The sequence below is a fragment of the Panthera onca genome, chromosome B3 (assembly GCF_046562875.1).
Source record: "Panthera onca isolate mPanOnc1 chromosome B3, mPanOnc1 haplotype 2, whole genome shotgun sequence".
In the NCBI taxonomy this organism is placed as follows: domain Eukaryota; kingdom Metazoa; phylum Chordata; class Mammalia; order Carnivora; family Felidae; genus Panthera; species Panthera onca.
Window position 1 is genome coordinate 6,693,790 of NC_138344.1, and position 139,965 is coordinate 6,833,754.

General features: G+C 52.6%; 3 protein-coding genes and 1 long non-coding RNA gene across 6 annotated transcripts; 3 read left to right on the forward strand and 1 right to left on the reverse strand.

The window, feature by feature from the left end:
* The first annotated feature begins 7,562 nt into the window (after window positions 1-7,562).
* MFGE8 (milk fat globule EGF and factor V/VIII domain containing) lies at window positions 7,563-21,559 on the forward strand. 2 transcript variants are annotated; one of them, XM_078449005.2, is made up of 9 exons: window positions 7,563-7,725; window positions 10,323-10,448; window positions 10,808-10,939; window positions 13,562-13,743; window positions 14,193-14,348; window positions 15,048-15,192; window positions 19,135-19,319; window positions 20,448-20,603; window positions 20,755-21,559. In XM_078449005.2, exons 1-9 carry the CDS (start codon window positions 7,653-7,655, stop codon window positions 20,890-20,892), a joined length of 1,293 nt encoding a protein of 430 aa, XP_078305131.1. In that variant the 5' UTR covers window positions 7,563-7,652; the 3' UTR covers window positions 20,893-21,559. The 2 variants fall into 2 exon arrangements, with proteins under 2 accessions (XP_078305131.1, XP_078305132.1); XM_078449006.2 differs by lacking the exon at window positions 10,323-10,448.
* A 112-nt stretch (window positions 21,560-21,671) lies between these two features.
* On the forward strand, window positions 21,672-39,297 carry HAPLN3 (hyaluronan and proteoglycan link protein 3). The gene is made up of 5 exons (XM_060617688.3): window positions 21,672-24,655; window positions 32,792-32,965; window positions 36,190-36,558; window positions 37,887-38,189; window positions 38,868-39,297. The coding sequence occupies exons 2-5, from the start codon at window positions 32,851-32,853 to the stop codon at window positions 39,152-39,154; spliced, it is 1,074 nt and encodes a 357-aa protein (XP_060473671.3). The 5' UTR covers window positions 21,672-24,655; window positions 32,792-32,850; the 3' UTR covers window positions 39,155-39,297.
* A 2,271-nt stretch (window positions 39,298-41,568) lies between these two features.
* ACAN (aggrecan) lies at window positions 41,569-108,829 on the reverse strand. 2 transcript variants are annotated; one of them, XM_078449003.2, is made up of 18 exons: window positions 108,474-108,829; window positions 80,360-80,436; window positions 77,608-77,991; window positions 76,468-76,642; window positions 74,246-74,373; window positions 72,659-72,952; window positions 70,702-71,103; window positions 68,486-68,660; window positions 67,806-67,933; window positions 66,508-66,801; window positions 64,434-64,643; window positions 58,191-61,967; window positions 47,930-48,043; window positions 44,745-44,903; window positions 44,285-44,367; window positions 43,559-43,703; window positions 42,445-42,627; window positions 41,569-42,015 (listed from the first exon to the last, which is right to left on the reverse strand). In XM_078449003.2, exons 2-18 carry the CDS (start codon window positions 80,427-80,429, stop codon window positions 41,939-41,941), a joined length of 6,798 nt encoding a protein of 2,265 aa, XP_078305129.2. In that variant the 5' UTR covers window positions 80,430-80,436; window positions 108,474-108,829; the 3' UTR covers window positions 41,569-41,938. The 2 variants fall into 2 exon arrangements, with proteins under 2 accessions (XP_078305129.2, XP_078305130.2); XM_078449004.2 differs by lacking the exon at window positions 47,930-48,043.
* On the forward strand, window positions 84,752-92,366 carry LOC132668701 (uncharacterized). Its single transcript, XR_009605705.3, has 4 exons — window positions 84,752-85,144; window positions 86,378-86,536; window positions 90,496-90,605; window positions 91,799-92,366. It is a non-coding gene; the product is annotated as an uncharacterized LOC132668701 (long non-coding RNA).
* Window positions 108,830-139,965: the final 31,136 nt, after the last annotated feature.

Sequence of the window (139,965 nt, forward strand, 5' to 3'; positions counted from 1 at the left end):
CGTGTGTGTGGTAAAGTGTGTGGTTAGCTTTACAAGAGATGGCCAAACCTTCCCAAGTGGCTGCGCCTTCGAGCGTTCTCTTGAGCAATGAACGAACCTTCCCAACGCACTGCATTGCTGTCTGCGTTTGGTGTGATCGAGTTTTTTGGATTTTAGCCATTCTAGTAGGTATGCAGTGACATTTCATAGCTGTTTGCATTTTTATTTCCTTAACGGAAAATTGTGTTGAGCACCTTGTCATATGTTGATTTGCCATCCATGGGTCTTTTTTTCAGCCATATGTCTTTGTTTGCCTGTTTAGATCTTTCCCCATTTATTTTTTTATTTAATTTTAGAGAGAGAGAAAAGGCACAAGTGGGGGAGAGGGGCGGGGAGAGGGAGAGAGGGAGAGAGGGAGAGAGGGAGAGAGGGAGAGAGGGAGAGAGGGAGAGAGGGAGAGAGGGAGAGAAATTTAAGCAGGTTCCATGATCAGGGTAGATCTTTTACCCATTTTAAAAATTGGGTTTTGTGTTTTCTTCTTCTCCTTCTTTTAAATTAAAAAAAAAAATCTTTTATTTATTTTTGAGAAAAAGAGACAGAGTGCAAGCAGTGGAGGGGCAGAGAGAGAGGGAGACACAGAATCTGAAGCAGGCTCCAGGCTCCGAGCTGTCAGCACAGAGCCCCACACAGGGCTTGAACTCCTGAACTATGAAATCATGGCCTGAGCTGAAGTCGGATTCTTAACCGACTGAACCACCCAGGGACCGTAGCTCTTACTATTTTTTCCATTGAAGTTTTTTTTTAAAATTTCTTTTGAAGTTTATTTACTGATTTTGGGAGAGAGAGAAAGTGGACACGTGAGCACGAGTCGGGGAAGGGGCAGGGAGAGAGGAGAGAGAATTCCAAGCAGGCTTGGCGTGCTGTTGGGCCAAAGCCTGATGCGGAGCTCGAACTCACAAACTGTGAGATCACCACCTGCGTGGAAATCAAGAGTCAGATGCTTAACCCACAGAACCCCCCATGAACCTCATGTTTTCTGGTTTTTGTGTCTTAAGATTTCTTTACTCGTTCCGGACACATGTTCTTTATTAGATAGTGATTTGCAATGATCTTCTCCCAGTCTGTGGCTAGTCCTTTAATTCTTTTAACGTTGTCTTTCCCAGAGCCAACGGTTTACTTTTGATAAAGCCCGTTTTTTACATCGATTTTTCTCTCACGGACCCTGCTTTTGGTAGTCATCACCGAACCAAAGATCATGCAGGTTTTCTTCCAGAAGTCTTAGAGTTTTGTGTGTTTTACCGTTAGGCCTATGATCCGTTTTGAGTTAAATTTTGTCGAAGGTGTGAAGTTTGTTTCCGATTTTATTCTTTTGGCTCACGGACATCCGGGTGTGCCAGCACTATCTGTTGCAAAGGCCCTCCTTTTTGCGCCATACTGCGTGGCCCCTTCCTCAAACTCAGTGGACTGTGTTGGTCAATTTCTGAGCTCTCTGTTCTGTTCCTTTCTCAGAACCTCTGCTTTCCTTTTTTTTTTTTTTTTAAAATCTTGATTTATTTATTTTGAGAGAGCATGGGCAGGAGAGGGGCAGAGAGAGAGAGAGAGAGAGAGAGAGAGAGAGAGAGAGAATCCTAAGCAGGCTCACAGCACAGAGCCTGATGTGGGGCTTGTTCTCACAAATCATGAGGTCATGATCTGAGCAGAAATCTAGAGTCGGATGCTTAACCAGCTGAGCCACCCAGGTGCCCCTTCCTCAGGTCATTTGTACGGCTGGCTTCTTACTATCCAGGGTTTCAGTGCGAATGTTACCTTTTTGAAGAAGGCTGTGCCAGTCACCTATCTAAACCGGTTTCCCTTCTGTCTTTCGTGTTAGGTCATAGAATCCTGTGGTGTTTTCTTTGTAGGATCTGAAATATATATTTTTAATTTTTTTATGTTTATTTACATTTGAGACAGAGACAGTGCATGAGCAGGGGAGGGGCAGAGAGAGAGGGAGACACAGAATCCAAAGCAGGCTCCAGGCTCTGAGCTGTCAGCACAGAGCCCCACGCAGGGCTCGAACTCACGAACTGCAAGATCGTGACCTGAGCCGAAGTCGGACGCTTAACAGACTGAACCTCCCAGGTGCCCCAATTATTTTTTATTTTTTAAAGAAACAAATTAATTTTTAAATGTTTATTTATTTTTGATTGAAGCGGGTTCTGCGTTGACAGCGGAGAGCCCACCCAGGGGCTCAAAATCACAAACCAGGAGACTGTGCCTGGAGCTGAAGTTGGCTGTTCACCTGATGGAGCCAATCAGGTGCCCCATTTTATTTAAAAAAAAAAAAAAAAAAATTTAAAGTTTATTTATGTATTTTGAGAGACAGAGAGAGAGGCACCACACGGATGTGCAGCGGAGGGGCGGAGAGAGGGGGAGGGAGAGAGAATCCCAAGCAGGCTCCACGCTGTCAGTGCAGAGCCGGAGGCGGGGCTGGAACCCACGAAATGTGAGATCATGACCTGAGCAGAAAAAAAATTGAGCCCACTGCTCAACCGACTGAGCCACCGAGGCGCCCCTCTCTCTTTTGTAAAGTTAATAATTCTTTTTTTATTGTGGTAAAAAAACATAGAAAATTCACCGTCTTAATCAAGTATGCAGTTCAGTGGTGTTGCGTTTGCGCTAGGGTGAACCACAATCTCCAGAACTTTTCTGTGGCCACTAAACAGCAGCTCCCCTGCCCCTTCCCCCCAGCCCCTGGCAATCGCCGCTCTACTTTATCTGCGAGTGTGACTACTTTAGATGCTTCCTCTAAGCAGAATCGTGGGATCGTACGTGTTTTTGCCCATTCGTGACTCAACTCCCCTTCGAGTTTTGTTTTTACGTACACTCGTCTCTGTGGGAGGTTTTTTTTTTTTTTTTTTTTTTTTTTACCTCGGTGAGCTCTTGGGGAGTATGGAGGCTGTAGATAGGCATTCCGCTTTTCGTGTTCTTTCACGTGCAAACTTCCACACCCTTTTCACTTGTCACAGCTCTTCCAGGCTGTGTCCTGGCATGCCTATTTAGCTCTTCACCTCGGGGCAGTTTGGACTGTTATCAATTTTTCAACACCATAAGTAGCGGTACCGGGTCGAATCTTTGAACATTACTTTCTAGTTGGGTAATTTCCTTCCAGTGAATTTGCCCAAAGCAGAATCCAAGGTTAAGTTTTGTAGGTCTTGCCATAGTCAGACTGTGATTCAGAGACTGAATCAACTTGGTGTAAGTTTTAGACTCTACGGCCCCATCAGCTTCGAGTTTTGTCAATTTAATGGACTTTTGTTAAGTTTCTGGAAGACAGAATATATTCTCTGATTGTGTAGGGGCATGACTAACTAAAAAATAAAAGTATGTTTCCTGTCGTGTATATGAACAAAAATCTGAAGCCTTTAAGTGGACTACCTCTTTCAGATGATTGTGGATGATGCTATGGTTAGAAAAACCAACCAAACGTTAAAAATTAAAAAAAAAAAAAAAAAAAAAAAAAAGCCCCGCGTCGGGCTCTGTGCTGACAGCTCAGAGCCTGGAGCCTGTTTCAGATTCTGTGTCTCCCTCTCTCTGACCCTCCCCCATTCATGCTCTGTCTCTGTCTCAAAAATAAATAAACGTTAAAAATTAAAAAAAAAAAAAAAAAAAAAAAAAGAAAAACCAACCAAATAATACTGAAATGCTCTAGTATCAGGTAAGAGGAGTGTTCAGACCAAGGAACTAGTGTTACTAGCCCACTGAACTCTACACGGGTCAGATCATACAAGAAAATCCCCTCCCTCTCTATCCTTCCTTCACCTGTTAAAACCCTCTGTCAGCTCCTGGTCCCAAGGCCTAGGTCTCTTGCGTTTTTCCTCTGAGTCTAGCCAATGGTTCTTCATATTAGCTTCATTTGGGGAGGTTCAAAAATTCTCATTCCTAGGCTCCTCAGGGATGGAGATTTATTTGCTTTGGAATGCATCCTGGTCATCTGTATTTAAAAAAAAATTTTTTTTTAAATGCTTATTTACTTAGAGCGCGCGCGCACACACACACACACACATACACACACACACACACACGTGCGCGCACAAATGGGGGAGGGGCAGAGAGAGAAGGAGACGCAGAATCCGAAGCAGGCTCCAGGCTCTGAGCTGTCAGCACAGAGCCCAAGGTGGGGCTCGAACCCACGGACTGCGAGATCATGACCCCAGACGAAGTCAGACGCTTAACCGACTGAGCCACCCAGGCACCCCACTGGTCATCCGTATTTTAAAAATCTTCCCAAGCGATGCTAATGTGCAGTGAGGGTTTCCAGCCTCAATGCTCACTACAGTTACTGCTCAATAAATGCGTGTTGAATGACTTAATGATTGAATGTGACTTAACTGGGCACCTGTGCATTTGTGCCAGGCAACTGGTGAGGGTGATCAGGAGCTTCTACTCTGCAGGAGCAAGCGACAACCAGAAGGACACTCTGCCCCCAGCCCTCTCTGCCAGCTGAGACAGATTTCTAAGTACTGGTACTTTTTTTTTTTTTTTTTAAATTGAAAAAAAGTTTATTTGAAAATTTTTGTTAACGTTGATTCATCTTTGAGAGAGAGAGAGACACAGAGCATGAGCGGGGGAGGAGCAGAGAGGGAGACACAGAATCCAAAGCAGGCTCCGGGATCTGGGCTGTCAGCACAGAGCCTGACGCAGGGCTCAAACTCACCAACCGTGAGATCATGACCTGAGCCGAAGTCGGACGCCCAACTGACTGAGCCACCCAGGTGCCCCCTTCATTTATTTGTATGCTGAACAACACTCTACTGTAGGGATATATGGATATGTGCTACTTGGTTTATGCCCCCATCAGCGGATGGGCTTTCGGGTGGTTTCCAGTTGCTAGCTATTAACGTTGTTATGAGCATTTGTGTATAGGTTTTTGTATGAACATATGTTTTCAGTTTTCTTGGGTACATAGCTAGGAGTAGAATTGCTGGGTCATAGGATAACTTTCTGTTTAATCTCTTAACAAACTGCCGAACTGTTTTCCAGTGTCCACACCATTTTATAATCCCACCAGTAATGCATGAAGTTTCCAATTTCTCTATATCCTCACTAACACTTGTGTTTATCTGTCTTTTTTGATTATAGCCCTCCCAGTGGGTGTGTTAAGTGGTATCTCATGTGGTTTTGATTTTGATTTCCATTTTCCTGATGACTAATAACGTTAATCATCTGTTTACGTGCTTTTTTGGCTACTTGTAGATCTTCTTTGGAGAAATATCTATCCCAATTCTTTGTCCATTTTAAAATTGGGTTGTCCTGGGGCACCCGGAGTGCCTGGGTGGCTCAGTTGGTTAGGCGTCCGACCTCAGCTCAGGTCCTGATCTCAAGGTTCACGAGTTCAAGCCCCACGTTGGGCTCTGTGCTGACAGCTCAGAGCCTGGAGCCTGCTTCAGATTCTGTGTCTCCCTCTCTCTCTGCCCCTCCCCACTCATATTTTGTCTCTTTCTCTCTCTCAAAAACAAATAAACGTTAAATAAATAAATGAATGAATAAGATTGGGTTGTCCTTTCTTGTTACATTACGAGTTATTCGCATTCTAATATTCTGAATATAGACCCTTATCAGACACGATGTGCACGTACTGCCTCTCATTCTGTGGGTTGTCTTCTCACTTTTTTGATAGTGTCCTTTGAAGTATAAAAGTTTCACATTTTGATGCAGTTCGATTAATCTATTCTTTCCTTTGGTTGTTTGTGTCCTTGGTGTCTTATCTAAGACAGTGTTGCCTCATCCAAGGTCACAATGGTTTAGACCTGTTCTCTTCCAAGAATTTTATAGTTTTAGCTCTTATATTTAGGTATTTGATCTATTTTGAGTGAGTTTTTGTAATAAGTGTGATCAGGGAGTCCGACTTCATACTTTTGTGGTTATCCGGTTGTCCTAGAATAATTTGTCGAAAAAATTGCTCTTTCCTCACTGAAATGTCTCGGCACCTTTGTTGAAAATCAATTGATCGTAGATAGACGGATTTGTTTTTGGACTCTTCATTCTATTCCATTGATCTATAGGTCTACCCTTCTGCCAGGACCATGCGGTCTTGATTACTGTAACACATTTTGAAGTTGGGAAGCATGAATCTTCCAACTTTTATTTCCCTTCAAGATTGCTTTAGCTATCCTGGGTTCCATCCATTCCCGTATAATTCTAGGATCAGCTTGTTAATTTCTGCAAAAAGGACAGCTGAAATTTGGATAGGGATGGTGTTGAACTTGTACCTCAATTTGGGGAGTGTTAACCATCTTGACAATAGAAGTCTTCCCATTTGTGAACAAGGATGACTTTCCGTTTATTTAGGTCTTTAATTTCTGAGAAAAAAATTTTTTATGTTTATTTTTGGGAAAGAGAGAGAGAGACAGAGCATGAACAGGGGAGGGAGGGAGGGAGAGAGACCGACCCAGAATCCGAAGCAGGCTCCAGGCTCTGAGCTGTCAGGACAGAACCCAACACAAGGCTCGAACCCATGAACCGTGAGATCATGACCTGAGCCAAAGTCCTATGCTTAAACTACTGAGCCACCCAGGCACCCCTGTGGTTTTTGTTTCTGAGCAGTTTTAAGAAGGGCCTCCTGCCAGTGGTTAGGTCTAATTCTAGTCCTAACCTAGGTCTCAACATAGCTGGTAAGGGAGATGTCTGGATTTTTTTTCTTTCTCTTTTAGGCTAATATGACTGGAATTCTATTAAAATTATTTATTTGCGAATATGTAATATTTACATATGATAAAAAAAGAGTCATTTAGATAAAATGCAATGTAACAAAGGAGTCTCTTCCTATCCTGACCCCCTGGTTTCCTTCCCCTTAAAAAGGGCAACCACTGTGCTCCTGTCCTCGGAGACCGTAGCCGCTTACCTGCTAAGTTGGTGAACAGGTGAACAGTTGCCCTGGAGACCTTACAGCCTACAAATCCTAAAATCTTTTCTATAGGACCCTTTACAGAAAAAGTTTGCCGCTTCCCTTTTTAGCCTTTTATCATTTCAAAAAATGCTGCTCTGATATGCTAGGACATCTTCGTGTGCATGGCATTATACACATGTGAATCTGGATCAAAAGAGTCCTGTAAGTGGAATTGCTAGGTGTCAGGGTCTCCGCGTTGGTCACTCGGATAGGTATTACCAGGCAGCTGTCTGGAGAGGCTGAACCAATTTATAGCGCCTCCCACAACGCATGCTTCGGCCTGTTCTCACAGCCTCGCACTAACAGTGTGCTAATAATTCGACCCTTGCCAATCTGATAAGCAAAACCTGGCACTCACTGTACTTTTAATTTGCATTTTTCTCGGTACGAATAAGGGCTAAGCATCTTTTCTTAAGTCTTAAAAAACGGAACACCAAACAGCTCCCTCTGAGCCTTTCCCTGTCCAGTCGGCTCAGGACTCGGCCCGGCGGGCCCAGCCCACGAGGGATGCCGGGCGCGGCCCCGGGCAGGAGGCAGGAGGCAGGGGCGCGGAACTCCCGGTGCCCCCCCTTCCCTCGCTGGCCGCGGAGCCCCGCCCCGGGTCCGCCTCCCGAGGGCCTGGGCGGAGCACGCGGGCCGGGGGCGGGGCGGCGCTGCCCGATTTATTCCCCGTCCGGGAGCCGCAGTGAGAGCCCCGCGGTGTGCACGGCCGAAGCGCCCGGTCCCGCGCCCGCGTCCCCACGGCATGCCGGGCCCCCGCCTGCTGGCCGCGCTCTGCGGCGCGCTCCTCTGCGCCTCGGGACTCTTGGCCTTCTCCGGTGAGTCGATCGCACCGCCCTCTGGCCCTCGCCCCTCCTCTCCGCGCCGCTCGGAAGTTCGCCGCGGCGCCCTCCCTCCACCTCCACTGTTTACAAACTTGGGCAAAGAGCCGGGCCCGTGCGGAGGGGCGACTTCTCCGGCCGCGTCCCGCCCGCCGGCGGGGATGCGCTCGGCCTCTCCTGAGGTCTCGGCGCCCGGGCGTTCTTGGCCAGTGATACAGGCTTGAGAGTTGGGCGGGGACCGGGGACACCGGGTGACAGCCCAACGGTCCCCAGGGATGCGGCTTACACATAACAAAGGAATCTGCTGTGTACGGCCTCTCTCTTCCCATCTGTAAAATGAGGCCATTGAACTGTGCGTGACTTTCGCGCGTCTTCCACCTGGAAGTTTCTAGGACTCTTGTATTGAGAAGACTCGTCCAGCCAAACTTTCCCTGGCAAATCCCTCCCAAGCGCTGGCGGCCGGTCTGTTCATTGGAATTTTGCATCCCCGCTTGTAGGTGTCTGGTCGGATAAGCGAGGGCTGGGGAGGCGGAGGAAGGGCCGGGGCTCTAGGTGGGGCCCCGAAGGGGGCTAAGAGCCCGGGGAGGGACTTGGAGAGGGCTGCCCCCGGGGCTGGTGGCTCCTGACTCCCTCCCGTGGCCTTGGCGTGCTGCTGTATCTTCCTGGCTCCGCCCCCGCCCAGGAGGCCTCCCGTGCACAGCTGGGCCTCCGGGCAGGCTGGTCCCGGGGATGCACCATCCCCTTCTCTAGGGGCCCGCACCGCCGCCTCCAAGGCTGGGAAAAGGTGCCCATGGTGGGCGCTCTTCGGGCACCCGCTGCATCGTTTTCTCAAAGAAAGCAAGGGGAAGGGGGGACACAGTTGAGCCCTAGAACTGCCTCCCTGTGACAGTCTGACCCCCAGGGCCTGGAGCCTTAGGCTTAAGGGCACTTCAAGCTCCCAGGCCCTTGGGCACTGGGCGCTGGTGGCTCTCCCAGAAACTGGGAGAGACAGCTGGATCCCGGAAGAGTCTGTTTCTACTCCTCTCTGTCCCCACAAAATGTCCCTGGGGAAATCTCCCAGAAGGCAGGACTCTGAAATCCCAAAGGTAGCTTTGTACAGGGTGACCTGGCTTTTCCCCGGAACCGGGAAACACCTTGCGTGCTGTGCACAGGTGAGTCAGGCGATGTGGGGTCAGGGCCACCTTTCACTTTCCATTTCATCTTAGGGGAACCAGACTGCTTTGCCCTGGAGCAGAAAGGAGAGAGGGGGCGGGTGGTGGTGGTGGTGATGGTGGTGGGGGTGGGGGTGGGGGTGGGGGTGGGGGTGGGGGTGGGGGTGGTGGGGGTGGTGGGGGTGGGCAGGAGGAGTTGGATTTTGTTGGGACAGGGGCCCAGGATTCTGGCCATTCCCAAGCCTCTGTCTGTGGCAGCGCTTGCAGTCTGCCAGGTCAGGAGGGATTAACCTGCTATTTAAAGCCAGTGACTAATAGCTCATTGGGAGCCGCCTTAAGCTCCCAGGCGGGGGCTGAGGTGGAGCTCTGAGGTGCTCACTAATGCTGATCCCTGTTCCCCTCTGTTCCCTTCTCCGGAGCTGGGCCCAGCTCTCTGGCGCTTTGAGATTTCAGGAGGGCCCCCTGGTCTGGGATGGCACGACTCTGTGGGGAGGAAAAGTGAGTTCTGATGTCTTACCCCAAATGATGGGGTCGGCTCTTCTGGGATGCCAAGGTCAGCTAGAAGGTCCCCCACCCGCCTGGCTGGCCTGGTGGCTGCATGAATAAGCTCACATCTGTCACCCAGGCCCCCAGCCAGAAGCTGTGAAGACCTCTCCAGCCCTTCTCCTGTGTCAGCAGTGTTTCTCAACGCTGCCCGTCCCCCTCACCCTTTCATCTGACTTCTTCTGTCACTAGGAGGCCTGTGACAGCCTCCTAGATGCTCTCCAGGCCTCTCACCTTACCCACTCCTGTCACATTCCCACCCCGGAGCCAGAGGGGTGTTTGTGTAGCCCCAGGAAACCTGCCTGCCCCGGGGGAGCCCATCCACACGTCTCTGCAGATGGCCTTTTCTCCATTCTCCTTCCCAGGATGGGAAATGGCTTCCCCGCTGCCCCCTCACACTTGAGACTCTGATTCCCCCCTGCCCCGGTAGAATACGGTGGAAGCTGAAGGAAGGTTAAGAGCCCCTGGTTTGCGCGACGCCAAGTCTGAGCTTGTCAGTCCTAAGGTCCCTGCGGGTCTGGGCCCCTCCCTACCTTTTCAGCTCTGTCTCCCTGTTTCCCACTTACCATGCCCCCCTGTGCTTCTGCTCATCATTAGAACGTTCTTTCCTCACTCCCCGTTCGGGCACACTCCACTCCATCTTTTAGACCCAGCTCACATGTCCGCTCTGCCAAGCTTCCAACTCTGGCAGGAACCACACCTCCAGTGGCCCTTCCTGCAGGCTTCTGTCAGAGCTCCCGAAGCCTCCGCATCACCTAGTGACCGTCCCCCTCTTTCCAGTGGCTCTTTGAAGCCTGGACCACACCTGGGTTCTCTGTCTCAGGAACGCGGCATGCACCCAGCAGCTCTCCCCTCGCCCCACCCCAGTATTCACTGAATGAGTCCGGGCTGCCATTGCAGGTGACTTCTGTGACTCTAGCCAGTGCCTGAATGGTGGGACCTGCCTGTTGGGCCGGGACAACACCCCCTTCTACTGCCTCTGCCCCGAAGGCTTCACAGGCATCATCTGCAATGAGACCGAGAAAGGTACCTGCCTGGGCAGTGCCCCCCACTCTGCACCCGGCTCCCAGCTGCAGCCCTAGCGGGCAGTGGTCCCCTGCACCTCTCCCGCCGTCAGCCGGCACTTCCCTGGAAACTCCCCATGCCAGTTGGAAAGCTGGATGCTTCCCTCACTTGGACTGATTTCGCCTACATATGACCCTTCTCGGCCCCAGGCTGGCCCAGGCTCCTTCAGGCAGATGGGGGAGGGAGGAGGTGGGAAGGGGGAGGCGGGCATGGGGCTGAGTTTGCACAGAGGGTCCTTTTGGGCACCTTCTGCTGCTGCTGTCTCTGTCCCCAGCTCCTTCCTCATCCATTGCCCATCTTACCTGCCTCCTCACCCCTAGGTCCTTGTAACCCAAACCCCTGCTACAATGATGCTGAATGCCAGGTGATCAAGGACGAACACCGGGGGGACATCTTCACCCAGTACTTCTGCAAGTGCCCTCATGGCTATACAGGTGTCCACTGTGAGATCAGTGAGTATCTGGGGGGTGAATGCTCGTATGGGGAGCGGGGGGGGGGGGATCCTGAGCAGCTCAGGCCACGCGCTGGCCTCACTCCCTGCATCAGGGCCTCCTCTGGTAGATGGGGGTTGACAGAGCCTCAGAGTTAGGCCATGTTAGGGGAGTGAGCCGTCCTGTTGTCCCGGGTGAATTCCGGCTCGGCCTTCTGTTCTCCACCATAGGCTAGGCCTGATGTCACTGTAGGGGGCGTGGTGGAGGGGTGGAAAGGGTGGTGGTAACCCCAGAGGTCATGGCAATACCGTTTCCTAGGTCACCGTGAACCAGATACGTAGCGTTAGGGTTAAGTCTTGAGAGTTTTCTGCCAAGAGGGGAAAACAAACATTTCTTTTTTGGTTTCTTTACGTGTCTATTTGTGTGTGTGTGTGTGTGTGTGTGTGTGTGTGTGTGTGTGAGTGAGAGAGAGAGAGAGAGAGAGAGAGAGAGAGAGAGACAGAGACACAGACACACAGTGTGAGCGGGGGAGGGGCAGAGAGAGAGGGAGACACAGAATCAGAAGCAGGCTCCAGGCTCTGAGCTGTCAGCACAGAGCCCGACGCGGGGCTCTAACCCACAAACCATGAGATCACGACCTGAGCCGAAGTCAGATGCTTAACCAGCTGAGCCACCCAGGCGCCCCAGCAAACACATTTCTTAATCTTCAGGCCCAGCAGCTCAGGAAGTAAGGCTTGGGTCTTAGAGTCTGATAGGTCCTGGCCCAAGTTTGACTGTGGCCTCATCACAGAGCTCAGGGAGGAGGGAGAGGCCTGGGCAGGCTGGGCTGTCCCCTCATGGTCAGGCGGTCAGAGGCTTGGCGTTTGTAGAGGGGCTGACCTGCCGGGCCTGCTTGGTTATCCACTCAGCCACAGAATGGCCCTGGGTGGGTGCCCAGCCTGCAGTGCTGGCGGTGGCTGTCCACGCGTCCTCCCTCCTGGCCCAGCTGGAGTCCCTCCCACCAAGCTGGGACTCTTCCTCTCCTGCTGGGGGTGGGGGAGTCCACTTCTTAGGGATGTCCGGTTTCTTTGGTCCGGTGGGCCTGTCACTAAGCGTCTTGGACAGGGGCAGGCGGTTCTCCTTCAGGCAGATGTGGGGATATTCTCTGAGGTTCGCTGACCGGCAGGAGGAGGAGGAGGAGGAGGATGGGGTGCTGGGCCAGTTGGGGGGTGCTGGGCCAGTTGGGGGGTGCAGGGCCTGGAGGAGAGCAGGCAAGTGCCTTCAATTCCATTCACCTTAGAGGAGGTGGCACCCAGGGGCTGTCCCTGGGTCTGTGGGCTGAGGCTAAGGTCTTTGAGATCCTGGGTGGAGGAATGTGTGTGCGTGTGTGCATCCGTGTGTGCATGCGTGGTGGGGGGGGTCGCTAAGGCAGACAGAGCCCTGGGTGGGGTCAGGTGTGCCCACTAATTACCGTGCTGGGAGCCAAGGTAACCATGGGTGTACCTGAATTGGAATTACGCACACCTAGCCTTCTGCTTCGTGGCCTGGGGTCTGCCCCGGGTTGGACACGGCAGCTCCTGGGGCAGAAGGCAAGAGAGAACCACAAAGGCAGGGGAGGCCCCCAGGGGCCGTCGCAGCCCCTCCTTGTTGGTCAGGTGGTAGGTTTTCTTGGAGCCCACAAGGACCCCACAGGCCCAAAGAATGCACCTTTGGGTCCCTTAGAGTGTGAACATGTGGGGTGTGAGGACAGACCTGGGTGCAAATCCCTGCTCAACATCCCTCCCCTCCCCTCCCCCCCCCCCCCCCCCCAGCTCTGATTTTGGCTGCCTGGTCTCACTTTCCTGTGAGAGTGTCATAGCACTGAGCTCAGCATGAACCTGGGGTGTTGTAGCAAGAGTAGGTCTGTCCCTGGCTTCTCTGTTTGGGGGATAAGAGGGGCCTGGCCCCCTCGGACCACATCCCTGGGATAATGGTGAAGGTGACGGCCCCTTGGCCGGGAGCAACTTCGCAGATGGCTGGGTCACGACCAGTAGTTGGAAGGCGTGAAGAACAGGAGAGAAAACAGAATGGCATTCACGCCCCACCCAGAAAGTCCTGCCAGTGGGATTGTAGAAAAGTCCAGGCAGATTTGTTTACTGCTTTGTGTGCAAAACAGGTACTGTTCCCTGCCACCTGACGTGCCTGCCTCCCAAAGCCATCTTGGGGGAGCCAGGGTGGGGCTGGACCAGGTGGGCCTCCTGGTGGGCTGGGGACCCTGAAGGAGAGCAGGCCACACTGGTCTTCTCTCCCGCTGGTCCAGTCCCTGCCTGCCCCCCACTCCCCCATAGTTGTTGCTAGATGCCCCGTAAAGACAAGACCACCTACCACAGCCTTGCAGGAGATTCTGGAGACGCCATGAGTGCCAGCCTGGCCTGGAACCTTCTGGTGGGCCTGGAACCTTCTGGCGGCCCTGGCTCCCCACGCACCCCCCCCCCCCCCCCCCCCCCGAGCGTCCGGCCCACCCTCTTCATAACCGTGCACCTTTCTCGGGCCCTCGTAGTCCTTTCCGGGTCTCTGCTCTGAGTCTCAGCGGAGGCCACACTGTGTTGTTTTCTGGTCCTCTGGGGCTCGGGTGGCCGCCTGACAGCCACGTCCCCCTCTCCCCGCCCCCCCCCTCCCCCGTAGCCTGCGCCATGCCGCTGGGCATGGAGACGGGTGCCATTTCCGACTCGCAGATTTCTGCCTCGTCTGTGTACTTGGGCTTCATGGGTTTACAGCGCTGGGCCCCAGAGCTGGCCCGCCTGCACCGCACGGGCATCGTCAACGCTTGGACAGCCAGCAACTATGACAAGAATCCCTGGATCCAGGTACAGAAAGAATGGCTCTAGGGTGGACAGAGTCACAGGAGGGGACAGGGTGAGACGAGGACGTCTGCATGGGGTGGGTGGGGGGTCACCACGCTGGGGTCATAACCAGGGTCCAGGTAGCAAGGCAGTGGTTCCCACAGGTGAAGTATCTGTAAGTGGAGGGCAGCCTGGGGGCGGGGGCGGGGGCGGGGGCGGGGGCGGGGGCGGGCTGGACGAGGAGGAGCAGACCCCAGGCTGTGGAGGGGCTGTTTGCACTGGGTGAAGCCTTTGGGGCCTCGTCCCTCTTCGGGTGCCCCTCTGAGCACTGGGCCCAAAGCTCTGAGAGGCCCAGATGAGAAGGTCCCCACTCCTTTGTCCTGCTTGGTTGCTCCCACTCTGGGTGGGGGGGAGCAGAGAGAGCATAAAGAAGCCGGGAGATAAGGGTACTGTCGTCTCCGCCTTGGGTACAGGTGAACCTGGTACGGAAGATGTGGGTGACGGGCGTGGTGACACAGGGTGCCAGCCGAGCAAGCAATGCCGAGTACCTGAAGACTTTCAAGGTGGCCTACAGCGTCAACGGACGCAAGTTCCAGTTTATCCAGAGCGCAGAGGGGTCAGGAGACAAGGTGAGGGCCGTAAAAGAAGGGCTGTGGTCTGCACCCTCTGGGGCTCCAGAGCTGTTTGAGGGTCCCCAGGGAAGTGAGTGTGCCCTGGACGATTGATTAGCCACGAGGTGGGTCTGCCGTTGCTCCTTGGTTCCCAGATATTGGGAAACCTGGATTATGCCCATGTTCTGTGGTTACAATACCCTCCCCCCATTTTACAGGTGAGAATAAGGAGAGTCAGAAAGGTTCAATGTGACTTGTTGAGGATGGCTGGAGTGGTGGAGGTGGGATGCATTCTGAGCCTTCAGGGCCACCATGGGCAGTTGTGCAGGTTGTACGTTGCTAGAGGATGTCATCACGAAGTGAACACCGTTCAGAATGTAGACATCATGTTTGCATACTTCTGTCTGTGGGGAAATTATTATAATAAGGTGTCTTGAGACAGGAGTGCCTTTTTCTAATTTGCAGAGGCACCCTAGGGATTCCAGGTGGCCCTGTGTGAAAGACCGGGGTTTCTGCCCAGGCCCCATGATGACCGAGAAAGGTGGGGGAGAAGGGGAACCTGTGTTGAGAGCTGTGGGTGGCCAGAGGAAGAGCTGACCCCCTGCCGGCTCTGCTCAGCCCCACCTCTGCCTCCCAGGGCTGAAGAGGAAGGTGAGGCAAGCCCAGAAAGGTGGACTGCCCCCACCGACCCATCCTTCCGATCTTCTTTCCCCCTAGCTGTTTGTGGGTAATACGGACAACAGCGGCCTGAAGGTCAACCTGTTTGACTTCCCTCTGGAGGTGCAGTATGTGCGGCTGGTGCCCATCATCTGCCACCGGGGCTGTACCCTCCGCTTCGAGCTCCTTGGATGCGAGTTGAATGGTGAGTGCTGGGGGCTGTGGTCAATGCTAAGAGATGGCCTTCCCTGCTCCGTCTTTTCTCAGCCAGGATGAGCTGGGTAGGGCGGCACAAGGCCCGGGGCCCCGGGCTCACACAGGAGATGCGCACTAGACGGGTCACCGGGCCCTCGGCGGTCTCGCCTAGGTGTCTGCTATCTGCCAACCCTGGGCATCTTGGTTGGTTAGAGAGGAGGGAAAAAAAAAAAAAAAAAAAAGACCACTTCAGTTTTCAAAGGGCTTTCACTTCTTCTGATTGGTTCCTTGAACTTCTAGACCACATAGCACTAGTTTTTCCGATGTTGGCTCCATGAGGGCAGGAAGTCTGTTTTGTTCTCTGTATTCCCAGGGCCTGGATCATAGATGTTCAGTAAACATTAAAAAAAATTTGGGTGGGTGGGTGGGTGGGGGCGCCTGTGTGGCTAGTTGGTTAAGCGTCCGACTTCGGCTCGGGTCAGGATCTCCCAGTCTGGGAGTTTGAGCCCCGCATCGGGCTCTGTGCTGACAGCTCGGAGCCTGGAGCCTGCTTTGGATTCTGGGTCTCCCTCTCTCTCTGCCCCTTCCCTGTTCTGTCACTCTCACTCAAAAATAAGTAAAACATTTAATGTTTTACTTATTTTTGAGAGAGCGTGAGTGGGGGAGGGGCAGACTGAGAGGGAGAGAGAGAATCCAGCTCTGAGCCGTCAGTGTCAAAGCCCAGTGTGGGGCTCAAACTCACAAACTGCAGGATCATGACCTGAGCCGAAGTTGGATGCTCAACCGAGCCACCCAAGTGCTTCTGTTCAAACATTTAATGAACTAGTGAATGAATAAGGAAAGTGAGGCCCAGATAAATTATCTGTCAAGGGCTCACAGGCTGGTAGGGATTAAAACTTGGTCTAGATCCCTGGGCTTTTGACACCCACCCACCTAGTGCTCCTTGCCCCCCCCCCCCCCAATCTCCTGTACTCATCATTCAGGAGAAACATGGAGGCTTCTAGGGACATAGGGCTGGAGCTGGTGCTTTCTGCTGCCCTTTCCAGAGATATTCCCAGGTGGAGGGACGGGGGGCACCAGAAAGGGACAGGTTTCTGATGAGCAGGAAAAATTGATGTCTGGACCCCCCAGGCTGCAGGGGTTGGGGTGCTCGCTGAGGTCTGGATATTTCCCCCTCTTTGCAGCTACAGCGCCACCTGCTGGCCATTGGCGGAACTGTAAGGCTCGCTAGGCTCCTCTGCCTTTCTGGTCTTACCCCAGACCCACCCTTTTAAAGTATGAACTTAAGTCATCACGCGTTCCCAGTCACAGGGTCATTGCCTTTTTGAGCCTTGTTGTTTAAACGCGGAGTTAAGACAATCTTCTGATAAAAGGAAACGTAGGCTATTGGTACCAGACAGGGCTGGGGGCTCTGCAGCCTTTGGCTATTAAAGTTGCCTGCAAGGTCCTATCCCAGATGGCTCCCTCCTAGGCCAAGAGAGGGTAAGCCTGGCAAGCTGTGGAAGCTGGCCTGTCTGCTCTCCTCGGGGTGTAGTTCTCCTTTCCCTAGTCGGCATTCTAGTGGGCTGGAATGTTGGTGTGTGCAGGTGTGTGTACCTGTGTGCACTTGTGTGGCCCTGAGGCCTGGGCATGAGGATTGCCCTGTTGGGACGGTTTTTGAATGGAGGTTTGCATGACAGAGAGCAAGCCACGTGAAGAACGTGGAAAGAGCATTCCAGGCAGGTAGGGAGCTGGCAGGTGCAAAGGCCCTGGGGCATGTTTAAGGATAAAAGGCAGGCCAGTGGGGCTGGAGCCTAGAGAGTGAGGGGCAGCTTATTGGGTGGGGAGGCTGGAGAGGTGGATGGAGAGAGGTCTCAGACAAGTTAGGGGCTGTATGGATCATTTTAATGATCCGGGTCTGTATGCTCAGAACAAGGGGCAGCCACGTGGGGGTAAGGGGAGTGCTAATAGGACATGACTGGAGTGTGTCTAGAAGGGATCCCCTAGGTTGTATGGGGAGAATGAAGGCAGAGGGCCATTGTGTGTGAGGGGAGCCCCGTGGGAAGAGATGGGGGAAGATGGCTTGGATCAGGTTGTAGACTCATTGGGTTGGGTGGATGACAGTCCTCTGCTCATAAAGTGCCCTCCGTGGACCCAGTAGGAGCATCACCTGGGAGCTTGTAGAAATGTGGGTGCCAGTCCCGCCCTAGCCCTGCGGAAACAGTCTTCATTTTAACAAGATCCCGGGTTGATGCAGGAGGAACACTTCTCTGGGGGGGCCTTCCCAGGGTCAGTGACAGAGCGGAGAGTCTGGGCCCTTGGCTCAGGGCCCCTCCCAACTGCATTTTCCTCGGAGGGCTGTTTGACTTCCTCAGGACGCCCAGAGGTGAGAGGGCGTGAATGGCAGGGAAGCAGTTTTGTAGGAGGGTCCACCTTGAGCATAGGATGCCAACCCGGCATCCTCTGCAAAGCCGCCCCGGGCCTTGGCCTGGGAACGACCCGCTTCCAGCCCTGGGGGCTCTCTTTGTGGGAGGAGCATGGGGGTCCCCTGGGGCACCACCGTCACGAGGAGATGTTGCGTTAGCAGGTGTGGGCACACCTGGGAAGCAAAGGTCTTTTTAAAATAAATATATTACTTCCATTTCTTTAAGTGTATTTTTGAGAGAGAGAGAGAGAGAGAGAGAGAGGGAGGACAGAGGTTCCGGAGGGCTCTGCGCTGATAGCAGAGAGCCTGACACGGGGCTCGAACTCACGAACTGTGAGATCATGACCTGAGCGGAAGTTGACTGACGCTCAACCGACTGAGCCACCCAGGCGCCCCAGGAGGCAAATGTCTTCAGTGGCAAATGTGCAAGCGTCTGGGGAGACAGGGATGTAAAGAGCCATATACCTGCTTCCAGTTGGAGGCGTGGCTTTCCAGACCCACTTCCCCCCACCCCCAGATTCCCCACAAGGACAGACTGGAGTAAGGATTGTGCCAGGTGTGACACACACCCATCCTTCTCTTTGGGGGAGAGGGGTGGTTATCTTCTGCCCGTCCCTAACTGCTACCGCCACCTGCAGGTGCAGAGGAGTAGTGCAGTGCCGCTGGGCCCACCGCGGAGCCCGGGTGACGAGGCCCCCAGTGTTGGGTGTGGGAAGGCCCCCTGGTGGACACTCAGGGAGGGGCTGCTGGGGCAGGATACAGGATCCACCGTGAGCCCCAGGAGTTCGGACTTCTGTGACTGCCACCTGCTGGAGGGGGATAGTGTTGTCCCGTCCGTCACTGGGTCGCCAGCAGGCCGGCCTTCCTGGCTCTGCCAAGGGGCATGGATGGTGGCGATGATGCCACAGAGTGGTGTGGTGATGAGTTTGCGTGTGTGTGTGTGTGTGTGTGTGTGTGTGTGTCGTGGGCACAGTGCTTAATGACTCAGCCTCAGTTTCATTCGTTCGGTAGAACGGGGTTGCTGATAGCGGCTTTCAGGTTTTTCGTGGTAGATCGAATGACAGACATGAGCGCTGGATGGAGATGCCAGGTGCTGAGGTTCTTGACCACAGTTGCAGGCCTCAGCCTCCTAGACAACAGCTGTACCGTAGGAGTGACAGAGGCAGTGCTGAGTCCAAAGGAGGGACGAGTCCCGCCCAAGTGAGGTGGTCAGGGCAGGCTTCTTGGAGGAGGGGTCTCATGAGGCAGGCGTTAGAGGAGGGAAGGGAGGTCGTGGCAGGGCCTGCCCTCGTGTAGATGGGAAAGGTGGTGGGTCCTCTGAAGGGCAAGTGAGGGCAGGACTGGGTATGGAGGGCACAGCTGGCAGAGGTGAGCGGGCGAGGTGGGCAGAGAGAAAGTTGGCTCTCAAAGGTGGAAGGGGTTTTCCTCTGTCCAAGAGGATGCCAGGGGCCAGTCGGGACCCCCGGAGTTCCTCCCCTGGTCTTCTCTTGCTCACACTTGTGGGAGGCTGTGGATGCTGACCTGGGTGGCAAACCCCTTTGCCGGCAGGATGTGCTGAACCCCTGGGCATGAAGGACAACACCATCCCCGACAGGCAGATCACGGCCTCCAGCATCTACAGGACCTGGGGCCTGAATGCCTTCAGCTGGTATCCCTTTTACGCGAGGCTGGACAAGCAGGGCAAGTTCAACGCCTGGACCGCCCAGACCAATGATGCCTCTGAGTGGCTGCAGGTGGGTCAGGATGCAGGGCAAGGGCAAGGGCAAGGGCAAGGGCAAGGGCAAGGGCTGGATTGGGCTGCTGATCATTGACCCCCCCCCCCACCCCAGGCTTCTGCTCCCCAAGAGGGAAGGTCTGAAAAAGCCTTGTCTTCCTTCTGCTTTGTTCTTTTTTCTCCCACATGCCCTACCTTCTCCTGATTCTGCAATTCCAGAGGGGGAGGGTGGGGGAGTTCAGGGCTATTTCCACGAAGGCCCCAAGCACAGAAAGGACGTGTGTGTGTGTGTGTGTGTGTGTGTGTGTGTGTGAGGGAGAGTGAGAGAGAGAGAGAGAGAGAGAGAGAGAGAGAGAGAGAGAGAGAGTGTGAGTGTCGGGCCATCTCCACCAGCTGCTCCAGGGTGCCAAGGCTGAGCCCATGGACAGTAGGGGACAGAGGAGGGCCATCTGACCCAGGCAGGCTCACCCCAGGATTTCTCTGACTTGGCGTGTGAGGACACACTGTGGGGCAGCCCTTGGATTTCAGGAGATTGGGAAGCATGAGGGTCACAGAAAACCAGACTGTCTGCTCACTTTATAGACGAGGAAACAGTCCTGGCAGGGCGAGGATTTGCCTGGGCCTCACCTGCTGCCACCCGGGCATTGGGACTGCCTGTCCGGGTACAGAAGGCAGGCTCCCCAGGGTGGGCAGGGACTGGGGGGGGGGGGGGGGAAGGGGAGGACAGGGACTTTGTCTCTAGGTCCCAAGGAGCCGTTAGCCTGCGCAGCCAGGTTCTACGAGGAGCTGCCTGCATCCGGATGCCCTCGGGATTAAGGCCAGGCTGTGGACAGCCCTGCAGGGCACCCAGGAACCGGCCGTGGACTCTCCTGTCCTTGTTCTCATTGTACTGAGGGGTGGGGAGGATGGGCTACGGGTTGGCCAAGGCCCCCCGCTCTGAAACGTAGCTTCACTGCAGCGATGCGTCTAACCGTGTCTGGCAAAGTAGGTGGTAGGATTTATGCCCATTTAATAGATGGGGTAACTGAGGTTGTGCCAAATGAAATCGCTTTCCCGAAACTAGAAGTCATGCCCCAGCATGCCTGCCTGTTTCCACCTTCCGGGAGAATGGTCTAAATGAAGAAAACGTGCTTGATTTTTCCTGTAGGTTGACTTGGGCACCCAGAGGCAAGTGACGGGCATCATTACCCAGGGGGCCCGAGACTTTGGCCACATCCAATATGTGGCAGCCTACAAGGTGGCCTACAGTAACAACAGCATGAACTGGACCGAGTACAGGGACCAGGGGGCCTTGGACAGCAAGGTGAGTGTCCATCCGGCTGACCCTCTGTCACCCCTCTGGGGTGGGGTGGGGTGGGGTGGGGTGGGGTGGGGTGGGGTGGGGTGGGACCCTCAGTCTGGCCTGAGGCTCGGGGGGCGCTGGCCCCCCTGACCACCCCCTCTCCCCGCTCCAGATCTTCCCTGGCAACTTGGACAACAATTCCCACAAGAAGAACATGTTTGAGATGCCCTTTCTGGCTCGCTTCGTGCGCGTCCTGCCCGTAGCCTGGCACAACCGCATCACCCTGCGTGTGGAGCTGCTGGGCTGCTAGTGGTAGGCCCGGCCTGTGCCACCCGAAGGGCCGCGGGGCGCCTGCCCTCACCTCGTCCTCCTGGCCTTCTGTTGGCCTGTGGCCTTCTGCACCCCACCTCCTGATTGTAGGTGACGGGGGAAGGAGAGGCAGGGGTTTCAGTCACCTCCCCTCTCCCCTCCTTCCCCTCCCCCTCCCCCTCCCCCATGGCCCTGGTGCCCTGCCCTCACGCCGTCCCATTTTCTTAGACACCATGGGAGTGGAGTAGGTCTGGGATGGAGAGGGAAGGGCGAAGTAGGGAGTCAGGGTTACCCGCACCCCTCGGATCCCTGGTTCTAGTCTGTTTTCCCCGCACTCTCTCCCACACCCCGCATTCCCACGGCCCTGGAGGAAGGCCCTGAGGCGCCAGGCTGGAGATAACGGTCTCCTGTCCCTCAGCCTGATGCTGCCACCCTCCTGCTGCCACCTAGCCCTCCTCCCATGTGCCCCTTCTCTCCCTGGAGACCCGCCCCTCTTGACCCTTGTTCTGAAGCCTGAGAAGAAACAGAAATGGGGGGGGAGTGGGAGGGGGCGGGCTTATGGAGAGAGGGGTGGAGGTGGGTGGGCATGGGGGGGGCGCCCTCTGTGCTGGTTCTTTACCCCAGAGTACACAGGCAGCTTCCAAAATATATTTATATCACCCCCTGAACTCTTGCTGTGGCTCATCACTGCTCCGTCCACATGGGCTTTGGCCTGGGCTGCCCTCCCCGCTCCCCTCAGGCCTTCCAGACATCAGTATTCTTGTATCACCTGCTGGTTGTGGAGAACTTACGAGAAGGGAGAGACTATTGGGGGTTGGGGGTCCCACGGAGTCCTCATGCCCGGGCCTCTTCTCCGTTCTCCCCACCCCAGACCCAGACTCCTGCAGCCTTGGGGTCCACAGCTGCCGCCCAGTGAGGGGCCCAGGGGATGCCTGGCACACACACAGCCTGTCTCTGAATGCCTTTGCTCTCTTCCCATGCCAGTAGGAGAGGCTGAGGCTGGTGGTTTTCCCCTTCAGCATTTTCTCCGCTTCTAGAGTGATGGGCCGGAGAAACTGCTAGAAACTCCGCGAACCTGGGCTGCATTCAGAGCTGTGTGAGGCTCCAGCGGTGGGGTGCAGTGTGGGTAGAAGGGGCCAGGGCTCAGCCAAGTGGTCACGAGGCCTCCTGGCTGAGCACACTAGTTCCCGAGAGGCCACTGGCAGGGCTGTGGGGCCGCAGAAAGCTCCAGGGGTACCCGCTCTGCTCTCACCACCCTGCCCCCCAATGCAGGGGCAGTCAGGAAGCAGCCTTTGGGGGGACAGTGCCGGCCACACCCTGGTGATCGGGGACAAGGGGGCTGGCAGGTAGAGGAGGGACCGAGTAGCTGGGAAAGGTATGTAAAACCACCCTAGTATCCTAAGCCTTGGAACACAAGGTGAATTTTCTTGAACAAACTTTGGGAGACTTGCTGTGATATACATACATTTCTAGGCAGCAGATCTGGCCACACGGCTGCCAAAGGGAGGGTGTGGCTTTGCTGGAACCTGGGGAGGAAAATTAGTCTGCAAGTGGCTCCTTCCAGAGAGCTACCCTTGCCAGGGATTTTTAGCCAGGCAGGAACAGACTAAAGGCCCAGGCTGTGGTCTCTGAATGGGGACTGGGGCTCCCCGCCCCTGGGGGTCTTTCAGCCGGGTCACTCCCTCCCGTCTCCGAGACCTCTTCTGTGGAGCTGCATGGATTGTGTTTGGAGTCAGTCCTTCTGGCTGGTTGGCGGCATCTGGACTCCCTCGGGGGAGCCTTTCCTATCGACAACCCTGTTCCGGCCTCTCCTGGGGACTAGCAGCCAGTGGGAGGAGCTTCTTTCCAGTGCACCTGTGCTCTGGGATGCTTCCACCTCCCCAGTCAACTGGGCCACGAGCCTTGCTAGAAGTCGGGAGGCCCATAAAGGGAAATGGAGAGCTTTGCTCTTACAGGTCCACAACCCCCGTTCATGGGAAGGTTTGCTGTGAACCAATCTGATCGGCTGACTGGCCATGGGGGCTGGTGAGCAGTCGTCACAAGGCCCCCACCTGGCCCAGGAGCCCCGAGGTCACTCTGGAGTAGCTGAAGCCACCCAGACCCTCATCTCTGCGACCTTGGAGGAGTTGGTCACGGCCTTCTAGAAGTCCCCCTCTGGAGAGCCTGGGGCCCTCACTCCTGCTCCCCCTGCCCTCGGCTCCTCTCGCCTGGGTAGTCTTTCCACTTCTGCAGACGTTCACCATCTCCTCCCCGGATTTGTTTTATTCCTGACCGCTGTCTGGGGGGCCAGCCCTGGCTGGCGTGTGAAACTTGCTGGAGCAAAACTGCCCTCCCTTGATGTCGCCCCTGTTCCTTCACCTGTGGCCATCAGCACCGGGATGCATTGGCCTGTCTCTCCCAGGAGTCTGGGATCCCCTGGTTTAAACAGGGTGGAGTCCTGAGGAACACAGGGCCTCCGGCTGGAAGATCTAAGTTCACACCTTGGCTCCAAGCAACCTGAGGCGACTTGTTGAGATCTCTGGGCCTCGGTTCCCTCATCTGTAAAATGGAGATAATAGGACCGCCTCCACGGCCTTGTGGAGACTAACGGAGAGAACGTACAGATGCAAAGCCTGGTGTGTTGGAGGCCTCAAACACTTTGCTCACGCCATCATTAGAGAAGCTTGCAAGAGTTTCCTAACTGGTACTCGTGTTTTATCTATCACCCCTCCAATCCATCTGCACAGTGGTCAGACAGACCTCTCCTCCTGGGGTAGGAGCCTTCACTGGCTCCCGGAAGCCTGGCATTCACTTCGGATGTGGTGTGCCTTCTAGTTCGCTGCACCTCTTGGTGCTCTGATGTGCTTCTGGCTTTTGTGTAAGACACACACACACACACGCTTGCTTGCCTGAACGTAGGCTGTGGTGTTTCTGGACTCCCTGACCCCGTGGCCCTTCTTCCGGCTAGGGTTGAAGGATCTCTCGGCTTCTCTGCTGAGGGAAACGGTCCAGCCCAGGACTCCTGTCGGCCAGGGCGGAAACAAAACACCCTGTCCAAACAGTTCTGGGAGGTGATGCCGGATGGCTGATTAGACTGCTGGCAGGATTCTAAGGGAGGGCCCTACCCCCTGTTGGAGCACCAGTCAGAAGCCTCGTTGCCCCTGCTGGCTGCAGGGAGCACCCCTAACCGCCTTGCCTCCTTCCAAGACCACAGATTCAAGTCTCACCCACTATCAGCATCTTTGCTCCAGACACGGAGTTAGCGGTCTGGTGATTTCATGACGGCCAAAATCATGGGCAGGAGGGATGTCCTTGCCTTCTTGTCTTACAGGGGGGAAAGGTAGGCAGGCAGGACATTCCTTACCCTTTCCTCTCACTAAGGTGGGCGGCAGCCATAGCCCCCCTGCAGAGAGCTGGGGAGGGGCTCCCCCTGTTCAGTCCCACTGTTTTTGGTAAACGGGAGTGATTTAATTAATGGGACCCTCCTCAGTTAATGCGCCTCTTCCATTTCCCACTTACCCTTTCTAAGATGTGACGGCAACTCGTGGACACTCAGTTTTGGAGGTGGTCCCCAGCCGAGGCTGGAGACAGCGCAAGTCGGCAACAACTCCTCCCTTTGGACCCAGCCCTTGGGAGGGAAAGGGGCGCCTGTTCCTTTAAGGGGCCGGCCAGGCGGGAGCGCGGGGATTTGTCCGCAGCCGCTTCCTTTCAAGCGCTTCGGGATCCCTGGGACCCGGACCGTCCGAGGCCGAGCGCTCCGGCCGTCGAGGAGCCGCCTGGGGACGGTGCGTAGCTCGGGGGAGCTCGGGCTCCTCGGGCCCCCGTGCGGGCCGGGTTCTCCCGTCGCCGCTTTGGGTCTCCCGCGGGGCCCCAGGCCTCTCGGGCAGGGTCGGGAAAGCGGGCAGGAGGAGTGCACTGGGCACCGCGGGGCCGGGCGGAGCTGGGTTCTGATCGCCCCTGGGGCTCGCCGTGGGCGCGAGTGCGGGGAGAGGGGCGCGGATCCCCTGGGCTCACCACGAGGAAGCGAAACCCGAGGCCTCTGAGACCACCGCCCGGTCCAGCCCCTTTGCCACCGGGGCCCGCCGATCCCTGCCGGTCACGTCCGGTCTGGGTCCTGCAGCCTCCAGCACGGTGCACCGCGCGCGCCTGGCTCTGCCCCGCGGCACGTGTCGCGTGCTCCGGGGTTCCCTGGAGCTCGGGGGTGAGGTGGGGGGCTGGGGACGACCCGCGGGGCGGCGGGCGGGCGGACCTGCGCCTCTTGGCGTCTGCGTAGGGCAAGCGCAAAGATGCCCGTCGGGTTCAGGCCTCGGTTCACCGGGGTTTCTGCCTTAAGGCGGCGAGACCAGAGGCACAGAGAGAGGGCGGCGAGAAGGGAGATGGGTGGGAGATGGGATCCTTCGGGAAGGAATTTAGGTCTGGTGAGCGGCCAGGAAGGACCCAGTTGTGTCACCAGCTCGCTGGGTGGCCTCAGCAGCCTGTGACCCGGCCTCGACCGCGGTGCCCAGCGCTGACCCCGGGGAGTGCTTCTGCTCGGAGCAGCAGGGGATGGTGACGGAGAGGCGCCCCGGCCCCTCTCTCGCCGCCCTGCGTGAGCCAGCGGGGTGGGAATGCTGGTAGGAAACACCTCCGCTTCCACTTTACGGGGCCCGCAGGTTTCAAAGGCGCCGGTCAGCCTTGTCTAAACGGGGCACCGAAGTCAAATTCCTCACGCGGAGCTGGGGCTTACGGAGTCCTGGAGGGCAATGCTGCCCCCTGCTGGAGTTTGGGGGATTCGGCTGGCCGTCGCACGGTGAGAATAGTCTGAGGGGAGGCGTGTGGCCCATCTTCCTTCCAAGGTGGGGTTCAGCTTATTCTGGTGTGTGGAGGGGACCCGAGGCAAGTGGTGCTGGGACAGGCAAAGGATGGGTGGCCCGGAGACTGGAATTTTCTCTAACTTCTGCCGGCGGAGTTACCAAAGATAAAGCCTTGGGTATTTCACTCATCTGTGTGCCCTTAGCCTCAGTTTCCCCAACTGTAAAGAGAAGGCAGTGGTGGCTGCTTTCTCTCCTAGGCAATGAGAGGGGAGAAAGAGCCACTGAAGTAACGTGAGAGTTCACCTTGTGCACTGTTAACCCTAGTAATAATAGCTAATATCTTTTGAGTGCTCACCCTCCTTAGTCTCTCCTTTAATCTTTTGATTGGAATTGTTGTGACCCCCATTTTACAGATGGGGAAAGTGAAACTCAGTGACTTGCCCACTGATACACTTTTTTTAAAGATTAAAATTTTTTTTAGTGTTTATTCATTTTTGAGAGAGAGAGAGAGAGACAGACAGACAGACAGTGTGATCTGGGGGAGGGGCAGAGAGAGAGAGAGGGAGACACAGAATCCAAAGCAGCTCCAGGCTCTGAGCCATCAGCTCGGAGCCCGACGCGGGGCTCGAACTCCCAAGCCATGAGATCATGACCTGAACCAAAGTCAAACGCGTCACTGACGGAGCCACCCAGGCGCCTCAAGATTTTATTTTTAAGAAATCTCTACACCCATCGTGGGGCTTGAACTCACCACTCTGAGATCAGGAGTTGTATGGTCGACTGACTGAGCCAACTGGGCGCCCCCACTGATACAGTGTTAGTATGTGGGTGGAACCAGGACCGAATTCAGGTGGCCAATCTGACTCTAGGACCCGAAATCTGCCCCTGTGTTCTTCTGCCGAGATGTATTAGCGGCTCTTTGTTGAACACCTGCCACATATTGCAACTGGACATAATTCATCTTATATAACCCTCACCACAGCCCTCGAGTGAGGGGATAGTATTGATCCTTTGTTTTTACAGAGGAGGTTGTGGAGATGTAGAGAGCTTGAATAACTTGCTCAAGGTCCCTCAGCAGGGTGCGGGTGGGTCTTTGCCCAGGCAGAGCTCCAGCTGAGTTGGGGAGCCCCCACCTGCCAAGGTGACTGGGCTGGACTGGATCTTGGGCCTTCAAGCTGGTGGCACCTCTGTGGCGGTTCTGAGGGGCTGGGGACCAGGATAGGCGGGTTAGGGGAGCGGAGGCAGCCCATCGCTCCCCTGAGTGGGAGAGGTCAGAGACAGGCCTGGGGCTGGGCGACAGCTAAGCGGCATCTTCCACCCGTGGCCTGCAATCAGGACGCGGCTTTATGCTTTCGCCTAACGTTCAGGGTGGCCACTGGGTTCAACCCTCGAGCTTCCCTGTTAGTCTTCTCTGGGGACGGGGAGACCTCTGTTCAGAGAAGGGAAGCTTCTGTTCAGAGAAATCGAATGGCTTCCCAGAGCCAGCCAGCCAGCCAGCGGGTGTCACCTGGGCATCTGTCAGCCTGGACACATCAGATGTTTTGACGGGAGTGCAGCCCAGAGAGGGCTGGAAGAGGGGGGCCTGCTTCCATCGGGGTCACAGCTCTGGACACAGGGCTGATGTTCAGAACTCGTTTTTCTCGGTACCCTCCAGCAAAGAGAGGGGTTGACCAGATCACACCTCTCCACTTGCTGTAATTTGGTTTGGTTTTTTAAGTAGGCTCCACACCCAACATGGGCCTCGAACTCACAACCCTGAGATCGGGACTCACGGGCTTCACCGACTGAGCCAGCCAGGTGCCCCTGCTGTAGTGTTCCTAAACCAGAGAGTAGACAGGGGTGTGTCCAGAATGGAGGAGCGGGAAGTAATGAAGAGAACTGGGTAGGGCTGCTTTTAGCTGGAAAGGAGAAGCCAGAATGAGGCCAGGCACTTGAGCTGAGGTAGGGAGATAGCCTGGATGGTGCTCTTAGAATCAGGTAAATCAGAGGCATAGCTGTCCTCCGCTGAAAACCCTTCGGTGTCCACAGTGGTCCGGTGACAGCTGTGCGAACATCTGTTTCCCACCACCCTCTCTCTTGCTCCTCGCTCCTCACTGGACTTCAGGCTATTCCTGCCAGAGGCCTTCGCATTTTCTGTTCCCTACCCTGGGATGCTTTTCCCTAGGATTTTCAAAGTTTACACCTTCAGCTGGTCCCCTTCTCAGGGAGGCGTCCTGACCCATCCTGTCTCCAGGCACACCACCCCCCTCTCCTGCTTCAGCCTCTTCTATCCACATGCACTGCTTTGACATCATGTGCGTCCCGCATCGTGCTGTTTCCCTTGCTGGAACGTAATCTCCAGGAAGATTCCGGATTTGTATCCTGCGGGCCGAGAGCTGTGCCTAGCACATGGTAGATGTGTGATAAATCCTCGCTGAGCAAATGAGGTCAGATTCCAGCTCCTTCGTTTATTACCCTGGGTAACTTTAGCCATGCACCTTAGCATTTCCAAGCCTCAGTTTGTACAGCGGGGACAAAAATTCTGACACTGAGACCCACAGGCAAGGACATCCGTGAAGATGCATGGACAAGTGGAAGGCAGTCCTTAAATGTGACAGACCGTGATGGGGTTGGCCTAAGGGTTCAGTAGAGTCCTGCCTCTACTGTCTTGGCCATGTGACCTTTAGAGAATTGCTTTGTGCCTCTGTTTACCTATGAGTTGGGGAAAATAAAATTCTTGCTGGCTGGCGGGGGGTGGGGCTGTTCTTGGGAGGATCAAGGGAGCTGCTGGCCACGGAAGCCCTTTAATACCCAGGGAGTAAGTACAGTTCTCAGGCTTGAGGTTGGGAATGTGTGTTGGGGTCTTTGGGGCTGGGAAGGGTGCCTAAGAGCTTCCTGGAGGACACCACAAGGTGCTAGAAGTCTTTCCTGCTTCAGGGCGTGTTTCTGAGCCAGGAATTACCTCATTCACAATTGGTAAGAAGAACAAGGGACTGATGTCAGTAGTAACACCGAGTGGCATCGGTTCAATGGTGATTTTTCTCAACATGCTGATGTATTGGAGCGACCGGGACAGGATTTCTCCCAAAGAGCAAGCTTTAGCAAGCGACGGATTCCTTGAGAATCACAGTCCTCAGGAAGTGCCTTTCTTAGTACATGTGCAAAGGTCTCTCACGGTCTAGGCTCCTGCCGTTCAGGGCCCAAAACTCAGGAACCCAACAGATTTGGATAATACAGCATCCCTTCTCACCTCTCAAGACCCAAACTCTGCACCATGTCAACTCAAGGACGCAATAGATTTGGGGAGGGAGGGATGCCTGGATGGCCGCTTAACACAAAAGTTTTCTGATAAATGTAGGAATCACATGAAGAAATTGCAAAGACATGTCCCCGGAGTTAAAAAGAAAAAAAAAAAAAAATGAAGAAGATGGCTTCACCCTGGGTCAGATTCTTAATTTCAGTGAATCTGGTTTCTACTGGAATCCAATACCCGAAAAGATCTACATCTCAAACGGAGGAAACACTTGCCTCCGTGGGGGAGGCTTCAAAGGGCTGATTGACAGGGTGCCAATGTCAGAGGAGAATGAAAAGTCCTGGCGTTTTTTACTAGGACTGTTCCTGGTTTTGTTAACACTCTGGCTGCAAAGTTGCATATGTTTTGAGCAATCTGCCCCAACCTTATTTTCCCCCTGATCTTGTTATTTTTTAATGCATTTAATGCAAAAATATGCATTTTTTCTTCAAGCACACAAATATTACTTTGTAGCAGAAACACCTCCATTCGCTCATCCTGAAGCCCTTTCTCACTTGGGAGGCACCCGGGCCGGATGCGCTGCTGGGCATACGGCAGACAGCCTGGCCTGGCGAGCCCTCCGCTGGAGCCCCGCCCAGGGACAGGGTGGACCCTGGGACATCCAGCTCCTATCAACAGCCTCTCTGTCCTCATTCCACCTCCTTCTGGGTTCCAAACGTGGGACCTCAAGGAAGGGAAAAGAAACTACCTCCTGCCTCCTCCCGCCAGGCACTGAGCTGCGTGTTCTGCACACACCACCTCCCTGAATTTGACAGGCTCCTTCCGTGCTTTGGAGCCGGAGTGTGTTCGAATCCCAGTTCTGCCACGTCCTAGCTGGATGACCTCGGGCAGATGATTTAACCTGCCTGTGCCTTGGTTTTCCCCACCTATAAAAATGAGGCTACTGAGAAGTTCCACCTCCAGGAGTTGTGAGGATTAAATGAGATAGTAAGTGCTCATTAAACTCAGCTGTTAACTTTATGCCAATGATAGCCCAAGTGAGGCTAAGCTGTGATCACAAAGAGACTCAAAATGTGGTGGCTTAATACTATAGGACGTTGTTTCTCCTAGGAGACAGTGCAGATGGGGGAGGTCCAGGGCTGGGGGCACAGCTCTATCATTCAGCCTGTGGTTTACATCTGAGACGGAGGTGGCCCCTTTGGGTGCCAGCACGTTGAGGGAAAGAAGACCAGGAAGAGGTATCCCTAACTGTATTTTAAAAACTTTTTTTTCCAAGGTTTAATTCGGGAAAGAGCACGAACAAGGGAGCGGCAGAGAGAGAGAGAGAGAGGGAGGCACAAAATCCGAAGCAGGCTCCAGGCTGTCAGCACAGAGCCTGACGCGGGCCTCGGACCCATGACCCATGAGATCATAGCCTGAGCCGAAGTTGGAAGCTTAACCTACTGAGCCACCCAGGCGCCCCTCCCTTTTTTTTTTTTTAATGTTTGAGAGAAAGAACCAGTGTGAGCCTGGGGCGGTGGGCAGAGAGGGGGGAGAGAGAATCCCAAGCAGGCTCCACACTGTCAGCACAGAGCCCGACATGGGGCTGGAACCCACAAACCGAGAGATCATGACCTGAGCCCTAATCAAGAGACGCTTAACCGACTGAGCCACCCAGGTGCCCCTTGTCCCTGTTTTAACACAAGGCCTGCCTGTGGCACGTTCATTTGGCTTGCTGCCGTTGGCCAGCTCTGGCTCTCCTAGCTGCAAAGTGAGGCTGGGAATACGGCTTTCAGCTGAGCACACACCTGTCTAGAGCTCTGTTACTGTAGGAGAAAAGCAGACCATATGGGGGAGAAATAGGCCAGGGAGTTTTCCAAACCTGGTGTCCCAAATGAGGAAACCGGCCTGCAATCACACAGCTTGTCAGCAGTAGAGATGCGACTTGAACCCAGATCTTCCTACCCCCAAACTTCCGTATTAGGCTGCCTGATTGTGCTCGGGCTGCCCAGATCCAAGTCCCCGTGAGGCTTTATGGGGGTCACCTGGGGACTCTTGGAAGACGCAAGACCTCGGAAGGGTGAGGTCTTCCTGTAATGCCTGGCACAGAGGGCAAGTCCGGGCCTCAGGCTCTCCACAAAGGCGTCTAAGAGAGTAGATTCTACTTCTCACCTTCCTGCACATTTGCGCTCCCCCCTGCCAAGAGTTCCTAACTGTTCTGGAAACAAGAAGGTTCCCTGCATAATCCGACCACCCTTACGGTTCCGTGCTCTCCTTTCCTCTTCCCCTTCCCTCCCGTCCCCCATCCCCCCATCTCTTTTGCTGTCCCCTCCCATTCTGGTTTCCCTACAACACGCGCTCACAGGGGCCCAACCTTACAATCATAGCAGAGTGGCAATTCCCACATCTGCTTTGTCCATTTTAAATTACACCCTAAGTGTTTTTCCACGTGGCTGCATGATCAGCATGCTTCCCAGATGCCTGTTGCTGCCCTGTCCTTGCTGCCTCACGTTCCCCTTTCCACTCAGCCCCGGGAGGGGAGTTTGCGAGGTTCGTCTGATCCTGTGGCCCCTCTGCTTACAGCCTTCCTGGCACCCCAGGGGCTTTGGGGCAAAGGAGAGAGGGAAAAAGCGGCTTGTTGGGCCCCAACGGCTCACAGCCTCTCCCCTAGATCAGTCAGGGTCTTGGCAGGAACAAAATTCACCCTAGGTGGTTCCACTAAAGAGACTTTAATAAGGACTGGCTGGCTTCTAGAGGGGGGTGGGGGCAACAGATAAGGGAGAAGACACAGACAAGCAATGACAGCCACTGCCCCCCAGGTCTTGGGGGGAAAGAGGGAGGAAATAGGGTTAGAGGTCCTGTGAGAACAGGTGCTGGGGAGAGGAGCCTGCTGGAAGCCAGTCCTCCCCCCTCACCAAGAGAAGCCACCACGGGGATCAGGGCAGAAAAGAGCACAGATAGCTTCCAGCACATTCCCAGCCCCCCCCCCTTCTCTCTGGCCTTTGGGCTTTTGGGTTTGCCCTGCCCTTGCTGGGCACACCCTAGTGTCCTTCCCGCCTGGCTAACCCCCACGTCTGCAGTCTAGTTTCCGCGCTCCTTCTCTGCGGCCCCACCGCGGGCCTCTGCTTCCCCCCACACAGCCCACGCCTCTGCCCCGGCTCCGTACTGACTTCCTCCAAGGCTGCCGGTCTTTTAAACCTTTAGGCGCTCAGCAAATAGTGATGAGGAGCAGGTGAGTGAAGCGTTAGCCTTGGGTGCAGAAATAAATGCGGGGGAGGAGCGTGTGTGTGCGCATCAAAAAACCCTCAGTAATCAAGGTACAATATTTAAATGCAACATTAAAAAAAAACCAAAACAGCCACGGACTAGCTGCCTATTTTGTGTGTCCACCGAGGTCAGAATGGTGTTTAAAATTGGTTTTGACCTTGACTCGGGATCAGAAACAAATGGCACATTGTGACCTCCCCACCCCCCCCTCCCCCCCAAAGACATCTCTGGTCTGAAACCAAAGCTCGACGATGCAGGACTCCCTTCACTAAACACGAATGCACCCCGAGATTTTCCAGTCTAGTCTCTGAGAAATGCTGCTCACAACTTTTCAAATTCAAACGTCCGGTTTGAAAAGTTGACACTGCCCTATTGCCCTGTGAAATCTTCTCCAGGACTTTTGCCTCCTCCTGGCTCCTCCCGAGACCTTGCTGGCTTCCTCCCTGCCCATCTTGCCCGTGGGGTGCGGTCCCCCGAGGGCAGGGACCTGGCCTTGCTCTAGCACATCTTGTAGACTCTGAGAACAGTGCCTGTGCTCGTGATGCTCCATAATTATCTGTTGAGGGAGCAAACGAGTGGGTGCTGGAACCCAGGGGACCCTGACCCCCCCTGCAGCAGGCTTCTCTAATGGGTTTTTCTCCTCTTCCCAGCCTGCCCCGGGCTCCAGCCTTGCCCCGGACACCCTGGCCCTGCGGCCGTGCGTGACGCCATGCGCCCTCTGCTCCTGCTGTACCTGCTGCCCTGTGTCTCTGGGCTGCCCTTCTACAACGGCTTCTACTACTCCAAGCCCAATGGCTGGAACCTGGGCAACGGCCACGGCGAAGGTGGGCGGCCTCCTGGATCTGGCTCTGGGCTCCACTGGGTGACCGAGACCTCTCCTGGCTCCTGCTGTGATATGCAGGTTCCAGGCCGGGACAGGGGACAGGGCACGGAGCCAGCAGCCCCTTCCCTATCCGGGCCCTGCAGGGGACCAGGTGCATTTCTAAGATCACTGCAAGGGCTGGTTCAGTTACTCCGTTTGCTAGGCCCTCAGGCTTGAGCGCATTGGAGCCGAAAGCACTCGACAATCTCACCTGTGCGGGACACAGGTGCGCTTAAGAATGCTCCCGAAGTTGCCAGTTTTCCAAGATCCAAATTAAATGTGACCCCCCTTGGAGTTCCTCAGTGGAAAGGGGGTTTGAGGTTAGACAGATGAGAGTTTGAATCTCAATTTTGCCACTTACTAGCTACGTGGCTTTGGGTAGGTGACTTTTAAAAATAATTTTTTAAATGTTTATTTTTGAGAGAGGTGGGGAGGGGTAGAGAGAGAGGGAGATGCAGAATCCCAAGCAGGCTCCAGGCTCTGAGCTGTCAGCACAGAGCCCGACGCGGGGCTCAAACCCATGAACTGTGAGATCATGACCTGAGCCAAAGTCGGACGCTTAACCGACTGAGCCACCCAGGTGCCCCTGGGCAGGTGACTGTTTAGTTAGCATGTGTTGTGCACCTACTATGTGTCAGGCATGCTTCTAGCGCCTTCCATACATGGTCTCATAATCCTCACAAACACCTGACCTATAGGCAAGCTTAACAACCAGCATAATGAAGGCACCAACCGGGCCAAGCTGATGCCGGCTGCCCTTGCAGCCCCGAAAGCAGATCCTGTGGATTATTTCATTTCATAGATGAGCTAACTGACGCTCACAGAGTTGAGCCAGCTTCCCAGGACACGCAGATCTTAAGAACCCATGCTGAGATTGGTTTGCGGAAAGCCAGAGGGGACGAACACTTCCCAGCCCCCTGGTCGTGAGCCTCCCTCAGGCTCTTGGGGAGAATCCGTTCCCTGGCCCTCCCGCTGTCTGGTGGCTGCTGACGGACCTTGACTTACAGCTGCGTCACCCCGTCCCTGCCTCCATGGTCGCTTCGCCTTCCCGTTCCATCCTCCCATCTCCTCGGCCTCCTTCTACACAGATACTTGTGGCTGCAGTCCTTAACTTAGTCCCACCTGTAGACTCCACTTTGCTGTAGAAGGTGACCCTCACAAGTTCCAGGAATCAGTGATGGATGGCTTGGGGCATCCATGACTTGACCTCCCACCCTCCTTTGCCTTAGAACTTATTTTTTGTACAAACGCTACTTTAAGGAGATTCAAGGAAACTTACAAAGGGAAACTTTCTACCCGTGATCTCACCATTTCCCGTCAGTCTCTGAATACGTGTGAGCAAAATCACAAAGAGCTCCCCCCACCTGAGGGAACCCTTACTGCCATTTCAGATGTATCCCTCCAGCCTTTTACATAAGATTAAGAAAATTGTCTTCAACCTCCTGCTATACATGTGATTTGGGAATCTTGCCATCACTTCGTAGAATACAGCTCTTCCCCCCAAGGTCAGTGAGTGGATATCCAGCTGCCAGGCTATTTTACCTGGCTGTGTAGTGTTTCTTGTTTTTTGTGTGTGTGTTTGGTTCCTGGCCGTGTAGTGTTTAGTCGTACAGATGCATTATGATTCAGCCAAACGTTCTCATGGTCTTCGGGTTACAGCTTCAAACACAGCTTGACCAAAGAGCACTGGGGAACACAAAGGATGTAGCCACGGAATGAGAGTCCTGACTCACGTCTGTTGGGCCCGTTCTATGTGCCAGGTTTCCCACCTCACCTGATTTGGGCCTCACCGCGGCCCACCGTTGGTACTGTTACTACCCCGTTCTACAAATAAGGAAAGTGGTTTGCAGAGTCGGTGGCCTTCTCTAGACTAGATCAGATTAGCTTTGTGGAAAGTTGGAGCCGAGATGCAAGGCTGGCTTAGCTGCCTCCGGGCCTGTGGTCTCAAGCCTCCGTGCCCACTGCCTGTCCAGGGTTCTCCAACTTGAGTGACCAGCCAAGTTACTTGGAGAACTGTTAAAACACTGATCACTGGGCCTTCCCCGCCCCCGCCGGAGTTTTTGATTCAGGAGGTCTGGGCTGGGGCCCAGGAGTTTGCATTTCTAACAAGTTCCCAGGAATATTGCTGCTGCTGGCTCGGGGACCCCGCTTTGGGAACCACTGCACCAAAGCATCTGGCTTTTGTAGCCTGAGGTCCTCTGCAGGGAGCCTCTTATCTCCTGCTTGCCCCAAGCCTACCCCCCTCCCCCACCCTGTGTCCCTCCAGGGGTCTAAGTCCAGGCCCAAGATCAGGAGATAGGCCTCTGTACTGGGTCCCAAGTTAAAGATGAGCCAGCCTCAGCATAAACCTGGTTCTGGGGGTGGGGGGTGTTTGTTAGGCTCTGTGTTTATTGGTACCCGTGAGCCCTGAGTATTGTCTCCTGTAGAAGTCCTGGCCTCCTCTCACCTGTGTTTCTAGGTATTTGGGGAAGAATCATGGATGACAGGTGGACAGACAGCGAAGGACAAGCTGTGCTCTTCCGTGGTCAGCGTGGTAGGGAAGGACACTCAGGGCGATCTGAGTCCCAACCAGCCACCTGATATGGGGTGCTCTTATCACCTAACTACATCAGCTAGCTTCTTATGCACAAACTTAATGGCTTAAGACAACAGCTGTGGTTTTTCTGTTTTGCTTTGTTGCTTATTCCACGGGTCAGCATTTTGGGCTGGCCGCCATTTCCTCACAGACTGTGCCTGCAGTCGGGGGACAGGTCGGCTGGGGGCTGCGTGGCCTAGGACGGCCTCAGCTGGGAGGGCTCGTTTCTGCTCCACGTGGGGCTCTCCTTCTCCAGCAGGTGAGCCCAGGCTCGTTCTCATGGAGGCTGGCAAGGTTGAGAAGGAGCCGAAGCAGCGGGGCCTCCTGGAGCCCAGGCTCAGAACAGTCACCTCTGCCAAGTTCATTTGGTCAAAGCGAGTGGCAAGGCCAGCACGGATTCGAGGGGAAGGGGACACAGAGTCCCCTCGTGACAGGAGACGCAGAGTCCCATTGCAGAACGCGTGGACGCAGGGACGGGTGTGGTGTTAGGGCAGTTCTTGCAACGTGTTTATTCCCGGGCCTGGCAGGAGCTGGGGATGAGCTGGGGGTGGCCGCTGCAGGGGTACACGTGTGCCCCACGGGTCCCCATCTGCACCCCACTTCTCCCGCAGGCGTCTTCAACGGGGTGAGGCTGGTGGTAGAGACGCCCGAGGAGACCCTGTTCTCCTACCGAGGGGCCAATGTGACCCTGCCGTGCCACTACCACTACGAGCCGGCCCTGCTGTCCCCGAGGCCCGTGCGCATCAAGTGGTGGAAGCTGTCAGAGAACGGGGCCCCGGAGCAGGATGTGCTGGTGGCCATCGGGCTGAGGCACCGCTCCTTCGGAGACTACCGAGGCCGGGTGTGTCTGCGGCAGGACAGGGAGCGCGAAGTGTCGCTGCAGATCGGGGACTTGCGGCCGGAGGACTACGGGCGTTACCGCTGTGAGGTCATTGACGGGCTGGAGGACGAGAGCGGCCTGGTGGAGCTGGAGCTGCGGGGTGAGGCCCTGAGAAACCATCTAGAACTCTGTGCGTTAGACAAGCATGCAGTCCTCAGGACCACCCCTGCTGTTATCATCAGCCTGGTTTTATAGATGAGGAAACAGGCACAGGGGCGTCAAGTAACTTCCCTAAGGTCACACAGCTCATGGATGGCAGCGTAGGATGTCGACCCCAGGCAGTCGGGCTCCAGAACCCTCTATTCCCTCTGGCTCACACCCTCTTTAGAGGAACTGGCCCCACAGCCAATTAGAGACGGAGCTGAGACGCTCCCAAAACCAAAGAGGCTGCCCAGTGCGAGTGACAGGAGTAGTGGGGACTGAACCCTCCACTCAGTGGCTGAACCCTCATCCCATCCCAAAGGAGTGCCCCACTCAGGTCCGGCAGCAGAGTCCGTGCAGCCAGGTTTCTGATTTGACAAGAGAAGTGTATATTTTTACGTGAAATCTCTGGATTCTTATGGAAGGCTCTTCTAAAAAACGAAACCCCCAAACCAAAAAAAACCCAATAGTCACAAACCAGGGCTGTGCAAACGAGCCAGGCCCTGTGTGCGGGCTCCAGTGGACAGTCCCGTCTCTGCCCCTAGGACGGGGCTGTGCGTCCTCAGACCTCTCCTACCTGTTAGGGAGACGGCTGGGACGGACGGAGAACCGTGTTCAGGCCCCACATCCACCCCCTCCCAGCCCGGCGTCCTGGGTAGACGCCTCATCCCCTCGGAGCTCCCGTCCCCTCCCGCGTGAGATGAGGGACGGGGGTAGCGCCTCCTGTACCTCCTTCTGAGGAATTGAACATAAAATGCAAGTCAAGGGCTATTACCATCAGCACCCGCCTCCCTAGCCCACCTGGCGGCCGGAGGGGTCACATGCCTCATCCCCGATGGCGGGGCCGGTGGGGATGGGAGGATGCCAGCACCGGCAGGTGAGAGCCCTCGGCCAGGTCACAGACTGCTCGCCGTGTCCTCACACGGTGGAAGGGGCGAGGGGGCATCATCTCATTCACGAGGGTGCCACCCTCATGACCTAAATGCCTTCTGAGGGTGGCCTCCTGATCCCATCACATCAGGCCTCAGGATTTCAACATATGATCTGGGTGGGGTGGGGGGGGGGGTGCGGACGGGATACAATGGAGACCACAGCTCTGGGGTTCCTGCGACAGCCCTGTGAATTAGGTGGCATTCCCACTCTATACGTGGGGACATTGACTGGCTGATCCATTCATGAGCTTAACCAGCTACTACGTGTTTTCAGAGTGCCGGGGGCAGGGACCGGGGTCTCCAGCCGGCTGGGCCCCTGCCCACCCGTTCCAGCCCCTCTGTCCTCCCTCCCCAGGTGTGGTCTTTCCCTACCAGCACCCCCAGGGCCGCTACCTGCTCAACTTCCGCGAGGCCCAGCGGGCGTGTGAGGAGCAGGACGCGGTGGTGGCCTCCTTCGAGCAGTTATTCCGGGCCTGGGAGGAGGGCCTGGACTGGTGTAACGCGGGCTGGCTGCAGGACGCCTCGGTGCAGTACCCCGTCACGCTGGCCCGGCAGCCCTGCGGTGGCCTGGGCCTGGCGCCCGGGGTGCGCAGCTACGGCCCGCGTCACCGCCGCCTGCACCGCTATGACGTGTTCTGCTTCTCCGCTGCCCTCAAGGGTGAGTGCCGTGGCCAGGCACAGGCCAGGGGTGGGAGGGCGGCATCTGGGGGAACGTTAGGACCTCCCTGCCCGCTCTGCCCGCACCTTCGCCTGGAGGTCTGGAGCACCTGCCGACACTGAAGCCACGTCTGGCTGAGTGTTTGAGTGCTTTGCTGCTGTTTCACACCAATCGCTGGTTTCCTCGTTCATCAGACGTGTTTTGACAGCCTACTGCGTGCTAGGGCCCAGCCTAGGCTCTGGGCATCATAGACAAATGCAGCATCGTCTGTCCCACAAGGAGGATCATTTCATGGGAAGATAAAAACAGACATGGATTCACGGTCACTCAGAAGAGTGTCCGGGCACGTAGTAGGTGCTCAGTAAATGACTGAGTGGGCGAGAGACTCCGATTGGTCCAGCCTAGGTGGGGTGCCCACCCAGGGTGCAATTAAGAGTGGGGTGGAGCACAGACACGACTGGAGGGACTGGAGGGACCCCAGCCCCACGGCAGATGGGATGGGACTCTCAGAGAAGGGGTCAGAACCGGGAAGGTATCCCCTGAATATCCATGGCACGGCCCCCTGGGCTCCTAATTGCCAGGCCTTTGGAGACTGGCATTTCTGCAGCTCCCCCCCTCCCCCCGTCCTCTCTGGCTGCCCCCTGCGCTGCCCCGCCCTCACACCCCACTTCCCCACAGGGCAGGTGTACTACCTGGACCACCCTGAGAAGCTGACGCTGGCCGAGGCCAGGGAGGCCTGCCAGGAAGATGGCGCCCGGATTGCCAAGGTGGGCCAGCTCTTTGCCGCCTGGAAGTTCCGTGGCCTGGACCGCTGTGATGCCGGCTGGCTGGCAGATGGCAGCGCCCGCTACCCTGTGGTTCACCCGCGTCCCAACTGCGGGCCCCTGGAGCCTGGCGTCCGAAGCTTCGGCTTCCCAGACCCGCGCAGCCGCAGGTACGGCGTCTACTGCTACCGCCCACGCTAGTCCCCGTGCACCTGCTGTCCGCACGGCCCCGCACCCTCCCCTCTCAGGCTCTATTTATTGAGTGGTTCCTTGTTCCTTGCAGGTTGGGGCCATTTTTGTATTGCTTTTATACTTCTCAAATTAAAAACAAATTTTGAAATTGCTGAGTTTTTGTTTGTTTGCGTTTTGGTAAATCCAAGATTCCAAATCCTCCCTTTGCTCTGGCGGAGACCTCAAGGCTCTCCCCTCTCCCCAGGAATCCCTCTGCCCCTCTCCTGCAGGACATTGGAGGTTCATGGGCTCACGAGGGCTCTCTGCCATCACTGAATGTAGCCCCTGTCCCTGCCCTAGGGAGGCCGGCACCCAGAGGGGGCAATGACCCGTGGTGGCTGCGGCTCCCCTCCCCCTCAGCCTGGGGGCGGGGCGGGGCAGGGCGTGGGGGGGGGGTGGGGGCTGGGCACTGGGCCTTGTGGTCTCCTGCCTGCTCCCACTTGTCGGTGGAGCTGCCGGCTCAGGTCAGCACCCCTGAGGAGGACACGGATCCCTCGGCTTCTGTGTGGAGTCCCAGGAAAGGGAGCGGTTTCCCTCCCCAGTGTTACCTTCTCTCTTCGTTCCAAAGAGCCTGCGTTCTGTTCTCACTTTTCCCCGTTTGGGGAGCGGCCCTCACGTGTGTGTACTTTCTTGGGATGATGAATGGTGCTGAGACGCGGCCCCTCCCCGTGTCTGGCTCTCGGCCTCATTCAGCCTGGAGGAGGCTCGTTCTGGCTCACCGGCCCCGTAGCACAACCTGTGTCGGTGCTGGCCCTGCGGCTGGAGGCCCCGGCCGGCTTTGCCGCCACCTCTACTCCCAGACCGTGTGTCTGGGCCCAGAAGAGAGGGAGGTGCCTCTCAGGGGACAGAGGAGGCTGTGCCCCACCCCGAGGTCCTCAGAGACCAGCCCCCTCTGTGTCTCACCTTCTGCTCCCCCTCCCCCAGCCTCGGGAAGCCAGACCCGCTGCCCCTGTTTGGGCACACCCCGGGCACTCTCAGTAAGTTATACAGCCTGTTCTTCACGTAGGCCCTTGCTTCTCAAAGTGTGGCCAGGCAGCATCCCTGGGAAATTACTAGAAATGCAAATTTCTCGGCCCCAGACCAGCTGAGTCACAAACCCTCTTGATTCTGATGCAGTCCCCACCCAAGGTCTGTTGGGGGAATCCGTAAGCGATTGAAATCGTTTTCATTGAGGGGTGCCTGGGTGGCTCAGTCGGTTAAGCGGCCGACTTTGGCTCAGGTCATGATCTCACAGTCCGTGGGTTCGAGCCCACCACTATGTCTGTGGTTTTCAAATTTGAGCCTGCATAGATTCTGTGTCACCCTCTCTCTGACCCTCCCCTGTTCATGCTCTGTCTCTCCCGGTCTCAAAAATAAATAAAACGTTAAAAAAATAAAAAAAAAAGAAATTGTTTTCGTTGATATCCTACAGCCTACTTAAGGGCAGGATGCCCAAACCTTTTTGCCAGTGGCCAGCTAACTAGCTAACCACAACTACGTGTAGGCAAAGATTCACCGTTTCCAGGCTGTCGTCAACTGTTTTCGTTCCCTCTTATAAATCCTGATTTTGCCTCTGCTCTTGACTTACTCTACCCACCAACTCCTGTGTGAGCAGTGTGCCATCAAAGAACCAAACTATGCAAAGTGACCAGATGTCTCATTAGCTCAAGTGAGTTAATGGTCATGGTCCTTTGACCACGTGCCAGCTTGCAAATCCACACACACACCGTCCACCAAACGTACAGGCACCCTCACAAAAATAAAGCACAACAGGTGTGACTATTCCAGGCCTTCTGAACAGACAAGATTCACCCAACTCGGGATCATTTGCTCAAAACGTGTCCCAACTGCCTCCGTTCCTTAAGAGCCCCTTCGGTGGTCCTCAGACCCTGGTTGCCTTCTCTTTAAAAAAAAGAAGGGAAAAGAAAAGAAATAGATCTCTTCCAATGTCTTTATTATTATAATTATCATAATCTCGTTTTCAAAAATATAAATAGGTGCACGGAACTCTGGTGCCTGCACAGTCCCGGGGGGTGGGGGAGGGGGGAGAGGGGGTGGGGGGCACTCCCCCTGGGAAGGAAGTGCCCCCCCACCCAGCCCTGCCGAGATCGACACCTGCTCTGGTGGCAGACCCGGGTGGGAGGACGCTGGAAGAGGGACCCTGGGAGGGAACCTGGCCCCCACGCAGCGGAAGATCCCTCCATGGCTCTCTCCTGCCCCCTCACCGTCGGCGGAACCCGCCCCCTCTCTCCCAGGCTTCCCCCTCCTGGATGCAGATGGTGCGGCCCTCCTGGGTCCTCATCCAATACATTCAGCTGCGGTTTGGGCTCCAGTTCTTCGTGCCCCTCCCTCCCTCCCTCCTCCCTAGCTCTCCCTGGAGGTGAAAGAACCAACGATTGCACTGCTCTTGGATAAAGTCAGGAAACAAAAAATAATCTTCTTTATTTAACTTAACCCCTCCCCTTCTCCCCCTGTCCCTGCGCTGGTCCCTGGAAAGGCACAACGGGAGATTGAAGAAATGTCTCTAAACTCAGTCCACGGGTTACAATACGTTTGCTTGGCTTTGGCACTGGGGGGGAAATCAGGTGCAGTTCTGGCGATTTGGGAGGGGGTGGGGGGCTGGGTGGGTGCATACACAATGTGGGATTTGTTTTTTTCCTTCTTTAATGGAATTCCTTATATGACAGAAAGCGACAAGAAGAGGACCCCATCCGTGTGGGATGTCAGCCTGGCGAGGCTCCTGGGCTCAGCATCCTGGGCGCGTCCGGGATGCTTTCAGTGGGCAGTGCTGGGGCGGCTCCTCCGGGCGGGCCGTGAGCTCCGCTTCTGTAGTCTGCGCTTGTACGTGGAGGCTGCAGTGAAAGGGAGACGGGAGCATCTTGACCGCTTGGAAGGGAGCTGGGCCGGCCTCACCCCTCCCCGCTCGCCCCTTCTCTGTCGCCTCCCCTCCCCGCAGAAAGCATGCACTCGAGGACGCAACCTGACCTCCCCGCTCTCTGGTTTTGATTTTTCTTGGCACCAACTTGGGCTAAAGGGGGTTTGAGGTGCTGTCAGAAGGGAAATCGGGCCACCTGCGCTTTCCTTCGTCCTCGCCCGAAAGTGAGCCCTCCCTGAGGGCAGGGGTGGGGGGAGTGGGATTGAGCCCAGGGATGGTGCAGATAGCTGGTGTTCAGGATCCCCAGGCGAGGGCCAGCTGCTGCTGTGCTGCCGGAACAGGAAGGAGGACAGGGGGGCAGGATCTAACGCTGTGCCCGGCAAGGGTGGAGAGGGGTGGTGCTCACGGTCTGTGCAGGTGATCCGAGGCTCCTCCCAGTGCCCGCTGGGCTGGCACCGGATGGTGGGCACATGGCGCTGGACAAAGCCCTCAGTGCACTGGTACCGAACCAGGGAGTTGATCTCGTATCGGTCCTTCTTCTGCCCGAAGGTCCTGGCGTGCTCCACCACCGGGGGGTCTCCACAGGCCACTGAGGGGCAAACACCCTTGAGAAAGAGCTCTCAGAGGGACTCAGGCCAGTGATGAGCCCGCATGGTCCCCTGTGGCTGCGATGAGACAGCCCAGAGCCCAAGGAAGGGGCACTGAGCCTGGACACCCGGCCACCCAGCCCTGGTGGCTGGCAAAGGGGCATTTTCACGCCGTGCCGAGAATCTGGAAACCACTGGTTATAATGTCTGGGGTTCTCAGTGATTTAGACCAGCAGGGTGGGAATAGAAGGAGGGTCTTGAGGGGGCGAGGAAAAGACAACAGGGATGGAGAAAGGTGGGGACGGCGGGGAAAGCCAGGCAGATCTTCTGCGACTTCTTGATGAAAACGGCCGGTATAGGAGGGCACCTGGGTGGCTCAGGTTGTGATCTCACGGTTCGTGAGTTCGAGCCCCGCATCAGGGTCTCTGGTGTCAGCACAGAGCCCGCTTCAGAACCTCTGTCTCCCTCTCTCTCACTCAAAAATAAATAAACATTAAAAAGAAAGAAAGAAAACAGCCAGTATAGGGAAGAGGGACGGGAAGGAGGGGCATGTTCTACCAGCACCTCTATATCCCCAGACTCTGAGCTAAGGACGGGGGTCTGACAACCAAAGAGAATGGGGCTCCCCACCCACGTGCCATCGTGGGTGACTTCTGTGCTGGTGCCCAGGGGACTGCGTGTGTGTGTGTGTGTGTGTGTGTGTGTGTGTGTAGGGGCTGGTCTGTCCTCTAGCCTGTGACCATCACCTGTCCCTGTCAACGGTCCCTAGGAGTGGACCTGCTCTTGTCTTTGGCCCTGAGACACTAGACCCCCCAGGTCAGCGGTGAAGGGCCATCAGCAGCCAGGAGACAGGGGGACTCCCCCCAGGTCCCATGGCAGGAGCCGAAAGTCTTGACTCCAACCAGGCCGGACCCCTCCCAGGAGGCTGCTCACCTGTCCCCTTTTTACACGTGAAGGGCAGGTAGTAATTGCAGGGAACGTCATTCCACTCTCCCTTCTCGTGCCAGATCATCACCACACAGTCTTCTCCGCTGACGAAGAAGTTGTCCGGCTGGTTGGGGCGCCAGTTCTCAAATTGCTGCAGGGGGTGGGGTGGAGGGGGGCAGGGGTGAGGCTAAGGCAGGAGCTTGACACCACCTTCTTCCTCAGTCCCTCACCATGAGCCCATGCCGCTCCCCCTCCGGCAGGGGCTGGTCTCACTGCTGCCTCGCTTAGGTAGGATTGGGCGGTAGAGACATGGCTCTGTGGCCGTTCACCTCTTCCAGGGAGGCTTCCCTGATGTCCTCGGCTGACCTGCAGCGCTGACTACGTGTACTGTCTACTTGGCATCTATATTGCTTTCCTTCTGCCTGCCTCCTCGGGCAGACTCGAGTCCTCTGCGGGCAAGGGAGCCCTTTAAAGCTTCCACGTGGCCCTTCTGGTGGCGTGCCTTCATTCCATCATTGCCCTCCTCGTCCCCCTCTTCCCAGGCCGGTGTTCACTCGACTTGCCCGGCCCTGGGCCGGTCTCCAGAGGCAGAGATGAACCACACACGGTCCCTGCCCCCAGGGCTCCCAGCCCAGCAGCTGCTCAGTGAGTGTATGTGGTCTGACCATGTCCCTCTCTGGGGGTCTCTGCTCCCTCCCCTCCTCTGGGCCACCAACTCTTCCCGGGGCTCACCAAGGAGTGTCCGTCTGACCAGCGGAAGTCCCCTTCGATGGTCCTGTCGTTCAGGCCGATCCACTGGTAGTCTTGGGCGTTGTCTAGAGAGAAGTGTGGGTGTTGGGCACGGCGCTGGACACCCTGAGGGTGTCTGAGAAACCAAGGCAGAGAGGATGGAGGGGTGGCAGGGGGTAGGCAGGCTCCTGGGGGCACGTCACCTACTTCTAAGGCCCTGACAAGGCTCTCCGCACATGCATGTCCGGAGTGCACTTCGGCCACCACCCAAGCTGGTGAAGACTGGTGACAGCCACGGGCTTAGTCTGGCACTGACCGTGGCACGTGGTGGGCTTCCGGTGCGGCCCTGGTTTCGGAAACACCCTTCTGCCCCTCCCTGCACCGCCCCCCTGCCTCCCACCCCTGCGGCCTCTCTGGGTCCAAGTCTGCTGACGTCTGGCGGGTGAGGCCCCGCCGCACTCACTGTTGACAAACTCCTGCTCCTCTGGGGTGACAATGCTGCTCAGGTGTGACTGCTGTGCCCGACACCGGCTCTCCGCATCCACCCAGCTCTCGCGGTCGGGGAAGTAGCGGTAACAGTGGCCCTGGAACTTGGTCCAGCCCTCCTCACACAGCTCTTGGTCTGCAACACAGGTTGGGGGCTTGAAGAGAGAGGCCCCGGGGCCGACTGGGCGTGCCCAGTGCCGCCAGTCTTTCGCCAGATTCCTACATCCACCCGGCCTTCAGTGTCCGTCCTTGAAGGGAGAGGCCCATACGGATGAGGTTGAAGTTGGAAGCCAGGAAGGGCTGGCCCCGGAGCCCCAGAGCCTCTGGGCACATCTCCACCCTTTCTCTCCCTGATGTTGCCCCCGCCCCCACCCCCACCCCACCCCAGAGCTTTTCTGCTCTGCAGGGCTGGAGAAAAGAAGTGGCGAGGTGGGAGGTGTTGAGGTTGAGGCCCAACATGGGTCAGAGGCTCCCAGGAGCCGCGGGGAGGGAAGCAGGGAGCTATAGGGAGTGTGTGAGGGAGGCAGGGAGCTGCAGGCAGCGCCGGGGGCGTGAAATGGCACCTCGGGTGGGGACAGAGGGACAGAAGTAAGTCTGCTTTGGGTTTAAAGATGACTCAAAGCTCTAAGTCTGTCTATCTGAGCTGCGCCCAGGATATCTGCCTCTTTCTCAGAGGAGGAGGTAGCCAACCCGGGGTCCGCGACCCAGGGGCCCCGGCTTTTAATTTCTGGAGAGCAGGTGAAAAGAGGGAGGAGCTTCTCTCCTCACAAACCTATGTGGGTAATGGGTTCTGAGTTCAGGGGAAGGGACTGGTTTGGAGATCTTGGAGCAGGCTGAGGGGACGGACGGAGGCAGGGGCAGGAGCCGGCTCTTGGGAGTGCGTCTCCCCATCTCTGCCCCCAGCGACATCTCACTGGTAGCCGTAAATTGGTCCTGGCGGGAGCGTTATAAACCTGGGAGATTGGCAGGCGCTATGCGTCAGGGCTCCTGCTTCCTCTTCAGGAGCCAGTTGCTAAACAGCAGCCAGCACACCAGCAGACAGAGGGAATTCTAAGACCCCCTCCTCCTCCTTCTCCTGGGGTGGGGAGGGCTGCTGCTCAGGCCTGGGGGCCAAGTGCAGGGCCGGGAACCCCTCCGGCCGAATGGAGCCTCCTTTACTGGGTGCTACCGATAGTCTGGCTGACCCAGGATGGGGGGGACCGGGACCTGAGGGCAAGGAGGCTTAGGCTGAGGGGTGGGTGCTTGGCAGGACTGAAAGACAGACACGCAGGGGAAGGCAGAAAGAGAGGATACGCAGAGGCCAGCAGCCTGAGGAGAAGAGGTCAAGCAGCAGGAGGGCTGGGGGGAAGGTCACCGGTCCCCTGCAGCCAACTGCTTCTCCACGGAGCGAGGCCAAGGTCTGGAAAGAAGGTGCCTGCAAAGAGGTAGCTCGGCGTCCGGGGGAGACCAGAGACCTCATTCCAGGGCTGGAAGGGCTGAGCGCCGAGCTGAGCAGGCAAACCTGGAGGCCGCAGCTGCTCTGGGAGGGTGCGGGGCATGCAGGAGGGTGGCTCTGGGGAAACACTGACGGAACTGCAGGGAGCCCGGAAGGAGCAGCAGGGCCAGGAGCTGAGCCATGAAACACCCGCGGGACTGAACCGGGAGAAGAGACGGAGCCTGGTTTGGCTTAGCTGGGCGACCCGGCACCGTCTCTGTGCCCCGCCAGAGTGCAGCGCCCCGTGGAGACCCTGCCTCCAGTGTGGCAGAGCACCTCCTTTCCTGGTCTGGCATCTAAGAGCTGTTGTCTGTGAGGACGCGCCAGATGCTTGTCCTCTGCGCAAATATTTTGGCATCCTGGGGAGAGAAGCCTTATGACTCTCCCCTCCCTCCCAGTCCCCCGGCCAAGACCCCATGCACCAGTTTCCTGGGGCAGAGGTGGAGAGTGGGAGGCGGCAGGGAAAGAAGAGGGTCCGGGCCTTTTCTTCCAGAAGCCTTAAGTTCCTCCACCGGCCTGGAACCTTAGCAGTGCCTCCGAGGAACATGCAATCCGAAACTCCTCCCCACCCTGCTTAGGACCAAAGGGAGATTGCCCAGGAGTTTCATCTGCTTTCTGAAGTTTCTGAGACATTTAGCTTGAGGGGTCATAGAAAATGGTTTTGAACCCCGGCACGCTTCTAGTTCTGTGGGGGTTACTGCAACTAGTAACTACAAGCCCCATCTCCCCCTTTCTGAGTGGGGATGGCCCTGAGATCCTGGAGGGAAGGGGGCAGACCAGGAGCACCAGAGGCGAGAGAGCCGAGGGCTCCAGCCGGCCCTGGGAAGTTCCGGGCACACAGCTCCCCTGGCAGAGCCTGGCCCAGGTGCAGGAGCAGGGGGTTGGCAAGGCCCAGGAGGGGAAACTCAGCCCCTGCCCCTTGCAGTGAGGCTCTGTCGTCTCTGGCCAGCCTTTTGCCTTGCGGGACGGGGGGAGGGAAGGAAGCATGGGCCGGAGTGGCACTGACTGACATGGAAGCTGTCATGGTGGTGGTGACAAGGTGACGGGCAGCAGTCCCTGCTCAAGCATGACTTGAGCCTGCTGGTGACACGGGAGCTCTCAGGCAGACAGAACACAGCTCTTGCCACAGAAGAGAGAGGCAGCGTGGCCAGTGTGGCATGGCGGCTCCCGAGGCCACAGAGGGGCCGCGGAGGTCCCACGGGCAATACAGCGGGCAGACGCGGGCTCACGACTGCTGGAAGATCTTTGCTGTCATCTGGAGTGAGAACCAATTAATTACTCCCACCCATAGCTTCCTTCAAGACAAAGGCACGGGATCAGCTCTGTCCTCTTAGTCTGATGCATGCACCGACCTCGATGCGGTCTCAGCACGTCTGGAAGCCCTGAAGAAGGTTAGTGTTTTAAAGGTCCCCCAGAGCCCCACCTTCCAAAGTGCAGGCTGGCCCGGCCTGCGTGTCTCTCCTGCGGTCAGATCAGCCAATGCCCCGGAGGAGGGTTGCCACAAGGAACGGCAGGAAGAGTGGGAGTGAGTGAGGCAGACTTCTCGGTCGTGGCCCCTGAAATGGCAGTCTGGATGGGCCTTGGGGGCCCCCAGCCAGGGCCCAGAGCCTGTGGTTAGAAGGGAAGGGTGAAGGAGAAGGAGGGGGTGCAGCAGTTAGTAACATTAGCTGAAGCCGAGACGGCCGTACCAATCTCACACAGGTCCCCTCGGTAGCTGGGAAGGCATAAGCATGTGAAAGAGTCGATGGCGTCCACGCAGGTGGCTCCATTCAGACAAGGGCTTGAGAGGCACTCATCAATGTCTGCAAGAAACCAAGGGCCACCATTAGGACTCCTGCCAGCAACTCCAGCTTTGAAAGCATCGTAGGTTCTTTACGGGTGGCCAGCCCTGCTGCTCTCCAGAGCCCTGGGAGGGGTGGCTGGATTTCCTAAGAACTGTTGCTGCTGCTGCTGCTGCTGCTGCTGCCGCCATCTTGGAGCGCTGAGCCAAAGATCCAACAAGGGTTTTCCTGGATGTGTGTGATTCTCGATGGGCAAGCGGGGAGCACCGCAGCCAGGTTTCCCAGTGGTGAAGAGATCGGGTGCTTCTGAAGGCAAACACCCATTGCACGGCTCCTCCAAGATGCCTTCTCCGGTGAATATTTCAAGAGGCCTTGGGGTCTGAACCTGGCTCTGAACATGGTGCTGAGCGAGGACCCTGGAGGTCAAGTTCTTGAAGTCTGGTTAGAACTCTTTTCTCTTCCTATCTTCTCGGTAGTTATGAACCAAGGCGAGAGGGCAAGGCCATGCATGGAGCACGAGGACAAAAAAGCCAGAAGCGGTCTGCAGAGTACTGAGCCAGGAGAGAACGGCACCATGGGATATTCTCATGAGACTCCTTCAGTTTTGGGGGGTTGCAGATACCCTCGTTGTCTTCAGTAAATCCGATTCTAGAGTATCTAACAAAGATGAAGCCAGCATCATTCTCCTCACGGGAGGAAGAGAAACCAGCCCAACATTTTCCCATGTTCCTTCCAGCTTAGGGCCTTAGAACGTGGACACCTCCAGTGAGTCACAGTTTCTAGAGGGGCTCCATTCTGGCCAGTGGGAAACCAATGTTTGAAGCTGGGGAGCCACTGGGGCACCTGCGTGGCTCAGTGGGTTGACCATCTGACTCTTGATTTCAGCTTGGGTCGTGATCCTGGGGTCGTGGGATCGAGCCCCGCATTGGGATCCATGCTGAACATGGAACCTGCTTGAGATTCTCCCTCTCTCTCTCTCTCTCTCTCTCTCTCTCTCTCTCCCCCTCTGCCCCTCTCCCCTGCAATCTCTCTCTAATTCAAATAAATAAATAAATAAATAAATAAATAAATAAATAAAGTTGGTGAGCCACTAATAAGTGGCCACCTATCACCCTGAGGTACAGCAGGCTTATTCCTCCCAGGCACACTCTTCCTCCCTTCTGTTCTTCGGGCCCAAGATGTTCTTTCTGATCCAACCTCTTTGTGGGACTTGAGCTGTTAAGTCATTGGTCTTCGCCTCAAATTTTCATCCAGTGGCCAAGGTGAGAACTGGATCTCCTAATCCAGTTTTTCCGTGTCTTTCTGAGAAGCCAGAGACCTGGGGATCTTTTACTGTCTTCGTATTTATGTCATAAAGGCCGCTGCTGTTTTTTTTTCTGGGGTACTTCCCCTGGGAACTTGCTAAAAGGTCTTATGAAGCTCTTCTTCCCAGGGGGTCAATAAGATGCTTCAATGAATGGGTGCCACTGGCTCAGGGGGCATCACGATATATGGCAAAGCCTCAGTGTGTGTAGCTGTGTTTGTACCACCTTCAGGACCCGACGTATCCACGGGTGGCGTCCACGTGAGCAGCGTCTCGCACATATTCCAGGATTAGTTCTCGCCTCTCATAGCAGCAGCCTAGACCTTAGAGTCAGTCCCCTCCTAAGAAGTCAAGAACACTTTCTTGTGGATCCTTTTTGCTAGCTGGTGCACAGTACACGTCTTCAGGATCAGAGTTGGGTTTGTGCAGTGGGTGGCCGGTTCCCACGCACTCAAGTCCTCAGGTGTCTCTCTGTTCCCACGGAGTTCTTACCTTCATCTCGGGGAGTGCACACCACGGACTAGAAACCAACAGTTCCAAGGTTGGAACTGTTCCAAGCGAAACCAAAATGCATGGAGGAACTGACCGGAGTCCCTGCATGCACTTGGATTCCCAGCATGCACCAGGATTCCCAGCAGCAGCAGTAGCAGCAATAGGTCAGGCCGGTGGGCTGGGCGGAAGCTGGGGCTGCTCTCCTGCTCCAGGAGAGCCCCTGTTCTCTTTTGTCCACTAAGCGTCATTATGGGTCACAGGAAGCACCTGGGCGAGGGGGGATTAAGCAAATGTAGGCGCTAAAGCAGTTCTACAGAGCAGGGGACAGGAGTGGCCTGTGGGAGAAGAGCCAGACATCGGCCCTGGGGCCTCTGGCCAACCGTGGGGGAGGGGCAGGAAGTCAGGCCAGGTGGCTCCCTTCACGTCATTGGCCCCCAGGTGGCCTGAGGCCCCGGGGGGTGGGGGTGGGGGGTCGGCAGTGTCCTTTTCCTCCTGGCCCTGGCACACAATCTGAGCAGGGTGAGAGACCGCAACTCAGGGAACCAGTTCCTGGGTTCAGAAGCTGTGTTGTGGAGAGCCCGGGGTTCACCAATGAGAAGACCAGAGAGCCCGTGGGTGCCAGCTGGGCAGTTTAGAGCGGGGGCCTTCAGCCGGAGGAAGAGGGCTGAGCGTCCCCTGTGGGGCTTTCCCGGGAGCCCCGCAGGCCTGTCCTGCCCCATCTCCTCTCCCTCTGGCTGGAAGAGCCACCGCAGCCTGGCAGTGCCCACCTCTTTCTGCGAAGGGCAGTTGGGACATTGCTCATCTTCTGGAACCGCAAGAGGAGTTGGGCTGGGCTGAGCACAGAAGGGGGGACCCCAGACAGGGTGACAGAGGGTGGGGGACGGAAGGGCTTTGGGCAATGGGCAGACTGCATGAAGGAAGAGAGGAAAGAGAAGGAACCGGTCTTTCACAATCTTCCCTGAGCCAGATGCTAAGTGTTCCCCACATGTGACCCTCCCAGGAGCCCTATGGGGCACAGGTGTCACATGTCGCAGTACGGGTAGGGGAACACGAGAAGTGGCCTGCCCACGTAGGTAAGCCAGGGGGACAGACTGGAAGAGGTGGAAGAATCCAACACTGAGGCTGGAAGTTAGGCCTCTGTCCCCTGGGGAGGGAGAGGGACACTGAAGTCTTGGATCTCAGCGCCTCGTTACCATTTCTGCTGCACCGGCCAAGGGCTCCCCTGTCATCTCTGAGCAGGAACCCTGGGGAGTGTCAGAACTGAGTCCTCTCCCTACTACTATAACCAAAAGCGATGATTTGTTCCGGAACCAGGCCCTCTAGAGATACCTCCAACTTAGGGGAGAAAATAACAGAGAATCCCCTAGTAAAGGCAAGGGGAATAAAGATATTTCCAAGTGATCACTTTGGCATCTGAATTGGAGACCTCAGGCCTCCATGCTGAACAGGTCTTGTCTGGTTTTTGCTCCTGTCAGAGCCCAAGACCCTCCAAGGGAGAGGGACTTTATTTGGCTCATAGAGGCTGAGTGACAGCAGGTATTTTACTCAGGTGATACCCAACTGAAGGGGTTGCCAATCATAAAGACTGTGATATGAATGGTACCCCTCAAATTGTTCAGTGTACAACCTGTGCAGCTATATGTGGTGATCCTGGACATAACTTTCCTGGACAAAGATGGGAGAAAATCCCCTCAAGAAGCACAGAGACCATTTCTTAACCCAGTGGATGTTCTGCACCCTGCAAAGACCTAGGATCAATCAGATGGACAGACCCGAGTAAACACATTTGCTTTCTGGTCTATCACAATTGATAGGAGGGTTGCAAGAGCATATTTATCAGTTCCAATTTGCTTTTACCATAAACATGATAGGGGATGCCTGGGTGGCTGAGTCAGTTAGGCGTCGGATTCTTGGTTTCAGCTAAGGTCATGTTCTCATGGTCCGTGAGTTCGAGCCCCGCATTGGGGTCTGTGCTGACAGTGCAGAGCCTGCTTGGGATTCTCTCTCCCCCCTTCTCTGCCCCTTCCATTTGCTCTCTCACACACAATAAATTTTAAAAACTTAAAAAAAAAAAAACATAACGAGACGCTTGGGTGGCTCAGTCAATCTTGGTTTTGGCTCAGGTCATGATCTCACAGTTTGTGGGTTCAAGCCCCATGTTGGGCTCTGTACTGACAGTGTGGAGCTTGCTTGGGATTTTCTCTCTCTCTCCTTCTCTGTCTCTCTCCTGCTCCTACTCTCCCTCTTTCTCAAAAATAAACAAACTTAAAAAATAAACATCACTAAACAGTATGCTATAATTGTACAATCAAGTCTTATATTTCTAAAGGTTGATCCTGAATGTGACTTTAATATCCTGCTTCTTAAATTCAATTATAGTTGACCTTTGAACAACATGGGTTTGTGTGTAGGTCCACTTACATGCAGATTTTTTACAGTACAGTACTGTAAATGTATTTTCTCTTCCTTATAATTTTCCTTTTTTTAAATTAAGTTCTATGCCCCACGTGGGGCTTAAACTCATGACCCCAAGCTCAGGAGTCACACACTCTACTGACTGAGGCAACTAGGTGCCCGCCCCCCCAAGATGTTCTTTTCTCTAGCTTATTTTATTATAAGAATACAATACATAGAAGCACCTGGGTGGCTCGGTCGATTGAGCGTCTGACTTCAGCTCAGGTTGTGATCTCACGGTTCGTGAGTTCCAGCCCCGCACTGGGCTCACTGCTGTCAGCACAAAGCCTGCTTCGGATCCTCTCTCCCTCTCTCTCTCTGCCCTTCCCTGCTCATGCTCTCTCTCTCTCAAAAATAAATAAAACATAAAAAAAAAAAAAGAGTTCCATATAATACACAGAACATATAAAATAAGTATTAATCGATTGTTTATGTTATCACGAAGGCTTCTGGTCCACAGTAGGCTATTAGTAGTTAAGTGGGGGGGGGGGGTCAGAATTTATATGCAGATTGTCGACCATATGGGGGCTGCACCCCCAACCCCCAGTGCTATTCAAGGGTCAACCTTGGTTCCCTGTTAAAACCTGCCCATTGGGGCGCCTGGGTGGCTCAGTCGGTTGAGCGCCGACTTCGGCTCAGGTCATGATCTCACGGTCCGTGAGTTCAAGCCCCGCGTCGGGCTCTGTGCTGACAGCTCGGAGCCTGGAGCCTGTTTCGGATTCCGTGTCTCCCTCTCTCTGACCCTCCCCCGTTCATGCTCTGTCTCTCTCGGTCTCAAAAAAACAAAAATAAAACGTAAAAAAAAAAAAAAAAAAACCTGCCTGTAGACTTTTTAGTTACGTCAAGTCATGAAGGTGTGATTTGTGTTTTCACTTGTAACCTTGTATTTTCACTTGCTTTGAAAGCATTTTCCCCACCCAGGGCTAAGATTTCACTGAACTTCAAACATTTCTGCTCTAGGGGAAGTGACCGTGTCAGATCATAGATCGGAGTCTCAAGCCTACAAAACGGAGAATGGTGGTTAAGACCGAAAAGAGGCTGATTAAATTTTAAGTTCACGCCCTTCCAACCCCAGAGTTTAGAGAAATCCACCCGGCACCGGGGATGGCCGGGAAATTGGACGTGAGGTAGCATGTTCCTACCTTGGGTGTACACGTTGTTACACCCTGTAGTTAACACGTCTTTAAAAAGGATTTTTAAAAAATACCAATGCCAGAGACCCTCTTCAGACCAATGATCGCATCAGAGTAGCTCCAGGTGGGGCCCAGGTGCAGTGACTTTAAAAAAGCATCCAGGTGATTCCAAGGAGCAACAGGGTTTAAAACCTCAGAGCCAGAAAGCTCACCAAATGTCAGCAACATAGGTGGGGCGGATGCTGCTGCCTTTTTTTTTTTTTTTTTTAAGTTTATTTACTTATTTTGAGAGAAAGAGAGAGTGTGATCAGGGGAAGAGGCAGAGAGAGAGGGAGAGAGAAAAATCCCAAGCAGGCCCTGCATTCAGTGCACAGCTTGACACAGGGTTCGATCTCACAAACCATGAGATCGTGACCTGAACCGAAGTCAAGAGTCGGACGCTTAACCGACTGAGTCACCCAGGTGGCCCTGCTGCTGCTTTTTAAGTGGATGGGAGTGGCATAGCCCTGCTTCTAATCGCTAAAGAATCTGAATAGTCATCAAGAGTACAGATGAATAATTTGTCAAGAACTTGTCTACGGCATGTTGATGAAACAAGCTGATGGCAACTGTCAGATACTTTCTTTTAAGGACGAAACACAGCCTCCAACCTCACTTATTAGGTGAAAGATGACCCTGAGTATTCAAACACTGCCACAGGAATAATGCTGTAGCTTGCTCCCTCTGGCACCTGGAGAACACTAACCTATGGTCTTTCAACAGCCTGTGCTTTCCAGTCCCAGCACAGGACAGCAGTGGGTCACCTGTGGAGATTAGCATGCTCCTCTGGCCTTTCGGAAGCATCCTCGACACCTGCTCTTTGGGATGATAAAGCTTTCCCTAACCAGCAGAGTAAGAGATGGGGAAGCAGAAGTAATTTTTTTTTTTAATTTTTTTTTAACGTTTATTTATTTTTGAGACAGAGACAGAGCATGAACGGGGGAGGGTCAGAGAGAGAGGGAGACACAGAATCTGAAACAGGCTCCAGGCTCTGAGCAGTCAGCACAGAGCCCGATGCGGGGCTTGAACTCATGGACCGCGAGATCGTGACCTGAGCCGAAGTCGGACCCTTAACCGACTGAGCCACCCAGGCGCCTCAGAAGTAATTTTTATTAATACTTTTTTGGGCCAGATGCTGTACTCAGGTGTTCCTTATTCCTCAGTTTCTCAGCACTGACCGCACAGTGGAGTCACCTAGGTGGCCTTAACCCCCGCCCGTGCCAGATCTCACCGTTCCTGAGTTCCAGCCCTGCTCGGGCTCTGCGCTGACAGCAAGAAGCCTACTTGGGATTCTCTCTCCTTTCTCTGCCCCTCCCCCCACCTAAATAAACATTAAAAACAATAAATAAAAGAAAACAACCCAGTGCCAAGGTCACAGGACCATTTCAATCAGAATCTGTGGGCGTGGGACCCCAGGCCTCAGAATTTTCTAAAGCTGAGAACCACTACCTTTGATTGACCCTATTACAAACGAGGTACCAAGGGCTTGGCTGTGGGTTTCTCACTGGCCAAGCCCCACTTCTAAAACCTCTCTCCATTCTGGTCGCCCTGAAGTTCATCTTCCGGCTCTTTAAGACCGGCAACTGATTATTATGTTCAAGAGGGAGCTTCCTATTTGGCTGAGCGTGTTAAACAAGTGAATGAAGACCCCTGTTCTGCATTTGACTCACTCAAAGGGGTGAGGGAAATTACTTGACCGCTCTGTGCTTCCGTTTCGAAGGGGGATAACTGCCAAGCTACCCACAGAGCTGTCTGGGAGGAAGTCGTGGGGAAGAAAGCCCTTTGGAAATGCACCCGGTCAGAGAAGGGCTGTCCTTCCAGCAGATCAATTAGGGTCGACTGCCACCTACTTCTCATTTCGTGAGCCCTGCTGTGACTTCTGATCCCAGTGTCCCGTTTTTGCTTAGGGAAGGAGTTGCTAAGGATGGAGGGAGGTGTCAGAAGACACGAAAAGAGGGCGAGGGCGTTCTGGTCCTGGCGACTGTCCAGGAAGTCCTGCTGGGCTCCGAGTCTGCTCCTCTCCGACTCAGGCTGAGCTCCCTTAACACCTCACTCAAGACAGGCGGCCCTGCTGTCCTCCCCCCCGCACACCCGGAGGGAGGAAGTGCTTGCGCACCAGACATGATGTCCACCAGGGTTGCCACTCACAGGACAGACAGAGCCATTCCCACTGCTGACCGAGGAGTCAGAGCCCCACTAGCTGGAAAGCACACACACAGGGTCTCCCCAGGGTTCCTGCAGGGGCAGCCTCTCTCAGGACAGAGGCAGTGCCCTGCCCTCCCATCGAGGTGGATGACGAGGGACGTGACTCTAGCCCCTGAGGTGACTGTGGCCCTGTGACATACTGCCTCCTAGGTGGCAGGGCCAGGACCGTCCTAGGAGAGTCCACCCCTCTGGCCACAGAGGCCCCCGGTGCTCTTAGTCACGGCCTTGACACTTGGCCAGAGGCTGACCCAAGTGGAGAAAAGAGTGAATTCATAGTCAACCTAGTGCCTGTTTATATAGAATATTTCCTGTGTATGCTGTGTATATACAGCATATTTGTATTACGTGAGCCTATATTAGGAGGTATTTACATATATGTCAATATATACAAACACAAAAATCTTTCCTTGTGCACGATGTAGTGGCTACTGAATGATAGGTGTCCAGCCCTATTTGTTTAGTAGTATTTGCTTCCCCCCAGGACTCATGGCTCTGATTTTGCACATGTCCTAGGAAAGACCCTGGGACAGAGGCTGGGGTAAGGGCGTGGGGGCAGTGTGGAGACCCAACCCAAGAGAATGAGCTTGGAGGTAACTGGGCATCTCTTCCCTTCCGGGTGGCGATCTGACAAGATGGAGTGTTCTCATGGCCACAGACCTCCAAGTGTTCAGGGAACACAGGTAGATTCTCACCATCTCGTTCGGGGCGCCACCTCCAGTCAGAGGACTCCCCAGGCTCCTCACCTGTCCCACAAGCTGCTTCACCCATGGCTAAGGACAGAGGGCCCCAGGGTGGTGGGTGCCCAGGGGCAGGGGGCTGCCAGGTCACGGCCGACTTGCCACCGTGAACCGTGGAGCTGGGGGTGACAAGTAAGTACTGCCTGCCGTTTCCCTTAGGGCAAGAAGGGGACCCGAACCCCGCCCAGGGCCAGGCACGGAGGGGTCTGCAGCGCTTTCCCAAGGAGGGTGGCTCGGCCCGATGCAAGACAGCCCTCTCGGAGGCATGACCTGCTCTTTCCCGTCTACATCCTCGCTCCACACTTCTCGGAAGTGATGTTTTCCCTTCAAAATTCAAGCATATGTTGTGTTTGACTCATAAAACAACCTTTGGCTTGGGGCGCCTGGGTGGCTCAGTCAGTTAAGCATCCGACTTTGGCTCAGGTCATGATCTCACGGTCCATGAGTTCGAGCCTCGTGTCGGGCTCTGAGCTGGGAGCCTGGAGCCTGCTTCGGATTCTGTGTCTCCCTCTCTCTCTGCCTCTCCCCCGCTCATGCCCTGTCTGTCTCTCTCTCAAAATAAACATTAAAAAAATTTAAAAACAATCTTTGGCTTAACAAAAAGATGAACTACCTTTTAGTTTAACTACTTGAACTTTATCTCCTAAACTCCACGTAGAGTAGAATGTTTACCCTGTGGCTTCCACACTGACCCGTCACTGCATACCTCTCCTCTTGGGTCTGAGAAGCCCGAGCCTCCGCTGGCCTCGGTTGCCTCCTCTGACCTGTGGCCCCTTCTAGGGACGAAGGGGTCGCCCTCCTGCCCCTGCCTGCACCCCCGCGACCGATGAGGGTCTTACCTATGTTGCAGTTCTTGCCGGTGGGGCCAGGGGGGTACAGGCCTGTGATGTGTCCCTCTGTCTCCTGGCAGATTGCACTACCACAGGGCTCCTTGGCACAGGACCTGGCAGGGGCTGCGGCTCTCAGGGAGACGCTGAGCGTCAAGAACACAGCGGCCTGGGGTTGTGACCTCAAGGTCGGGGCACAAGGACCCCTGAAGCCCACAAGGCTGCTTTGGGTCAGCATGTTTTTGGGGTCTCTGTCCTTCTTGGGCACCTGGCCCTAGCATCCTGGGGGAGGGGGTGGGGATCTTTGACCGGGAAAGGTCTCTCAGCCCAGAGGGAGGGGCAAGGGATCCCAAGGCAAAAAGCAGGGGAAAATCATCGGCTTCCAGTGCCTGGTGCCTGGGCTGCGTCGAGGTGAGACCATCACCATTGTACAGAGAAGTCACCTGTACTGGGGTGGGGACTAAATGACACTTTAGGACAGCCAAGATGACACTTCATACTTTCCTAAATTGTGCAGGTCTTATCCCTACACGAAATAAATATCTGGGCATAGATGTCATCAGATTCGTTCTCTCCTCTCACGAAGAAAGAGAAACTCCACGGGGAAAGGGCACGAGTAGAATTTCTAGCATCGTGTAAACAGTCATCCTCCTCTCTCCCTCTGCCAAGTACAGATAGTTGAATTCACATATCAATGTTCTTGTGATGTAACTCCACTGTAACAGTAACAACCACTAATCACTAAGTGTGTGCCATGTGAGAAGCAGGACGCTAAGTGCTTGCTCGGTATATATTTATATCCTGTTTAATAGTCCCTGGTACTATTCCCATTTTACAGGGGAGGCTCAGAGAGGTTAAGAAACTTACCTGAGGCTGCACAGCTAATCTGTAGTGAAGCTTGAATTTACACTGCCTCCTACTATGCTACAGCCTGAACTCCCCGAACACATTTAAGGAAAAAAAAAATCCCAACAATACCTGCAACGGTTGCCGCGGATTCATCTGTCCCTCCTGGAGGAGTTGGGATGGAAGCATCTGTGGGGAAGGTGGCTGTTTCGGCTGTTTGGGTCTCTTCTCCTGAGTGCAAGGGGCTTGAGGACTCGATTTCTAGGTGTGCCTCTGCAGGGCGCTGGGTCTGCTGGGTCCATTCAGACTCTGGGACGCTAGTGCCGATGACCACGTCCAGCCCTGACGTGTGACCAGACAGGTCTCCGCCGATTTCAGTCCTGTCTCCAGAAGCCATCGGAGTGGCCGAAGCCCAGCCCGATGCCTCTGTGCCCACATCGTGGGTGGTGGTTGGCTCCTCCCGTGCTTCCGGGGTGGCCGAGCCCTCCCCGGGGCCTTCCGGAAAGGCTGAGGTGCTGCCGGTCACCGCCAGGCCTGAGCCTCCCTCCACATCAGCGTCGGGGAAGGTGGAGGTGGTTTCACTTACATCAGGGGACCCAGAAGCCCCTCCGCTCGCCTCAGGGGCAGCAGACGCCCCCGCTCCAGCCTCAGGAAAGGCAGGTGTCTCGCTGCTGGATTCCGGGACCGATCCTACCCCAGACCCGGGGAACGTTGGGGTGGCTCCACTCATTTCCCCAGACGCAGAGGCTTCTCCACTGGACTCGAAAAGCCGGGGTGTGTGTGTCACAGGGGGTCTTTGTGCAAGTTCCTGGGACACAGTTGGTTCAGTGACACCCTCCACGAACTCAGAAGTGATTAAAGTGACTTCTGGAAGTCCTGAGGCCTCTCCACTGGTGCCCGTGGCCGCAGAAGATTCGCCACTTACATCCACAGTGCCAGAAAAGTCCCCACTAAAATACGGAGTACTTGATGGCTCCCCACCGGGCTCCACCAGCCCGGACTGTGGCCCGCTCAGGTCCAAAAATCCCGAATGCTCTCCAGACACGTCTGGTGCTCCAGAATGGGCACCACTGAGTTCCACAATGCCCGAAGGCCCTTCTCCTGCTTCTTGGGCTGTTGGAGCCTGGGTTACAGATTCCACCAAAGTCCTGTCTACAAGAGAGACAGTGGGGAAACCGGAAGCAAGTCCACTGCCGTCATATGCTCCTGAGGGCAGGCTGCTCCCGATCTCTGCCCCGGAGGATTCTCCACTGACCTCAGCTACTGCACTTGGCAGGCCACTGAATTCTGGAGGCGGGGAGGTAAACCCGCCGGAGTCAACTGCTCCAGAAGACCGTCCACTGACATCCATGATCCCAGATGTGCCTGACAGACCTGCCTCCCCGGAAGGGAGTCCACTGAGTTCCACAGACCCCAAGCCTTCTTCTTCTTTAAATGTAGTTGGGGTCACTTCGACCAAACTGGTGTCCACAAACGTAATGCCAGAAGATTCACCGCTGCCACTCACGGCACTGGGAACCAGGTCAGGGATTCCAGAGGTCGTGCCACTGACACCAGGGACCCCAGATGTTTCCCCACTCAGGTCGGTTATGCCAAATGGTTGACCACTGCCAGAAAGAACTCCAGAAGCTTCTCCACTGACATCTGGTTGGCCGGAGACCAGTCCACTGAGCTCAGTCACTGCAGATGTTTCCCCAGAAAACCCTGATGCCTGCCCACTGACTTCAAAAAGCCCAGATGTTCCCCCGCTGATGTCAGGAAATCCTGACGGCTGTCCACGGACACCAAAGAATCCGGATGTTTCCCCACTGATGTCAGGAGACCCAGAGGCTTGGCCACTGAGTTCAGCTCCTGACGGGAGTCCGCTAACTTCCCCGCTAATGTCCAACTCGCTGGAGGGCAGCCCAGATGTTTCTCCGGCACCACTAATGCCAATAGTCCCCCTCCCTTCCAGTTCACTTGCAGTGGTGGTTGTGACCACTTCCACCAATGTAGTATCCACTAGGGAGACGGTTGGGAATCCAGAGGGAAGTCCACTAAAGTCAGGTAGGCCAGAGGATGGGCCACTTCCAAGGTCCACCCCAGAATACTCACCACTAAATCCAGATGGAAGGCCACTTGCTTCTGGAGCTTGCCCACTTCCTAGAGTTCCAGAAGGTATTCTGCCTAAGTCCAAGTCTCCGGAAGCTGACCCAATCAAGTCTTCTTTCCCAGAAGGCAACCCACTGAGTTCCTCAGCTCCAGAAGCAGAGGTCTCCAGACCCTCCCCTCCAGAATAAAATTCACTGAGGTCCCCTACTCCAGAAGCAGAAGTCTCTGGATGACCCTCTACTCCAGAAGGCAGCCCGCTGAGGTCCCCTACTCCAGAGGCAGAGGTCTCTAGACCTTCTCTTCCAGAAGGAAGTCCACTGAGGTCCCCTATTCCAGAGGCAGAGACTTCTGGACCTTCTCCAGAAGGCAGCCCGCTGAGGACCTCTACTCCAGAGGCAGAGACTTCTGGACCTTCTGCAGAAGGCAGCCCGCTGAGGACCTCTACCCCAGAGGCAGAGACTTCTGGACCTTCTCCAGAAGGCAGCCCGCTGAGGACCTCTACCCCAGAGGCAGAGACTTCTGGACCTTCTCCAGAAGGCAGCCCGCTGAGGACCTCTACCCCAGAGGCAGAGACTTCTGGACCTTCTCCAGAAGGCAGCCCGCTGAGGACCTCTACTCCAGAGGCAGAGACTTCTGGACCTTCTCCAGAAGGCAGCCCGCTGAGGACCTCTACTCCAGAGGCAGAGACTTCTGGACCTTCTGCAGAAGGCAGCCCGCTGAGGACCTCTACCCCAGAGGCAGAGACTTCTGGACCTTCTCCAGAAGGCAGCCCGCTGAGGACCTCTACCCCAGAGGCAGAGACTTCTGGACCTTCTCCAGAAGGCAGCCCGCTGAGGACCTCTACCCCAGAGGCAGAGACTTCTGGACCTTCTGCAGATGGCAGTCCGCTGAGGTCCCCTACTCCAGAGGCAGAGACTTCTGGACCTTCTCCAGAAGGCAGCCCGCTGAGGACCTCTACTCCAGAGGCAGAGACTTCTGGACCTTCTCCAGAAGGCAGCCCGCTGAGGACCTCTACTCCAGAGGCAGAGACTTCTGGACCTTCTCCAGAAGGCAGCCCGCTGAGGACCTCTACTCCAGAGGCAGAGACTTCTGGACCTTCTCCAGAAGGCAGCCCGCTGAGGACCTCTACCCCAGAGGCAGAGACTTCTGGACCTTCTCCAGAAGGCAGCCCGCTGAGGACCTCTACCCCAGAGGCAGAGACTTCTGGACCTTCTCCAGAAGGCAGCCCGCTGAGGACCTCTACTCCAGAGGCAGAGACTTCTGGACCTTCTCCAGAAGGCAGCCCGCTGAGGACCTCTACTCCAGAGGCAGAGACTTCTGGGCCTTCTGCAGAAGGCAGCCCGCTGAGGTCCCCTACTCCAGAGGCAGAGGTCTCCAGGCCCTCACCCCCAACTTTAGGAATGCTGGGCCCTGTAATTCTATCTTCATCCCCGGAGGCCAGTCCACTTTCCACAGGCAGGCCTGAGCCCACTGCAGAGGTGAGACCACTGGAGTCAAGATCTCCAGAGGGCAGTCCACTTGAAATTTCCCCTGAGGGCTGTCCACTGGAGTCCAGACGTCCTGAAACTTCTCCACTGCCTGTGAAGTCACCACTGACTTCGGGTACCCCGGATGCCTCCCCAGAGCCTGGCAGCTCAGTCCCACTGGGCACTGGGGGGGCAAGTGTGGATGGCTCCTCCCAGGGGAAGGGCTCCTCCGAGGGGCCTGGCTCCTCCGAGGGGGACGGCTCCTCCGAGGCTGAGGGCACTTCCGTTCCAGAAGGGCCTTCTGTGCTCTCCTCTGTTGCTGCACTGGTGGGAGGCCACGTTGGAGGGATCCCTGGAAGAAAGGAAGAAGAAAGATGAGGTGTGGATTTAGTAACCCTGCCCTATTTAAGCTCACTCGTTCCTTCCACAGCAAAATGTTGCTTGAGAGGTGTGTTTAGACATTTTCTAGTGGAGCCTTGCTCAGTGTCTGGGGAAGGCAAGGAAGGAGGGGACCAGGAAGCGCCCCACCTGGCCGCTGTGCTCTGTGAGGCTCCAGGGGATGCCATCCCCATGGAAGTAGGGGCCTGGCTCCCATGAAAAGTAATCAAGGGCACCTCTCAGGCACCTCCATACTTGGATCTTTTATCTAAATCCACGATTTGCAAAGTGTGGTCTCTGAACCAGCAACACCAGCATTGTCTGGGAGCTTGATAGAAAAGCAGATTCTCAGATCTCACCCCAGTCCCACTGGTTCAGGGAGACTGGGGTGGGGGCGGCATGTTGTCTTTTTTTTTTTTTTTAAATGTTTATTTATTTCTTTTGAGAGAGAGAGAGTGCGAGTGGGGAAGAGGGGCAAAGGGAGGGAGGGAGAGGAAGAGGAAGAGGAAGAGAGAGAGACAGAGAGAGAGAGAGAGAGAGAGAGAGAGAGAGAGAGAGAACCCTAAGCAGGCTCCACACTCAGTGCAGAGCCCAACACAGGGCTCGATCTCAGGAACCATGAGATCATGGCCTGAGCAAAAATCAAGAGTTGGATACTTAACCGACTGAGCCACCCAGGCACCCCAGCTTTTTGTCTTTTTTTTGAATATTTATTTATTTTGGGGAGAGCACAAGCAGAGAAGGGGCAGAGGGAAGGGGACAGAGGATCTGAACTGGGCTCTATGCTGACCGGTTGACAGCAGAGAGCCTGATACGGGGCTCGAACTCACGAACGGTGAGATCATAACCTGAGTCGAAGTTGGACGCTCAACCCACTGAGCCACCCAGGTGCCCCAGCATGTTATCTTTTAATAAGCTCCCCCACCCCCGAACCCTGACAACACTGATGACCCCTCAAGTTTGAGAATCATTCATCCAAACCATCCCTTCAAGGCAGGGGAGGCCAGCTGGTGTTGTTTGCAAAAATACATCAAGTACATCAACTTTTTCAATTCTGAGAGTGCTATTACAGAGGATTTGGAAAACAGAGGAAAGAAGCCCCATCACGCTAAATAATCATGATGGCATTCTTTTTTTTTTCCATGTTGTTTCCTTGGGCATTTAAAAACAACCTAGCTGGGATTGGACCTCGCATGTTCTTGTGGGCTCATTTCTTAGGTAGAGAGCCTGAGCACAGCGGGTGCTATCCCTCCAGGCAGAATCTTGGCGGTGGGTAGGGGGTTCAGGACAGCAGTCGTGGCATTCAAGAGGACTTCCCGTGGAAACTCCCACTAGCTGCTGCCAGGATCCTGTGCCAAGCCACACACTCAAGCCAAAGAGGACTCAGTTATTTTTGTCCTGGTGAAGGGGGAGGTAAGGAAAGGGTCACAGGCGGGTGTGGCTGCTGGGTGAGGTCTCTGGGCCAGGATCCCACCTGCTCCACTGATGCACCCTCACCTTCTGGCATGGAGGGAGGCCAGGCTTTGTGTTTCCAGCAGCCAGAGGAGCGCCGAGCACGGCTGAATTGCTGGGGAACAGTGCACTGAGTGACTAGATGAGGAACTGGGAAGCTCTGATGGACTCGTTCCTTCAAATGAACGTGCCCCTGGGTGAGGTGACTCTACTGAGCACACACACATTACTGTGCATTTAATTCAGCCTTACGCGGGGATGCCTGGATGGTTCAGCCGGTTAAGCGTCCGACTCTTGATTTCAGCTCAGGTCACGATCTCACGGTTCATGAGTTCAAGCCCCACATCGGGCTCTGTGCTAACAGTGCAGAGCCTGCTTGGGATTTTCTCTCTCTCCCTCTCTCTCTGCCCCTCCCCTGCTGGTACTCTCTCTCTCTCTCAAAATATAAATATATAAGTAAATATTAGCATATCCAACAGCCCTGAGAAGGTCTGCAGTGAGGAAACCTGTTAATCTTTCTGTAAGCCAGCATTTCCCTTATGGCCACAAAACACTTTTTCCAACAGGGTGAGGGGCCTAGAAGCTTTCACCCGTCGAGTCCCATCTGATTTTATCAGGACAGATGGGGCTCAGGAAGTTCTGGCTGGGGATGCCTGGCCCAGAAGAGACACATAGAAGGAGGAACAAAGCAAGGAGACAGGTCACGGTCACACTTTCAACTACCCCTCTGGGTCCTCACCCCTCTATTAGAGATCCTCCCACAAGAGAGTTTTTAAAAGGCTGGAAGGTAGGGGTGCAAATGCAGGAAGACAGAGTGAGAGGTGCTTTATGAACAAGGCTGCCCCTTTCTTCTCTTGACCGTTGTCCTAGAGGCCAGTTGCGGGGGCTGACGTTGCCCAGAGCAGCACATTCAGCTAGTGTGACACAGAGGGGACACAGAGCACATGTCCCACCCTAGGACACACCCCAGAGCCCTAGCCACACAGACCTGGTGATGGGGAAGTGCCTACTGGGGTGTAGGCCAGTTCCCATTCCGTCTGGTTTTCTGGCTCAGTGGTGAATTCTGGGCTTGTCGTGGTCTCCTCTCCGGAGGGGACAGCAGCCACACCAGGCACCACTTGGGTAGCGATCCATTCCTCCACAGAGGGCGTGGCTGTGCCACCCTCTTCTTCTCCTGGAGAGGGCGCTGCTGAGACACCTAAAGAGATGAGGGTGGTGAGAATTCCTTCCTACCAGTGACCCATCCCAGGTTGGCCCTTCTCAAGGGGGGCTAGAAGATTCCGAGAGGGGCCAGGCTGGTGCAAAAACCTTGCTAGACCTCGACAGTCCCCCCTCCTCCAAACCCAGTGAGATGGCTTCTGTCTTCCTCAATAAGAGCTGTCTGCATCAATTACACAATTTTGATACGCACACACCATCAGCACACACATTATTTCAGGGCGGTCTGGGACATCTCTTCTGCAGAATCTATTATACATGCCAGGCATTGTTTAAAGGTGTTATGTATATAAAATCATTTTATCCCACAACAGCCTTATGAGATAGGTACTATATCATTTACAGCTAGGGAAACTGAGGCACAGAGTTAAATGACTCGCCCAGGGTCAGTGGCTTATAAGAGGCAGATCTAGTCTTTGAAGGAAAGCATCTGGCACCAGCCCCCGCTCTCACCTACGGCATGACGCTGCCTTTCCTGGGGACAGAAATTATGGGTCAAAAATAGGAGGCTGTGATTTAAAATCCATGAAGTCACCCCAGCACTGGAGAGTGAAGGAGGGACTTATTGACTGGGGGTAACTGTTTTGGTTTGGGGGAAACCGGAGGTGGGCTTGGTCGGGAAAGAGGCCAAAACCTCTTGGCAGTTACAGAAAAGGCCGAGTTCACGGAAGGTCGGGGACTGTGCACGGGGGGTGCATGGGTAAACATTTACAGGGAGACTAACTGGTGTGGCTACTGCTGCCCGGGGGGCCCGACAGCGGTACTGGCACAAGAGCCTCGACACATCATCCTCTGGGAGGGGTTTGGCTTTCGTGAGGCTGGCGGTGCAGGGCTGAGCTTTCTCTGAGCTGGGTTTTAAAAGGTGACCCTGGAAGTCTGAGAAACTTGGCAAAGCTCAGGTCTTATTTTTCATTAACTTTGTTTTGTAATAATTCTACATTCACAGGAAGCTACAAAGACACTCAGCTTTGATGCATCATATATAAAACACGGCTCAAGCTGCGACTACAATCTAGGTTCCAGTCAGTGCTTTCAGACCCGCCGATCTCATCCCTTCAGAGCCCCGCCCTAAGCCTTGGCCACGCCCTAGCCACGCCCTAGCCACACCCCCTGGGCTGTTTGATGACAGAATTCTCCGAACTCCCGCTACTAAAGTGGTTTGATCCGCACTGGGTCCTCAGTACAGGTCAATTAAAAATCTGAGTTTCTGGTGTTTAGTGAAGCGTAATAGAACACTTGGACTCAACTCCTCACAAAAATATCTGGAAGCAGGAGAAACTTTGGCAAGGGTTACAAATTAAAACAGTATATATGTATGTGCATGTGTATATGGGTGTTATTTATGTGCATGTGTATATGGGTGTTATTTACAACAGTAAAGCTAACATTTGCTGAGAATTTACTATGTCCCAAGCACAATGCCAAGTGTTTTGTGTGCACTATCCCAGTTTATCGGTACAGCAACCCTTTCAGGTAGGAACTATTACATCACTATTTTATAGATGAAACAGAGGAACAGAGAGGTTAAGTGACTTGCCCAGGGTCACACAGCTATTACGCAGAAGAACTGTAATCAAAATTCAGGTCAACCTGATTTTAGAGCCCAAGCTTTCACTTGCCTCTCTCTGCCTGTCTCGGAGGAACTTGAGAAGGATGTACATGCCTTGGGGTCAACGCTCAAGATCATGCCAGCTCCGGAGCTGGCCCTGCCCAAGAGGGACTGACTTTTCCCTCCTTGCTCTGATGGATGGGGATAGCGGGCAGGAGTGAAGGTGTGAAGGGGTGAAGCCAGAGGAGCCACCCCCAGGCAGAAGGGAGGCTGGAGGAGAGGTGAGAACACGTACCTTGGAAGCAGAAGGCATGATGCCGGGACAGTGGGTCTGGGAGGCCTGTCTGGTTGGGGTAAAGGTAGACCGTTCTCACGCCTGGCTTGTCTCCGCCACAGGAGGGCCTCGGGGTGACGATGGGGTAGCGGAGGCTGCCGTCGGACAGCCAGCCAGCATAGCACTTGTCCAGGCCCTGGCTCCAGGCGGCGTAGAGCTGGCCCGTGGAGGCCAGTGTGGCGTTGTGGGATTCACAGAATGCCAGGGCCTCCTCAAAGGTGAACTGCTCCGGGCGTGTGACAAAGAACACCTCCCCTGGGGGCAGAGGCAGGTGCAGGTGTGACCCTCATGTCCACAGCCAGAGCAGTCTCAGCTCACCCAGGGGCCGGGGCAAGAGAATTGAAGCCAGTTGGTCACTCTACATGGAAACAGCCTCCCTCCTTCTCTATTTTCTAGACTGCCCCGTCACATTTGGGCACCCCCCTCCTCTGCTAAGAGAGGCGTTCCCTTGGGCACCTTCCCTCCGACCCCCCTGTGCTCCCTACACCACAGCACTTAAGCATGGAGCACCCAAATGCTGTGGACCTGCAACCCCCACCCCCACCCTGGGGGCTCCTCGAGGGGAGGGGTGGGTCCTGTAGCCACTCTTGGGGTTTTGGTCCCCACACCCAGAACTGTACCCAGCTGCTTGTCTGAACTGGGGGGAGGAGGTTCACATTTAGTGGACACCTACTGTACCGGGCCCTTCTCATACACATCTCATTTAATACTCACAGAAATCTCTGATATGAGGCACGATCAGCCCTATTTTATAGATGAGGAAACCGAGGCCCACAGAGGTTAAGTAACCTGCCCCAGGTCCCCAAAACAGGTGAGTGGCTATACCAAAATCTTTCTAGAATAATGCCAGCATTTCCAAAATTGGGTTCTATGGGATAGTAATTTGATGATTATAATTGAAACGAAAAGACGTGAAACGCAACAAAATAAAATGTCTGTGGTTGACTAAGCTTGGGCACTTGGCTAAGCACAGTTAAAGAGGTTTTTCTATTGCAGGACTTCTCAGAGGCTTTCATTTGTTCCAGGGCACTGAGATTCTCCAAGAGCCAGATGGTGGAGACCTCGCCTGCAATCCTGGGGGACCCATATGAACCATTCCGGAGGGAGAGAGGGAGCTTGGCCCGAGAGAGGGGCTGGGCCGGCCTTTCTGCCCCTGGGTGGGAAGAGAGCCAGGGGGATGGTAATTCCCCCTCCTCTTTGTGTCTCCCCATCAGCCCCCTGCCTGGCTGGGGCCCCAAATGCGAGAATGTGGCTTGTACCCTCGAGTCTGTCCACGTAGCAGTAGACATCATAGGTTTCTGACGGTGGCCGGACGCCGTAGGTCCTGACTCCCGGGCTGCTGTCTTTATCACCCACACATGGGGTTCGTGGGCTCACGATGGGGTATCTGCAAAGGAGGGCAGGAGGGGCACCTGAAAGCCTATTCCAGGGGCCGGGAGAGGCAGGGCCCGGGGTGAGGCTGGCAGGCCTCTTGGGACTCTGGCAGGGTGCATCTTCAGTGACAGCAGTCCCCTTATGTGGCAAGCTCCCCGTGTGGCTGAGGAAAGGGTCTGGAGGCCCCTGGGGGGATTCCTGGCTTCAGAAGAGAGCCGGTTGTATAGAAGGACATTGGGTCAAGCTGGAGGGGACCCGGGCGGGGGGGCCTTGAGGAGAGATTCTCCCTCCCTGGGGAGGTAAATTCTCCCTCCCTGGGGAGCTCTTATTGGGGGTAAATGACCAAGGACTTAATGTCACCTGGGGCCCTTCGCCACCGACTCAGGATAATATGCCTTGGTTCTGGGGGAGAAATTAGGGGAGCAGCCATGGAGTCATGAATTCGTTCATTATTGCACAGTGTATTGGGTGCCCACTGTGCACTGGGTGCCGTGACAGGTTCTGGCTCCCCAAGCCCGACCCCTCACGGTTCTGGGCTGGAAGCGGGGCTGGGCTCATCCCTCACCTGACAGTCTGGTCTTGCAGCCAGCCAGCATCACACTGCTCGTAGCCTGCTTCATAGGCGGCCTGGAGCTGCTCCGGGGAGGCGATCACTGCCCCGGTGCGCAGGCAGGCCTGCTGAGCTTCCTCAAACGTCAGGGCGTAGCGGGCAGAGCCTGGCCGGTAGTGGAACACAACCCCTGGGTGGGGAGGGGAGGGAGAGAAGGAGAGACGAGGTAGGCTCAGGGCAGGGACTGGATACCAGCATGCCGGTGCCCATGGGGTGGGTCCTCATGGCTTTGAGGGCGTGGAGGGAGCTCTGGCTCCTTGAGGAGTGACTTCCCTTCACCCCCTCCTTCCTTTCCTGCTTCTGATCCTCTTCTCAACCAAGCTGGTTCCCTCCGCTTGTTCAAGCTGCTCCTGAACTCCATCTCCCTGAGAAAGCCTTTGATGACTCTTCTGCCCTGGGTGTCCCCAACCTTCCTCTTTGGGCCCCTCACTCCCAGACTGCTCATTTGTCCCTTTACCCTTTAAAACAAACGCATTTTTTTCTCATGACAAAAAGAATACACGTTCATTACAGAACATTCGGAAAATACAGAAAAGGCTAAGGAATACACCAACCGTTAGCATTTCTTCCACTTGGCCCAGGGGCCAGGGGGTGGGCGGCCTCTCTGAAAGTGGCTGTGAGAGTTTTTGTGGGTGTGCACCGGGCACATTCTGGGGAGTGTCCTCATGGCTTTGGCCAGGTGCCCAAAGGGGCCCTGTCTTTGAGCCCCCCACTTACTCAGCCTTTCCTGTTGTATCCAGCCACACACACACTTCCCTGGGTGATCGGCCAGGTTATATCACAGCTGCAAATCCCACATCCTCTGTCCTGTGGCAGGTGCCCATCCGTCCATTGGCGCCTTCTCACATGGTGGCCAGTGGGGCTCTTCCCAGTCCCGGGCCAACCCTCAGACCCGGCCATTGTTGGCGTTACCCCCCGGAACTTCCAAACAATTTCTCCTTCCCAACGTATTGTGTTTCTCTGGGCAATTCAGGCTGAAATCCTGCTTGGTGGCATCATGTGTGTGATGGTGGAAGACAGTGACTATTTGCTCTTCCCCCAGGAGGGGACACCACCAAGGCCCTTAGGAAAGCCACCCCAGAATGTCCTTCTGGTTCTTGGATTGGAGTATGGGGAACAGCTGAGCTCTATGTGACATGACATCCAAAGTCTCCAGACATTCCTTAAACACCTGGAACACCATCATCCTAGATCAGGGGTTGGCCGACATTTTCTGGAAAGGGCCAGACAGGACACATTTCACTCTTCATGTGAAGAATGGTTTCTGTCACAACTACTCAACTCTGCCATGACAGTCCTAAATTAGCCACAGACATCACGTGGACAAATAGGTGTGGCTTTGGTCCAATCAAACGTTATTTGTGGACATTAAATCTTGAGTGCTATATAATTTTCGTTATACGTCACAGAATATTAGAATATTATTCTTATTTTGACTTTGTGCCCCGACTATCTAAAACTGTAAAACTATCCTTAGTTTGTGGGCCTTATAAAAATAGGTGGCGGGGCACCTGGGTGGCTCAGTTGGTTAAGCGTCTGACTTCGGCTCAGGTCATGATCTCCCGGTCTGGGAGTTCGAGCCCTGCATCAGGCTCTGTGCTGACAGCTCAGAGCCTGGAGCCTGCTTTGGATTCTGTGTCTCCCTCTCTCTCTGCCCCTCCCCTGCTCTCTCTCTCTCTCTCTAAGTAATAAAATAAAAAAACATTGAAAAAAATTTAAAAACAGGTGGCAAGCTGGATTTGGCCGCCGGAACTTGGTTTGCTGACCCCTGTCCTGGAAGGCCATTGCTGTGAGAAGCCCTGGGGTCACCTTTGTAGAAGTTCTCAAGTGGCTCTGTTCTTTGGGGGTGTCTGATGGGGCAAGAAGGACCCCTGGACAAAAGAGGCCCAGTTCTTTATTCGATTTCACCTAGACCCATGTGGCATCTTTACCTGCTTGACACATAGTCTGGTTTCTACCTATAACTTCATTCGAAGGAAATGCTCTGTGGCAAAAAAGCATGGAGGTCACCGCTCTGGCCCATCCCCCTTTTTTACAAACAAGGAGAACCGAGTCTGACAGGAGAAAGCCTCGGCCCAGGTCTCAAGTTAAGCTGAAGGTACATCCCTAAGGCCAAGTTCTTTCCACCTGCCCCTAGCCCCCACGCGGCCCCCTGAGGGGCGGGCACTTACCCCCTGGCAATCGTGGCCGCCCGGGAACCTCGGTGGCGCCTGGGACTGCGGTCACCTGCACGACATGGTCCTCGCTGGTGAAGGCGGTGAAGGCCAGGCCAGGCGTGGACTCCTCGGGGACACCCCAGGGCCTGGTGGCCTCTCCAGTCCTGTTCTCAGCCTCAGGGAAGGCAGTGGTCCCTACTTCGGGGACAAACGTGAAGGGCTCCTCGGGCTCCGGGATAGTGGGGGAGACGTCAAAGATGGGTTTCACAGTAAGGATCACGTTGCCTCGGGCTTCACCCTCGGTGACGTTTCGGGGCAGAGGCAGCTCCACATCAGGCCAGGTCACTGTCTGGATGGTGATGTCCTCCTCACCACCCACCCCGAAGAAGTTTTCTGGGATGTCCACAAAGTCTTCACCTGGGGCAGGGGGAAAGACCGGCTTTAGGGGCTCAGCCTGGGGCTGGCTTGAGGGAGACGGGCCTCGGATCCACCGGCTTCCCCCACCAGGGGAGGAAAACTCATGGTGCCTTGGCACCTTGCCGGACCCTTTGCAGGCGGCTTCAACTCTGCGCGCGCTCATTCTAGGAGGCCTTTCCATGTTGCAAAAGAACGCGACATCATCATAGCACGAGATATTGACCAAGCAGCTCACCGCTCAGAAAACCAGTCCAGCTCCAGGATTCGTTCTTGATCAACACCCATTGCCTCCTTACCTATCGTCCAGGTGCCTTGTTGACCATCTGACGTTGTAACTAGCCAATAGGACGTTGTAAATCAGTTACAAGGTGGAACTGGAAAACCTTGCCAAAGATGTGGGAGCTCACGAAACGGATAAAAGTGACATAAGGCACCTGCGTGTCTCTGTCGTGAGCAAACGAGGGTCTGGCAGAAACGACCAGCCCATAATTTAAGAAAGATGAAATCCACAAGGGTGCTACCACTTTGAAAAAGCTGCTAAGGATACTGAAAGGTTAAGAGAGGCTTTGGGGGAAATCCTCATTACTTTTGCAAAAATACCCATCTTCATGTAAGACCAGCTATGACGGTCAAACGTGAAGTGAGCTATGCCATCGCACCGTCATCAATTTTGTCATAAAGTGATGCAGCCCCATATTACTGGGGGTTTTTTCCCCCTCTAAGAATTAGCATGGGGTTGTGATTCTAACCTAGACTGTGTGGACTATAAGAGAAAAATCTCATTTTTAAAGGTTTTAGTCTAAATTTTCAAAATAAATTGCCTGTCAAACCTCTCCCCCCGCACTCTTTTTAAGTGTGCGTCTTTTAAAGCACATTTTAAGTGTGCGTCTTTAAAAAGCCCGTCTTTTTAAGCACATTTGCTTTAAGAGGGTGGGTAACAGTGCCCGCCTGTGCGGCATGGTTCCAGGTCAGGGCCCCGCCACCTTCCCCGCAGACAGATGGGGAAGGCGAGGCTTTCCCCGGCCTCACAGTAAACGTTGGCAGGGCTGTGATTCAAATCTGAGAAAGCGCAGACTCTAAAGCTCGTGCTTTTAACCCTATTCTGAGCCGACGATGAGACAGGGCTGGATGCCGGTGCCTACAGTGGTTCTACGTGACTCTTCCAGGAGCTAGTGAAAACGGGAGTTGCTGGGGCCCCTGGGTGGCTCAGTCGGTTAAGATTCCGACTTCAGCTCAGGTCATGATCTCACAGTTCGTGAGTTGGAGCCCCGCATTGGATCCTCTGCCTCTCTCCTCCTCTCGCTCTTTTGTTCTTTCTCCCTCTCAGGAAGGAAGGAAGGAAGGAAGGAAGGAAGGAAAGAAAGAAAGAAAGAAAGAAAGAAAGAAAGAAAGAAAGAAAGGGGCGGGATTGCTGAAACATGAAGTTCAGGCACCCTGTGGCCCCTTGAGAAGGAGTAGAAACAAACCCCCATTCCAAGCCCCCCTCCTCTGGGCCCCAATTTCCGTGGCACGACCCCCCTCCCGGCCCCCAGTCCCCCCCCCCCCCCAGCCCCACCTGTGTAGCAGATGGCGTCGTAGCGGGATGAGGGGTCAGGGTAGCCCGTCTGGTTGGCATGCAGGTAGACGGTCCTCACGCCCAGCAGGTTGCCCCCGCAGTTGGGCCGGGCTTTGGAGATGGGGTAGCGCACACTGTGGTCGGCCAGCCAGCCAGCACTGCACATGTCCATGCCGCTCTGCCAGGCCAGGTAGAGCTGGCCCGTGGTGGCCAGCCGGGCGCCCAGCCGCCGACACTCATTGGCTGCCTCCTGGAAGGTGAACTTCTCCGGAGATGTCGCATAGAAGACCTCGCCTGCGAAGGACGGGGCCGGCAGAGTGAGGATCTCCCTCCCCGCTCCTGCCCTGCATCCCCAGCCAATCCATGTGGCTGCTAGGATCCCAAATCCTGCTCCAAATCATCCTTGCACGCACTCTGTTGTGGAACATCCTCCTCCCGGGGCATCTCTCCTACAAGTTAAGCATTGCCTATGCAAGCAATCCTTTACAAAACTTCCCATTCTGACGGGACAAGCAGGCATTGAACTCTGACCCTTAGAGCAGTGGTTCTCAAACGGGGGTCTCTAGCCTGCAGCATCCATAAGGGCATTAGTGGGGGCTTCTGAGCTCTTTTTACTATTTGCAAAAACCTAAGAAAGTTATGTGAGGGGGGTTAGGGGTGCGTGGTGGGCACCTGTTCTCGGGGAAGGTGCTGGCTGGCCCTGTTCAGGGGCAGCTCTGATGGGCAGTGCCCAAGAATGGGGACACAGCTGCTTGCTCCTTAATAGGCTTTGGGCCAAGGCATAAGAATGAGGAAAAGGAGCACAGAGGTGAGAAAGCGGGGGACTGTCCCTGCCTCCAGTGAGTCAGGTTGTCAGGTCTTTTCCTGGGAGAAGCTGCGAGCTGGGTTGGGGCTGGGGCTGGGGGCAGCGGCTGCGGTCTGGAACGTCCAAAGGGGTGATGGGTACAGATGGGAGAAGAACTGTCATCCACATGCCTGGGTAACTTGGGAAGCTCTGACTGGGACCAAAATTAGCACCCTCTACAAAGCAGAGAAAGACTCCAGGTCCCTTCCCGCTATCCTCCAGGGCCCTCCAGAACCAGCCCACGGAGACTGCCTGGATGGGGCTGGGGGCCGGCGGCGGGGAAGCTGAGAGAGGGTGGGGGGGGGGGCAGCCAGCTCTCCTGGGAACTACGTTTCTGTTCGGCCCACCCTGGAGCAGCCTGGGGTGTCCTTGGTGAGGGGGGCTGGGCTGGGCTGGTGCAGTGGACCTTGGGACGGTGACGGGCTGGTCCGAGCACTGAGTGGTGGGGCATCCTGGCTGGGAGGGGCGGTCCCAGGGGAGAGACAGAGACAAGCAATGTCGGGCCCAGTAGCGGTGCCAGACATTTGGCAGGTGCCTGGGGCCCCTGAGGCCCTTTCCCAAGTGGACAGTGAGGGGCCTGCAGGCCCTTTCCCTCCTTCCCATTCTGCCTGTGCATGGCAGAGGGGTTGAGTATGGGGTGCAGCTGGGCTAGAGCCCTGCCCCAGAGGAGGCCCGTGTGATCCCGAGTGTCAGTGGGGAGAAGGGCACTGGCAGGGGCTTTGGGGACGGGGGTGGGGCCTCACCTTCCATGTCTTCAGCGAAGCAGTACACATCATAGGTCTCATTGGTGTCTCGGATGCCGTATGTCCTCACACCCGGAAACTCATCCTTGTCCCCATAACAGCCTTCCCTCGGAGTGTGGATGGGGTATCTGCCAGGAACCCAGAGTGGGGGCGTGACATTCAGGAAACAGAAGGGGCCTGTGGCCTGTGCCCTTGTACCCTCCCTCTGACGTGGGAGGAAACAGTGACTCACTGATGTGTTTGCCAGCATCTGCCCTGGGTACGTGGACCACATGTTTTTACAGTTTTTCCCAAGCTTTACCGAGATGCGTGTTTTCACAGTTTGTGGTGACTACAGGCAGCCCCCTTTACTGAATATTTATCAGTACTGAACATATTGTATCAGGGGCCTGCAAACCTCTTCTGTAGAAAGGCTAGATGGTAAATATTTTAGGGCTTGCAGCCTCTGGGGTCTCAACTTGACCACTCAACCCTGCCACCGTGGTGTGAAACCACCACAGGGTTCCCACATAACTTTACGCACAGAAAAGAGGATGGTTGGATTCGGCCCATGGGCTGTCCCTTGCTGACCCCTGCTTTGTATCATTTGGGTCTCACATCAACCTAATGAGGCAAGTGCTATAAAGACTCCATTTTAGCCTGGAAGAAACTGGGGCCCAGAGACGTTAAGCAATTTGTCCAACGTCACACAGCGGCTAAGTGTCAGAGCTGTGGTCTGAGCCCAGCTGTTTGTGAGCTGGGGATGTGGGCTCTTGGGCTACGTGAGGCCGCTGTCTCGTCTTGTTTTCCTTTTAGTGGGTGTTGTGTCCTAAAATCTCAAAGATTGCAAAGATGTTTTCCTTTGTTTTCCTCTGGAGGCTTTGTGGTTCTGGTTTTTCTTTCGAGAGCTGGGATCCATCGTGAATGGATGTCTCCTCTCGCCTGAACAGGCTCGCTCTCACAGACTGAGATCCCTCGAGGGCAGAGCTCTGTCTGTCCTGCTGGGCTACCCATCCCTCAGCAGCTGTACTTGTAGGGGGGAAAATGTGCCAAAAAGCTCAATTTATATATGTCTTGCATTATTAAAAACAACAACAAAAAAAATAAAGCAGCTAAAAAAAATACACGAAACACCAAAGTTAAAATTTTTTTTTTAACGTTTATTTATTTTTGAGACAGAGAGAGACAGAGCATGAACGGGGCAGGGTCCGAGAGAGAGGGAGACACAGAATCCAAAACAGGCTCCAGGCTCTGAGCCGTCAGCACAGAGCCCGACGCGGGGCTCGAACTCACGGACCGCGAGATCATGACCCGAGCCGGAGTCGGACGCTTAGCTGACTGAACCACCCAGGCGCCCCCGAAACACCAAAGTTTAAAGGACCGGTGAAGACATCATGCCAAAGGGGAGTGTGGGCAGAAAGGAGAATGATGTGTAATTTGCACGGAGAAAATGATCGTGTAGGGCAAAGCTGCTAGGATTTGGACCGGTCGTGGTGCCATGGGATTTCCACGAGCAGAACCCCCAGACACGCCAGGACATGTCCTGGCTCCCTGGGAGCTCCCACATGAGCATGTCTGAGACAGATTGCCCTGGGCACATTTACCGTCTTGCAAATTACACTGTATATTCAAATGAGTACAATAACCCCCCCCTTTTTTTTAAAAAAAAAAGTAAGGCACACAGGGGCGCCTGGATGGCTCAGTCGGTTGAGTGTCCAACTTCGGCTCAGGTCATGATCTCACAGTTTGTGGGTTCGAGCCCCACGTCGGGCTCTGTGCTGACGGCCCAGAACTTGGAGACTGCTTCGGATTCTGTCTCCCTCCCTCTCTCTGCCCCTCCCTCACTTGCGTGCACGCTCTCTCTCTCCCTCTCAAAAATAAATAACATTAAAAACATTTTAAAAGTAAGGCACATAAAGGCCTTCTGTGGCAAGTTCTGTATTATTTTAGAATTCCTATCGGCTAATAAAAGTATTTCCACGGTAGCACTGGAGCTATCCAGAAAAGCACCTGATGAGCTTTCTGTAAACAAAATACCTGAGACCTTATTCTGTCTTACCGCATCGGATAAACAGCCCCAAATCCGCCTGTTTCTGTGTAATGCTAGACGTATTGTCACAGTCGGCCAAGGCACTTACTCCAGCCCCCACCGAGGCCGGCCGTGGTGTCGGGCTGGCACCAGCTCCGTGCCGGTCGGTGTTCCGGTCCATCGCCCGCCCCGCGGGTGGCCCCAGGGGGCTCACCTGACAGTCTGGTCGGCCAGCCAGCCGGCGTCGCACTGGTGGAAGCCGTCCTCGTAGGCAGCCTGCAGCTGTTCGGGTGTGGCGATGATGGCACTGTTCTGCAGGCAGGCCCGCTGTGCCCTGTCAAAGTCCAGCGTGTAGCGTGTGGAGATAGCTCTGTAATGGAACACGATGCCTGCAAGACACGCGTGGGCGGGACAGCAAGTCAGGCACGGCCTCTGGCCATTGAAGACCTCGAAGAGTTGTGGCCGTGGTCCCTAAGGGGCCCGAGGGACATCTGCCCCGGGCCTCTAGCTGATGCCTAGACCTCCTCTCCACATTCCCACGTCAAAGACCTTGAAGAGTTGTGGCCGTGGTCCCTAAGGGGCCCAAGGGACATCTGCCCCGGGCCTCTAGCTGATGCCTAGACCTCCTCTCCACATTCGCATGTGGCCCTCTTGCCTTTGCTGAAACACCTCCGGTAACAGAACCTCACTACCTCACAAGGTATCTTTTTTGAGTTTCTATAGTTCTGATAATCAGGAAGTTCTTTGAATTCAACTAAAATCTGCCTCCTTTTAATTTTTTCTTGGAACCCCATCTTTTCTCTGGGGAGAGGGACACTTAGAGTCCCATGTATCCTCAGCCCAGGGGCATCCTAGTGCGAGCCCTGTCCTCAAGCCAACCGAAAGGCCACAACCATTCCCTGTGGGCCATCGAGAGAAGGGAACCAGAGAGACTTCATCTTTTTCTTTGGCTTCTGGAACAGAATGGGGCTGGGGGAGGGAAAAGACACCTGGGTGAAGAGTCACTTCCAGGGAAACTTCAGGCAGGTCACTTAACCTCAGTTTACTAGTCTGTAAGATGGGGAGGAGCACAAGGTCCACTGAATCCTGGGATTGCTGTGCAACGCAAACTTTCATTTACAGGTGACTAGGGTTAGGATGTGTTTAATTCCCTCAAAGTCCAGAGAGAATGACAGTACCAGCTCCGTGTTATAGGGGCAGCAGCTGAAGCTTAACTGACTTGACTGAGGGAGGTGCAAGCTGGGGGTGGGGGGCAGCTGGGATCTGAAAACCAGCCTGTCTGGGTCCACTGCTGTGAGGATACTGTTCTGGCTCTTTCCCCAGGCGAAGCAGCATCCCCGTGGGAGGTCCTCACCTTTCACCACGACCTCCAGGGTAGCCTCGCTGTCCTCAATGCCGTGCATAACCTCACAGCGGTACATCCCAGAGTCATTGGAACGCAGGTTCTGGATTTCCAAGGTGGCGTCGCTGGGGATGGCCGGATAGTTGGGCAGCGAGACCTTGTCTTGGTAGGCACCGTTAACCCGCACCTGCCCTTCCGTGGCCACTAGCAACACTACCTCCTTCTCCTTGGAAATGCGGCTCCACTTGATTCTCGGGGAGAGGGGGGTGGTGGAGGGGGCGGTGGTCACGGGGTGCATGGGGTCGATGAAGTAGCAGGGGATGGTGAGGGAGCTCCCCAGGAGGACCCGCAGGGGGGACGGTTCGGGGATGCTGACACTCAGCGAGTTGTCAGGGTCTGTGGGGGAGAGACAGAGCTGTTAGTGCCGAGAGAGGACCGCCCAGCCTCCCTGTCATTTTGGAAATGACAAAAGCCCGTGAGCGTGTCCGTATCTATGGTGGGGGCCGTTCCTGTGCCATCGGGAATTCCCGGGAAGCGTTGTTACACCTTTTCCAGAGCAGCGTTCCTCAAGCCCCCTGGTCTCTGTGCCACGAGACAGGAACTATGGAGCTGGAAACGGGCTGCAGAGGAGGGCAAGGAAAGCTCCAGAGCTGACAGCCTCCTCTCTGTTCCTCAAACTGGGGTACCCCGGGGGATGCCAAGCCATAAGACAAACAGGACCATCTTCCTGGAGTGACAGCTTGACTCAAAGATTTTTGGGGAAAAAAATCATGTTGGGGCAGGAAAAATTATTATGGGGAAGAAAAAAAAATCCACACAATGTTTAAAGCTCCGATGCGAAACTTCAAAGGTGTGTCCCAGCTGAGGGGGTCGACTTTGGACTCCATCCCGACTTTGCTGAGGGATAAGGCATTCTCTTCTGCTGTTGGGGAACGGGGGGGGGGGGGGGGGTCGGACATTTACATATGTCTGCAAAGAATCAGACCGAGGTGGGGGTGGGGTGGGGGGGATGATCAGCTCCACAAAAACTCATGGAGAGTGTTAGTAGGGACCAAAATCCTGACCAAATCCTGTCAGAAATAAAAGATCCTCCTGGGACAGGAAAGAAACAGGTTTTGCAAAAATAGCACCTTTCATGGCATGTCATACACTTATGGCCCCCCCCCCCCCTTTTTTTTTCCAGGAGAGCCTACAGGTTGAAAATAAAAATCTTCCAGATATTTGTGGGTGGTAGACACACAACAGGGCAAGGAAGGGGGTGCCAGGAATGTTTGGGGTCCAGACCCAACCTTCTGATGTCCTGGGCAGCCACCACCAGGTCCTTCCACAAAAATCTCCCTCTGAGGGCTCAGCCCATGCCCCGTAACACAGCATGGTTTTAGCGCTGGTGGTTCTCTGGGGAGAGCTAAGAGTGACAGCAGTGTCCAACCCTGCAGTTTTTAAAGCTCTCAACCAACCCTAGGAACCGGTTTGCCTGTGTGGACAAACCACCCAGGTTACAGCCCGGGGCCGGGTATCTGTGGGTCCCAGAGAAGGAGTACAGATGGAGACCCATAGAGCCTGCGTATAAATATTTAAAAGTTATAAATCAAGGCCACAGATTGTTAAATAAAATCCGTTCTATCTTGCTATTGGACAATGATACCTTTCAAAAGGAGAAGCCAGACTCACATTTAGAATTCTTGGATTCCTTGGAGTTTGGGATTGGGTGGCCACGCAGGAGGCCGGCTTCTCTGCCACATCTCTGCCCCGTGAGGGCTCTGTGCTTATCCCAGCCCTCACGCCCCAGCTCCGTCCACACCCCATACAAACGGCCACCCCTTGACTCCTCCCACGGGCCTGGGGTAGCTCACACCAGGGGAATGGTCCCCCGTCTAGGAGGATGGGCCCAGAGGAGACACCTATGTGTCTCTGGAAGTGGCTTGGGTCCACTTGGGCAGGGAATTAGGGGCATCCTAGGTACCCAGTGTGGTCTAAAGGGGGAGCATAGATCTGTGTGGACACGTCTCATTGGCCCTACAGATTCCTCATCCTTTAAGGAGCACTGGGGCTGGAGGAGGGCCAGAGGAAGGCCTCTACAGTGCATGGCCCAGAGTAGGGGCCTCTCTGGCCTGGGTCTAAGGGAGATACAGCCCACTTTGGGGCAAACCCGTCCTGGGGTCAGTGGATAGTTTGTTCATTTGGTTTAGGGCCTGATGACCAGAAACCCACCTAGTGCCTGCCACATGAAAGAGACCATGGGGGGGGGGGGGGTCTTCCCTGAGGATGGCTTGCCTAGATAAACAAAGACCTGTGTGATTTGTTGGTGGCTTCTTTCTGACCGCTTCTCAAGCAAGTTTCTCTTCTTTGATATCCCAGTTGATCCTCCCTTGCTGGCATTTTCTCTTTTGGCTTATGTATATCCTGCCTCTACCCCAAGCTCAGTATGTGGCAATTTGGGGTAAGGTCCACAGAGGGGAGACTGGGAAGATGGGCACCTGCCAGGAGCTCTCCCCCTCATGCTGTCTGTCCATCCTAGAGGGCAGCCGGGAGAAGCAGTACCCAAGCAAGGGCTCCTGGATGCACGCGTGTCGCCCTCATCCCTTGTGGTTAGCCTTGCCTTCGTTCGATAGGAAAGAGCCAGGGCCAGGAAAAGGCCAGGAAAAGGCCAGGAAAGGGGAAATCATAACCCTGGGAGTAGCAGCACTAAGTTCGGGACCCAGTACCCAGAATCCAGTCTTCAGTGCCTGCTGGATACATGAGACACGCACGGGAGTGTCCTCACCTGAAGCTTCTATTGCGCTGGCTGCTGTAATGACCCTCAGAGTCACAAACACCAAGAGTAAAGTGGTCATAGTTCACCTGGAAGAAGGGAGGCAGAGGAGTTAGGTTCAGCTACAGTGAGGTTAACGGTCACGTGGGCACAGGACGCAAGGTGATAAATTCCACGTGCAGGGATCTGAAATCACATCAAGATAAAGAGGCTACATGTGGTTGGAGGGATGCCTTCTGCAAGAATCCTCTCTTCACAAAGCCTTCACAGGTTTCTCGGTTTCATTGCACGTGGCAGGCTGGAACCCTCCTGTCTTTTCTTTCTTTCTTTTTTTTTTTTAATTTTTTTTTTTCAACGTTTTTTATTTATTTTTGGGACAGAGAGAGACAGAGCATGAACAGGGGAGGGGCAGAGAGAGAGGGAGACACAGAATCGGAAACAGGCTCCAGGCTCCGAGCCATCAGCCCAGAGCCTGACGAGGGGCTCGAACTCACGGACCGCGAGATCGTGACCTGGCTGAAGTCGGACGCTTAACCGACTGCGCCATCCAGGCGCCCCCTCCTGTCTTTTCTAGGCAACCTCCCATCTTCTAATCTGCAAAGGCTGATCTGGAAGGATCCCTGTGATGGGTGATTTTATATCAGCTTGACTGGGCCCTGGGGTCCTCAGGTATGTCTTCAAATATTATTCTGGGTGTGTCTGTGAGGGTGTTCTTGGGCGAGATGAGCATTTAAGTTGGTAGACTAAAGCAGATTGGCCTGTTAATATGGGTGGGCCTCATCCAATCAGTTGATGGTACGAATAAAACAAAAAGGCTGAACCTCCCCCAGGAGAGAGGGAGAATTCCTCTTCCCTGATGACCTTCAAACCGCCTTCAGACTTGAACCCAGACAGTGGCTCTTCCTGGGTCTCGAGTCTTCAGAGTCAGGCTAGAACGACACCCTGGTTCTCCTGGGCCCCCAGCTCGCCTGATACCTCTGTAATCATGTGAGCCAGGTCCTTCTAGTAAATCTCTTACTCTATGTATGCATACCTCCAATTGCCTCTTCCTCTCTGGAGAACCCTGATAGAATCCCTGAGAAATGAAATGAGTTAGCCAACCTCCCTGATGAAATCCAGACCTGTCACCAACTTCAAATTCAAGAACCTTGTGTGTTTAGGATGAAGGATGCTCCAAGCTTTCGTGCACAATTCAGGGGCCTGCTTCAAGCCAGGGGAAGGATGCCCACACAGAGAGCTCTTGAGGAGGCTCAGGGATGGGCAGGTTAATAATGTAGGAGAGCAATGAGAGTCCGGGACCCCCGGAGCCCTCCTGCTGGCCTCAACAATGACTTCATGTGCATCAGAAAAACCTTCCTTTTCTGCTGGAGAACTGTCACGCCAAGTATACAGATATGTGACAATCACATCATAAAGGCATTCCCTGCACAATTGGGCTCTTGACTCCCAAGTGGACCGTGCACAGACCCTCAAAAGACCCCATTAAATTTCTAAGAGGTCAGCCAGAGCAGTGGTTGTCAGCCTTGGCTGTGCACTGAAATCACCTGGGCGTCAGCCTGGTCTTCAGGCATTCAGAAGCTCCCAGATGCTTCTAATGTGCGGCCTAGATGAGCACCGTTGGTTAGAGGGTGTGCAGTCACACTGCGGAGGCCTGTGACTGGCACTCCCTGACATGTGCCTGACGATGTCCCTTGAGCTCTCCTGCGGGAGGGTCCTGTGCTGGGGCCCACCCTGCCCTCTCCGGTGTGGGAGCATTCAATTTTGGTTTGAAAAGTGTCTGCATCACAGATGCTCCTTGGGGAGGAGAGAGGCAGCCCTGGAGGGGGAGGGGGTGGAGGATCTGGAACTAAAGACAAGAATGGAGCTTCGGGGGGCTTTGGGAAGCTGGGGTGACGCCCCCGGGTTCTCTGCTGGGTCAGAGTCTGATGGCCCAGCAGGTGTCGCTGTTGGCTCAGTCACCATCAGCGGGGGGGCTCCTGGGCTGCCATCCCAGGAATGCCTGGGGGAGGGGCGGGCAGGGGACAGGACTCTGAGGAACCCTTTTGGGTGGCCTGGCCTGTTCTTTTGAGTGACATTTCTTTCCATCACAATCTGTCATTCATGCCACATACGTTGGTCACCTGAGGGATGGAAGGGCTGTCTGTGTGGCCCTGCTGGGGGGACAGAGACGTATGCGTGAGGCACGTTTCCCTCCCACCATAGGAAGTCTGGAAAATGCCAGAGATCTAACAAGCAGCCCCTTGCTTCTCTCCTCAGGGACTTTTCTCCGATGTTGCCTTCAAAAAACGATCTCTGGGGTTCCAGGTGCTGGGACCGTGAGGGGCCACTGAGTTGTGGGCACTCCTGTTCAGGCCCAGTATGACACCCCCGGCCCCACTGAGGCTAAAAGGGTAAGGTGTCCCCTCCGGTCTGGGGAGGGGGCTAGACTTGTGGGCTCCTCTCTTCCCAGAGCCTCAGGGATACTGTGTCCAGACACAGGGCCCGCCTGTTCTTCCCTCAGAACACCCTCCACTGGGAAATTTTGTGTGTTTTCGGAGGTGTGTTTCTTCCCAAACTCTGTGAACAAGACTGATATTGTCTGGGATGCAGTGCTTCTCTGTGGGGCTTGGGCCCGCTCTGTGTTTCTCCTTGGCCTCGACCAGGAATGAAAAGGGTGGAGGCTTGGGGTAGGGGTGGACTGGGCAGAGAAACTAATTTTATTTCTTCTTCTTCTTCTTTTTTTTTTTTTAAAGACAAACTTTGGGCTAGAAACATCGCAATAAATATGCTCTTGTGTGTGTGTGTGTTTTCTCAGCTGTAAAGAAAATAGGGAGAAATTCCATTCTGTCTGGGTTCCAAGTGTCTCCAGGACTCACTGAGTCTTTCATGGGAGGAGGTGGGCACTGCCAGACGGTCAACAGGGAGGCCTTTCTCCATGGGAAGCAAAGCCAGGTGGAGGTGAGGGGGGAATGTGTGGCCGGGGCAGAGCAAGGGGACAGGGGCGTCAGAAAGGAAGGGGAAAGAGGAGTTTGGGGGAGCAGGAAGTGGGTGCTGGATGAAGGCCGGGGTGCGAGGGGTTCCGTGTGTGGTTGGGTTGGTCATCAAGGAGCTGGCTTCCTCGGGAGAGAAGTGCTAGGAGACCCGACGGGGGAAAGTAAGCTTAGCGGGGCTTTTAAACTGAGCTGAGGGTGTGGGTGCGTGTGCGTGTGCGTGTAGATAGGGAAACCCTCCACCTCCTCATCAGCTAGCCTCTGTCACGTGGTCGGGTGCCAACCTGGCCGTGGCCTTAGCCTTTACTCCACCCGATTAAGACACTGGGTGGGCAGCTTACCCGCTTGCCTTGAATCTCTCTGTTCCCACACCGTGCAGTGGAGACCCCCGGACCTGAGGCACACCCCGCTCCCCCCCACCCAGGCCAGAGGTATCCAGTCCTGGTCCTGGCGTGGCCACCTCCTACTTTAATAACACAGGACCCACCCCCATGGCTGTTCCGAGACTGAGAGAGATAATGTGACAGTCAGGTTCCCTTTTGAGGGTGGGGGCCGTGTCTCCAGCTCGGAACTCAGTAGGCATCCGTCGGCACCACTGCCCCCCACGTCCCTGGTGGCAGGACTGGGTGAGCCTCTCCAGATGTGTGGGCTGGAAGAGCACCCAGCGGCTGGGGCTTCACAGCCGTGACCTCCCTGCCAGGGATCCTGTCCACGTGCATCTGAGGCACGTGGTCTGCAGTCTCTAACTGAATAGGAGGTGCCCATTCACAAGGTGGCTCATGCCATGGCTGGGCAGCTGGGATGCCAAGCTGGAGTCTGAATGACCCACCCCCATTATACTTTCGACCCAGGAGCTCTACTCTCAGGGACCGCAATAAAAATGTCCACTCCTCTTGCAAGGGACTCATGCCAGATCTTCAGGGGTCCTGTCTTCTCCCACAGAGCTGCCCAGTTCTTTCAACTCTTCCTCATGTACCTTCCAGATCTCACCCTCCTTCCTGGAGCCACAGACGTTAGTGCATGTCAAGTTCAACTCCTTCATTTTACAGGTGAAGAAACGGAGGTCCAAAGAAGTTAAGGGATTTGCTCAAGGTCACATAGTAAGTTGAAGATGGAACCAGGGCCAGAACTAGGGGCGTGGTCATCATCATCCCATGTTGTAAGCTCTACAAGGCAGTGGCCACATCTGTCTTGTGCCTCCCTGTCTCCCCGGCCCCCAGCAGAGCACCCAGCCCAGAGAGAGGTCAATCAGGAAATATCTGCTGAATGAATGAATGAATAAATGGAGGCCTAAGCACCCTAGGCCTCTGAAGGAGGAGAAGGGGTGCTGGAGGCTAAGCATCTATGAGGGGCATGGCTTTTGGAGGTAGACCGCTCCCATTTTGCATTCAGCACATCTCAGCTAGAGAGATACATACTGCTCGCTTGTGATGTACATGGCTGTGTTGATTCATGCCAGCGTCCCAATAATGGCATGTGACTTTGGGAAGGTCACAGCCCATGTGCAGCTCAGGGGTGTGACAGATAGGGTCTTCCCTTCCCAGGGCCCCAGGGAGAACTACTGGGATGCCACAGCCAGCCTGCACTGGCTGGCCAGAGACAATTTTGGATATCTCTTCCCAACTCCGTTTTCAACGACATCACATTGGTAGCCAGAAATTGGTCATGATGGGAACATTTCTGGCACAGAAATGAGGGAACACTACAAACGGGGACTTCTGTCTTGCTCTCCCTTTTTGGGAGTGGGCTTATCAGCACACTACTGGAAGTAACTAATACTAAATAAAGAACAAGGCTGGTTCTCCTCTCACAACTGGGCTACAGCCAGGTTAGCACTTTCTTTTTTTCTCCTATAGATGCTAGTTTTGCCTCATCATGCAGATCATTACCTCCTTAAGGATGAAAGACAAGTTTTGTTTTTTTTTTTTTTTTTCAGCGTTTTTTATTTATTTTTGGGACAGAGAGAGACAGAGCATGAACGGAGGAGGGGCAGAGAGAGAGGGAGACACAGAATCGGAAACAGGCTCCAGGCTCTGAGCCATCAGCCCAGAGCCTGACGCGGGGCTCGAACTCACGGACCGCGAGATCGTGACCTGGCTGAAGTCAGACGCTTAACCGACTGCGCCACCCAGGAGCCCCAAGACAAGTTTTAAGTTAAAAAAAAAAAAAAAAAAGAAAGAAATCCCTCCGTGTTAACTCACACAGTGCTGGGAACAACAAAAATGATTTTCGATACTACTTATTGATGAACCAGTGGACATTGGAATTTGGTAGACTGATTGACCGGTAAGATTTGCCAGTAACTAAGCAGCTCTATGTCCGTGACTTAAGTCCTGAGGAAAGGATTGAAAAGGACCAAGGTCACCCATTCCTCCAGCCACTGGCCTCCATCATATCACTTATTTGCAGACTAATCTCACAACCATGTCTCTTGTTCGTGGACAAGCCCCTTCCTACATCTGTGCATAACGGTACTGGCACGCGCACTTAACACTGGGATTTCAAACCCAGCATAGAGAAAGGGGCAGGAGTCCCACACCAAGGACACATCTAGCCAGACTGACCCCGAATACACCTCCTAATTTTCCATATACTCTAACCGGACATGGTGGGAAGGTATGGAAAGGGGGAGCCAGGAAGCTGATTACAGTCCTAGCTCTGTCCTAACTCACGGGGGAACCCATGGAAGCCCTCAGTTTTCCCATCTGTAAACTGGAATCACAACGCAAGCTTCACCCCCATGAGAATTGTGAAGGTATTTTTTGTGCATGTGAATATTCTTTTTGTATTTCCTCCTCTTTCTCCGCTCTCCCTCTTCCTCCCATTCCTTAGTCTCTCTCTACCCGTGTCTTTTTCCATATCTTTGATTTCCTTTTTCCTATTTTGTTATTTGCTCTGCTGTCACTGACGCATCTTAAATTCTTGACAACCATTCATGCAGGGTCGAGTCTGGGGGGCGGAGTGAGTTCCCAAGTGAGAGCCCTAACCCATTCTTGGACCATCCATCAGCAGGGAGGAGTCCTGCAGGTGTCCCCAGTCCTGGCTCTCCCTGTGCCCCCAGAAACCCAAGGAGGACTGGTTCCTGCAGCCCAACATGGCGGCTCCTCCCCAAAGCCTGTCAGGGAAGATGCTCGAGGAAGAAGGATGGCCGCTACACAAATCCACTTCTGCTTGCGGAACTGCAGGTGGTCCTTGCTAACTTCCTTCCAGGAATTTTCAGGTGGGTTTTTAAAAAGCTCTAATCAGAGGGCGCCTGCATGGCTCAGTTGGTTGGGTGACTGGCTTTGGCTCAGGTCATGATCTCGCGGTTTGCGAGTTCAAGCCCCGCATCGGGCTGTATGCTGACAGCTCAGAGCCTGGAGCCTTGCTTCAGATTCTGTGTCTCTCTACTCGAGCTCTGTCTCTCTGTCTCTCAATAATAAATAAACGTTAAAAAAAGTTCAATGTTTTTTTTTAAAGTTTTTTTAAAATGTTTATTTATTATTGAGAGACAGAGAGACAGAAAATAAGCAGGGGAGGGGCAGAGAGAGAGGGAGACACAGAATCTGAAGCAGGCTCCAGGCTCTGGGAGTCCACACAGAGCCCGACATGGGGCTCAAACTCACCAGCTGCAAGATCATGACCTGAGCCAAAGTCGGACGCTTAACTGACTGAGCCACCCAGGTGCTCCAACAGTAAAAACTGTTTTAATAAAAATTCAAAAGTAAAAAGCTCTAACTGAGCCATTCCTGATTAAACAGGTCTTGTCTCAGCCAGTGTACCTGCAAAAACATGAATATCACTTGGTGTAGCTGGATTCCCATCAGCCAACTCAGGAGGAAAGCCAGTAGAGCCCTCCCTTGAGCTGGGTCTTCTGGGTCTCTCTTACTGTCCCACTCTGCCATGGAGGACCCTGGCCTCTGGCAGCTGGAAGAGCTGGCCAACTCCTTGCTGCTTCCTGTGCTGCTGATCCCACAGGGGCAGGGACAGGGGAGCTAAGGGAAGGAAGCCCTTTCTGAACATCAGCTTCAGAAATTAGCCCAAGGAGCTGTTTCTGCCAATGCCGATCGGTGGCCAACCTCACCGTCCTGACCAGGGGCCTAGCAGGACGCTGGTTCCACAATAAAAACAAATCTGCCCTCACTTTGCTGAAGGCATATGTGGTCTTGTAGGTGAAGGTCCTGCCTGTGGAGGGGGGTGGTGAGCACAACATGGAACAGAAAGGAGGAGACCCTGGTCAGGGCACGGAGCACATATAAGACTTTAGAAGACATCGATTTCTTTCCTCTCTGGCCTGTCTTGATTTCCTTCACCCACTGATAAATGTCCTTGCTAGTCATCACTGTTTGGCTCGGATCTGTCGTGACAAGAGATATGCTGTTCCTCATCTGCTCTCTGGGGTCTACTTTGAACACAGGCTCTTTGCAATATCCTAAAATGGCCTCTTCTCACATTTCTCAAATATGGGAAACCTATGGTATGGTATGGGAGAAGGTGGATACCTTAAGAATGCAACCTGAATTCACACCCTTGACCTATAACTTGCTATTCGGGTGAACTTGGGCAAGCGTCTTGGCATCTCTGGCCAGAAAGTCTATGGGTGAGGCCTCTGGAAATGGCTAACTTCCAGTCAGGAGGAGAGGCAGCGAATGACGTTCTAAACTTCCTCTTGTTCCTTCCAAATCACAAAACAGAAGTTTCTATGTCCCCCAGGGAGTCAGATCCTCTTGTGTGAGGTGACAGGAATGGGGAGGGAGGGAGCCTGTATCACGTTGGAAGCTTAGGTCAGAAGGGATGGCTAAGGCAAAGGGAAGCTTGGCCTATGTACGTCCTGGCAAAGCAGGATGAATGTCGTTGGAGTGAAAGCCAGCCCTCCGCCACGGCCTACAAGGCGTTACACGATCTGCCTCTGCTCCTGCTCATGCCACATCTCAGAGTTCTATTTCCAGCCATATTCTAGACGTTCCTTTTTTTTTTTTCCCTAAGTTTTATTTATTTAAGTAATCTCTACACCCCATGTGGGGCTCAAACTCATGACCCTGAGAGCAAGAGTTACAGGCTCTTCTGACTGAGCCAGCCAGGCGCCCCTCTAGCTGTTCCTTAAACACAAAGACTTGTTTCCTTGTAAGGGCTTTTGTAACTGCCCTTCCTTCTTTCTGGCACACGCTTGTGGATCTTTCCCTACCTGGCCACTTTTCAGCATTCCAGGCTCAGTCCCAATGTCCCTTCCCTGAGCGCCCTGTTCTCTCACCACCACCCAGTGCCTCCCTGATGTTGTTTATCGATATTATTATTATTGGAAATTAATGTCCTTTCTTGCTTATTCCCTGTTTCCCCTGCTGGAATATACACTCCGTGAGGGCAGGGACTTTTGTCTGGTTTGCTCACTGCTGTATTTCCAGTGCTAATGCCTGGCACGGTAGTAGGTAAACAAGAAATAGTCACTGAATAAATGAACGGATGGCTGTTAATGAATGGGCAATGCCCCTTCCGGATCAAGGTTGGGAGTGGAAGGCGTGGAAAGCTTAAGACTGATCGTAACTGTTGAATGTCACCTGATTGTAGAGCATTCCCGCCTCCTCAGTCCTGGAGACTGCCAGAAGCCCTAGGAGAAAGGGCAGCTGTGAGCAGGGGCTGTCAGGGGAGTCTGGAGCATTCCCGTAGCCCATGGCAACATCCATACATGGCCCATGGAAACATCTGTTCATGCTCCTCTCCTGCTAGGAGGGGACCAAGAGTGGGGCAGGATGGCCAGGCAGGGAGTGGTGAGCGACTCCAGAGACAGCATCCAGGAACAAAACAGAACACGACAAAGGCTGTACTTCCAAGGCGCTGGGAGGGAGGCTGAGTCCAGGAGCTGAGAAGAAAGGCTGGCCATAGGTGGTGCTTCCTAAGGGTTGGGTGCCTGTGGCCACCCCGGCCCTGAAGCATATGCCTGGACAAGGGTGGGGGCACTTGAAGGCAGAATTCAGCTCAACACCACCAACCTTTCCCCGTTTTGCCCCCCTCTCCCCACTCTCCATTGCAAATTCCCAGGAAAACCAGTTTAAAGTGGAGGGGTACATGGCATGCTTATTGGTTCCTCTTCACTCACCCAGGGACATTTAGTTTTGCCCTGTTCTCTCTGTGGAAAAAAACCTAGGGTTTGGGCCCCGCCCCTTCCTGTTCTCAGCCTCCCCTTCCAGCCGGGCACTTAGAGGTTTTCTCTGCATTAATTTCAGACATTGTGTAAATATCGAACCTGGGATTTTGGAAAGGAGTGTCCTTCAGCCCAAACTTTCCATCAAGCACAAGCACCCTTTTTGGGGCAGGGATCCTGGGCCAAGAGCTGACTTCCCTCCGCGTGGTGCTGACCGCCAACCTGGCAGAACAGAGAGCTCCTTCCTGATGGGGTTTCGGAAAGGGGCTAGAGGACCCAGTGTGACTCCTCAGTGGCCTCCCTGACTGAGAATGGAGCCCAGGTTTCAAAAATGATCTTCGGTAGAGGTTTCTGGAAGCTGAGAGTCCTGTTGGAAATGTCTGCTTGTCAGAAAGGGCCATCAGGTGTTTGGGGTTAGAGTCGAGTCCCTGGGCAGGCAGAGGGCCAGATGCCTGGCAAGTGGCAGGCAGGAAACGGGGAGCAGCTGACCCAACCCCTTAAACTTGTGGGGCAGATGATCAGGTTCTATGAGTTTCGTTCCAGGGTCTAGTCAAGGGTAAGAAGGAAAATGGATTACTGGAGTCAAACCTCATTCTTTTGATTCTAGTTTGCATGCCTCTGTTCCAGGACTGGGAAAGACTCCTGGAGAACAGCGATTAACTCCTTTTGGGTCATGCTCCTCTTTGAGAGACAATGGGAGCTGTGGACACAGCTTTCAGGAGGGGACATTTAAGTTTTCTTGGGGGCCTTAGGGCACACTGGATAGTCTATGCTAACAATGTGACCTATGCGTCTTGGGTCATACGGTATCAACTTGACCTCTGGAGGTGCTGGAGACGAAGGTCAACCATTTGGGCAGTCAGCCACGTGACCACTCCCTGCCCCCCCCATAAAAACTCCGGACGCCGAGGCTCGGTGAGCTTCCCTGGTTGGCAGTGCTCCGTGTTGTGTTACCCTGTGTGCTGTCCACACGACTCCCCTGGGCGAACACAGCTGGTCACCCTGGGATGCCTTCCTATGGGCCTCTTTGCTTTGCTCATTGATCTGTATTCTTCTGCTAGAAAACACCAAAACCACGAGTAGAACAGCTCTGCTGACTTCTGAGCATCCTTCTAAAGAACTTACTGAATGAGAACGTGGTCTTGGAGACCTCCTGAAACTGCTCCTTCAGGTTAGCCCGTCCTGCCCAGCGTGGTTCAGGGTTGGCTGATGGGACAGTGGTCAAGACACCTTCAGCCCATGGCCATCCGTCACCCACACTGCTGTCCCTTCTTGGGGCATGTGCTCTGAAGAGCTGAGGATTCTTTTTTAGCTCTCCTGTGGAAGGTATAATTGCCTCTCATCTGGAAAAGCTCCAACCATTTCTTGCCTTACGTCCCTCCCTCCTTTCCTCTGTCAAACTCCCACCACAGGGAAACCTCTGTAGTAGGTGCTGAGGGGAATCTAAGGATGGGCCCGTGTGAATCCATGGGAGATAAGGTGGATGGTGTGGGACGGGAGATACGATGTATGAATAAGCCTTACAATGACCGGAAGGGCTGCTCTCAATGAGAAAGTTCCAGAGCTATGAAAATGCAGAAATCACTCCTGTTTGGAGGGCCTGGAGGGGCTTTGAAGAAGAGGTGACATTTGAGCTGAGCCTTGACAGACAAGACCCTATGGTAGAGGGAAAGGGCATTCTAGGAGGGAGAAAGGCATGAACAAAGGCATGGAGAAAGGAGTAGGATCCAAGTGGTATAGGATCAAATAAAGTCAGAAACAAGGCTGGGCCAGATTCTGAAGAACCTTCATAATTAGGCTAGTGAACCTGGCTTCATTTTGTAGGTGATGGGGAGGCTCTTGGGGGTTCAGGAAAGACCCGATCTGAGGTGAGTCAGAAGGAAACTGAAGCTTCTGCTCCAGCTGTTGGCTGGCTATGCCTCTGTGAAGTCTCCCTGGTGCCCCATCATGACCAAGTTCACCCTCCTCCATGGGAGCAGGATCACACACGGCTTGCAGCATTTGTCCACCTCTGTGAGGACACCGCACCCACCAGGGCGCGGACCAGGCTCATTCTTCCTTGGGTCTCCCTCATGCCTGAGTGCCCACCACCACCATTTCCCCTAAATATTGCCACGTACTGAAAGTTGACCCCAGGCCAGCATGATGCCCAATAGCAGTCTGAACAAACGCATCATCTCCTTCAATGCTCACGATTGGGCCTGGGAGGGCACACTGCTGCTAGCGTCATTTTGGAATGGAGGGGACAGAGGCTCAGAGCAAGTCAATAACTTATCTCAAATCCCATAGCCAGGGAGTGGCAGGGGGCCAGGACTCAAGCCCAAGCGGGTCTAACTCCTCACCAGGGCTCTGCTTCCCACACAGATGCTGGCGATGGGGGCAGGTGACGAGGATGGAGCCTGTCAGTTTATTCTCATCATCCGAACGAAGCCTTTGACAATCTACGGAACCAGCCTGAAAGCATCGATCCCATCAGCGGACATTTGCCGCGTGCCTGCTGCAAGAGTCCTCCCACGGGTCGGGTTAAGCCTCAGAGTTTGACTCAGAGCACCGTGGGGCTGCAGAGCAAGGCTGAAAACCCCAAAGAGCTTGCTCTCTGAGTCCCTCACAGACCCCCTCTGACTCTCAATTTGTTCCGGAATAGCTGGCGACGAGCTGTGAAGCAACTGACATAGGATGGGACACCTGGCCTTCTTTCCTCCCCTTCCAGCTGCCTCCGGCATGTCCCTAGTCCTCGGCCAGCCTTTTCTGGCTGTGTGACTCTGCCCTGCAAGGCTGTCAGGATTACAGTGCCTAATAGCCTCCCGACAGGATGCCAGCGCAGCCGCCTTCCAGAAAACGCCTTCTAGGGACTCACTCTGTCTGCTGCCTCCCGGCTCCTCCCGCCAGTGTTTCGTGGCCTCACAAGAAAGCCACCTTTCCTTTTGTGTTGTTGTTGCTGCTGTTTTAAATTCTTTTAAAGGGAATTGTGGTGAAATACGCAAGCCACAAGATTCACCATCGTAACTATTCTGCGTGTATTTTACGGTGCTGTGACGTGAGGTACATTCACATTGTCACATTATTGTGCAACCCTCACCACCGTCTGCCAAACCGAAACTCTGTCCCCATTGGACAGTAACTCCTGTTTCCCCCTCCCCCAGTCCCCGGCAACCACCATTCTCCTTTCTGTCCCTATGAATTTGATGACTGTCCTTTTGACGAGGAAAATCAATATCCCTATGTAACCCACTATCTAGAGATTTCATGCGCTAGTCCAATTGGATAGATTCCACTTTTTTTTTTCCTGGAGTGCTTTATATATTCAAGGAGAACTTCGTGCACTCAGGGCCCTGCCAGGTACCACACTGCCTTCAGCATTTAGGGGAGCCTGCTTTGTCACGGGGGTGGGCTCCAAAGCCACAGGAAGTGGAAACCAGGTATGATCAACATTTCCCTTGAAAATTTCTTCAGAGGGCGCCATGTTGGGGCCCCCTCGCACTCTTTCTAAATGAATCAAATACAATTGTCTTTTTCTATTTCTGGGCTGGGTTATTTTATTTATTTATTTTTTAATGTTTATTTATTTTTGAGAGAGAGAGAGAGAGAGACAGAGTGCGAGCAGAGAGAGAGGGAGACACAGAATCCGAAACAGGCTCCAGGCTCTGAGCTGTCAGCACAGAGCCCGATGTGGGGCTCGAACTCACAAAGGGTGAGATCATGACCTGAGCCGAAGTTGGACACTTGACTGACCGAGCCGCCCAGGCGCCCCTGTTTTTTAATTTTTTTAAAGTGGGCTTCACGCTGGGTGTGAAACCCAACTCAGGGCTTGAACTCACAACTCTGAGATCAAGACCTGAGCTGAGATCAAGAGTCCGATGCTTGCTTAACCGACTGAGCCCCCCAGGTGCCCCTGGGCTATTTCTTTATCTGAGCAGCAGATGAATTAATTGGCTTGTGAGAAGGGCTATCTTATGCGAGCAATACTTATTAAAACTAGAAACATGCTTGGCTCTTCAAGAGGCCCATACCATGAGAGGCACAAGGGAAGTGAGGCCTTCTCTGGGAGAAGCAAATTTGAGTCTCTTGTCTCCGGCTTGCAGGGTACAGATGCCCCAGACCTGGGAGAGCCTGCAGACTTCCTCATGCTCCGAGCTGTCGGCACAGAGCCCGACGCGGGGCTTGAACGCACAGATCTCAAGATCATGACCTGAGCCGAAGGCAGATATTTAACCGACTGAGCCACCCAGGCACCTGCAGACTTCCTCATGGAAGCGTGCTCTCTCTCAGTAACTATCACTGCACGGTAGCTGAGCCTCATACCCATCTTAGCTTGGTAGAGCAGCAGTGCCTACCTTCCCTGCTGGAAGGAGGGTGGAAAAATCCACCCACAGCTTCACAGACAGCCGTCGTGCTGGGACAAGGCCTGGGGCTCTCTGCTTCATACTTAGTTTTCATTGCAGACATGGCTTTCTCCCACGGGGACCATGGGCTCTCCTCGAGGGCAGGGCAGACTTCCTCCGCCTTGTGTATTCCCCACTGTGTCCCATAGACAGCCTGGCACATAGAATGTTCTAATTATGCAAAACCGCTTACTGACTTGCAAACGCGCTCACACGAAAAAGCAAACTGCAAAATGTTACACAGAACACAACTCCATTCCCTTTTAGTGTGTGTCTATTCACGGGGCGGGGAAGACTCAAAAGATATACATAGATTTAACTCTGGTTATCTTTGGGTGTTAGGTTTATGGTAGATTTTTATTTTTTCCATTTTTGCGTGTTTATATTTCCTAAACTTTCTATGATGCCCTTTACTGTTTTTCAAAGGAAAAGTGTTTCTAAAAATAAAATGAAATTTTATATCCTTTAAAAAAAAATCTGCATTCAGGACAACCACAGGAGAAAATAAATTCCAGCCCTGGCAGGCCATTAGAACTGGAGCTTGTGTGTCAAAGCCAATAAACTCCCCAGTGACCAAGGTGATAGCCAGCAGGGGATGGGGGTGGGGAGGGCGCGGGGGTGGGGGTTGGAGGAGAGGAGAAAGTTCTCTATGTATTAAAACTCTGGGGAATGTACTGAGAGACAGTATTTTCTCCTGTTACAGTTAGGTGTTCAACAGACTCTGGGTCCAAGGTCTCTCCAGCTCATGACTCTCTCCCAAAGGTGGTCCTGTCTGTGAGCCAACGAATGCCCATGATGTTCACAGGCATGGCATGCCAGAATGAGCAGAGCTTTACTGGACATACACCGTGTTGGATGGGCCCCAGACTAGGCGACAAGCCCCTTTGCTTCTCTTTGCCTGGGTCCAATCTGAGAAATTCACCTTCTCTCTAGGCATGAAATAGCTGGAAACCATGAACTTTGGAATCAGACAGTCACGAGTTCGAATCCTGGCCCTATCGCTTATCAGTCGTGCCTCAGTTTCACCATTTACAAAATGGGGATAATCAGACCTACTTCATAGAGCTTCCTGCTGCTCCAGGTTATGTGACAACGTTTAAATCCTTTCTACTCAACATGCCCAGTCTCTGGTTACATGAAAGCACTGATGAATCAGAGGACGTGTCATTTATTTAATTTGATAGAACTTCCCGTACATCTCAGAAATGAAGCCAAGTACAAAATACAGTAGCATGTCAATAAGGGTGTTATGGGTTGAACCAAGTTCCCCACCCCCCAAAAAGGATGTGGAAGCCTTAAGCCCCAGTCTGTGAATGTGACCTTATCTGGAAATAGGGTCTTTGCAGACGTAGTCATGTTAAGGTGAGGTCATTAGGATGGGTCCTGAATCCAGTACGACTGGCGTCCTCAGAAGAAGGGGAAACGGTGAGTGACGGCCCAGGCCCGCATGGCGAGTGTCATGTGACCACGGAGGCAGAGGCCAGAGTGAGACAAGGCGGGCCCAGGAATGCCAAAAACTGGCCGGGCTGTTACCTGAAGCTGGAAAGAGGCAAGGAAGGAGCCTCTTCTACATGTTTAAGAGGGAGCATGGCCCCGAAGAGACCTTGACTTTGGGCTTCTGGCTAGAAGTGAGACAATACATTTCTGTCATTTTAAGCCACCGGTTTGTGGTTCTTTGTGGTGCTTTGTTGTGGCAGCCCACAAAACTAATAGGTAACTTTTTTACTACTGCTACTACTACTCCTGAAAACACTTCTGAAAAAGGAGATTGACAAACCTTACTTGGTAGTCAACCTCAGGATGATTTCGATTTCTTTCGAAAATTGTTTCTCATGTCTGACCTAAATCTTTCCTGCCTTTTTTTCTTAATGCTTATTTATTTTTGAGAGAGAGAGAGAAAACACATGAGCGGGGAAGGGGCAGAGAGAGAGAGAGCGGGGGAGAGAGAGAATCCCAAGCAGGCTCCACGCTGTTAGCTCAGAGCCCGACTCCAGGCTTGAACTTGTGAACTGTGAGATCACAACCTGAACTGAAACCGAGAGTCAGACACTTAACCGACTGAGCCGCCCAGGAGCCCCTCTCCTGCCTTTCTTTTCTCTGTGCCACTCAGGCGTCATGCCTTGGAATTGGTCTTTTTTTTATATATATATTTTATTTTTAAGTAATCTCTACACCCGATGTGGGACTCAGACTCACAACCCTGAGATCAAGAGTGACAGGCTCTACCAACTGAGCCAGCCAGGATCCCTGGGATTGCTTTTTTCTTTTCTTCTTCTTTTTTAAAATATTTATTTATTTTGAGAGAAAGAGTGAGCACGAGCAGGGAGAGGAGCAGAGACAGAGGGAGAGAGAGAACCCCAAGCAGGCTCTGCAAGTGTAGACCAGGATTATTATTATTTTTTTTAGTTTTGATTTATTTATTTGGAGAGCCAGAGAGAGAGAGAGAGCATGAGCAGGGGAGGGGCAGAGAGAGAGAGAGAGAGAGAGAGAGAGAGAGAGAATCCCAAGTAGGTTCCACATGCTGACAGCACGAAGCCCAACGCAGGGCTTGAACCCATGAACTGTGAGATCATGGCCTGAGCAGAAATCAAGAGTCAAACGCGTAACCAACTGAGCCATTCAGGTGCCTCACCAGGATTGTTCTTGATGGATTTTTCTAGATCTTTCTCAACTGCCCTTTGAACCCAATATTTTTTTTAACTTTTTAAAAAAATGCTTATTTATTTTGAGAGAGAGAGAGAGAGAGAGAGAGAGAGAGAGAGAATGTGAGCAGGGGAAGGACAGAGAGAGAAGGAGATGGAATCCCAAGCAGGTTCCACGTTGTCAGCACAGAGCTTGACTGCAAGGCTCGATCCCACAAACCGTGAGATCATGACCTGAGCTGAAATCAAGAGTCAGACGCTTAACCTACTGAGTGACCCAGGAGCCCCCTTTAAACTCAATCTTTGTGACTTTCTTGGTTTGGCTCCTTGACCCTGACGTCATCATCAGACCCTTCCATTTCCCTTTCTGTTCTCACTGATTGACAATGTGGCTCTCTGTATTCTAGGGAGCCAGGAGAGGGGAGAAACCTATCCCAGATCCTGGTCTGGATTTTATTAACAAAAACCCAGAAGTGAAGGTTTCTTTGAGTTTTCTGGCCCATTGAGACTCAGAGCCTCTTTTCTCCTAGTGTCCACATAGGACCAAGAAAGGCTGATGTCTCAACAGAGGCACAACTGAGGCTGTTCAGCTGTCTTAACACGCTCAGAACCACCGAAGGTTCTCCCAGGACAGTTAGACTTCCTAGCTCCCCCAGTTCCAGGAGGAAACGACAGGGCCTGGAGCAGGAGATCAGGGGGGCCAGAAGCGGCTCCTGGTCCTAGTATACCAGCCCCTCCCTCCCTCCTGAAAGCTGCCTGCCTCCTGAAAGCTGGTGGCAGTTAGAACACCTGAAAAGGAATCTCTTGCTTTGTAGGTGTGGTGCAGTCCCAAGGGGCAGCAGAAGGAATGGGTACGATCAGGGCTGTTGTGCAAAGCTGCAAGGGGCTGTGCGCTGCCCCACTCCGGAGGGCATCCTACACATGGAACATAATGGAACAACACCCCCTGGAATGGTGTGGTGGGGGCCCCTCGGTACAACAGGGCTTGCTGCAGCTACCGGGGCTGGGGCGGGGGGTAGATTAGGGGACCTGCCCTGTTCCCCAGTTAGCTTCAGGGTGGCAAAAGCATAAGCCTCTTCTTGTATTCCCCACATCCCTCTGTGTTCCAAGTTTGCATGGCTGCCTTAAGAGCCTAAGTGGTCAGGGGCGCCTAGGTGGCTCAGTAGGTTTGGCATCTGACTTCACCTCGGGTCATGATCTCGCCGCTCGTGAGTTCGAGCCCCGCGTCGGACTCTGTGCTGACAGCTCAGAGCCTGGAGCCTCCTTTGGATTCTGGGTCTCCCTCTCTCTCTGCCCTCCCTTACTCATGCTCTGTCTCTCTCTCAAAAATAAATAAACATTAAAAAAAAAGAGCCTAAGTGGTCAGGAAAGGAGCTGAGGAACTTCAGGTTGGGCAAAAAGAGGCAGTCACATGACCACCCAACCCACGTTCTCAGATCCCAGGAATGACCCGGGGATATTCACGATTAACATCAGTTACTGCTTCGAGGACACTTGCTCTGGGCCAGGTACCTCGGTTAACCTCTGTTATTTTATCTTCCCAACAAACTCAAGAGGTAAGAGACCGTATACCTGATTTACAGATATGGAAACTGAGACCAGTCAAATCTGGCAAGCTCCCACCACTGGTGAATTGGCCAAACTGGACCTTGAGCTCATCTGCCTGACTTCCACTCGTACAAGACAAGAGCCTGATGGATTCTTCAGGGAGTGCAAGTGCTACAATCAGGAAGGAGGCTGGGAATAAAACGTAGGCGACTATGTGCTGGACCCTCCATTGCAAAAGAAAGACAAGATAGGGCTGGAGGGAGATATGGAGGCCCACGGTGGGGGAGTCTGAGAGGACAGGCGCATAGGACAGCGAGGGGAGAGACGCCATTCAGCGTTCAGTGTGGATGGGGAAGGCTGAGAAAGGTTGCCCACTGAGATCTTCAGGGTCATGAAGACCCTGAACTCTGCCAGGCCAGGGAACCGTATCTCCGTCCTATCCCTGGTGTCTGGCCTGCCTCCTCCATGTCATAGGGAGCGCTGGGACACCGCAGCTTGGAAATGAAATGACAGAAGGCCCGTGGCCCATGTTGGGTAGCCCAGTGATAGAACCTAAAAATATAAATTCATTCCTAAAAGCAGCTGCTCCCCCTTGATGTTCGAGTTATCATGAACTACTAAGGGAGGCCAGGGGCAGCGGGGAGGCAGGCATATGGAACGTGGCTTCTTCTCTCCTTAGCTGGATCCCATTGGTGGCCGTTCTGAGCCACAGCCAGCGGGAGATGGGGCTGCTGAGGTGGCCGGGATAGGTGGGGGCTGCTTTGGAAAGAGCACTGGGAGTTAGGAAGTTGGGACCTAGTTCTAGCTTTGACACTATCCAGTGCCATATGCCCCTAGGCAGGACATATTAATTCAATTTTAATTCGAGAATAGTTACATATAGCGTTACGTTAGTTTCAGGTGCACAATATAGTGATTCGACACTTCCATACATCACCCGGTGCTCATCACGACAAGTTCCCTCCTTAATCCCCATCGCGGATTTTCCCCGTCCCCCACCTACCCTCTGGTGACCAGCAGTGTGTTCTCTGTAGTTAAGAGCCTGTTTCTTGGTTTGCCTCTCTTTTTCCCCTTGCTTGTTTTGTTTCTTAAATTCCACCTATGAGTGAGATCATATGGTATTTGTCTTTCTCTGATGGGCTTATTTCACTCAGCATTCTACCGGACATCCTCCTTTTCAGATGTCCATTCTCTTATCTCTGACAAGAGTAGAAAGCCCCATAACAGTGGCTTCCAAAAGGCATAAAATCAGGGTCACTCTGATCAAATCTGACATGGGGACCCCTACAATCACTGCCACCTCTCTATTCACCCCTGTGGCCCCTGTGGGGTGTCGCAGACACCCCATCACCACTCTAGACTCTCTGGAGCACAGTTTGAAAAGTACTGAAGTCATTTGTCTGGTCAGCACACTTGTACTGAGCACCTACTGTGTGCTAAGCATTTTCTGGAGTCTCACAGCAAGATGATCTGGTCAGATCATCTGCATGATGTCTTGTGCAGCTTTTGGTTGGGTGGGGCTGGGGCGGGGGCAGACAACCTCCAAGAAAACCAACCAACCAGGACCTTTTAGACGGTGGTAAGCTGCAAAGACAGTGCAACTCAGGGCTGCTGGGACACGGGATGTGTTCATCTTCTTTCAACTGGGTGGTCAAGAAAGGCCTCACGGACGAGGTCATATTTGGACCCGAATGACCAAGATGAGTCAACCTTGCAAAGCCAAGTGGGAAGAGCTTCAGGTGGGAGAGGCTAGGAGGCGAAAGGCCCTAAGGCAGGAATTAAGTGGGATCTGCTGGAGGGTGGTGGGTGAGGGGAAGGTGAATCAGGATGCTGAGGGGGAAGGGGAGACAAGCGCCTGAGGGCCTCCGGGCCAAGGAAGGGGACTGGGCTTTATTCCAAGTGTGGAAGGTCTTCCTAGAGCCTCTGCCATCCCCAGAAGGCTGAGGAGGGATGTGCAAATCGCCTGATGGATTGCTGCAAGCATCTAAGGGTCAGTCACTCCATACCGCACTTGCAGTGACTAAGGAGGGGGCTGGACTAGTCACAATTTTCCAGCCACTGAATGTTGCTGGAGCCTTCCCTGGCATAGGTGAGTCTCACTGACCCCTGTGGGTAAGCCCCTGGGGCCCCTGGGCCACTGAGATGGCAGCTGGATTAGAGCAGACGGGAGGGGGGGGCAGGTGGGCAGGGGAAGAAGTAGGAGGTGAGGTCTAAGCCAGTGCTAGGTCTTTTCTTGGCTAATAAAGGTGCTTCCACCCCCAACCTAGCCCCACAGCACTCTTCTCCATCAGGACTGGGTGTGGAGACCCTTTATGCAGTCAGGTCCCCCCACACCAGGGAGACCCACTCTGCTAAAACATTAGCAAAGCAAGAAAAGCAGAAGTCACTGCGGGTTGGAAGGGGGAGTCCCAGAACGAGGCTGCTTCAAGGGGAATCAATGGCCCAGAGAAGGTGAAGCAGCCCCCTGATGAACTGTGTGGGGCTGGGTTGGGGGTGACACTCAAGGCTGTAGCGATGAGGACAGGGGACAGAGACAAGCATGCAGACACAGCTTTTCCTTGCTCAGCTCCAGGGGCCGGGAGTTCACTCCACAGGGGATGGAACGTCCATTATACTGGCGCCCCCTGGAGGCTCACAGCAAGTAGAGCACTGGCCCTCCAAGTCAGGCCGCTGGCCACTGGCCCTCGCGCTGGGAGGGGCCAGCCAGGCTCACAGCAAGAACGTGTCTGCAGGCAGGACTCTCCCATCCCCAAGGAGACCACACTGGGTGCTCCACCTCCCTCCCAGGTTTTTCAATCCGGGAAACAATGGAACTAAAATGGCCAGCCTTTAAAGAGAAGGTGGCAGGTATGAGGTGGAAAAAGGAGAGGGCGGGCACCGCTTTGCTCTGGGGGTGGAGACGGCTTGCTGGGTCAGTGACGGGTGTTTGAGATTTAAGTTTTTAAGTCCTCCCCATCTCTGTCTGCCCCTGGGGCCCTGGTGCAGCTGCCTCATTCCTGCTGCAGGATCAGCCCTGGCTGATTGCTTAAATCAGCATCTCTGTAGACCCTCAGTCCGCTCTAGGCAAGGAGAGCTCCCTGGCCAAATTCGGTGTAAGAAACTCTGGGAGATTTCCAATATCCACCAACATACTGAGAATTCCTGCAGAAAAAGGGTGCATTTTGTTCTGTTTGACACTCAGGGATGAGACCCTTTTCCCAAGAAATGAGCATTGACCATCTCTGCAGGAAATGTTGTGGGTTCCACCGTGGGAACCCTGGCCTAGCTTCATCCTCCTCTAGGGACAAATGTACTTCAATCCAGGGTCAAGGACAACTATGTGAAGGAAGCAGGGCCCCTGTCTCAGGCAGGAGGGAGGAGACAGAGAAGCAGGCTTTGACCTTCTCATTCCCCTAAAGGACACACTGGGGGCAAACGCTGTAGTTCTGCCTGCAGGGGGGCGGGGGGAGGGCAGGTGACCCCCCAGAGGCAGGGCTACAAGGAGATGGCTTAGAACCAAATGCACCCAGAGGAACTGCTTTGGGCTTTACACGAAGGGTTCAGAAACTGGACTGCATTGGAATCACCCGGCGTGATTTTGCAAAGCACTGATTCCTCTCCTCCCCTCTCCTCCCCTCCCAAGCAGAATCTCATTTTTTCCAAAGCTTCTCAAATGCCTCCGATTCTAGGGACAGAGGCTACTTCTGATGATGGCACCCAGCTTCCCTTTGTCAGTCCCTTGTAAAGCTGACAAACATCCACTACATTCCTGAGTCATCCTAAAATCCAGGTGTTCTCCCGAGCCACCTGGAGCACCTGATGGAGGAGGGGAGTAGGGAGGGGAAGGTCAGGCCAAGGTCCAGGTTTGGTTGGGGAAAACCCCCTGGATGTGATCAAGGGCGGAGGCTGGGATCGGGAAGTCCAGGTGTTCTAAGGGAGCTGGGAGGCTGGGCTTCTCCTCGCCCTGGACGTTTCTCCTATAGGAGCTTTCTTCCCCAGAGCAGCCCTGGAACCAGCAAGGGCTCGGGAGGTGCCGAGTCAGAAGGTGGCCCAAGGGTAGACAATGGGTGGCCCCAGGATGAAGTGTGTCCATAGTTGGGTTCTGGTGGGCACAGTGCTTCTGTGATCAGGTGCCTCCTTTTAGTTTGAATGTGACAGGTGACATGGAAGCAGCCCTGATGGGAGCCGTGGCTCTGCTGAGAGCAGCCCGAACTCCCTCTTTAGGACTCAGGTTCCTCATCTGCATAATGAAGGACATGGGTGATTTATTTAGGTGTCCCCTGGGTCCCTTTCTGATCTAATGCTTCAGGACTTAAAAACAGAGGCTCAGGGAAGCTTGGCAATTCCCACATCCACTCCTTTGGCTAGTGACTTTCAGTTAGGCCTTGATATATTGTAAGCTCCACTCCACGTGGTGGAGCAAAGGCCCTGTTGCACAGATGGGAAAATGGATGTGCCTGCACTGAGGTAAGTCTCCAGGTTCCTGATGCTGATTTGGATCAGCTTCTTTTCAGTAGCTTGGGCTTCCTCTGTTCTGATGTCTCCCCGTTACCCCCACTCCCAGTGGGGCTCCATCCTGGTGGCTGGCTGGCACAACTCCATTGCTGTAACTGCAGTACCCTCTAGAGGGCGCTGCTGTCGGTGCTGTAATCTGAGCCTGGTACCCACTGGGAACTACATAGGTCCTGGCTTCTTCAGGCTTGCTTGGGATGCAGGAGAGGCAAAGTGTGGGACAGCTTCTCTCAAGCATTGCAAGGAATTTATAGTGCGAGGGTCTGCTCATTCATTCATTCAACCAGGCTGCCTGTGTGTGCCAGGCACTGGATTAGGAACAGTGCACACCAGATAGAAAAGATTCCTGCTAGGGCTCCTGGGTGGCTCAGTCGGTTGAGCGTCCGACTTTGGCTCAGGTCATGATCTCACAGTTCATGAGTTTGAGCCCCGCATCGGGCTCTGTGCTGACAGCTCAGAGCCTGGAGCCTGCTTCAGATTCTATGTCTCCCTCTCTCTCTCTCTCTGCCCCTCTTCCACTCACACTCTCTCTCTCAAAAATAAATAAAGACATTAAAAAAATTAAGAAAAAAAAAAGAAAGAAAATATTCCTGCTTAGGCTTCATAGATGCCCCCCCCCCCCCAACAAGGCACCTTCCTAGAAGTAATTTCTCCCTGGATCTTGCCCTGAGAAAGCAGGCCTTCGTGTCTCCATTTTACAGATTAGAAAACTGAGGCTCAGGGAGGCAAAGCAATTTGCCCACATCATGCAGCCAGTCAGTGCCCGGTTCAAGCGGCTTCAAGTCCAACGCTTCTCCCACTGCCCACACTATAGGATGCACACATTGGTCTTCTCATTGGAGCAAGCCCCTCCCCCTGATTCTCACCCCTTGCTGGGAGCTGTGTGTGCAGGGGGGCGGGGAGGTGCTGCACACACAGCAGCCCCCCCCCCCCCCCCCCACCAACCAGAAGGCATTACTGTGGCAACCGTGCCCCAAACAGCAACCTTGTTTGGCCTCGTGATCCCACGTCCACACCTGCTGGTGCTGTAATTTTCCACAGTGGGACCTTGAAAAGCCTCAAAGATGATAACAGCAGTTGCTGTTTTATTGTAAGTCTACTTTGTGCCATGTCCTTTATTCGCTTTATCTTGAACTCTCTCAATCATCAGACAAGCCTCATTTCCCAGATGTGGAAACTGAGGCTCAGAGAGAACAAGTGACTTGACCAAGGGCACACAGCTGGGATTTCAACCTACATCTGGGCTACCAAGGTCTACGTTCTTTCTACTTTACCATTGTGGCCTGGCTTTTTTCTTTCTCTTGTTGTCTGCTCTTCACTGCCTGCCAAACCCTCCCTTCTTGCCCTCCCACCTCCAGTCTTCCTGCTGTCGCACACAGTTGGGCATAGTCTGGCCCAATAAGTAAATGGAGGTCAGGAGCAGGACTTCTCAGTCTTGGCACTACTGGCATTTTGGGCTGGAGAATTCCCTACCGGTAGGAGGAAAGTGCTGTCCTGTGCATTTTAAGATATTTAATAACATCCCTGGTCTCTGTCCACTAGATGCCAATACCATCACGCCTCCCCTGGGGTGACGACAAAAAATATCTCCACACAAGGCCAGATGTTCCCTGGGGAGCAAAACAGCTCCCCAGTTGAGAACCACTGCTTGATAGGAATGCGGGGTCAGGGTCAAGTTGATTATAGCCTGTCGTGCCCATTAGACCATGAGCAGCTGGAGGGCAGGGAGAGTGAATTCTCGACACACCCTTACTGCAACGCCTGTAGCACGTAGCAAATGCTGCTGGAGGCAGAATGAATGAACGGTTTCCATGGACATGGTATGTTTCAGGATGAGGGCCCGATGGCCTACGTTCCCATCCAGATCCTTCTGGCCTGCTCTGGGCCGGCCTGGGTCGTGCACCTTCTCCTATCTGGGCCTCCATCCCCTTCGTGATCTCTTCCATGAGGGTCATCACAGGCCCTGAAGTCCCTGGATGTCCGTGGTCTGGGAACTTCCATGTTCCACCTCACAGGCCCAGAGTCGTGGGGCTGAGGGGGCGCTGTCTGCCAGGCTGGAGATTACACATCCGCCCAGTCCTGAGTTTCTCCTTCATACCCTTACCCCTCAAGTCAAATCAATCACAGACAGACGAGCAAGGCCTGCACCAAACAGACCTGACGCAGGAGAGGTGGCTCCTTTTTTGGGTGTGTGTCTTAAAAGGAAAAACATGTAACCTCAAAGGTAACCAAATATCCAAATCGTGATGGCCAGCATCGCACACCCCAAATCCACTGATTCATGAGTTTAACAAAAAGCTTCTTTAGGATACACTATAAGGCCATTGAGAGGGAGAAAAGTCGCCTCTCATATGTCCAGGCCAGCCCGCAGGGCCCGCCCTCCTAGTATGTTCGTGCGCGCGCACACACACACACACACACACACACACTCAGCCGCTTACAAGGAGGCTCTGAGTTTTTAAAAGTAAACTCCACGGTTTCCGTCCTTGCCCTGGATTCAACTTTTGAAAAAAGGAACCGTTTTCCCGTTTTCCCTACAAATTCCCCCTCTCTCTGGTCCTCCCTCTGCCTCACTCCAGCTCACTCCAGCTCTCCCTCTAACCCCACCCCCCAGCAGCTCCTCCCCTGCAATGTTGACTCCATCTGCAACCACACCCAGGGGCCCAGACCTCCTCTCAGGACGGGTCTTGGGGGAGGAGAGTAGCCAGGGGAGATGCCACAGCCCCCCTTCACCCAAAAGAATGGGTAGAACAGAGCTTTCTCAAGGAAGGAGGGTAGCAGTGAAGCTCCTGTCAAGGCCCACAGCGCGGCCAAGAGGCCGCCTGGTGACAGCAGAGAGGTTGACTCCTGTCTCCAGATGTTCCCACAGATAGATCCCCTTTCCCAGGGCAGCCCATCATCGGCCCTGTCACCTTTCCTGCTCCACTTACAAGTAGGTCTGTCCTCCATGCATTGTTTCCTCTCTGATTCTGGACCCTCTGCCTTGAACTTGACTTTCACTCCTACCCCCAGCTTCCACCCCTTCCTGTCTCCACTCCCAAGATGCTTAACGGTCCAGTCCAGGTGTGAATATACGGGCACCTGCCGGCCGGAGCCACGAGGCTGGCATTTCTCAGAGACAGAAACGTTATCAGGATCAGTGTCTTTCCAACTTTTTGACCACAACCCGCAGTAAGAAAAACATCACATAAACATCAAATTTGTATATATTGTGTGTATATTATACACACATACACACTTAGAGAGGACTGCGAAATATATAACAGAAATAGAAGCTTCCAGAAACAATACTTATTGTTACTGCATGAGAGGCACTATGAGATTATTCTTTCCTATGTCATTACACCCCCCTAAACTGCCGATGGACACATTCTATGCTACATGTCCCTACAGGAGTAGAGACAGACTGAAAGTGAGACTCCAAGCAGGGGCCCGTGGGCCTCCCCTGGCTCAGCTGAGGCCCTCCCAATGCCCAACAAGAAGGGGCTTGGGAGGGACCAGGTTCTAGAAGGCATCATGAAAAAATTCCACACAAAAAGTTAGGACACACAGTCTTTTATGGTTTTAGAATATTCTAAATCAGTAATCTCCTGAGCTTACAGTTTGTGACCCCAAGGGGGCCTAGAAACCGTTAGAGGGGAGGAATTCAGGTTTCTGGTGCCTCCTGTGATCTGAGCAAGGACCTCTTCAAAGACCATGCAGCCAGTAAGTGGCTGAGTTGGGATGTGAACGCAGGTCTGCCTTGCCCGGCAGGCTTCCACCCTCACAGCTCTCCCCCACCAACTATCTTGGAGCTCTCTCTCTGACTGGGGAGTTGGACAATCTGTTCTGGGCATGTGGGGATGGAGGGTGCCCCACTCAGCATGCAGGGGTGTGGGTGAGAGGGGGCGCAGGGGTGAAATGTGTGCATGGGTGTGAGAAGGGGCATGGAGTCAGGTGCGGCCCACACCAGACGGCACAGGGTCTCGCCACTCGAGCGCACAGAGACGCCTTGCAAATAACTAAGAATATTTCTGTCATTTCCCACTCTGGATTCTTTACTCCTATATTGACCAGAGGGCTTTCAAATAATACAGAAAGAATCCTAACTTAAGTAGGATTTTCACGGACAATTCTAGGAAAAGAAAAATGTCTCCTGAATATTAAAATTAGTAGTCGTAATAATAGTGATACCAAATAGTTACTGAGGACTTGCCCCGTGGCAGGCACCGTGCTAAGTGCTTGTGTCATCACAGCTACCGTTAACTGAGGACCCGCTACGGGCCAGCACTGAGCACAGAGCCTGGCACCTAGGTGGCGCTCACTAGTTACCGGAGAATGAATGAAGGAACCAGGTGTTGCACGAGAAGCTGCACAGAAATACATCTAATTTAAACTCAAGCTCGATGTAACCTGAAACACGCCAGCATTTTCTTTGAGAGACATTTTCTTCCTTCTGATAATGCCTTCATCCGAAACTTTTTAAATCGGAGGGCTCTTTTCCTTCGGGGTAGAAACACCCCCCTCCTTCGGGTTTTCTCCCCCGTGGCCTCGGGGGTTTTCTCCCTGATGGCCCTTCCATTCCTGGGCAGTCTCTTCCAGGCTCAGTGACTGACACTGATCTACACCTCCTGAAACCACCGTGCCCAGGGGCACAGGCAATCCGATCGCCTCTTCTCCTTTGGCAACCCAGAGGCAAGGAAGGCACAAGAATAAAAGCCCAGACTTCGGAACTCTTAAATCAGGACAAGCAACTGACGAGGGCCTCAGAAAACCTGGGTTGGAGGAGTCCTGCCCTTCCGGTAAGTCATGGGTGACCTTTAGAAAGTCATCACATCTTTCTGGGTTCACTTTCTCTCCAATGTGTTTCCAAGGTCCGGGGTTCTCCTAGACTGTCAGATACCCACCCACTTCAGTGTCTGGGACCTGAAACACCACACTAACCCGCTCAGCTTTGCATCTTCCTTTATTCCTGGCCACCACCCCCACACAACAGGGACATATGCACCTATCGGAATGCTGGGACCTGGGCTCCTCAGTGATGAGACCCTAGAAGAATCCTATCACAACCCTGCTCAGGACTGCAAGGAGTAGAATGATGGGAAAGTTTGGGTTGGGTCCCGTCTCCCAAGAGGAGGCGAACCCCCGCCCCACAGTTTGCTCTGGCCTAGAACACAGGTTCATTCGACAACTGTCCACCCAACCCCAGGGATAGAAAGTCTCCACCATCACTGGCTTCAGAGGCAGAGGGACCCAGAGACAGCAAAACTGCCCATGGTCATGTGTCCTCATTTCCCCTCTTCTTCCTTGAGAGATGTCCCTTCTTGGTGGCATGTTCAGAGCTCGTCTCCCTTGCTGGCAGCTCAGTGGCCCGGTCCTGGGTTCTGCCAATCCCCCCCAGCTCTCCCCCACCCGTCTGGGCACCCTGCGACTCCTGGGGCAGGCCAAGTGGCCAAGCAAGTGGGACCAATGGGTTCGCGCAGCCTCTGCTTGGGCACCTGCTGCGTACCTGACACGCTGCCCGCTGCCCGTGTCACTTCGTTTATCCCCCAGCCATCCTGCCAAAGAGCCTCCCCTTTCCCTCTAGGCAGAACAGGCCTAGGCTCAGAAAGATGAAGCAACTTCTCTAGCTCAAAAGTAGCACAGGGCATCTGAACCCCCGACTCGAAAGCGGCTGCTCTGTCAACCGGGGCTCGTTCCGGACCCTACGGCTTGAAAACACACGGGAGTTTGGAGTAAAAGCTCCCTGTCCTCTAGTCCTGAATTTCGGGGGGGGGGGGGGGGGCGGCAGACGAGAGCCCCTCCTCACGCGTTCGTTTGCCCCCTTCACGCGGAGTCTGCAACAGCCGGAAAGTTTGCTCAACTGCACCGCGCACGCAACGGTCGGGAGCCCCCGGCGCACGCCTCCTCGGAGGGGAGACCGAGGCAGCGCAGCCCCCCCAGCCGCGGCTCCGCTGCCGGCTCGCCGGGCGCCCCGGAAGGGAAGGAGACAGTTACCTCGAAGAGTTGGACTCCCTTCCGCGAGAACTTCAGTGCCGCGCACCTGGCGAGGCAGCCGGGGGCTCCTGGGGCCGCGAGGCCCGGGTCTCGCTGCGCAGCGGAGGGAGACGCTCTGCGCGCGCGCCGCGCACCCCTCCGCCTGCCGGCGTCCTGTCCGCGGGTCCCCTCAGGCGGTGGCCGCCGCGGCGGCGGCGACTGGGTTGCGGAGTCCCGGCTGGCCGAGGAAAGGGCCACTGCAAGGTGCCCGGAGCCCCTGGCACCCGCGTCAGATGCCGGCCGGCGAGCGCGCGGAGAGAGAGACCTTGAGCGGCGTGGCGCGCGTCCTCAGCTCTGCGAGCCCCCTCTGGAGCGGCGGGGAGGTAGGTGGGCGGGCGGGCGGGCGGGCATGGCGCGCGGTGACACATACATAGGGGCGGGCGGGGGAGGGGAGGGAAACCCCACCCCCGCGGGACCCGAGGGGCGGCCGGCGGGGGAGGGGAGGGCGGAGGCGTCTGGAGCGCGCTGGACCCCGGCTCCGGACCGGCGCGCCGCTGGGGAAGCCGCCCGGGGCGCAGGGCGCGAGAGGAGCCGGCAGCTCCGGGGCCGGCGGGAGGCAGAGGCGCGGGAAGGGCTGCAATGCGGTCGGCGGCTCCGCAGTCAGAGGGGCCCCGGAGGACTGTGCCCGTGCCCGCACCCGCACCCGCGGTGGCCGGACGGGGCGCCCGGGCTCCCGGCGCGGGGTGTGCAGCCGACGCCCGGGGTGGGGGTGGGGTGGGGAGACGCGAGAGGGCAGGGCGCGCCCCCTGCTCCCCGGCCGCGATTTGGAAGGACCCTCGGGAGGAGCCGGCTGAAAGTTTTTGGGGATGGGGTGCGCCGGGATGGCAGGGAGGAGTGGGAGAGAAGGAGGTTAGGCGGCGGCGGGGAGGTGTGCCGGGGACCCGGAGCCTCGGGGCAAAAGGCTGAGGGTCTTCACAATCCCGGAGAGACCGAGGACATCTCCAACGAAGCAGGAGTTCTCCAGTACTTTTGTAGCTCCCGAGACCACCCTCCTTAAGAGTTTTGTTTCCAGGCAAGAGAGTAAAGGAACCAGCGGCGTTTGAACACCTTCTGTGAGCTAGTTGCTTAACATACATTCATATCTCACTTGATTTTCCCCAAACCCCGATGAGGTAAATATTATGATTCCCTCACCCCCAAAAGATGTGAAAACTGAGGCTCAGAGAGTGATGGAGTTGGTGGGGTCTGAATTCAAATCCACAGTCCTGCTCCCTCCCCTACACAAGCTGCTGGTTAGGCACAGAAATTTTGGGGGACCCGGGCTGGGCTGGTGGCCTTCGGGGTCCTTATGGAGGGAGCTGGTGGTGCTTGACGCTAAGGTTTAGTGACCTCGGTCGGTGTGGTAGAAGCCGCTTGACTCCCTCACTGGGCATGGACTGAAGAACACGAAGTGGCATCTCTGTGGGCTGCCCGTTACAGAGATAATAGACTCAGCCTTTTCTTGATCCAAAGACACGGAAGTGGCTCCGTTTCCCCAGGGTGACAACTCTGGAATCGTGTGGGTATTTTGCTGGCCATCTCTGCTAGGGGGCAGGACTGGCCCTGGCCCAGCACATTCTCTTGTGCCTTCTCTGCTCAGGGCAGTGACGCCTGGGGAGGGCGTGGCTCCCACTCTACCCACTGGTCCCCGGGAGTTGTGGCTGAGGTGTTCCACTGGTGGGCACCTCTTGGCTTCACTCCTTTTCTACCTGAGTCTGTTGGCTTCTCCCGGTCAGGTATCCAAGCTACAGAGCACCTTGGGCAGGGCTGGCTTGATAGTGATCAGAGCCCCTCAAGGGGAAATAGCATCTTGTTTCTCAGACAAAAAAGTGGGATGCAATCTTGTTACTGACTCCAATGCCTAGGCTAGTGGAAGTGACTCTTCCAGAAAAAAAAAAAAATCCTTAAAATTCCAACAGGAAGAGTCATGGGTTCTCATGCCAGGATTTGCCTGATACTCTAGGTGAGTACAAACCGCGCTCTCATCTGTAAAATGGGGTCATATCTGACTTACATCCCAGGGTTAGTGAAGGACAGTTCGATTCAAGGACAAATATTAATTCGGTAATTAATCTTTGTAATGAAGGGAGCGAATGCTTCTTGATCATCTAGTCTTGTAATGAGGCAAGGAAACATACAATGGGCACCGATTACGTGCCCACTGCTTGATACAACAGCCTTTCAGGTGGATATTACTTCCATTTTATGCACTAAGAAACAGACTCACAGGCCACCCAGGTAGTGAATGAGTGTGGGTTGGCATAACTCCACACTGCTGCCCCTACAGGCTACGGAAAACCCAGGATGATTGAGAAGTGCTTGGACAATTCTAAAGACCATGTTCAGAAAATCAAAGGACATCAAGGTCAGAAAGCCCTCTGTGGCATATGGATGCTCCCCTGTTCAGTGCAGAGTCTGTTCCTTGTGTGGTATTTCTGATGCTGGTCACTCTTCCTCTGCTCAGATACTTTAATATTTGCTTAATGCCTTTTCCAGGCTGCCTGACCCTATCTGCTGTGGTGGGCAACCTTTAACCTCTGGCTGTCCAAGCGTGGTATCAGCTGGGGGCTTATTCGAAATGCAAAAATCGAAATGGAAAATGCCAAAGGCTTGCTCCAGACCTTCTGACTCAGAATCTGCATTTTAATAAGATCCCCCAGGTGTTTTATATGCCTTCTGAAGTTTAAGGGCCACTGTGCTGGTATCATTCAGCAGGTTCTACTCATTCAATCGCAAAATTACCAGCCGAGAGGATCTCAGAGCCCGGAAGGGCTCTTAGGGAACGTTGAGGACGGTGTCCTGACCGACTGGAACATTTACTCCACGTGAATATTGCCATGGATTTCACTCTCTTCTGAGGCCATGTCCCATTTTCATGTGATTCTAGTATTTAGGCAGCTCTTAGATTTCACAGAAGCACCTACTGGTCCCCATCACTATGGTTGAGCAATGAACATAACAGGCCCGTTTCCCCCTCTTGGCCCTGGCCCCCAGACCTCCTTCCACATGGTGGATGTTTTTGCGTTTGTAACCAGTGATTTCACTGTTCTCACCCTCCCTCTCTTCTCCTTTAGGGCTGGGCTTTCTCACTTCACACTGTCCTTCCTCATCTCTCTCCATCAGTGGACTCCCACCTGCTCCCACCAATCTTCTCCCAGCAGGTCTGGACTTTCCTTGTCCTGTGTCAAGACCTAAACACAGACCTGTTAGTGTGCTCAACCCAGGGGAGAGCTCACCTCCTCTGACGGGGTGCTATGCTTCTGTTAATGCAGCCTACATTTATGTGCTTTTCTGGCAGTGTCATCGTGGCTCATTTTGAGCCTGCAGCCGACTGAGATCCCCTTTCCACATGTACTGCTATGGCCCAGTGTCTTCCCTGGTATAATGGGTTGTTGTAATCCAAGTGTGGGACTTTATCTTTGCTTCTCCTAAAAATTTCCCTAATAAGTTAAGCTCACCATTCCTGACCATCTTGGATCCTATTTCTTTCTTTCTTTCTTTTTTTAATATAATTTATTGTCAAATTGGCTTACATACAACAGCCAGTGCTCATCCCAACAAGTGCCCTCCTCAACCTGGATCCTATTTCTATCAGTTTGTTTGCTGTTGTTCTTAGCAGCAGCTTTTCTACAAAGCTGACTAGTGTCCCGCTTTTGTGTCTTCCCTTATCCTGGGGCTGAGTTCTAGAGCAGGCAGGATGCCATGCCCCATATTGCAATTATAATGGCTGTGTAATGCATCAACCCAAACCTTAGTGTCATGGCTCCATAAGGCAATTATAGGATGCCATGCTCCATACCACAATTATAATGGCGGTGTAATGCATCAACCCAAACATTAGTGGCTTAAAACAATGATTGTTCATGGTTTCTGTGTGTCAGGACTTTGGGAGAAATATGGCCAGGCAGTTCTGCCTTGGGTTATCTCATGGGGTCGCAGTCGGATGTCAGCTGAAGGCTTGACTGGGGCTTGAGGGTCCAGGTCTAAGGCGGCTGGCAAGTCGGTGTTGGCTGTTGGCCAGTGGCCCCAGCTCTTCTCCTTCTGGCCTGCCAGTGGAGCTGCCTCATGGCATGGCACCCGGCTTCTGCCACAGCAAGTGACACAGGAGGCCAAGTGGACGCTGCAGTGGTCTGATGTCCTAGCTTTGGAAGTCACGCACTGCCACGTCCGCCATAGTCTATTGGTCACACGGGACCTGCCCTGAATTAGTGTGTGAGGGGACATACAAAGGTGTGAATACCAGGGGTTGGGGATTGCTGGGAAGCCTCTTGGAGGTTGGCTTCTACATTCCGGTAGACTGGCTCTTAGAGGACGGCCAGTCTCCCAGTCCACCTAAATGTGGCATCGAGACTGCTTGTTTCTGTCCCTTACGTGGGGACGCCACGCATGTACTTTGCTAAGTCCCAGCGCAGGGTGTTTGCAGAATTCCTCCGAAGCATCCTTCCAATATCCCTATACGAGCAAGCGGTCTAGCCTGTTCTCTGGGACAACACCTCTGCCCCCATCTCTGCAGGACAGCCTTCAGCATCCCGCCCCTGATGGCGCCGCCAGAGATTATTGAGTTGCTGAGCTCTGTCACACTTTTGGTTGATATTGAAACTTGTGGACAGTTAAAACCATCAGGTTCCCTGTGTGTGCAATAACATTGGAAGTGAATCCCAGTTCTGGCACAGAGAATGAGGGCAAGTTTCTTAACCTCTCTGGATTTCTTTCTTTCTTTCTTTCTTTCTTTCTTTCTTTCTTTCTTTCTTTCTTTCTTTCTTTCTGTTTATTTTTGAGAGTGAGATAGAGGACCAGCAGGGGAGGGGCAGAGAGAGAGAGGGAGACACAGAATGTGAAGGAGGCTCCAGGCTCTGAGCTGTGAGCACAGAGCCCGATGTGGGGCTCAAACCCACAAACTGTGAGATCGTGACCTGAGCCGAAGTCAGGTGCTTAACCGACTGAGCCACCCAGGCACCCCTGGGGTTTCTCATCGGTGTAACGGAATTGTGTGGAATTGTAGGATTCGAATTAAGTGATGTCAGCACTTACGCAGTGATCTGGCTCCAGGAGCAAGATGGTGAAATTTCTTCCCTTTCTTCTCCGCTACAGTTTGATGTCCCTGAGTAAGTGTGTGCTGCTCTCTGGGTTTGTAAAAGAAACTAAAATCCTCACCTCCTTGGAGTGTGGCAATGATAAATACTATAGGCAATGTGTGTAGACAGATTGCGATCATTTCTGGAAGCAAAGGGCCATAGAATTAGGATGTAGAAAAGCCTTCTCATTGCAGACCGAGGCGGGGGAGTGGTCTTCTGAGAATTAGTAGAACATTCAAAAAGTGCTGTCTTATTCCTTTAATACTGTTCAAGTGACAAACTCAGAGGAAAGTGTTCTAATAATAAAGAACATGGGGTAAGTTAATGAAACACTTACAATTCCCCACAGGTCCGTATGGAATAATGACGTTCAGTAACACGAAAGTGCTGTGTCACTTAAGACAAAGATATTGAAGGGCACGTTTAAGGAAACACTCAGTTCTTGAAGACTAAGTTTGATTTTTTCCCCCCCTGAATTTATAGCAGATTCTATTTTCAGTGAAACCCTGCCATTTATAAAAGAGGAAATTATGGCAGCGTTTTACTCATGACTCACTAGTGTTTTTATCATTGAGACTACGCAGGGGACGACACTGGGGGGGGCGGGGGGGGACCGTGTTGGTGTACAGAATCAGCATCAGCCGCACACCTGGGGTCAGAGGAGAGGTAGAAGGATCCTTCCCCCCGATGGCCTCAGCCCCTGCAGCTCCTAGAAGCCTGCTCACCTTCTCTGTCCCCAACCCTGAATCCTAAGGGACTCCCTCCCACACCTGGAGCCCATCTCTTTCTCTTATTCTCGCCACTGGGGTCTTTTGGGACTGCCTGCCCAGCCCTTCTTGTCACATTGTGTTTGATGATTTTATTTTCTTTCCTTGATAGACATCGGATCATTCCGAAGTTTGATGCAAACTTCATCCGCATGTTTTGCCCATTACAGTAGAGATAGCAAAATACATGCCTATTAAATGAACAAATATGGCATCCCACAGTCGCTTGCTAGAGATGAAATGTAAGAGGTACAGAAAACATCTCCATAGTTTGAAAATCATCTGTTAAAACACGGGCATGGCTTTTCCCCAGGAAACCTGGCACTTATTTGATGCAAAATCCTGGGGAATAGTTATCTTGACATGTTAGCTGTTGCTGTTGATCTGGGTTTTTGTTTTTTTTTTAAGTTTATTTATTTATTTTGAGAGAGAGAGAGCTAGCACGAGTGGGGGAGGGGCAGGGAGAGAGGGAAAGAGAATCCCAAGCAGAGAACCCCTCCCTCCCTCTCTCACCTCCCCCTCCCTTCCTCCCTTCCTCTGTCCCTTCTGTCTCCCTCCCTTCCCTCTTTCCTTCCTTTTCTTTTATCGTGGTAAAATATGCATATACCTTTATTATTGTGGTAAAATATACATAACACAAAGTCAATCATTTTAACCATTTTAAGTGTGTAGTTCAGTGGCATGAAATACATTCACAGTGTTCTACAACCATCACCACCATTTGTCTCCAGAGTCTTTTCATCTCTCCAGACTGAAACTCTGCACCCCTTAAACACTAACTCCCCATCCCCTGACCCCCTCAGCCTCTGGCAACCACCATTTGACTTCCTGTCTCCATGAATTTAACTACTCTAGGTACTTGACATAAGTGGAATCATACAGTATTTATGTGCTTTATTGACTGGCTTATTCACGTAGCATAATGTCGTCAAGGTTCATACAAATTAGAGCATGTGTTGGAATTGTCTTTATTTTGCAGTAACATTTGTTGAGCACTTACTATGTGCCAGACCCTGTGCTAAGTGCTTCATTAAGCCTCAGACTCTATGAAGTCTCATGAACTTCGTCTCACTGATGAAGAGACTGGGAACAGCGACGCTCAGCCCAAGTTCACATCATTGCTAAATGGAACCAAGCATCTAACCCAGGCCACCTGGCTTTGGAGCCCTCATACTTAAAACAAAAAAACTTTTACTAGTGACTATTTATTGATCACCTGCTATGTGCCAGATATTAAGCTAGGCATTGTATCCATGTTTTTTCCTCCCTCCCTTTCTTTTGATACAAAATTTGCATAGAATAAAGTGCATCTTAAGCATACAACTTGATGAATTTTTAACACACATAGACACCATTGTAATCACAATGAAGTCAAGATACAGAAATTTCCAGCTCCCCAGAAGTTTCCCTTGTGCCCCTTCTCTTTGGTGCACTTCACCCAGGGAGGCCATTATTCTGACCTCACTAAACCAGTGTTGTCTATTTTGTTGTTGTTGTCTTTTATGTAATTTTAGAGAGGGCACCTCGGTAGCTTAGTCAGTTAAACGTTCCAGCTTCAGCTCAGGTCGTGATCTCACGGCTTGTGGGTTTGAGCCCCTCATCGGGCTCTGTGCGGACAGCTCAGAGCCTGGAGCCTGCTTCGGATTCTGTGTCTCCCTCTCTCTCTGCCCCTCCCCTGCTTGCGCTCTTTCTCTTTCTCTCCCCCCCACAAAAATAAACACTAAAAAAATTTTTAGAGAGCATGAGTGAGAGAGTGCACAAGCTGGGGAGAGGGGCAGTGGGAGAGAAAGAGAATCTCAAGCACGCTCCATGCTCAGTGCAGTCTATGTGGGACTCGATTGCACAAACCGAGAGGTCATGACCTGAGCCGAAATCAAGAGTCAGAGGCTCAACTGACTGAGCCCCACAGGTGCCCTAGTTTTGTCTGTTCTTGAACTTGATAGAAATATTATTATCCTGTGAGTCCCCCTTTGTCTCTGGCTTCTTTCACTCAAGCTGGAGACAAACTGGAGAGCGTATGCCCCATCCCAGGGGACAGCCACTACGGTGGAAAAATCAGCGATGCTGGATATTGGGGGAAAGGGAGAAGCAAGAGGCAGGAATGGTCTCAAACTTTTGAACCTTATAGCTGGGAGATGGGGAGTCCCTGTGACAGCAGCCAGGGAGTTAGGAAGAGCAGCTGGCTTGGGAGAAAGACAGCAAGTTCCGTGGTAGACAGTTGTGTGTTCAGACGGGGTTGGAGGGACATTCGGTGGAGGTGGCCAGCAGGCTGAGAGAACTGTGGGCCTGGGAATTGGGGAAATGCTCGGCCTGAGATTCCGCACATATAAAAGCAGGGAACATTGAATTCTATCCAACAAATGCTAAAATAGACTTTAACTGCATGCTGTAACCGTTGAAGGGAGAATGAAGAAGGGCAGAAAAGATGGAAGAAGACGGGCTGTTGGATAGAAATGCAAGAATGCTGAAACAGAGACATCCAGAAGTACAGAGAATGCCAGAGACCCTGACACGCTCAAGGAAAAGTGATACATAGAAGGGGGTTCTAGAGACACAGAAACATGGACAAGTGTGGAGCAGTGAACTTTCACGAAACATAGAGCTATGGTCTAGATGCATAACCATTTCATCCTGTGCCTGTTAGGACTCTGTGGCTAATGACTTTTAAAAACTGTTGCATTTTTGCCGCCGGGGGTACAGATGAGGCTCGTGCCTCTTGGCATGTATCCCTAGGCACAAAGAAAGGAGATAAACAGTTCTGATCTTCTTATACACGCTGGCCAGGTCGCACCACCGGGCCCACCTTGGTTTCAGATCAGGTCAGAAGTCCAGCCCTCCAAAGGTCACCCCAGCCTTCCTGAGCGTCCCTGGCTCAATAAGGGCTCTGGCCAGCTTGAGCTAGAAGTTCTCTGGAGAGCTGTCCCAGAGCCAGTTTAACCTTTGAAAGATGAAGAAGAGAAAAGAGGGTGAACTGCATTCAGTGCGTGTGTGTGGGTGTCACCTCATTGTTACTTCTGGCCTCCCGTTTTCTCCAGTTGATGGCATAGGGTCAGGGAGTCCCAGCCATGTGCCTACAGAGTAAAGCATTCGACCAGGTCCTAATTTGTGTGTGTGTCAAAGAAATAGCAGCCATACGGCTCCCAAAGGGACACTTAACAATTTAAGTAGGAAACAGAAAATTGTCAAATTAGAGCAATTTAAAGCCCTGACAAAAAATACGGCTATATGAGAAAAATCAATACTGAGTGCAACTCATTGATCAAGAGGAGATAGAAAGCAGATAATTGAGTGAGGGAATGATTAGGCCCGAGAGGGGGTTAAGCAGGTGAGGGTAGGAGGGCAGGAAAGTCTATGAATTAATTAGGGAGCAAATAGGGGCACCTGGGTGGCTCAGTCGGTTGAGCGTCTGACTTGGGCTCAGGTCATGATCTTGCAGTTCGTGGGTTCGAGCCTCGCGTTGGGCTCTGTGCTGACAGCTCAGAGCCTGAAACCTGCTTCGGATTCTGTGTCTCTCTCGCTCTCTGCCCCTCCCCCGCTCACACTCTGTCTCTCTCTGTCTCTGAAAAATGAATAAATGTTAAAAAAAATTTTTTTTTTAATTAGGGGGCAAATAAGCAGAAATTACGCTGGAGGGCAGAAGGACTTCCCCCTAGCGCCCCCACCCCTCCAACTTGAAAATTGGTTGTTCCCTGTGCCCAGGTGAGCTGGGTCCCGCTGCCTGCCCAAATCTCACAGTCCAGCGTCTCTCTCCCCATCCCAGCCCCTCTGCGTGCCTTGGTTGGAAACGTGGCTTTTCCAGAGTCAAAAACCAGAACACAAGGCACCTATTCACCCCGCTGGGTTTGAAAATTTTCTCCGAAATTCCTTTAACTGCAAACACCTTTTCCCAAGTACACTGTGCATCTTTTCAAATTTCAGACATAAACAGCGTCCCGGCCCCGCCTGGCAACCCCCTCTCACTCTCCTGATAAAAATAGAAAGGGCTGAGGTGGGGAAAGTTGTGGGTACAGTAGGGGTTTTGTGGATCAGCTGTTTGCATGGGTGTTCCTGACCCTCTCTGCCTATTCTGGGGAGGGGTGTCTCTCAGGGGAGCTTCAAGTTGGATTCTCGGGGGATTTGTCATCCCTGGCACCTTGGCCCCTTCCATTCTGGGCCCGAGACACATCTCTGCGGTCGTGTGTTTAACTGTGTCCCGGGGAGAAGCACGTTTACCTGTGGTTACTGGCGTGGTTGTGGGGGATGGAAACAGTGGCGGGAAAGAAGCGCGGGGAAGCAGGTCGTCTCCAGAAGCCATTGGCATGGAAACTGTCACGAGACACCCAATTGCACATGGCGGAGCCGTGGGCATGGCGTGACCTTAAGCCCAGACGGGCACGCTGACCCCGTGAACCTGCGAAGGGCTTTTGGAGGTAACAAGGTGTTCCTTGTGCAGCTGGCCCCTGCCTCGCGGGACGGGGTGAGTGAGGAGTGCAGGGTGAATTGGCCAGTTCGCTGAGCGAGGGCTTAGGGGACCCGTTCTAGTTCAGGTGCACCATTTACCAGCGCCCTTGAGCCTCAGTGACCTCCTCGGCAAAAGATCCTGCTGCTTCTCTGCCTCTAATCCGCCTACAACCACCCGGCGGCTTCTGGTTGCACTCAGGGCACCGTGGCCGGTAGGGCCTGAATGGCCTGGCCCCTACCTCTCCCACCTCCCCTCCTCACCCCCACAGGGCTCCCTTACACTTGCTGTGAACGGCCTGACCCCCTCTCCCCTTTGGATCATGCTTTCAGTATCAAGGAGGACTTTGCTGACCACCCTGGCTTCTCTGCCTCCCTCGGTCTCTCCTCCGGCAACTGGTCCCTCCCTTGTTAGCCGGGACCACGGCTCCCTGGTGTATATTTTGATCTGTTTACTTGTGCCGTGTCTGCTGACCTCTGTTCCTGGACTGTGACCTTCATGAGGGTGGAGATGTGTGTCCCCAGCTCCCACCACAGTGTAGCACGTGCAGCTTCTCAGTCAATATTTGTTGAATGAATGAATAGGTCTGTTTTGTTCTCCTGTGTATCTCCTGTGTCTGGCACACTCAGATGTTCTGTAAGTGAGTCACAGCAGCTCACATGCGTGGAGCACTCTGAGCTAGATGTTGTTCTCAGCACTTTCTGTGTAGCAACTCAGTCAGTAGCCATAGCGATCTTATTTGTTAATGGCCATCTCATGTTATTCCTGGTTGACGAAAGAAAGGGAAGGAGAAAGGGAAAGGGAGGAAAAAGAAAAGGAAAGAAGAGAAGAGAAAGGAAAGGAAAAAGAGAGGAAAGGAGAGGAAAGGAAAGGAAAAGAAAATAAGGACCAGAGAGGTCAAGCACCATGTCACTGATCACACAGCACGTGAACGGTGGAGCAGGTTCAACGGCGGAGCCTGTGCCCTGACCTCTCAGCATGAACGAATGAGTGAGTGAAGAATGACTAGCTCATCGCAAAGGTTCAGAAACATTCATTTATTCCCCCCTCCCTACCCGCTTGATTGAAAGGGTAAAATTGGGTCTATATAAGACAACAAAGATGCAATCAAATGTACAATCGAGAATTCGAATGAGTGAGGCACTGTAGGGGTGGGTAGGGTGAGGCCTCGGTACTGACCCGACAGCCTCTCTCAGTCAGGAGAACCTTCCTGGTTTAAATGATGAGAGGGAAGGGTGTGACAGGCCAAGGCCTGCGGCTTGAGCTGGTGAGGGGTGGAAGCAGGGAAGTGAGGCTAGAAGCCGCACCTCCACGAGCTAGCAAACCAGCAGACCGGTGGTTGAACGGAAGTACCACTAGGACTCACTGAAGGTGGTACCCAGTGCAGTTGGCAGGGTGGGACCCGCAGGTGGGAGTTCCCTTTGGCCTCTTTCCCAAGTCAGGGAAGAGGAAAAGTCTGTTCGTCAAACCGGGTACAAGCTGTTGGAGCTCCCGGGTCTGATACCAGACATCAGTTCATATGCCACAGGTCAGCCCCTGAGCTTTGGCACCTGCGGCTGCCTAGCCCCCCCCATCCTAACCCTGCCCGGGAATCTGCCGAATCCTGAGGTGCTGGCATCTCGGTCTCAGAGAGAAAGATCATCGTCTCAAATCTTCAGGCTGGACAGGACTCTGGCATCCTCACCCTCACGTTGTGTTAGGACGGTGGCTTGGACCCAAAGTGAAAAGTGGGCGACTGGGAAACAAACAAGGTTGTGTAGGGTCACTGGGAGTAGGTGGTATTGATCGTGGACAGAGCCGGTTGGCCTCTGACCTCCGTTTCAGTCAGCACGGGCTGGTTTACCCTGCAGTAACAAGGCCCCCCAAATGTCAGTGACTTGAAATAACAATGATGGGGGGGGGCGCCTGGGTGGCTCAGGGGGTTAAGCGTCTGATTCTTGATTTCGGCTCAGGTCATGATCCCAGGTTCCTGGGATCAAGCCCTGTGTCGGGCTCTGTGCTGAGTGTGGAACCTGCTTGGGATTCTCTCTCTTCCTGTGCCTCTGCCCCTCCCCACTGTCTTTCTCTCAAGAAAAAAAGAAAGAAAGGAAGAAAGAACAAAGATATAATTCTCGCCCATGCTCATATCCACCGCGGATAGATTGGGAGCTTTGCACCAGGTCGTCACATCACATCAGGCTGATGGCGTAGCCACCGTCTGGACCATGGCCGGGTGCCATGGCAGAGGGGACAGAGGGCTCTGGAGCATCACATAGCAGCACCCGAGTGATCCAACCCAGAGTCGACACGTGTCACCTCTGCTTACAACTCATTGGCTAGAACTACTCACGTGACCCCATCCAATTAAAGTGGGAGAGGGAGTATAATCCCACGTGCTGGGAGGATGAAGAGCTGAAATATTAGGAACAGCTGATATTACTATCTCTCGTCAGGCTCTCGATAGAGTAAGCTCTGGGCTCCACCTGGCTATTGTAATCCCTGGGATCCCTTCCTCAGGGGTCAGAATGCTTCCCAGAGTAGGTGGGGATGCTAATGGTGTCCTGGGGGGGGGGCCTGTTGGCCCCATGATTGGGTACCTGCTGCTGGAACAGCCTGTCAGATTTGATGGAGGACTTGGACATTTATTGGAGCCCCATTTGGTGTCCAGTTTGCCCAAGGTCCAGGCCTATTCTTCTGGAACGAGAGGAGGGCAGTCTCTTTCCTGCATCTATTCCTCACCAGGGCATTTGGGACCTGGAAGTCCCACTTAAGAATATTCTGGGTCCACGTCTTGGACCCAAGGTGGTGGATTCAGGGTGCTTGTCAGGCTGAGGGCTTTTCATCACTCTAGGATTGTGAGCGCCTCAGAAGTCTCCATTCCTGCCCCGTGGCTTCCCTCCTTGGCTGCTGGGACCCGCTCTCGGAGGCCACAGAGCTCTCCAAAAGGTGGAGGCTTCACTGGAGCTGGTTGTGGCCCTGCAGGCTGCACACTTCCTGTCTGGGGACCCGTCACAGGTCTACCTGCTCAGCAGTCGGGGGACAGCTGTGCTCACTCCGTGAAGATGGCGCGTGCAGAGAATCGAACATCTCGTTCTCGTGTGGTGACAGCAAGGATACAGGGAGGGCCGCCTGGAGCACACGGGGTTCGGCTTTCCCACTCGGAAGAGTGGCTCGGACCTGGCTCCTGGAAGCCTGCCCTTCCGCACTTAGCAAAGCGGGGAGGGGCAGGGGAGAAGCTCCCTGGCTTACTGGGAGATGAGGACCATATAGGCTGAGAGATTCTAAGCCGCTTTCTTCAGGCAAACACACAGGATGCAATCCAGGGATTGCGCTGTGAGTAGGTCCGAGAAGCTTCAAATTGCTGGATTCCTTGGTCCAAGCGCATTCCCGAGAGTCTAGGAGTTGAGCGGTGGAGGCCTGGGAAGAGCCAGGGATGCAGGACGGAGGCGGGGATCAGACGCCAGGACACAGGAGAAGAGCTCGCCATCCACGGAGCCCCTCTGCTGTGCAGGGCAGGGGCCATCTGGAAATCGGGAAAGGCTTCATGAGAAACCAGGGTTAGAGCAGATGCTGCAAGGGACCAAGGGGTCAGGTCAAAGCGGTAGAGCCCTTGGAACACGAGGGCCTGGCTGGAGCCGTGGATGGGAGCCTGGGGGTAGAATAGTCACGAGAAGGGACAAGGAGGCTGGTTCTCTACAGGAGGGGCCTCCCCAGCACGCCTTATTGAAGGCCACGTCTTGTTTCTGGGGGTTTGTAGATGAAGAATCTAGAGAAGGGATTGGCATGCCTGGCGTCGAACCCGGCTTGGGCAAACAGAATGTCTGGAGAGGCCATCCTGAGCAGACCTGACATGTATGGGGAGGGTGGCACAGAGGACCCGGAGTGCACTAAGAGGACACGAGCAGGAAGAAACTGGCATTATGATCCCACATGTCAAAATCCTATTCCATTGACAAGGCCCAGCTCACATGCTACCCTGTCCGGAGAGTGTTAGCTTAATCAGGGGTCAACATTCATCTTCTTCTTTGATTCAGTAGCTGTCGGGTGTTGTCATACCCGCCTGTGCTGGAGCGAGTTAGTGGGTGTCTGTCCTGATACCCTGATCTCACTGTGAACGGGACTTGACTGTGGGGCGCCTCCAGCTCAGCACCTGGCTCTGAGGTATCTGAGGAGCCAAAGGGAAGACAGTGGGATGAGGTAGATCTTTTCCCCAATTTCCAGAGTGCTGTTTCTCCAGTAGGGTTCCAGGACCGCCTGCTTCCGGGAACCTGGGCTGTTTGTTTCAAATGCACCCAACACTTGTCAAATCTGCCTGGCCGAGAGTGGCTCCCAAAAGCTACACTTTTATGCTTTTTTTTTTTTTTTTAAGATTAATTTTGAGGGCACCTGGGTGACTAGGTTGGTTAAGTGTCTGACTCTTGGTTTTGGCTCAGGTCGCGGTCTCACGGTTTGTGGGATTGAGCCCTGCATTGGGCTCAGCGCTGACAATCCTGCTTGGGATTGTCTCTCTCCTTGTCTTTCTGCCGGTTCGTGCTCTCTCCATCTCTCAAAATAAATAAATAAACTTTAATAAAATAAAATTAATTTTTATGGGGCAAATTAATGTATAATGAAATGTTACCACTGTAAGGGCAAAGTTTGATGAATTTTGATAAATTTACACAGTCATGTAACCGTCATCTCAATCATGATATATAGTATTTCCTTCACACTAGACAGTTCCCTCAGGCCTGTCAGTTAACCACTCCCTTGGCCCCAGACAACATTTCTTTTTGTTACTACAGATGAGTTTTATTCCTTCTACAATTTCCTATAAATGGAATCATTCAATGTGTTGGCTTGAATGGTGGCCCCAAAGGTATGATGTCCTAATCCCTGAAACCTGTAAATGTTACCTTATTTGGAAAAAGTGCCTTTGCAGATGGGATTAAGTTGAGGATTTTGAGATGAGGACATAATTCTGGATTCTCTAAGTGGGCCCTAAACGCCATCATGGGTGCCCTTATAAGAGGGAAATAACAAGGAGACTCAACACCACACACACAGAGGGAGAAGTGAGTGGGAAATGGACCCAGATACTGGAGTGATGTGGCCATAAGCCAAGAGATCCTGGCAGCTATCAGAAGCTGGAAGAGGCAAGGAATGGGTCCCCCCCACCCACCCCAGAGCCCCCAGAGGGAGTGCAGCCCCCCTGGGGACACCGTGATTTTGGACTTCTGGTGTCCAGAACTCTGAGAGAATATATTTCTGTTGTTTTAAGTCACCAAGGTTGTGAGAGTTTGTTACCACAGCCCTAGGGAACAAATGAATGCATGTGGGATAAAATTGTGTGTGCCTGCTTTCTTTTGCTCAGCCTGATTTTAATATTTGTTCATGTTGTTTGTAACTGTCATTCATTTTTTTAATATTACTGAGTAGTAGTTCGTTGGATGGATATACTACATTTGTTTCTTCATTTCAAATATTGATGAGTATTTGCATCGTTCCTACATCTAGGCTATTATGGGTAAAGCTGTTATGAGCAAGTTTGTGCATGTATATAATATATTTTCTCTTGGATAAATATCAAGGAGTGGAATTGTTGGGTTATACCGTGCGTGTTCAATTGAATAAGAAATTCTCAAATACTTTTCCAAAGGGCTTGTTCCGTGTTGATTTCCCAAAACCAATGTATGAGAGTTCCAGTTACATCACATCCACACAACACTTGATTTTGTCAGTCTTTTCTTTATTATGTACATATAGGTATTATGTATATATATGATAAATAAAAACAGGTAGTTCAACTTTGAAATATATGATACATAATAGATTTATATAGACAGTGGACCCTTGAACAATGCCAGGGTTAAGGGCACTGACCCTACAGTGTGGTTAAAAATCTGTGTATAACTTTTTGACTCCTCAGAAACTTCACTAATAGCCCACTGTTGACTGGAAGCCTTATCCATAACATAAACAGTTGGTTAACATTTATTTTGTATAAGTATCATATACTGTATTCTTACAATAAAGTAAGCTAGGGAAAGAAAACATTTTTAAGAAAATCGTAAGAAAGAGAAAACACATTTACAGTGCTGGACTGTATTTATTGAAAAAAATCCAGGTACAAATGGGCCCACACAAGTTCAAACCCATGGTGCTCAAGGGTCTCTCTCTATATACCAGTACATATTCAGCTTTGATCGAAAGACATTTAATTGTAAAGAAATGTTTCTTCCCCCCAAAAGCAAAAGTAAAAAAGTTCACGATAACTGATGCACCAAGATGATACTGCGATAAAAGTGGAAGATCAGAAGATACAATGAGTAGTTTTATTTCTAGAAATACCTGAGTATGAACCACATGATGGTATATAGTGTAGATGTTTAGCTGAATGTAGAGTTGTAAACTTACTGAAATCTCCATCTTAACTTTCTTGACTTAGAAGTGTTAAGAGGTAAAGTAAGCCTTCGAATGTTCTTTCACAATTCCTACCAAGCCTGTCTTGTCATTTAAAAATGTGGACTGCTTCACAGATAGGTGTGCTATCTTTGCACAGAAGGCTTGCTGGTCTCCGTCATTTTGATTTTAATATGCATGAACTGTCAGCCTTCTAAACGTGACTTCCTTAAGTGAATATATAGCGGTACATCACTGTGGCTTTCCTTTGCATTAATGACTACAGTGTTGAGCATTTTTTGGTATGTTTCTTGGCTGTCTGTGTATCGTCTTTTTGAGAAGTCTGTCCAAAGCTTTGTGTATGTAGTGGGTGTTGTTCAACTTCTTACGGAGCCTTCAGAATTCTTTATATATTCTGGATACGAGTCCTTTGTTTAATGTAAGTATTGCAAATATTTTTCTCCCAGTCTGGGGCTTTCCTTTTCATTTCCTTAACAATGAATTTCAAAGAGCAGAAGACTTTAATTTTGAGAAAGTCCAGATTTCCAGTTGTTTCCCCTTTATAGTTACTGTTTTTAGGGTCCCACCTAAGAAATCTTTGCCTATCAAGGTCACAAAACTTTTTCTCCTGTTTTCTTCTAGAAGTTTTGTAGTTTTAACGTTTCATGTTTAGGTCTGGTTACATCTTAAGCCATTTTTTGTGTTTGGTATGAAGTAAGAGTCAAGGTCATTTTTCTTTTCTTACAGATATTCAACTTTCTAGCACCATTTGTTGAAAAGATTTCTCTGTTGAATTACTTTGGCATCTATGTTGGAAATCAACATGTAAGTTGTTTATCCACTCATCCGTGGTTGGGTCATGTTTTTTGATGGTACTGAGTAATAATACTTTTTACGTTTCCTTTCCCAAATGGTTTGTGGCTGAAACCTGCATTTTTATCAAGTACCTCTGCTGATTTTTTTTTTTAGATTTTATTTTTAAGTAATCTCTACACCCCACATGGGGCTCAAGCTCACAACCCCAAGGTCAAGGGCCACACGCTCCAATGACTGAGCCAGCCAGGTGCCCCAACCTCTGGTAATTCTTATGCCCGCTAAAGTAGGAGACCCTTCTCTTGTAGGACAGTGGCTCCTAATTAGGAATATGAATGCCAGAGCTCCACCTTTAAAGGATCTGATTTAGCAGGTACGGAGTAGACCCCAGAAAAAAACTTGACTAAGAACTAAGAGCTGTTGATTTTTTTGCCTAGGAACAGTGGGTCCATCCTGTCCTTTTCATTCATATGTTGTTTAGAAACATCACGACTGACCCTTCTAGTAGGCTCTGAGGTGCCACAGTGAACAAGGTTTGGTAGAGGCCAGTGTGGCTGCCCGTAGGGGGTGCAGAGAGAGGTCAACAGAATCTCGTGGGAAGAGTGGGTGAATGAGGTGGTCCTGAGTGCCACTGTGAATGCTGCAGTTTGGGGACCCAGGGGGGCCTCTCTTGTCCTACAAAGACACCATGAGGCCTGGCTATACCCCGTGCTGGCTAGAGTCTGAACGTGAGGGTCCTTCTTGCGGTTAAGACTGCATGTCACATTCCTTAGGTGGACGTTCTGGCTTTGTCTTGGGACAGCCACGTCATGCTGTCTCCAAATGCTGTTCCTAGTGGAAAGTTTTGGTCTCTGGAGGTGCAGAGAGGAGGCAGCTATGTTGGCTCTGTGGGAGTTCTGTGACCGCTGAGCTGTCCACATAACTTGGTCTCACTCCACCCTCCCTGTTTGTTTGCCGTCTGGGTTGCTTCTCCTAGTGGGATTGACTGTCCCTCCTGCCCAATTTCACACCCCACCTGAAGCCATTTGGCCTTTCTTCCCTGCCCTCCTCCACCTGATCAGTGCTTCTGGGAACGTTGTCCAGCCTGATGGCTCACGGTGCGCAAACCCAGCGAAACAGGCAGGGTACTCGGGCCCCAGAGGCATTAACCAAGCTCAGTTTTGCATGATTTTTCGTTCTGACCCGGACCAAAGCCTTGCAGTTCTATAAGGTGAGGGGAGGCTGTTTGTGGTTCTCCAGAAACCCCTGCAGCACACTGTTGCCGTTGGTCGATTTGCCTCTCTGACCAAACATGCCACCCTCTGTTGTATTTGTGATTAAAATGTTAGGGGTATCGGGGTGCCTGAGTGGCTCAGTTGGTTAAACATCTGACTTCGGTTCGGGTCATGATCTCATGGTTCATGAGTTCAAGCCCCACTGTGCTCATAGCTCAGAGCCTGGAGGCTGCTTCAGATTCTGTGTCTCCCTGTCTCCCTGCCCCTCACCCACATATGCTCTCTCTCTCTCAAAAATAAACATTAAAAAATTTTTTTAAAACATTTAAGGGATATCACCCCTCTTTCTTTAAATTTCTACTCCAGCCTAGACTGATACTCTTCCAGTGTCCGATTCCAGGATCACCTGTTGAGTGCAAAGTATACACCCTAGGGCAGGGGAGCCACGTGTGGGGGGCACAGGATTTGTTTGGCTCTGTGTTTTTGCCCATCAGCATGCTGCTGTGATCTCCTGGGTTGGGGTTAGCTAGTGGGCCAGGCAGGGGTGCTGACAGCTCCTCAGGAGAGCCCGCTCATTGAGTGGCCCCACTCTGGCCTCTCCCGTGTCCACCTCACCCCCTCACGCCCTGCCTCTTGCCGTGGGCCTGTCATCCCCGCAGTGCCTCAGGGCAAGCGGCCCTGACCACATCCCTCTGCTTCCGCCCGCCATGGCCGCATTCCCACACCCCTGCTCCAGAGAAAATGGAAGCTGTAGACGAGAATCCCACAACCGTCAAACCCCGCCTGCCAACAGTCCTCCTGCTTGCTCATCCTCTCCTGGACCTTCCTGTCGCCCGGTGGGGCCTCCCTCCCCTCCGAGGCCAATCCCCTACTCACCTGGGGCGCCCCTGCCTCCACCGCATCTTCTCAGGATCCCACACTCGATGGGCTCCTCTCTCCTGTGCACGTTCAACCACTGGTGTTCCCTTCACCATGCTACGAAGCACCTCTGGCTGGTGCTACCTGTGACTCCCGTGTTACCGAATCTGAGGGATTGCTCACTCTGTCAGACCTCCCCCTTGACCTCTCAGCAGCAGGAGGAACAGTTGACCATTCCCTTCCTCAGGTGCTCCCTCCCTTGGCTCCTTCCTGGTTCCTTCTACCTCTCTGCCTGCTTCTTTTTGCCTGTAGACTCATTTTTTTCCCACAAGCCTTTAACTCTACCCATTCCCAGGGCTGGGTCCTGGGTGCCTTTATCTTTCTGCTCAGAGCCGGTCACACCCTGAGCCCTCATGACTGCCAGGTCTTAGATGTTCCACCTGTTTCGCCTCCAGTCTAGAGCTTTCTTTTGAGCTCAAGGCATATACATCCAACTGCCTTCTTGCCCCCTTTTTAAAACAATTGGGGTAAAATGCGTAACATAAAATTGGCCTTAAATGGTTGAAATTTCAACCATTTCTGAGAACACAGTTCAGTAGTGTTAAGTATATTTACGTTGTTGTGCAACCAGTTTCCAGAAATTTTTCATCTTGCAAAACTTAAACTCTATACTCATTAAACAACCATTCCCTCTTACCCTCTCCCGCATACCCTGGTAAGCACCATTGTGCTTTCTGTTCCCATGAGTTTGACTCTCCAGATACCTTGTAGAAGTGAAATATTACAGTATTTGTCTTTCTGTGACTGGCTTATTTTACTTAACACAGCGTCCTCAAAATTCATCCATGTCCTAGCATGTGTCAGAATTTCTTTTCTTTTGGAGGCTGAATAATATTCCATTATATGTACATCGCACGTTTTCTTTATCCATTCATTCACTGATGGACATTTGGGTTGCTTCGACCTTTTGACTATCGTGAACACTACACGCTGTGCATGTACAGATATCTCTTTGAGATCCCGCTTTCAATTTTTTTTGGATGTAGACCCAGAAGTAGAATTGGTGGATCATATGGTAGTTCTGTTTTCAATTTTTCAGGGAACCTCTTTACTATTTTCCAAAGCAGTTGCACCATTTTGCAGCCCCACCAGAAGTACACAAGCGTCCCAGTTTCCTCACATCCTTAACAACACTTGTTATTTTCTGTTTCGTTTTGCATTGTTTTGTTTTGTTCTATGGTACTTGTCCTAATGGGTGTGAGGTGACATCTCATTGTGTTTTCTGATTTGCATTTTCCTAATGATTGGTGAAGCTGAGCATCTTTTTCATGTGGTTGTCCACCATTTGGATATCTTCTTTGAAGAAATGTCTATTCTAGTTCTTGGCCCATTTTTTAACCATTGGGTTACTTGGTTTTTGTAGTTGCATTGGAAGAGCTCTTCATATTTTCTGGGTTATTAACCCCTTATCAGTTCATGATTTATAAATATTTTCTCCTATCCCCTAGGTTACCTTTTGCTCTGTCGTGTCCTTGGATGCACACAAATTTCAAATTTTGATGCAGTCTAATTTGTTTATTTTCACTTCTGTCGCCTATGCTTTTGGTGTCGTATCCAGGAAATCCTTGCCAACCCCAGGGTTGTGATTCTTTTTCCCTATGTTTTCTTCTATAAGTTTTACAGTTTTGATGCACTTTGAGTTAATTTCTGTTTCTGGCATAGGGTCCATCTGCATTCTTTTGCCCTTTTGGAGAAAGAGACTATCCTTTCTCCACTCAATGGTCCCAACACCCTTGTTGAAAATCATTTAACCATCTATTCGAGGGTTTATGTCCGGGCTCTTTATTCTATTCCATTGGTCTATAGGTCTGTCTTTATGACAGCACCATGCTGTTCTGATGATTACGAGAGCTTTGCCATTAGTTCCTCCTTGTTGTTTTAAAAAAAAAAAATTAGTTTTCTTCCCCCACAGGTGTGTGTGTGTGCGTGTGTGTGTGTGTGTGTGTGTGTCTGTGAATGCAATTTATTTCAATGTTTTTTTTTTTTTTTTTTTTTTTTTTTATTTATTTTTGGGACAGAGAGAGACAGAGCATGAACGGGGGAGGGGCAGAGAGAGAGGGAGACACAGAATCGGAAACAGGCTCCAGGCTCCGAGCCATCAGCCCAGAGCCTGACGCGGGGCTCGAACTCACCGACCGCGAGATCGTGACCTGGCTGAAGTCGGACGCTTAACCGACTGCGCCACCCAGGCGCCCCTGTGAATGCAATTTAAAGAGGCAGTAATTCTATGAGGCTTATTTTTTTCTTGCCCAAATAAGACCCTGCCCCTCTCCATTTTTTGCTCTCCTGAGGCAACCACTTCAAGTCTTTTGTGTTTTTCATTTAGAGTTCATCCTCCTGTACTTAAATAATACAGACATTACTTCCTGGCTCGTAAATTTTAGGCATTATCTATTGCTCTCTTATGGTATTGGAAATGAGGATTTAGCTTTCTCTCCCCTCTGTGAGGGGAGTGTGTGTGAATGTGCACACTTTTTGTTCCCTCTACTTTCCCATAGAGTTAAGTCAAACTTTTGGACAAGGACACTGTATTACTATGACTATGGAAATGTGCTTCACAGCTGAGCCATGTAGCATATGGTCGTATATTTTTGTACAGAACTTGTTGTTTCCCCTGGACTTTATGATATTTTCATTTGATTGCTGTGTTTTCTACATACGTATCACTGACTCAACACCAGAAGATACCTGGGAGCTTCCTTGGTACAAACCCACCAAACGTGAAGAAGCCTGTAACGTGGGGATGGGCCAACCATCCCTGAACGGAGCACCTGCCCTTGCTGGGGAGAGGCTTGTTCACGGGGGTGTGGTTGGAAGTGATAATCACTGATGGAGTTCCTTCTTGGGCTAGGGTGACAGGGATGGATATGATGACATTCTGCACACCAGGGGCTTACAATTGAGTGAGAGAGATAGGTATGGAGACAATACTTTCAATAGGAGGCAAACACTGAAGAGAAGAACAAGAGAGCCTGCAAATTTAAGAGAGGATACATACGAACAGGTATTTCTCAGTAGAAGATTCAAGGAGGGCTTAAGCAGAGACATGGTGTTTAAGATGAATTGAGATTTCAATGGAAGGATTGGTAGTGTGGAGAGAAGGACATTTAGGTGCAGGGAGAAGGGGGGAGCAAAGGTACAGGGACAGGAAAGTATAGCATGGGGTCACGGGATGGGGAGACGCTGTGTGGCCATGGTGTGGGATGCGTGAGGCTGTATCATACAACTGAGAGCTGACGTGTATTAGGCATCTCCACGTAGCCACTGAGCTCAGTCTGCTACATTCACTGGACCAGTGGTTCCCAAGATGTCATCACCTGGGAAGTTAACTAGAAATGCAAATCCTAGAGCTGTATCCAGACTCACTGAATCAAAACTCTGGGAGTGGGGCCCAGCAATCTGTATTTCCCTTAGCCCTCCAGACGACTCTGATGCATGCCAGCGTTTTAGAATCACTACGCTACACAATTCGATGCTTACGACAATGCCATAGATAGACACTACTGAGAGCAAATGAGGAGCATCTCTTCCTAGCTCCAAATTTAGTGATGTCACATTGGCAGCTTGAAGTTGGCCTTAGTTGGAAGTATTAATAGCAAAGAAATTGGCAAAGGCTACGAATGAGGGTGTCAAGTCCCCCCGAGGGCCGGTTGTTAAACACTCACAGCATACCGCTGTCAGGTCACTTGTTGGTAAGTGGTTGGCAGGACTGGATCTTGAACGCTGACAGCCTGGCTCATGCGTGCATATTCCTAACCACCGAGTCAAACTTATTTCAAAAGTCTGGAAAGACAGTCTGGGGCCACAATGTGGAAATCTTTCAGCGCACGTTAAAACTTTGGGCGTTATGGGGCGCCTGGGTGGCTCAGTCAGTTAAGCATACGGCTTCGACTCTCAGGTCATGGTCTTGTGGTTGGTGAGTTCAAGCCCCGCGTCGGGCTCTGTGCTGACAGCTCAGAGCCTGGAGCCTGCTTTGGATTCTGTGTCTCCTTCTCTCTCTGCCCCTCCCCTGTTCATGCTCTGTCTCTTTCTTTCTTAAAAATAAAATACATATTAAAAAAAAAAACCTAAAAAAAACTTTGGGCTTTATTCTGCACACACTGGATTCTTCAGAGTTTTGACTAGGTAAGCGATATGACTGTATGTTTAGGCAGGAGAACGAAATTGTTGACTGTGGCTTTTCACTTTACAAATATGGTGAAAAATGGGATGGCAGGGTGTCGTGAGGAGAGCCAAAATAGCTGCTCTTGGTAGAGAAGGGCCTCAACAGCCCGTGGGTCTCCCATTCGCAGAAGAGGTTGAGAAGTACTGCAGGGAAGGTGCCACATGCCTCACAAAGCCTCCTTGTCCTTGAGGAGAAAGGTTCCCTGTCTCTCCCTCCGACGGTCTGCCACAGCGCGTCCTGGGCTTCGCATAGCCGCTGCCGGCCAGCGTTGTCCCAGGAGCCCCTGGTCCGGGTCCGGATTTACTCTGCAGCCACGGTGGCAGATGGTTTGGTCAGTTACCCGCATTTGTTCCTCCCTCCTCATGGAACCTTGAAGGTTTGCAGGCCCCCCTCACATCGTGACAGCCATGGACTTCGGGGGAGGCCGCAGACCGTTGGATTCCCAAGGGTGAATCCTGATTGGGTTTAAGCCATCCATTCTCAAATCTGTGGTTTCAGGGCATTTGAAAATTGAGGACCCCTAAAGAGCTTTTGTTTATGTGTCATATTAATGAAGTATTTCCATATGAGAAATTAAATCTGACAATTAAAAATTTTTAAATTAATTCATTAAAAAGTAACAATAGACAGTGCATGTTAACACAAATAACTATTTTTTTGAGAGAGAGAGAGAGCCAGTGCACGTGCGAGGGGGGAAGGAACAGAGAGAGAGGGAGAGAGGGAATCCCAAGCAGACTCCATACCCAGCTCAGAGCCTGACATGGGGCTCGATCTCACAAGCATGAGATCATGACCTGAGCTGAAATCAAGAGTCAGATGCTTAACCGACTGAGCCACCCAGGTGCCCCACAAATAACATTTTTTAATGAGAAATTAGTATTTTTGTTAACACAAAAATATTCTGTGGGAATATCTAGTTGTAAAAGAGAGTATTTTTATGTACCATATAGTTAAAACTTGCTAAGAGAGTAGATCTCAAGTGTTCTTACCACACATAGACACACAAAAAATAGCTGTGTGAGTTGATGGATATGTTAATTAGCTTGATTGTAGTAATCATTTCGTAGTGTATACATATATCAGAATCTCATGTTATACAACCTAAATATAAATAATTTTTATTTGGAAATCCTATCTCAGCGAAGCCGGGGGAAAATTTTTTAAAAAGGAATATTTTAATATTGGATTTTTTTTTTGATACTACACCAAAACTCGATGAGAAAGATTTTTTTTAAAGGTTAGGTACAGGGGCACCTGGGTAGCTCAGTCAGTTAAGTGTCCAACTTCGGCTCAGGTCATGACCTTACGTGGGTTCGTGTATTTGAGCCCTGCATTGGGCTCTGGGCTGACAGCTCGGAACCTGGAGCTTGCTTTGGGTTCTGTGTCTCCCTCTCTTTTTGCTCCTCCCCCCACTTGCACTCTGTCTCTCTCTCCCTCTCAAAAATAAGAAACATTAAAAAAAAATTTTAATAAAAAAAATAAAGATTAGGTACAATGTGGGACGCCTGGGTGGCTCAATTGTTTAAGCATCCACCTTTTTTAAAATTTTTTTTTCAACGTTTTTTATTTATTTTTTTGAGACAGAGAGAGACAGAGCATGAACGGGGGAGGGGCAGAGAGAGAGGGAGACACAGAATCGGAAACAGGCTCCAGGCTCCGAGCCATCAGCCCAGAGCCTGATGCAGGGCTCGAACTCACGGACCGCGAGATTGTGACCTGGCTGAAGTCGGACGCTTAACCGACTGTGCCACCCAGGTGCCCCAAGCATCCACCTTTTGATTTTGGCTCAGGTCATGATCTCCTGGTTCCTGAGTTTGAGCCCTGCATGGGGCTCTGTGCTGATGGCTCACAGCCTGCTTGGGATTCTGTCCCTCTCTCTCTGCCCTTCCTCCACGTTCTCCCTCTCTCTCTCTCTCACTCTCTCCAAATAAATAAACTTAAAAAAAGTTAGGTGTAATGCAATACCTGAAATTAGATCGATGAACTTTTCATACTCTGTTACATTAAAATCTATTGGTGTATCTTGCACTTTGGATGGATTTTCTCCCCACCCACAATCATTTGAAAAATGTAGCTCACTGAGTGTGCATATCTTCCAAATGTTGACACATCTTGTTATACCACATCAAAAAAAAAAAATCACATTTATCAATCTTACCACCAAAAAGTCTTTATTAGGAAGCCGCCAAGTTCATGTTTTCCCAAATTCCTAATTTTTGTTTGAAAGCTTAGGTTTTCTTATTGACCACAAACAATGTCACGGTTGTTTTTCTTGAAATGGCAGGATCGCTTTGTTCATGTTCAAGAAACTTTTTGCCAAACATCCAGGTTTGAATAACTATAGTTTGCCAATTGTTCTTTCTCATAAAAATAACGTTTTCTCAAAAAAGCGGCTAGTTTAGTCTGCAACTGAAACGGTTGTGCAAGTGCTTTTTTTCTTGGGAACCATCTTCTTTGGTGCCTCAGACATGCTTTATGCTTTTATGCTTTACGTATACTTTTCATCCCATTGCCTAAGATATTAAAAGTCATGTTAAAAAAAAAAGACATGCTGAAGTATTGAGATTTAGCAAAACTAACAAACTCTTACTGCTTCCTCCAGGACAGTCTAAAGTGAAACTGGGTTTTTGATTTTTCCTTTTAATTGGCAATGTGTGGCAGCAAAGCACACAATGGCTGTGGGTGTCATTTGCCCCTGTCTGGGTGCTAAGACCTCAGCGGTTTTACCCACCACTGCTTTTGTATCATCAGCACAAATGTCAACACAGTTGTTCCAGGATAAACCCTAAGATTCAAAAAAGTTCTTCAGCACTTTGAATATTTCGGCACTGCTTGTGTCTGTTGCCAAGCATTCACATAAAAGATCTCCAATGATTAGTTAGCGCTGAGCCTGGACAGATAGGAGCCAGACAGCTCTCCAGCCACACCTGTACATTCATCCATTTGTAAGGCGAAATACAAGTCTGCCAAAGAGCAATCAGCTCAGTCTTCGTGTTGCAGCTAAATCTTGCATTTGGCAAGTTGCTGTATCATTGGGAAGCGGCTGTGTTATTTCTTTCACTGACTTCTCATTCAGTAGGTGGACTCAGCAGGGTCAACTGTACAAGACTTTATTAGTCTTTCAATGAATGCAGTTTGATGACTTTTCGTAAGATGCTTCTGTGGCTTTTTTTCATTTCTAGCTTGGAGAGCTGTAACAACTAATTTTTGGCTTCTGAAGAGCTCATAATGTCTACATTTAGAATACTTACATTCTTTTTCTTTAACTTCTGGTCTTAAAATGATACTACAGCTTAGATGGCCCCATCAGGGCTGGGGCGAGGGTGAGACGAGCAAATGGCTAGAGCACAGGATTTAAGGAGGTGCTCACTAGGAAACCTGGGTCTCCTCGTCCTGAAGAGTGAAATACAAGAGATAACCACTTCTTCCATTGGTCCGTTTTGGAACTGGATGTAATGCCCTGAATGTTGTAGCCATCCTAGGCCCGTGAATTATGCTCCATTCCTGTCTTCCTTTCACATTCGACATCCAACGTGTCAGAGATCGCATTAGCTCTACTGTGAAGATCTATCCAGCATCTGACCTTCTCTTACCAACTCCACACTCTCCACCCAGTCCAAGCCACCATCATTTTTCACTTGGATTATTGCGATATTTTCCCGAGTTTTCTGTTTCCCTTGTTCCCCTCATTATCCACAGGGCAGCCAGGGTGAGTCTTTCAAAAACAAATTCAGGTCCTATCACTCTTCCGTTCAAAATCTTTTGACAGCTTTCCCTCTCTGTCCAAGTTCTTATTATAACCCGAGGTCTTACAGGACCTACCTGCTCTGGCCTCTCGCTACCTCTCCCTGCTGCTCTGCCCCTTCCCTACTCGTTCCATCTTCCCCCTTCTCCTGCTCCTCCGACAGGCCAAGTGTGCCTCTCTCCCAAGGCCTTTGCCCTTGCGTTTCTGTCTATGATTCTCTTTTCCTCCATGTCTGCATGGCTCTCTCACTTAGTTCTTTTAGGCCTTTACTCTGAGATGCCTTCCCAACCCCAGCCCCACCTGGGACTCCCTAACCCCTTTATCCTTCTTTATTTGTCTCCATGGCATTTTCTTCTTCAACATATCACACAGCCATTTGTTTATTGCCCATTTTCTCTCCACCCTCCCCCCCCCAACCAGCTGACATAATTCAAGCTCCACGAGGGCTTTGCTTTGTTCAGTACTGTAACGGCATCACCTGGAAAAGTGCTTGTCACTTAGTAGAGTTCATTACATGAGAATTCCAGAGAGAGAGAGAAAAGAGTATATGGAAAAGAGGAAATAGTGACTAAGAATTTCATAGTATTAAAGAAAGAAAGAACTTGGATTTTAAAAGTTCACGGAGTACCAAATGAGACAGATGGGCTCAAAACAAATACTAAGTGGGACACATGGCAGAGAAGTTTCAGAACACCAAACGCCAGAGAAAATTCTGAAAGTTTACGGAAAGAAAAAAGCAGATCTATAAGAATTACATTGATGTCAGACTTCTCAACAGGAGGAAGCAATGAGGCCTGAGAAATAAGGGTTTACGAATAATAAGATTTGTCATTCTCTGGAAAAGAAGTTTTATTTATTTATTTTTTTAATATAATTTATTGTCAGATTGGCTTACCTACAACACCCAGTGCTCATCCCAACAAGTGCCCTCCTCAACGTCCATCACCCACTTTCCCCTCCCCCCCACCCTCCCATCCACCCTCAGTTTGTTCTCTGTACTTAACAGAGAGGGAGGGAGGCAAACCACTAGAAAAGAAGTTTTAAATAGAGAGAGAAGAATTGTTTAGAACAATCAAGAACCAATTCTAGGTGATATTAGTATGACAGAGTGGGGATGATGTTGAGGGGATATGGAGACAAGAAAGAGGTGAGTGAGTGCCAAGGAAAAAGAGATTAATGGTAGAAAATAAACATGATTCTTAAAAAGTTAGGCAAAACCATTAGAAGAATAAAGACGAAATATATTACTTTCAGTACAGCAGAAAAAAATCTGATTCAGGCAATGGAAACTAGAAAAGAGAAAATCTATATAATAAGTAAGAGTAACCATAAAATAAGATGGCTGAAATAAGTCATAATATACTAGTAATTAAAATAAATGTAAATGAGCTAAACTCACTGATCAGATTGGATTATAAACAAAACAGGTCTAAGCAATATGATGTCTCCTAAAGACAACATTATTATTATACGTTATATACATTTTCCAGAAAATAGAATTGAAATTAATAAAATGATTTTATGAGGCTAACATATCCTTGATTCCAGAACTGATAAAGGACATCACAAGAAAAGAATATTGTAGACCTGTTTCTTTTAAAATCTTAAGATCTCAGTTAAACTTATCCAAATATGTATTTTTTAAAAAGATAAGAAATTATGATCAAATAGAGTTTATTCCAGGAAAGCAAGAATCGTTCAACATCAGAAAAACAAAGTCAGTGCAATTCACCATATTAATGGATGAAAGGAAAAGAAAGCACACCAAAGACAAGATAATTGTCTATTGTATTTGATGCATATATATCATATGTATTAAATATGTCTTTTAAAATAATTTTTTAGTTTATTTTTTGTGAGAGAGAGAGAGAGAGCGAGCGAGCGCAGGGAAGGGGCAGAGGGAGGGAGAGAGAGAATCCCAAGCAGGCTTCTCACTGTTAGCGCAGAGCCCGATGCGGGGCTCAAGCCCACGAAGTGCAAGATCATGACTTGAGTCAGATGCTTAACCAACTGAGCCACCCAGGCACCTCCTAAAGGGTTTTTGATAAAGCACACACCTATTTATAATTTTTAAAATTTATAATTTTTAAAATTCTTAGAAAATTAAGCATCAATAGACACTCCCTTGATAAAATTTATCTACCCCAAATCTCATACTTAAAGCATGAGATAATAGCATTCTTTTTAATCCTAGGAATAAGACAAGGATGTTTGGTATTCAGCATAGCAATTGAGGTGTTGTTAATGTATTAAGAAAAACAAATAATAGAACAATTAGGAAGAGTAAAAATTATCATTATTTATAAATAAAGATGATCAATTATCTAAAAAGTCAGCAGAATCTACAAACATCTGGTACTAATAAGAGAGTTTCGCACATTTACTAGATTCAAGATTAATGTGAAAAGAAAATCACAAACATTTCTGGAAAGACCAACCAGAAAATAGGGTAACATTTGCAATCGAAACAAAGATTTTAATGGAAAAATTCCTGAGATGTTGATAAATAAAATTTTTAAAATAAAATTAAGGGCTTAATACATGAATAAATTAAGCACTAGGCCTATGCCGTCCAGTCCATAGCAACTAGCCACATGTAACTGCTGAGCACTTGAAGTGTAGCTAGTTTGAGTTGAAATGTATAAATGCAAAACACACACTCCATTTCGAAGACTTGGTTAAACAAAATGTACTATTAGTTTCACCTGCATCTTTTAATTTTTTTCAGAAGAAAGTTAATACTAATTTTTTTAAGTTCATTAATTTATTTTGAGAAAGAGAAAGAGAGAGCAGTGAGTGGGGCAGGGGCAGAGAGAGAGGGAGAGAGAGAATCCCAAGCAGGCTCCAGGCTGTGAGCTGTCAGTGCAGAGTCCAACGCAGGGCTTGATCCCACAAATGCGAGATCATGACCTGAGCTGAGATCGGGAGTCAGATGCTTAACTGGCTGAGACACCCAGGCACCCCACTGCTAAAATTTTTAAAATTACATATGTACCTCATGTTATATTTCTGTTAGACAATGTAGACCATAATTCTGAATGGGATGGCTTCACATTGTAATGATATAAACTGCCCTTAAATTAATCTTTATCCAACCCGATTTCAATCACAATTCCAGCAAAGGGTTTTTGTTTTTCTAGATTTTGTTTATTTGTTTGTTTGTTTTGGTGGTGATGGGGGGGGGGTGTACATGGAAAAATGTCAAAGGATATAAGTGAGCAGTTTACAGAAAATGAAATCTGAATAAGGACTTTTTAAAGAGATACTTCACTTCCAACAACGTGGATGGAACTGGAGGGTATTATGCTAAGTGAAATAGGTCAGTCATAAAAAGACGTATCATATGTTTTCACTCATATGTGGAACTTAGGAAACTTAGCAGAAGACCATGGGGGAAGGGAAGGGGAAAAAATAGTTTGAAACAGAGGGGGAGGCAAACCATAAGAGACTCTTAAATAACAAACTAAGGGTTAATGGCAGGTGGCGGCAGGGGGTGGGGGGCTGAAATGGTGATGGGCACTGAAGAGGCCACTTGTTGGGATGAGCATTGGGTATTGTGTGTAAGCGATGAACCATGGAATCTACCCCCCAAACCAAGAACACTACTGTATGTTAGCTAAGTTGACAAAAAGTATATATATATACATATATGTATGTTTGTATATGAGATACTTCACCTCAGTAACCATAAGAAATATAATTTAAAAAGCAATACCGTTTTATACTCAAATATTGATAATCATTAGAAAGTTGGATAATATCAAGTGCTGGTAAGGTGGTGAGGAAACAGGAACCCTCATACCCTATTGGTGGAAGTATAAACTGGTTACAGGTGTTCTTCTGGAAGCCAGCCCAACAGTGCTTAGTGAAACCAAGTGGGTGTGTATCTCGCAAGTCAGCAGTCCCAATCCTGGGTATGCAGGCCCACAAATTGCCTGCAAAGATCCATGAAGGCACACACACATAGATGTCCACCGTC

Coding starts and splice junctions, on each gene's coding strand:
- MFGE8 (XM_078449005.2), top strand. CDS start 7,653: ATGCCGGGCCCCCGCCTGCTGGCCGCGCTCTGCGGCGCGCTCCTCTGC. Junction 19,320..20,447: donor ATGCCTCTGAGTGGCTGCAG/GTGGGTCAGGAT, acceptor TTTTTCCTGTAG/GTTGACTTGGGCACCCAGAG. Junction 20,604..20,754: donor AGGGGGCCTTGGACAGCAAG/GTGAGTGTCCAT, acceptor TCCCCGCTCCAG/ATCTTCCCTGGCAACTTGGA.
- HAPLN3 (XM_060617688.3), top strand. CDS start 32,851: ATGCGCCCTCTGCTCCTGCTGTACCTGCTGCCCTGTGTCTCTGGGCTG. Junction 32,966..36,189: donor GGGCAACGGCCACGGCGAAG/GTGGGCGGCCTC, acceptor CTTCTCCCGCAG/GCGTCTTCAACGGGGTGAGG. Junction 38,190..38,867: donor CTTCTCCGCTGCCCTCAAGG/GTGAGTGCCGTG, acceptor ACTTCCCCACAG/GGCAGGTGTACTACCTGGAC.
- ACAN (XM_078449003.2), bottom strand. CDS start 80,429: ATGACCACTTTACTCTTGGTGTTTGTGACTCTGAGGGTCATTACAGCA. Junction 77,992..80,359: donor CAGCGCAATAGAAGCTTCAG/GTGAGGACACTC, acceptor TCTCCCCCACAG/ACCCTGACAACTCGCTGAGT. Junction 43,704..44,284: donor GGTCAGACGGACACTCCTTG/GTGAGCCCCGGG, acceptor CACCCCCTGCAG/CAATTTGAGAACTGGCGCCC.